The following is a 144,179-nucleotide window of genomic DNA, read 5'->3' as shown; positions in this document are numbered from 1 at the left end:
AGGGGATGACAGAGGATGAGGTGGCTGGATGGCATCACTGACTTGACGGACATGAGTTTGGGTAAACTCCGGGAGATGGTGATGGACAGGGAGGCCTGGCATGCTGCGATTCATGGGGTCACAAATAGTTGGACCCGACTAAGCAAATGAACTGAACTGAACTGAGTTTCCTCAGTTAAATGGGAACATTAGTAGTTCTAGCCCATAATATTATCAGTAGGATTAAAAGGGAGAATGTATAGGAAGTCCTTAGAACAGAGCCTAACACAATGACACAAGGTAAGCTCTCAGGTAGTATTAGCTATTACTATTGGATCAACCAAAAAATCTATTGGCTTCTTCCATAAGATGTTATGGAAAAGCCTGAACAAACTTTTTGGCCAACCCAATATTTCAGCTACATTAGACATGTGATTCTTTATACCAGCTGCACCTACAGACCCTTGTAAGGGAAGTTCTTCAGCACACAATACCACAGAAAGGGCATCCACAGGACACCATATTTTGTACAGGGATTATATTTATCCCAGGCATACTCAGTTGGACAAGGCATAAAACCTAAGACATTGCCTTGCCAGTCAAGGAACAATGAATTGACAGAGCAGATATTTGCTCTCTTGAGAATTCTCTTGAGAATCTGAATTGGGAAATGTTGAGAAAATAAGGAAGTTAGCAGCAAGACCAGCACCAGGAGGAAGCAGATATGGTAAGTAAGCAAAAATTATAAAGTTAAGAAGTTATATTGACAGGAGAGAGAAAGACTCAGCAGTTGGAAATGGAAACACAATCAAACAGGTAGAAAATAGCTAGATCCAGAGATGGTAGAAGACTAGCAAGGCTTTCATTTATTTCAACAGTTGATTCTCTGGACAGTGATCCAGCCTCCAACTTCAGCCTCCTTACTCCAGGCCATGATATTCCATTAAAATAAACCTCCCGTTGCTTGAGTTAACCTGAGTGGCACTCCATTGCTTACATCCCAAAGGAACTAAAGGCCAGCATTGGTCCCTGAAGACACCTTAGTTGACTTGGTAATCAGATCCCTATATTTAGCAATTATACTGCCCATTAATTAATCAACTCACTGCCCTCCAGTTCACCCTATACACTTTCCCTACAGTTCTCCTCACTCTGAATGGACTCCCATTCTTTTGGTGCATATGCACAGCTTAATTTTCTTTCAAGAACTATGTCAAACCCCACTTTCTTCATGAATACCTGGGACCCACACCAGATAGAACTAGATCCAGGCTTGCAGAATCTGAAGAACATACAGCTTTCTTTAGTTAAATACATGTAAAACTAGGCCCAGGACCTAGGAAAAGACCTGTGATTTGAAAGGTTTTGAGGCCTGAGCTTCACTAGCTTAACTATACATCTGTCTCTGGTGTGAACTTAGGAGAAACTTTCCCTCCATCAAGTTATTCTACCAGGTACATTTACAGCAATGTGTATAATCATACAGACTTGCTAGAAAAATTATTACAGTCTTACACCTTGCCTCCCACTTTGAGAACATCATTTGTGACTGGACTGCAAGAGTCTTCCTTTTGGCTAGAATTAGGGATATTTGGGGGCTTCCCAATAGCACAAAGGGTAAAGAATCTGCCTGCAATGCAGGAGACACAAGTTCCATCCTTGAATCAGGAAGATCCCCTGGAGGAGGGCATGACAGCCCACTCCCGTATTCTTGCTTAGAGAACCCTATGAACAGAGGAGCCTGGCAGGCTACAGTCCATGGGTTCGCAAAGAGTCAGACATGACTGAGTGACTAACTCATACACACATACACAGGGATATTTGAACATAGTCAAATTCACTTAGAAGTGTCAATATCACCTGGTTATAAGCTCTGTGGAAGCAGGGTTCATATCTATTTTGTTTCTGCCTTAGGCCTAGATATCACAGTGCTTGGCACAAAGGATGAACTCAATAAATATTTGCTGAATGAATGAATGAATGCATGATTTTTTCAAAAAGACCATGGCTCTTTAAAACAGGGACTATGCTCTAAATATTAATGCCAAAGAGCCCATAATGATGTATGGCACAGAGTGACACTAGTTATCATTTGCTGGCTGATTTATGATGCACTATGTATAATAAATAGGGAGATTTTTTTCTTTAAGCTTCGTGATAACCAAGCACACCTGGTCAAATTCACATCCTGCCTTATCTTGTATATACTCCCCAGGTCTGTTAAGGTAAACTGTGAAAAATGAAGAACAACTGATGGGCATCAGCAAGACAGTACACTAACCCTTCTCTATACCTTCCTTGCTGCTTTCTAATTTATTGAATTTGGTTGGTTCATTCCACATCTGGAGTTTCCTGGGTCTCAGAACTAGGAGGATGTACACATAGACATAAAGTCTGGATGGACACAGACTTAAATCTGAGCCTGGTTCCTAAAAATTTCTGGGCTTCTGGGTTTTATTGTCATGGAGACCATGAACTGGCCAGAGGCCTATTAATGCACATAATTGTTGGGTTGAATAATGAAAACTTGTTGTTGCTGGATATACACTACTGTATGGCTTAGCTATTGTAGCTATCTGTTATGTTGCTAATTCATTTAAATAATAACACTATTTAGATTGATCAAAATAACAAAATTATTTTAACTATTCAAAATTACTAAGAAGAGAATAAAGGTAGCCTAGAAACTCACAACCTACTCATCAGTTTAAAGGGAAAATATTTTTTAAACTTGCTATTTCAAGGATGGGAAAAAATGAAGCTGTGAAGTTCAGAAAAATAGGGAAGGTATTTTGATGAAACAACAATATTCTTTGAAGTGTCAAATACCTCTTAATTTTTCTTTTTGGCTCAGTGAAAGTACTGCTTCCCATCTCCTCCCCACAGCCACGGAAAACCTTCCATCATTCATGTGTGTGTGCACACTCAGTGGTGTCCCACTCCTTGTGACCCCATGGACTGAGGCCACCAGGCTTCCCTGTCCTTGGAATTCTCTGGTCAAGAATACTGGAGTGAGTTGCCATTTCCTTCTCCAGGGGATCTTCCCAACCAAGGGATTTAACCCATGTCTGTTGTGTCTCCTGTATTGGCAGGTAGATTCCTTACCTACAGCATCAATGGGGAAGCCATCATCATAGCTCCAGGCAAATGGGACCAATTTAAGAAGGAGAAAATGGCTTAGAGGAAGACAAAAGTCCTTTCAGTGCTAGGAAGAGGGGATGATACAGAAAAGAAGGAAGAGAGATATCTTTACTTTTCTACCGCAACTGTCTCACCATCAACCCCGAGAACTGGGAGGGTGACCGAAGAGTTGTGGTGTTGTTTTAGTCACTAAGTCATGTCTGACTCTTTTGGGACCCCATGGACTATAGCCTGCCAAGCTCCTCTGTCCATGGGATTTCCCAAGCAAGAATACTGGAGTGGGTTGCCATTTCCTTCTCCAGGGGATCTTGCCAACCCAGGGATTGAACACACGTCTCCTGCACTGGCAGGCAAGTTCTTTACCACTGAGCCACCAGGGAAGCCCGACCAAAGAGTAGAAGCCTCAAATAGAAAGAAGGGATGGTTACAAATCTTTGAGGACACAGCCTCAGAGCGTGTCTTGGCACACATGTAGGGACACTTCTGGAGAAAGGGAATGGCAGAAAGAGGTCATGATGATTCTCTGAGTGTCCCTCAGCCCCCACATGATAAAGAAGTCTCCCCAGAATCTCTCTGAGGTGCACGGAAGGGAGAGGAAAGCTGAACTCAGAGGTGGCTGCCAGGGAGCTGCTACATTTAGGGTCAGAGTGACTCCCTGGCATCACAGCAGTTCTTTGGATTGAACAGTTTCTGGAGGAAGGGTGTGGCAGAGTCTTGAAGGTCTGCTGTGACAGTGAGACAACAATAGGGCCAAGTCAGCAAAGTAGGACCACAGGGTTCAAGTGTGCTGAGGAAACAGTTCACAGACCTCACCAGCCCTGAATCAATGGGGGATGCCAACAACTATTCAGCAACTGGAAAGACCAAAGTCAACTCTAAGGAGGGTAGAGAGGACCCAGTGGACAGAACCACGACCTGTGTGTGAACAAGCTGCCTCTTTTCTGCCCTCATGACCATGAGGGAATATAAGCTTTCTCCTTCACACAGATGCCATGTCAGCTAATGGAAGAAGGAGATGGGAGAAGCCATGAAGAAAGAACATGTCTCTCAACGAGACTGAGATTTAATGCCAACTGAGAAAGCAGACGGACAGCATACCTTCAACTGTAAGTTTAAGAACCCATTCTCTACTGTCCCACCTCCCAGCCCCAGCCAGCAGAGAATGTTGACTTGTGAGGAAGTTCTGTTCTGTATAGAATATTTTTTAAGACATTAAAAAAATACCTATCGGCTTCCCTGATAGCTCAGTTACTGGCTTCTCCCAGCTCCTTCTTCCCTTAGCTGACATGGCATCTGTGTGAAGGAGAAAGCTTATTTTCCCTCATGGTCATGAGGTCAGAAAAAGAGGCAGCTTGTTCACACACAGGTCCTGGTTCTAAAATAAATACCTAAGTTGTACCTGTTTAATTATCACCCTAGCCTTTAATAAAAGTAGAGACTAAGAGCCAAACACATGCTGATAGCATTAAATAAATACAGTGTTTTCCAGTTTAATGCACTGCAAAGATCAAGAGGAAGCTGAAACAAGTGCCCAAGCTGACTCATAAAAGAAGCCCATCATAATCCAGAACAAATCAAGAATATACATCTAAGAATATACATCTAAAAGCCAAATTAAATCTAATATTGATTGTAAGTGTTGTTCTGTAGTATTACTTCTAATCACACATAGTCAGTGGAGAGTCTCATTGCAATTTTATGTCCAGTTTTTAAAAGGTAAATAACAGCAAAGCTAAGCAACAGCTCAGATAATAAGAAAATAGTCAAACACATTCTTATCATATATTATCATAATGACAGCTGGGAAGGATTAAATAACATTAAAAACTATCATAAATATGGTAATTGCACTGAGTAATGGACCTCAAGAAAATTAGAGATATCAAGGGAAAATTTCATGCAAAGATGGGCTCAATAAAGGACAGAAATGGTAGGGACCTAACAGAAGCAGAAGATATTAAGAAGAGGTGGCAAGAATACACAGAAGAACTGTACAAAAAATATCTTCATGACCAAGATAATCACGATGGTGTGATCACTCACCTAGAGCCAGACATCCTGGAATGTGAAGTCAAGTGGGCCTTAGAAAGCATCACTACGAACAAAGCTAGTGGAGGTGATGGAATTCCAGTTGAGCTATTTAAAATCCTGAAAGATGATGCTGTGAAAGTGCTGCACTCAATATGCCAGCAAATTTGGAAAACTCAGCAGTGGCCACAGGACTGGAAAAGGTCACTTTTCATTCCAATCCCAAAGAAAGGCAATGCCAAAGAATGCTCAAACTACCACACAATTGCACTTATCTCACACACTACTAATGCTCAAAATTCTCCAAGCCAGGCTTCAGCAATACGTGAACCATGAACTTCCAGATGTTCAAGCTGGTTTTAGAAAAGGCAGAGGAACCAGAAATCAAATTGCCACCATCTGCTGGATCATGGAAAAAGCAAGAGAGTTCCAGAAAAAACATCTATTTCTGCTTTATTGACTATGCCAAAGCCTTTGACTGTGTGGATCACAATAAACTGTGGAAAATTCTGAAAGAGATGGAAATACCAGACGACCTGACCTGCCTGTTGAGAAACCTGTATGTAGGTCAGGAAGCAACAGTTAGAACTGGACATGGAACAACAGACTGGTTCCAAATAGGAAAAGGAGTATGTCAAGGCTGTATATTGTCACCTGCTTATTTAACTTCTATGTGGAGTACATAATGAGAAACGCTGGGCTGGAAGAAGCACAAGCTGGAATCAAGATTGCGGGGAGAAATATCAATCACCTCAGATATGCAGATGACACCACCCTTATGGCAGAAAATGAAGAGGAACTGAAAAGCCTCTTGATGAAAGTGAAAGTGGAGAGTGAAAAAGTTGGCTTAAAGCTCAACATTCAGAAAACGAAGATCATGGCATCTGGTCCCATCACTTCATGGCAAATAGATGGGGAAACAGTGGAAACAGTGTCCGACTTTATTTTTTTGGGGCTCCAAAATCACTGCAGATGGTGATTGCAGCCATTAAATTAAAAGACACTTACTCCTTGGAAGGAAAGTTATGACCAGCCTAGATGGTATATTAAAAAGTAGAGACATTACTTTGCCAACAAAGGTCCGTCTAGTCAAGGCTATGGTTTTTCCAGTGGTCATGTATGGATGTGAGAGTTGGACTGTGAAGAAAGCTGAGCACCGAAGAATTTTTTCACCGATGCTTTTTCACTGTGGTGTTGGAGAAGACTCTTGAGAGTCCCTTGGACTACAAGGAGATCCAACCAGTCCATTCTAAAAGAGATCAGTCCTGGGTGTTCTTTGGAAGGAATGATGCTAAAGCTGAAACTCCAGTACTTTGGCCACCTCATGCAAAGAGTTGACTCATTGGAAAAGACTCTGATGCTGGGAGGGATTGGCGGCAGGAGGAGAAGGGGATGACAGAGTATAAGATGGCTAGATGGCATCACTGACTTGATGGACATGAGTTTGAGTGAACTCCAGGAGTTGGTCATGGACAGGGAGGCCTGGTGTCCTGCAATCCATGGGGTGGCAAAGAGTCGGACACGACTGAGCGACTGAACTGAACTGAACTGAACTGAATGGATTTCATGATAAATTAATTCTTATCATCCACTTTAGAGGTAATTTGCATGATCTCTATGCACTGGCGTATTATGGAGGATTTCCCAGTCCCTGAAGGTGTAGGTATGGCCACTGTCTGAGGCAAAACACTTGCATATTTAGGAATTTACCCGATTCCCTTCAGTACCTTCTATGCATCACAGCAACCACAACCATCCAATACAATCAAATTAAATAAGAGCTAGAGTAACAATATTCAAAAGCAGAGACATTACTTTGCCAACAAATGTCCATCTAGTCAAGGCTATGGTTTTTCCTGTGGTCATGTATGGATGTGAGAGTTGGACTGTGAAGAAGGCTGAGCACCGAAGAATTGATGCTTTTGAACTGTCGTGTTGGAGAAGACTCTTGAGAGTCCCTTGGACTGCAAGGAGATCCAACCAATCCATTCTGAAGGAGATCAGCCCTGGGATTTCTTTGGAAGGAATGATGCTAAAGCTGAAACTCCAGTACTTTGGCCACCTCATGCGAAGGGTTGACTCATTGGAAAAGACTCTGATGCTGGGAGGGATTGGGGGCAGGAGGAGAGGGGGACGACAGAGGATGAGATGGCTGGATGGCATCACTGACTCGATGGACGTGAGTCTGAGTGAACTCCGGGAGTTGGTGAGGGACAGGGAGGCCTGGCGTGCTGCGATTCATGGGGTCGCAAAGAGTCGGACACGACTGAACGACTGATCTGATCTGAGAGTAACAATGTCTTGAGACTAATTGGACACCAACAGAAGTTGAGTCTTTATCAGGCAAATAAATTCCACAGAGCAGTGAAAGTGAATTCAATTCAGCACTCTTTGATTATGTATCATATACATGTAAGACACTCTAAGAGGCATTAAAGGGAAATCTTGACTCATCAATAAAAATGTTATAGGCTGTATTTAATTAAACAGTATTCATTATGTGGTATAAGTCATACATATTTAATAGCTATGATAAGTCTAAATTCTCAACACATTCCTATTTCTCTAAGTGATGACAGCAAAGAAAAATGGCTAAAGTCCCATTAGTCACAATTTGGCCATTTGGAATCTGGGTCTTATATAAAAGTAGTTTAAAAGCAAGGTACTTAATTTTAAGTACAACATAATATAGTTAATCATTTAATATCCATCTTCTCTTATTCTTAGTAATGTAATAATAATACAGTATATAGTGAAATAATATAATAAGTATGATACTCAGGTCGACACTTGATAGATTCTTTGATATAAAATAATCAATACATATAAAAGACAGTTAGAAAATTATGTAGTATAGCCACGAGAAAGAAAGACATCCTGCCATTTGTTGCAACTTGGATAGACCCTATGGACATTGTGTTAAATGAGATATAAGACAGAGAAAGATATGGTATGATACCACTTATATGTGAAATCTAAAGTAGATAAACTCATGGAAACAGAGAGTAAAATGGTGGTTTACCAAGGGATGGTGGGGAGGAGGGAGAGATGTCTAAGGATACAAACTTGCAACAGGTAGTAAATAAGCTCTAGAGATCTAATACACAGTATAGTGAATATAGACAACCATATTGTATCATAATCATCAAACTTGCCAGGATACTAGAACTGAGTTATTACAACCACTAAAAAAATTTGATAGTTATGTAATGTGATAGAGGTGTTAATGAGTGCTTCAATGGCACTCATATCATTATATATAAATGGAGCAAATTAACATGTACACCTTAAATTTTACCTTGTTACATGTCAAATAAGTTTCAGTAAATATCAAATTTTAAAATAATTTTATATCAAAAAATAAAATTAAATTAAAAAAATAATTTTAAAGGTAGATAAAATAAGGAACCATTCTTTGTGGCAGAGATTGCCAGTTGTTTTCTAATTTCTACTCTCCTCTTCTTTATAATAGAATCCTGATGATTAGCTGAGAAAATTTGAATACTGCATTTCCAGCTCTGTCCAGTTAGGTGTGGCCATGTGAGACTCAACTCTGGCCAATTATATGAAAGCAGGAAAGGGCATGCACATCAGTGGCTAGAACTCAAGCAACCATATTGAGCCATGAATTTAGTATGCCAAGAATGACAGCTAAAAATAGCATCAATCACTGATGATCAAGAAGTGGCCAGATCAGGATGCCTGGACTGACTACATACAGAGTTTATATGAGTAGAAGAGAAATACTTATGATTTTTTTAAACCACTGTTATTTTAGATTTTTCTTTGCAGCCAATCAAAATCTAACATAATGACAAACCCCTCCCATCAGCCAATAAAAATGTCAAGAGAAAATCTGAAGTAGTGAAGAGAAATAATTCTGCACCCAGATAATAATTCTGGTATTTTAGATCCTGTATGGGTCCTTTAGGATTATGAGAGCTTTTTAAAATCTTTAGAGCCTTATGATCCAGCAATCCCACTGCTGGGCATACACACTGAGGAAACCAGAAGGGAAAGAGACACGTGTACCCCAATGTTCATCTCAGCACTGTTTATAATAGCCAGGACATGGAAGCAACCTAGATGCCCATCAGCAGATGAATGGATAAGAAAGCTGTGGTACATATACACAATGGAGTATTACTCAGCCATTAAAAAGAATACATTTGAATCAGTTCTAATGAGATGGATGAAACTGGAACCTATTATACAGAGTGAAGTAAGCCAGAAAGAAAAACACCAATACAGTATACTAACGCATATATATGGAATTTAGAAAGATGGTAACAATAACCCTGTGTACGAGACAGCAAAAGAGACACTGATATATAGATCAGTCTTATGGACTCTGTGGGAGAGGGAGAGGGTGGGGAGATTTTGGAGAATGGCATTGAAACATGTATAATATCATGTATGAAACGAGTCGCCAGTCCAGGTTCGATGCACGATACTGGATGCTTGGGGCTGGTGCACTGGGATGACCCAAAGGGAGGGTATGGGGAGGGAGGAGGGAGGAGGGTTCAGGATGGGGAACACAGGTATACCTGTGGTGGATTCATTTCGATATTTGGCAAAACCAATACAATATTGTAAAGTTTAAAAATAAAATAAAATTTAAATAAATAAAATAAAATCTTTAGAGTCATTGAATTGTAGGACACCCAGCTGGTATTGAAAAATTAGTGGGGCGAAAAATCCTCATATTTGGTGTCATAACTTTTGAGAGTGTAGAAGAAGCAGTTTATTGTTTTTTTTTTTAAAGAAGCAGAACAATTTTTTAATGAAATTCCAATTAGAAGCCTAATAGGCATGACAGACAAAAGAGAGATCTTGAGCTCAGGCTGTACTAGTAGCTGGTCTTGTACTGTTTAAAACCCAGCTCACTACCCCTTGCTCCTAATTCTGTCTTACACACACACACTCACACACACACACACCCACAGTCATTCCTGTAGATAGGGCTCTGTTGAACCCAGTTGAAATCCTCTTGACTCCCTGATCTCTTCTGCCTCTTCCAGTTGTTGGATTCTATGTACAATTGTGTAGACACATCTAGTAGTAAAATCTTAAAACATGCTCTCCTCTCTAGAGTGTTCTCAAGTGGAAACAACACAAGTTAGAAAAGAGGGCAAGTAAGCATTTCATCATTTCATTTGATTTCCTTTGGGGCTCAAGCAAATAAAGAAATATTAGTTTAAAGCCTCACCATATGCTATAAATTTCTCTCAGGGAAACAGGAATGAGAAACGCAGTTTCTAAGCACTTAGAACTTAGCACAGTGACTGGCATCTTGTGCTTGTGCTTGATGAATGATCATTTTAACTGAATTGAATATTATAGCAAAATATATCCAAGACTCACAACATAAATGGCTCCAACATCACTGGGCAGAACTCTTTGTGATTAATTCCATTAGATACTTGAAAATCAATTTCATTGACCTTATTTTTCCTCTTACTTCAATACAAGAACATATTTAGCCACTCAGTGTTGAACTTCTTCCTCTTTTAACTCCAAACATAGATTTGAGAGCTGGATATTCAGGTAGTCTCTTAAGAACCTCATCCTTCCTCTCTACACAGTGGAACACATTTGTCTTTAAATAATTTACTTTTCAGTATCATTATCCTACCTTGGGTATGCATTCTTTCTGAAAATAGCAGAAGATATAACAGATGATGTCTCTTTTAAAAGGAAAGTTCTTCTAGAGACCAAAAAAGATCCCTCAGTTTTTTGTTTGCTTTGTCAAGTGCCTGCTTACACGTGGGACACTGGTGAACACACCTCTGGTGAGCGAGAAGACTCCTGACTTTCTCAGAAATTCACTGCAAGTAGTCTACAAGTAATAGTCGCTCAGTCATATCTGTCTCTTTGCAACACCATGAACTGTAGCCTGTCAGGCTACTCTGTTCATGGAGTTTTCCAAGCAAGAATACTGGAGTGGGTTGCCATTCCCTTCTCCAGAGTATCTTCCCGACCCAGGGATTGAATCCAGGTCTCTGCACTGCAGGCAGGTCCTTTACCATCTGAGCCACCAGGGAAGCCCCCAAAGTTCACTATGTATTGCCAAATGAGCCAGTCTTAGGCAGCAAACTACATTTTGCATAGTTAGGCTAAAATGTCCAACACAACTCTCCTTTTGCGGCAGTGCTTTAATAAGCCTAAGTACGGTTGAGGCGCGTTAGTGGAAGATCTGTACTCTGTCTGAAAGGCTCAGGGCAGATTTTCAGGAATGACCTAGGGAGGCTGCTCAGGTGTGCTTTGGGGTTTTTCAGCCTTTGAGGTGTGAGACATGCATGCATCACTCCTTGAGGTCAATCGGTATCCCTGTGCGGCCCAGCATAATAACAGGCAGACAGGAGAGGTGAGTGGGTGAATGAAAGATGGAGTGAGTGAGAAATAGAATTGATGGGGAAACTGTGGTCTTAGTGATATGTGTTCCTGAGAGGAAGTAGAAAAGCATTTCCAAGCCTTAATGCCTTGAAGCTGGGCTGATAACTCCTAGTTCAGCTTCCTTGCAAGTCAAAAGGAGGTGGTCAGAACTTGTTTCTCTTGAAAAAGCTACCCGTTCTTGGAAAGGAAGTGTTTTTTTTTCCATCTTTATCAGCCTCTGACTCCACAGCTGTATTACTGAAAGAGCTAGGAATCAGACCATGCAGCCAAAGGCTGCTCTGTTCCTCACACTATCCTGTTAACCACAGGTGTCTTCTCTCTGCCAGCCTGGATGATTGCATCTTAGCCAGCCCAATCCCTAGCTAAGGTTATTCTACAAATGAATCAACACAGGCAAGGTTTTTCCTTCTTGAAATTGAAAGTGTTAGTCACTCAGTTGTGTCTGACTCTTTGTGACCCCATGGGCTGTAGCCCACCAGGCTCCTCTGTCCATGGAATTCTCCAGGCAAGAATACTGGAGTGAGTACCCATTCTCCTCTCCAAGGGATTGTCCCAACTCAGAGATGGAACCTAGGTCTCCTGCACTGCAGGCAGATTCTTTACCATCTGAGCCAGCAGGGAAGCCTTCATGCCACCTTACAAACTTATTGCAAGTAGAAATATTGTACCCACTGAAGCTAATGGCCCCTCCAATTTAATATTGTGTCCAGTAATGGCATCAGGGGACTTTTTACTGGGAAGGAGTATGGGACATTCTGAGTACATGTATGCCAAAAGTTTGAACACTATCATTTCCAATTTCAGTCCCTAATGTAGTTAACAAATATTTGCTGAAACATGTACTGTAGAAAATTCCCTGGTGGTCCATTGGCTAAGATTCCATACTCCCAACGCAGTGGACTGGGGTTTGATCCCTGTTCAGAAAACTAGAACCCACATGCCACAGCTATGAGTTGGTAGTCCAAAGCTAAAGATCCTGCATGCCGCAACGAATACCCGGTATAGCCACTACCATGTACTGTATATCTAGCACTGTGGTAAGAACTTTCAATCCCTTCCTTGAACATCCTTGCATTTCTGATTTGTACTATTTCCACTTTGGTCATTAAAATTGATCTAAAAGATATTTCTATGTCTACTATGTGTCTACACTTCAAAGCCTTCACTGGCTTGGAGGGTGGGGTGATGGTGAGGAAAGGAAATGGAAAGGCCTGAGACACTAAGATTAAAAAAAATGTAGTCTCTTGTTCAAGGACCTAACAGTCCAGTCAGGGAGCTACAAACATGCACAGCTGACTATAATACAAGCCAAGCAGAGAGAAATGATCATAGAGGCATAAACAAGGTATTATTGCTGTTGTCTAGTTGCTAAGTTGGGTCTGACTGTTTGGCAACTCCATGGACTGTAGCCCGCCAGACTCCTCTGTAATGGGCTTTCCAGGCAAGAATACTGGAGTTAGTTGCCATTTCCTTCTCAGGGAATCTTCCTGCCCCAGGGATTGAACTCATGTCTCCTGCACTGGCAGGCAGATTCTTTACCCCTGAACAACCAGGGAAGCCCAAACAAGGTATGATTCTGCAAAGGAAGAGCTGGTGATTTCAAATCAGGCATTGGGAAAGAATTCTTAGAATGGGTGTCATTTAAGCCGGACCCTAATGAATGAGTAGAAATTTTTCCCTTAAGAAGAATAACAGTCAAGCAAAGAAAATAGTAGGAACAGAATCGTGTCTAAGTGCATAGTGTATTTGAGGAAAGGATTCCCTAGAAGGCTGGGATCTGTGTTGCCAGATAAACCCAGAAAGGTGAACTGGGACTAGCTTAGTGAGAGCTTTGAATAAGTGAAAACAGTCATACTTTGTACAGTGGATACTGGGAAAACATTAAAGATTTCTGAGGGCATTGCTACTATTTCCCCCTCCAAATAAGAAACCTGAGGCTTAGAAAGAGCAAGAAACTCAATCTGAGGCAAGTGTGGAGATGACAGTTGAACTAAAGCTTAACTCCAAAGTCTTTAAACACTACACCTGTTTTTTTCTTCTTTCTTTTTAGGATATAATGGATCACATTAGTTTCAGGTGTACAACATTATTTGATATTTGTATATACTGTAAAATAATCACTACAATAAGTCTACTTAGCATCCACCACCACATGTAGTTAAGCGATTTTTTTTTTTTTTGTTATGAGAGCTTTTCTTCTTTTGTTTCAGCACTTAGGCTTTCTCTAGATGTGGTGTGTGGCCTCAGTTGCCCCACGGCATGTGGGATCTTAGTTACTCCAACTAGGGATTGAACTCGCATCCTCTGCACTGGAAGCACAGAGTCTTAAACACTGGACTGCCAGGGAAGTTCCAATGATAACTTTTAAGATATATTCTCTTAGCAAACTTTCAAATTCACAATTCCATATTATTAATGAAAGCCAACAAGCTGTACATTACCTGCCCATGACTTATTTATTTTATGCATGCATGCATGCATGCTCAGTCATGTCTGACTTTTTGCAACCCTATGAACTGTAACCCCCAGACTCCTCTGCTAATGGGATTTTTCCAGGCAAGAGTACTGGAATGGGGTGCCATTTCCTCCTCCAGGGGATCTTCCCCAAGCTTATATCCATCTAGTCTTAGTTTTTACCTGTAAAGTATTAATAATAATAATATTTCTTTATCTACCTAGTAGTTTGATCAAATAAAATTATTTGGGTTGGTCAAAAAATTCATTCAGGTTTTTCCATAACAGCTTATGAAAAACCCTAACAAACTTTTTTGTCAACTCCAATACATATGCTAAATGTTTTAGAAATTACAGAAGAATTCTGTAAGTATTAATATTTAGTAGTATCATATTGTTATCACAGTTACAACTAATATTATTCCTGAAGGCAGCATAAATGCATTTTTGCAAATGCAAGTAGTGTTATTGTTAATACTGGCTATAAGTGATTGAGTTCTACTCTGCTTTGTAGATGTATTATCTATTTCCTTTCACCATGCTGTGAGTCATTATCTCCAATTTACATTTAAGTAAACAGAGGCAAAAAGATAAAAAAAATTGTTCAGGCACGAGATAAAAAAAAAAAAATTGTCCAGTCACGTAGCCAATAAGTCAAGAACCAGGGAGCAAACCTAATATCTTTGAATCCCCAAATTCTTTCCATAGACTCTCCACTACTTTCCCATTGATGATGTTACAAACCTGCCTGATGTCTTCAGGGAGCAATTAATGATGCCAGCAATTTCAACACTTTCAGCCAGAATGGCAGTGTCTGATTCTGTGTTTCCAGAAAGTTGTAATGATTTCTAACTTTGTTAAGAATTATGATAAATAAATAAATAATGTGTTTCTTTTAGGCTTAACTAGAAACATGACTTATTCTGTCCCACCCTCTGAAAATGAAATGTTTTCTTTAGAAATAATTCCTCTGATTTAAGAAACAAAACAAAACTCAATATGTAATTGTATTGATTTCTTATAGTTAGTTTAAATTTTAAAAGATTCTTTAACACCAACTGAATAATTTTAAAGTATATTTCTTTTTTCTTCATCATTAATCTTAAAAGAAAACCCACTAAATAGTATTGATAATGTCCAGAAATTTGATGAATATTCTTCATGCTCAGATTATTCTCCTAAAATATGTATATTACATGTAGTAAATTATCAGATAACAAGCTGACTTTTACCAAATTCATAATCTTGGCAGTTTTCATATTTAATGAGGATAATGAGATACTCCAGGTAATAAAGTCATTAATAATAAGGCCACCAGATATTCTGATTTAATTGGAAAATAATTGCTGTTGTTCTTTTTTTAATATAACATTCTTGTTTTTAATATAACATTCTCATTTTCTTGGTTTTTAATGTAACATTCTTGTTTTCAAAAAGTGTTGTAAACTTATAAGTGAATACAGAGACCTTGAAAGGCTGGCTCTGAGATTGGGTCCCAGTGGGACTCAGTGTCACAAAAGCGTCACTTGGTGTTGAATGAGGCAGGATATAAAGTACATGCAAATGGGCTTAGAAGCAGGGCACCAGGCTCAACAGCTAAATTCAGACAAATTTCTTTCTCATCTTTTCAAACATTTTGGTCATTCTGTGACGGTTTCATGCATAAAATTATAGACTCCTGAGTTGGAAGCAGACTTAAACTTTTCATATCCTCTCTTTCTACAGTGAAGTCATTAGTGTTTCCTGGTATTTGCTTGAAGATTTTCAGCAATAGAAACTCACTACTTACTAAGGTAGACCTTTCCACCTTTGAACACATGGCTTTGGCATCTCTTTAGATTAGGTCGAAATCTTTTTCTATAGTTTCTTTCTGTAAATATCAGTCCAACCTACAGGGAATATGAAATAAGACTCTATTTCGTGTCACACTCCTTCAAACATGTGAGAGAATCTCACCACTGTTCTTAGAGGCAGCCAGATTTGAGAAGAAACTTGTAAAGACAAGTATTTGAAAGGATACTGATTAACACACACACACACACATTTACAGTGGTTTACTTTGAGTGCTGAAGTAGTATTGGACATTTGTCCTTCGTCTTTGTTCTTCTTCATTGCTTGAATCCTATATGAATATATATTCTAATTAGAATGAAAAGAAAAAGTAAACCTATTTACACTTTGAGAAAACATTTTTAAGTCTTAAGTGTAATGGATGAAAACTGGTACTTCACTTCGAATAAACAGAGAATTTAAATGTGATATGTCCAAATGACAAGCCTTAGTCTTCCAAGACACTGACCCATATAGTGTCTCAGTAAAGATGTATGGCCTTTCCTGATGGATCACATGGTAAAGAGTCTGCCTGCAATGAGGGAGACCTGGGTTTGATCCCTCGGTTGGGAAGATCCCTTGGAGGAGGTCATGGCAACCCACTCCAGTACTATTGCCTGGAGAATCCCCATGGACAGAGGAACCTGGAGGGCTACAGTCCATGGGGTCACAAAGAGTCGGCCATGACTAAGCAACTAAACACACACAGCACACGAAGATGTGTGAATGTTAAATAAACCAAGCAATCATTCAGTTAATCAATGATCAAAATCTATCAAGTGAAGTGAAGTCGCTCAGTCGTGTCCGACTCTTTGTGACCCCATGAACTGTATCCCACCAGGCTCCTCCATTCATGGAATTTTTCAGGCAAGAGTACTGCAGTGGGTTGCCATTTCGTTTTCCAGGGAAAATCTATCAAAATCCAACACAAATAGTCATCTTCTCATTTCTTTCTTTGTAGATGTATTCATTGCAGGGAAGTAACAGTTGCACTAAGGACCAATTTGTTATTCCTTCATTCCAAGTACTAAAAGGAAAAAGATTAATTTTACTCTAATTTAAAATAATTTAATCTCTTTTATTTGCATTTTATTCCAAATGCATCACAGTCCAAAAATTTACAAGTGAAGAAAAATAAATGATCTTAAGTCACCCAAAAATATTGTTCTACTTGGTTGTGGTGAATCTATGAGGATTTTGCACATGAAATGATGAGTGTGATGTTGATAATGATTTAATCTGACATGTATACCAGGTAGTTTGCATGCATTATCTCTTCTAGGATTTACAGTCAGCCTATAAACTAGAAATTATTGTCCCCATTGTCTTTCACAGATTAGAAAGTTGAGGAGAGAGGTATGTGTTATACTTGTCTATATTAGATAGTGGCAAGACAACATTAACAATTTCACCAGACCCTATTTGTTGTTTTTTAGACAAAAGTTGCTATCCTGAGACAAACCTCTCTGCCTATATGCCTTGTTATTTTTTCCTGGGTTCCACTTGCAATTGTTACAAGGACTTTTCAGATTAACTTTCTTGTATCCCTCAAAAATTAAAGCTAGAATTGCCGTGTGATCTAGTAATTCCACTTTTAGATATATATCTGGGGGAAACAAAATCAATATCCCAAAGAGATATCTGCACTCCCATGTTCATGGCAGCATTATTTACAAAACCTAAGGCGTGGAAGCTGAAGGCAAGAAGAAAAGGAAAGATATACCCATTTGAATGCAGAGCTCCAAAGAATAGCAAGGAGAGATAAGAAAGCCTTTCTCAGTGAACAATGCAAAGAAATAGAGGAAAACAATAGAATGGGAAAGACTAGAGATCTCTTCTAGAAAATTAGAGCTACCAAGGGAACTTTTCATGCAAAGATGGCCACAATAAAGGACAGAAATGGTATGGACCTAACAGAAGCAGAAGATATTAAGAAGAGGTGGCAAGAATACACAGAAGAACTGTACAAAAAACATCTTCACGATTCAGGTAACCATGATGGTGTGATCACTCACCTAGAGCCAGACATCCTGGAATTTGAGGTCAAGTGGGCCTTAGGAAGTATCACTATGAATAAAGCTAGTGGAGGTGAATGAATTCCAGCTGAGCTATTTCAAATCCTGAAAGATGATGCTGTGAAAGTGCTGCACTCAATATGTCAACAAATTTGGAAAACTCAGCAGTGGCCACAGGACTGGAAAAAGTCAGTTTTCATTCCAATCCCAAAGAAAGGCAACGCCAAAGAATGTTCAAAATACTACACAATTACACTCATCTCACACACTAGCAAAGTAATGCTCAAAATCCTCCAAGCCAGGCTTCAACAGTACATGAACCATGAACCTCCAGATGTTCAGGCTGGATTTAGAAAAGGTAGAGGAACCAAAGATCCAATTGCCAATATCCATTGGATCCTAGAAAAAGCAAGAGAGTTCCAGAAAAACATCTACTTCTGCTTTATTGGCTACACCAAAGCCTTTGACTATGTTGATCACAACAAACTGGAAAATTCTAAAAGAGATGGGAATATCAGACCACCTGCCCTGCCTCTTGATAAATCTGTATCCAGGTCAAGAAGCAACAGTTAGAACTGGACATGGAACAACAGACTGGTTCCAAATTGAGAAAGGAGTACATTAAGGCTACTTATTTAACTTATATGCAGAGTACATCATGCAAAATGCTGGACTGGAAGAAGCACAAACTGGAATCAAGATTACCGGGAGAAATATCAGTAATCTCAGATATGCAGATGACACCACCCTTATGGCAGAAAGTGAAGAAGAACAAAAGAGCCTCTTGATGAAAGTGAAAGAGGAGACAGAAAAAGTTGGCTTAAAGCTCAACATTCAGAAAACTAAGATCATGGCATCTGGTTCCATCAGTTCATAGCAAATAGATGGGGAAACAATGGAAACAGTGACAGACTTTCTTTTCTTGGGCTCCAAAATCACTGCAGATGATGACTGCAGCCATGAAATTAAAAGATGCTTGCTCTTTGGAAGAAAAGCTATGACCAACCTAGACAGCATATTAAAAAGCAGAGACATTACTTTGCCAACAAAGGTCCATCTAGTCAAAGCTATGGTTTTTCCAGTAGTCACGTATGGATGTGAGAGTTGGACTATAAAGAAAGCTGAGCACCAAAGAATTGATGCTTTTGAACTGTGGTGTTGGAGAAGACTCTTGAGAGTCTCTTGGACTGCAAGGTAATCCAACCAGTCAATTCTAAAGGAAATCAATCCTGAATATTCATTGGAAGGATTGATGCTGAAGCTGAAACTCCAATCCTTTGGCCACCTGATGTGAAGAACTGACTCATTGGAAAAGACCTTAATACTGGGAAAGATTGAAGGTTGGAGGAGAAGTGGTCAACAGAGTATGAGATGGTTGGATGGCATCACTGAATTGATGGACATGAGTTTGAGTAAGCTCCAGGAGTTGGTGATGGGCAGGGAAGCCTAGCGTGTTGCAGTCCATGGAGTCACAAGAGTCAGGCACAACTGAGTGACTGAACTGAACTGAAGGAATGGAAACAATCTGTCTATTAAGAGATGAGTATATTAACTTTCTTCTATATATGTGTATGTATATACACATATATATACATACATACATATATACATACATACATACACATACACACGTGCACACACACACACACACATATATATATATACATCACTCAACTCTAATAAAAAAGGAAATCTTGCCGTTTACAACAACACAGATGGACCTTGAGGGAATTATGCTAAGTAAGGAAAACCAGATGGAGAAAGACTAATACTCTAGGACCTCAATTATATTCAGAATCTAAAAACCAAACTCAGAAAACAGAAAACAGATGGATGGCCACCAGAGGTAGGGGTGGGGAGTTGGGGAAGTACATGAAGTTGGTCAAAAAGTAAAAATCTCTAGTTATAAGAAAATAAATTCTGAGGATATAATGTACAGCCTGGTGACTATACAGTACTATGTTTATATTTGAAAGTTCCTGGGAGTAAATCTTAAAAATTTTTATCACAAGAAAAAAATTGTAATGGTTTGAAATGATAAATATTAACCAGACTATTTGTGGTCATCATTTTACAATATATTCATGTATCAAATCATTATATTGTACAGCACAAACTAATACAATGCTCTATGTCAATTATATCTCGATAAAACTGGAAGATAAATAAATAAATAAACAAAATACCTCTTCTGTGCCCCTGGAATCATTTCCTTATCTCCAAAGATATACACTTAGAAGTCACAAAGAAAACTTAGTTAAATTTCTTTATTTTTCTTTTTAGTCCTACTTCCCATAGAGTTGATCCACATTCTTTTTTTTTTTTTTTACCCCAAGTCTTAAGAAGTTTGAGTAAAATGTGTATTCCTGTGAAGACGTTCAGCCTAAGGTGGAAACTGAGCCAACTTAAAGTCTTCTGAGCTTGATTTTAATATTGGTGATGATAATTTATAGTAGCATAATAATAACCATTTATTGAGTGTTTATTATATGCCAGGCAGTAGGTAAACACTTGCATGCACTGTTTCATTGAATGTTTGCAATAAATCTGTTAAATTTTAAATAAAATTATTATCCTCGTTTATAGTTAAAAGAAACTGAGGTTTAGAAAGATTAGGTTAATTAGCTTGATTAAAGTCAGCCTACTAAGAAATTAACAGAACTAGGATGTGGCACCATATTTAGTCTAATATCAGTGCCCATCCTTTCAAACACAATGCTATATGTTTAAGTCTCCCACAGTAATATTAAGGAATTACTACAGAGGTTGAGATGTCTTTCTCTACATTCCCAATATGGTTTATGAATTCCTCAAGCAATTAATATTGTTACTGTGGCTATTATTGTTAGGGGAAACACAGTGATTGAAACCGCCCACCCTGGCCAGGCACCGTACTAACCATTTGCATGAGTTGTTTTATAACAGGAGATCCTGATAAGGAATACAGAACTAATAAGCCACCACCAACCGGAAGAGTTCAGGAAAGGTCTAAAGGAGACACCGCGTGTCCGTCCACTTCCCAGAATCCCTCTCGCTAGCATCCACCTTGGCTGAGCGATGTGTGCGCCACCAGGAAAGACTCTGAATTAGAAGGATTGGCCAAAGACCACCCAGAAACTAATCCCATCACCATAAAACCCGAGACTGCGAGCCACAAGGCAGAGCAGTTCTCCTGGGTTCCCTTACCTTACTGCTCTCCACCCGGGTGCCCTTTCCCAATAAAATCTCTTGCTTTGTCAGCACATGTGTCTCCTCAGACAATTCATTTCCGAGTGTTAGACAAGAGCCCAGTTTCGGGCCCTGGAAGGGGTCCCCCTTCTTACAACACTATTGCCACTATTAATAAAACATCAATAACAATGACCCCTGCATATTTATGGATATTTATCATACCCACCACACGTCTGGAATATTTACAAATTTAATCTTTACAGCTATCTTATAAAGTAAGTGCAAAAAATCCCAGTCTTCATAATAGGATTCAAAAATCTTACAGAGTTTATGGAATCACTTTCAGGTTCCATAGCTATTAACCCAATGTTTGATCCAGGTCTGACTCCAAAACCTATCCTTTCATACCTCTGAAGGTAATCTGACCATGACACTTCTCATCCAAATGAAGTTCCTACTCATTTATTTGGCATCCTAGTTGCCTCTTGACTTTCTCCAAGGATATCACTCTCCCTTCCAGATGGTTGTCTCTCACAACTGAGAAAAATACTCTAAGTTGGAGTAGATCATTCTCTGTCCAATGAAATGGAAAATGGTGTTTCCCATTAAGAAATTTCAAGTAATGTCATCATTATTATTTCATTGTTATTACATTTTTTCCCCCCGAACCCATTCTCTTAAGAAAACTTACTTTTCTGAAATGAGGTTCATAAATTACTACATTATTTTAAAAGTTATGTTATTATTAACCACAAACCATTAAGAAGACCTTCAGGCTCTATTTCTCAAGCAAATTACATAAAAGTTGGCAGCCAGAAGGGAATTTATCCTTCAAACATTTGCCCTAAGCAGTGACTCATTTGATTCGGTTTAGTTAACTCCTGGGTTAGTAAAATTTTTAAAAAAATTAAATAAAGATATACATGTCATTGGGTTGACATGTCAGTCTGTCCTGAATAATTGTTAATTGACCCCTGAGATGCCTGAGAATTTTTGACTATTGTTGCAAAACTAGACCAAAGATAAATTCCAAGATACAATGATCTTTTTTCGTTGTCCCAAGTTAAACTGCTATTGATGGGTTACCATTTGAATTCACTTGTTAACATCGAATTTGAGTTTTGAAGATCTTGCCGAGATATTATTCCCTTGAGCAAAATGTTCTGCACTGTTTTAATCAGCCTAACTAGTTCTGTGGAAAACAGAGCAGCCAGTTGAACAGAAAACTGGCGAAGGAATAAAATGTCAGATACACCAAATAGATTTGGCTTGCCAGCAGCAAGGGAAGAAAGACTCAGAAACTGGGGACAGCATTTCTCTTTCTAAAATATGCTCCATTCTGAAAGAGCATTGGATTTTGCAGGAAGAAGGTAGAGCAAATTTCAAAATTAAACAGGTGATAAACGGAATCATTTCACTGCTGACAATGGTCTGCTCTCCCTCTTGCCTGTCCTGAGTTTTACAAATTCTCAAAGGAGATCCTGTCATTAGGAAGTAAAACACTTTCTCAATAAGCCTGATCTTAAGTTACCTTACAAGTAGGAGAGGAAGTGTGAAAGGAAAAACAAACAAACAAGAAATGAAAAACAAAAGGACTGAAAAAGATGTATACTTAATAGCCCAGATCATTATAATCTCTTCAGTTCAGTTCAGTCGCTCAATTATGTCTGACTCTTTGTGACCCCATGGACTGCAGGACGCCAGGCTTCCCTGTCCATCACCAACTCCCAGAGCTTGCTCAAATTCATGTCCATAAATACAGTGATGCCATCCAACCATCTCATCCTCTGTTGTCCCCTTCTCCTCCTGCCTTCAATCTTTCCCAGCATCAGGGTCTTTTCCAATGAGTCAGTTCTTCTCATCAGGTGGCCAAAGTATTGGAACTTCATCTTCAGCATCAGTCCTTCCAATGAATATTCAGGACTGATTTCCTTCAGAATTGACTGGTTTGATCACTTCACAGTCCAAGCGACTCTCAAGAGTCTTGTCCAACACCACAGTTCAAAAGCATCAATAATCTCCCTTAGCTTTTAGCAAAAGGGAAAGCTAAAAAGGCAGCAGGAGGAAGTGCCCTCTTTTTCTGCAACCATCTACTAAAGAAGCAGCCGGCATCTAACCAGGAAGGGTGTGAGTGTTTGCAGCAGTGTGCACATGCCCAGATTTGACATAAAGACTATATTTTTGTTGAAAATCTTGTTTGCTGTATCTAATCTGTCCTGTTGAAAAAAAAACACCTTGCATGATTGTTTCTGGCAGCTTGAAAATGCCCAGGCCTTGAAACAGAGTGAAAGCCTTTCTTTCATGGGGCCTTAGAGCATCTCTCCACGATAAACTTCATGCTTCAGAAAATAACTATAGTAGAAATTTTTCACAAAGGGAATTTGTGGCAATTATATTCTAACCTGAAATAAGATAAGAATCCTAGCCACACTTTTCATTAACTCTGTGGACTTGGCCTTGTGATTTACCCTCCCAGAGCCTCAGACTTCTCATCTGGAAGGTGGTGATAATAGCACCTACTTTGTGGCATTGGCTTGAGCATTTGATAACATGTCACTTCAGTTGTGTCTGACTCTGCAACCCTATAGACTGTAGCCCACCAGGCTCCTCCATCCATTGGATTATCCAGGCAAGAATACTGTAGTGGGTTCCCATACCCTCCTCCAGGAGATCTTCCCAACCCACGGATCTAACCTATATCTCCTGCATTGCAGGTGGATTCTTTTACCACTGAGCCACCAGGGAAGCCACATGTACAATATATGTGCTCATAAAATGATATCTGCCTCTACTATTATTATCACTACTATTATTATCACTATTATTATTATTAGTGTTCATGTTTATTTATGACCATTTTCTTTTCTAGGAGTTTGGTTCCTATATATATATATATATATTTTTTTTTTTTTTCTATTAAAAAGCCCTTTGAAAAGCACATGTGATCACATGAGTGAATTTTTCAGAAATACCAAGACATGAGATCTATAAAACAGCTTGTGTGCATGCCAGGTTGCTTCAATCATGTCCAACTCTGTGTGACCCTGTGGACTGTAGCCTGCCAGGTTCCTCAGTCCATGGGATTCTCCAGGCAAGAATACTGGAGTGGGTTGCCATGACCCCCTCCAGGATCTTCCCAACCCAGGGATCAAACCTGGATCTCCTGCATCGGCAGGCAGATTCTTTACCACTGGTGCCACCTTGGAAGTGCCTAGGAAATAAAGTGAAAGTTGCTCAGGCATATTCAACTCTTTGTGACCCAATGGACTAAACAGTCCATGGAATTCCCCAGGCCAGAATACAGGAGTGGGTAGCCTTTCCCATTTCCAGGGAACCATCCCAACCCAGGGATCAAACCCAGGTCTCCTGCATTGCAGGCGAATTCTTTACCAGCTGAGCCACAAGGGAAGCCCCCAGGAAATGGGGTACCTCATAAAAAAGAGGTAATATGCTGAACTGAGGAGCAACTTTTAAAAAATTTTACTCTAAAAGAGGTAAAGATTATCTGATAGGTTTGAACACCTGGAAAGCTGTTAAGATTTGGTTATTAGCACAAAGAAAGTTAGGCAAATTTAACTTGGTAAGTTCTTAACTCTAGAAAATAAAAAACATGTCCAAGAGAGGAAACATGATGATGGTTCTACTGATTCTGCAGTTAAGGTTATTTACATTGCCATAAAAATGAAAACACTGAAATGTGTTAATAAAATTGCATTATAACCATAATGGGACACTTAGTGAGGAGAGAGTTAAATCCAGTAAAATAGAAAAATCAACCTATAAGGTCCAAAGTTGGTGAATCAGGACACAGCAACATAAATACATTATTTAAAAATATAATAGTATATGCCAGAAGAAATGTTGAAAAAAAGCAGAAAGTATTGGAGTTGTTTGGAGAGCAGGGTGGGGGGGAGAGGGTTAGAATAAGGAGTGTGGGTATTATAATAAACTTTTTTATTGAGTGAAAGATTCTTTAAATTCTATGCTTGTCTGCTCAGTCATGTCCAACTCTTTGCAACCCCATGGACTGTGGCCCACCAGGCTCCTCTGTCCATGGGATTTTCCAGGCACGAATACTGGAGTGGGTTGCCATTTCCTGCTTCACGGCATCTTCCTGACCCAGGAATAGAACTCACACCTCCTGCATCTCATGCATTGACAGGCGGACCATTTACCACTGCAACACCTAGGAAACCCTTTAAATTCTATAGTACTTTATAATTTTCAAAAGTTTCATGTATGTTGTTTCATATAATCACAATCCTTTTATTTATTCCCTATTCCTATATTGCCCTTTCCCTCCTCCCCCTTTCCCTCTTCCTGCTGGTAACCATTGGTTTGGTAACCACTCAAAGAAGTAAATGAGATCTATCATCTAATAACTAATACAGGATTTGGTAGTCTGGATGAAGTGTGTGTGTGTTCAGTCACTCAGTTGTATCCAACTCTTTTGCAACCCCATGGACTATAACCCATCCAGCACCTCTGTCCATGGGATTCTCCAGGCAAGAATGCTGGAGTGGGTTGACATTTCCTCCTCCAGGGGGATCTTTCTGACCCAGGGGTAGAACCCACAACTCTTACTGTCTCCTGCATTGGCAGGCAGATTCTTTACCACTAAAACTGCTTTAAAGTATTTTAAACATACAATCTCCTAGTAGTGATCAAATATTAATTAAATTAGTAACTGAATTATTTCAGGTTTCAATGATAATTCTGCTGAAGGGATAGTAACAAGAATATTCAAAATGGCCATGGTGGGAGAAAGTCTATGATAAGGAGAGGAATCATGCACATCTAACTACGATTGCAAAACTTTTGAGGCAGTAGCTCCCCTTTAGAACTTGGCAAGAAATCAATATTATTTCTTCAAAATTTTTCAAATACAGTAAATTCTGTCACTGCAATTCTTAAAGACACTAGGCAAAAGAATAAATAAATAACAGTCAAGGAATGTTGAAAGTAAGTAACAAAGCACAATTGCTTTGCCTCTTGAAATGGCTTTTCATGGATCTTCTAAGACTCCAAACCACTGACTTTTGAAAATCAGCTTACAGTTTCATGCACACTATCTACAGCTGTCCAATTCATGGAACCACATCCAGAATGTAGGATGCACTGGTATCAAATTGCTGTTTCCAAAATATAAATATTTCAGTGCTGAAAGGTGGCATTTTCTTTTTCCTCACTAAGGCAAGAAAAATGCAAAGATAAATGTCATTAATTGTTCCAGACGTTTCCCTTTAGTGAAATACAAACTATAAACATCAATACCGCATTCCACTAATAGCTTCAAGCATTGGCTTAAAGCATCATTAATTTTACATTTGTAAAAAGGTCTGAAAGTGTATACCTTACATTTTACTGAAAGGTTCAATCGATAAGTCCTCCTTGTTGCTTTCATTCTAAATAGCAACACAAAAATGTAGTACTTGCATAAGTGTAAATATATTTTTATTCATATAGGTATCATAACATAAAGTTATATAACAGAAAATAATAAGAAATTATATTCTAACCATTTTCAAGGTTTCATTTTTCAGGTGGGATGTTATTTTTTTAATTGATTTTTTTTAAATCGCTTGGTTTTAAATCTCTCTTGTGGGATCAACACAAGGCAGAATGAAAATAAGCTCTGTGGAAGGCAAATGTGTCATTGGAAGAGATGTAATTCTTTATTTAAATAATGGTCCTTTCATTTTTCAACCTGTTTTTGGCAAATAACCTATAATGTTCCTCTTCTGGTTAGGATTAGGTTATTTTATTATTATTTTTTTTGCCCCACATGATGCCAATTTTTTAAAATGATTGCAATTCTTTTTAATAATTCTACCCCCCCATTATGTTGATTTACTGTTACGGGCATACAATGAGAGGTCAAGGAATTTTGGCATTCACAGGGAAGTAATTATGTTGATCTAGCTCCAGTTTTGGATTTTAGCTTTCTAACCAAACATGGAAACTTGTGAGGTTCCTTAAATCACAAAAATTCTCTCAAAGCAAGAATTCTTAACCTGTGTCTATAAATTTCCAGGACATCTGTAGACAGAATTTAGGAGGACTGCATAATCTCTGACATGATAAAAAAAAGAAATTCTGTGTACTTTCTGTGAGAAAGAGATCCAAACCTTTCACCAGACTATTAGAGGTGTCTCTGACCCACAGTGTTTAAGAACTAGTGTTCTATTCGGCATGCATGCTGTGCTAAGTTACTTCAGTAATGTCCAACTCTGTGCGACCCTGTGGACTGTAGTCTGCCAGGTTCCTCTGTCCATGGGATTCTCCAGGCAAGAAGACACCAGTGGGTTGCCATGATCTCCTCCATGGGATGTTTCCAACCCAGGGATTGAACCCACGTCTCAGTTACTACCTCTGCATTGGCAGGTGGGTTCTTTATCACTAGTGTCCCTGGGAATCCTGTTCTACTGGGTACTTCTAGTTAAATCTAATTTTACAAGGCCTCAGTGGTGGTAATGGTTTCAGAATTATTTTCTTCTAATGCTCTTTTCAAAATCGAATTCCAACAACCTGATATGTAATATTCAAAGCCTTCTTTTAAAAAGATTGCATAAGAATCTTAGGCATAAGCACTGATTATCCATAGTCCTTTCTTAATTTACCTCAGAAATTTACAGTAGATTAATGAGTACCTTCATGTTAATTTTAATTTTGCCCAGAGTTAGGGTTTAAGTTTTTCAACTTTTTATTTCATGCAACCTATGGGTGAATTTAACTCAGATGACCCTCATATCTACTACTGTGGGCAGGAATCCCTTAGAAGAAATGGAATAGCCATCATAGTCAACAAAAGAGTCCAAAAAGCAGTATTTGGATGCAATCTCAAAAATGACAGAAGGATCTCTGTTCATTTCCAAGGCAAACCATTCAATATCACGGTAATCCAAGTCTATGCCCCAACTAGTAACACAGAAGAAGCTGAAGTTGAACGGTTTTATGAAGACCTACAAGACCTTTTAAAACTAATACCCAAAAAAGATGTCCTTTTCATTATAGGGGACTGGAATACAAAAGTAGGAAGTCAAGAAACACCTGGAGTAACAGGCAAATTTGGCCCTGGAGTACAGAATGAAGCAGAGCAAAGGCTAATAGAGTTTTGCCAAGAAAACACACTGGTCATAGCAAACACCCTCTTCCAACAACACAAGAGAAGACTCTACACAGGGACATCACCAGATAGTCGATACCAAAATCAGACTGATTATATTCTTTGCAGCCAAAGATGGAGATGTTCTATACAGTCAGCAAAAACAAGACCAGGAGCTGACTGTGCCTCAGATCATGAACTGCTTATTGCCAAATTCAGACTTAAATTGAAGAAACTGGGGAAAACCACTAGACCATCCAGGAATGACCCAAATCAAATCCCTTATGATCATACAGTGGAAGTGAGAAATAGATTTAAGGGACTAGATCTGAATAGAGTGCCTGATGAACTATGGACGAGGATAGTGACATTGTACAGGACACAGGGATCAAGACCATCCCCAAGAAAAAGAAATGCAAAAAGGCAAGATGGCTGTCTGAAGAGGCCTTACAAATAGCTGTGAAAAGAAGAGAAGTGAAAAGTAAAGGAGACAAGAAAAGATATAAGCATCTGAATGCAGAGTTCCAAAGAATAGCAAGGAGAGATAAGAAAGCCTTCCTCAGAGAACAATGTAAAGAAATAGAGGAAAACAATAGAATGGGAAAGACTAGTGATCTCTTCAAGAAACTTAGAGCTACCAAGGGAACATTTCAGGCAAAGATAGGCTCAATAAACGACAGAAATGGTATGGACTTAACAGAAGCAGAAGATATTAAGAAGAGGTGGCAAGAATACACAGAAGAACTGTACAAAAAAGATCTTCATGACTCAGATAACCATGATGGTGTGATCACTCACCTAAAGCCAGACATCCTGGAATTTGACATCAAGGGGGCCTTAAGACGCATCCTATGAATAAAGCTAGTGGAGGTGATGGAATTCCAGTTGAGCTATTTCAAATCCTAAAAGATGATGCTATGAAAGTCCTGCACTCAATATGTCAACAAATTTGGAAAACTCAGCAGTGGCCACAGGACTGGAAAAGGACAGTTTTCATTCCAATCCCAAAGAAAGGCAATGCCAAAGAATGCTCAAGCTACCACACAATAGAATTCATCTCACACACTAGTAAAGTAATGCTCAAGTTCTCAAGCCAGGCTTCAGCAATACGTGAACTGTGAACTTCCAGATGTTCAAGCTGGTTTTAGAAAAGACAGAGGAACCACAGATCAAATTGCCAACATTCGCTGGATCATGGAAAAAGCAAGAAAGTTCCAGAAAAACACCTATTTCTGCTTTATTGACTATGCCAAAGCCTTTGACTGTGTGGATCACAATAAACTGTGGAAAATTCTGAAAGAGATGGGAATACCAGACCACCTGACCTGCCTCCTGAGAAATTTGTATGAAGGTCAGGAAGCAACAGTTAGAACTGGACATGGAACAACAGACTGGTTTCAAATAGGAAAAGGAGTACGTCAAGGCTATATATTGTCACCCTGCTTATTTAACTTATATGCAGAGTACATCATGAGAAACGCTGGACTGGAAGAAGCACAAGCTGGAATCAAGATTGCTGGGACAAATATCAATAACCTCAGATATGCAGATGATACCACCCTTATGGCAGAAAGTGAAGAAGAACTAAAGAGCCTCTTGATGAAAGTGAAAGAGGAGAGTGAAAAAGTTGGCTTAAAGCACAACATTCAGAAAACTAAGATCATGGCATCTGGTCCCATCATATCATGCCAAATAGATGGGGGAACAGTGGCTGACTTTATTCTGGGGGGCTTCACGATCACTGCAGATGGTGACTATAGCTGTGAAATTAAAAGACACCCCTTGGAAGTAAAGTTATGGCCAACCTAGACAGTATATTAAAAAGCAAAGACATTACTTTGTCAACAAAGGTATGCCTAGTCAGGCTATGGTTTTTCCAGTAGTCATGTATGGATGTGAGAGTTGGACTATAAAGAAAGCTGAACACCAAAGAATTGATCCTTTTGAACTGTGATGTTGGAAAAGATTCTTGAGAGTCCCTTGGACTGCAAGGAGATCCAACCAGTCCATCCTAAAGGAGATCAGTCCTGGGTGTTCATTGGAAGGAGTGATGTTGAAGCTGAAACTCCAATACCTTGGCCACCTGATGCGAAGAGCTGACTCATTGGAAAAGGCCCTGATGCTGGGAGGGATTGAGGGCAGGAGGAGAAGGGGATGACAAAGGATGAGAGGGTTGGATGGCATCACTGACTCAATGCACACGAGTTTGGGTGAACTCTGGGAATTGATGAGGGACAGGGAGGCCTGGTGTGCTGTGGTTCATGGGGTCACAAAGAGTCAGACATGACTGAGCGACTGAACTGAACTGAGAGCTTAAATTTTAGATATAGAGCACAGGACTTGAACTCTGTCAGCAAAATGTATGGTAATAGCTTCATACAAATATTGCAGACTGGCACAAACTCAGAAAGGCATAGGCTGGTAAGGAGACATTTGCCCCAAATTTGATTGCTCTTTAATAAAAAATTATATCTCAGATTAAATAAAGCTCTTACAACTCTGTAAGATAGACCAGACATGAAAAAATTCCATTAAAGACAAAATTTGGTAAATTAGTCTCTCTTGCTAAGGTACCTTACCTAGAAATGTAAACTGAATTAAGAGGAATCTTAACATATTTTTTAAGGTCCTGGGAGAAATGGACTGTCTTTAGATATCACTTTGAGAGACATATTACCCTAGGCCCTCTTATCAAGAACAAAATAAGGATTGGAGCATCAATGGAAAAATGATACTTTCTAAGAAATTGTACCTCTTCCTTTGTGAATAGGTTTATGTGATTACGGAAGTGGATCAGGGCCCATGGTGATCCAGGCATTGCTGTACTGGTAGCACCACATTTTTGTGCATTCAGACACAAACTGACATTCTAGTGCTTGCTTCCTTGGGAAAAGCCAGAATGGTGCCTGTCTGGACCAAGATCCCACAGATGACCTTGTCCTGCAAACCCTCACACACATAGCCTCCTCTTGGTGACCATGGCCCTTGCCCTAAGGCAGAGACTCTAAACTATGAGCCAATATGTCCTCTATGGTGCATTTGGCCATATCTGGGGACATTTTTGATTGCCACAACTAGGGCAATATTACTGGCATCCAATAAGTAGCTGCTAAATAGCTTACAGTGTACAGGATACTGTACCCCCAACAAAGAATTCTCTGCCCCAGTGGGCCAATAGTTCCAAGATTCAGAAATCCTATCCTAAGACCTCTTCCCTACTCTGCAAGATTACAGAGGCATGCACTATTCAGAACCACATTTTTTAGTGGGCCACTAGAATTTAATCAGTTTGAATGCCTTGCAAACTGTACTGCTTTGGGCAGAGTGGAATGAAAAAATATTCTAAAATGTGCCTCCACCTTCCTGGTTAACACCAACTCCTTTCTCAAAAAAAAAAAAAAAAAAACAAGAAACAAAAAACATAGCACTAAGTTCTGTCTGACTCTTGCGACCACTTGAACTGTAGCATGCCAGGCTCCTCTGTCCATGGGATTCTCCAGGCAAGAATACTGGAGTGGGTTGCCATTTCCTTCTCCAAGGGAACTTCCTGACCCCAAGAATTGAACCCAGTCTCTTGCATTGCAGGCAGATGCTTTACCGACTAAGCTACACAGGAACCCAAATGCAAATTAAATGTCACCTCCTACACAAAACTATTTCCTATTTCATCATCACCTTCCCCACATAGTACTTATAGGTTTACCCCAATAGCAGCTCTGTTCAAATTACTTCCCGTTCCCCTACTGAAAGCAGTGTTTGTTTATTTTAAAATCCTTGTGTCTGTCTTTGCACTTACTAGAATGCTTAGCACATTATAGGTACACAGCAAATATATGTGAAAGAAAAGAACAAGGCTGGAGGACTGGCTTGGATTCTGAGTACCTACCTCCGAAATAGGTTTACTCAAGACTGTTTTAGGGAACTGCCCTCATGATCCAGTGACTAAGACTCTCCAGTCCCAATGCATGGACCCTGGGTTCAATCCCTGGTTGGGAAACTAGATCTCACATCCACAACTAAGAGCTTACGTGCCACAGCTAAAGATTTTGCATGCTGCAACTATAGACCCAGTGCAGCCAAATACCTAAGGATGTCTGACTGCCTGTCCTCCAAGGACATGAAACTTAGCAACGTCTTATTTCTGGCACGTAAGATCATCAGCATTTTAGTGGAAATTCTTGGCCTACCAGAAGATAGCCATCATGATGTTTACCTGAAATGCCACAAGACAAAGACTGTAGAGATCATAAGATCTAGTTGGGGGGTTACGTCAGAGCTCTCCCTAAATGCCTTTTCTTAGAGGAAAGAGAGCAAGGTTGACATGTTACTTTTAATAAGCCTGGCTTTGCAGCCTGTGTTCTACAGAACTTCTTCCTTCACCAAAGGAGGAAAAAGTAGAGTGAACTTAATGAACACATGAACAGGGTAGTGAGGTAGTCCAACACTCATCTCAACTAGTAGTCAGCTCACACCAATACCCATGCACAAATCTACTAAAGGAGCTGACTACTAACAAAGACAGTTCTTTTGTTGGCTGCCTATAGATTATATGCAAATGTACAGTGGGAGAATTAAATTTAGGATAATTTATAAATGTGCTTTTGTACTAAAAGCAAAAAAATTGGATTACAACATGAATAGGCATCAAATTAGAGATACCAAGGGAACATTTGATGCAAAGGTGGGCACAATAAAGGACAGAAACAGTATGGAGCTAAAAGAAACAGAAGATATTAAGAAGAGGTGGCAAGAATACACAGAACTATACAAAAAAGATCTTCATGACCCACATAACTGCGATGGTGTGACCACTCATCTAGAGCCAGACATCCTGAATTGTGAAGTCAAGTTGGCCTTAGGAAGCATCACTACAAACAAACCTATTGGAGGTGATGGAATTCCAGTTGAGCTCTTTCAAATCCTAAAAGATGATGCTGTGAAAGTGCTGCACTCAATATGTCAACAAATTTGGAAAGCTGACCACAGGACTGGAAAAGGTCAGTTTTCATTCCAATCCCAAAGAAAGGCAATGCCAAAGAATGTTCAAACTACCACACAATTGCATTCATCTCACATGCTAGTAAAGTATTGCTCCAAATTCTCCAAGCAAGGCTTAAATAGTATGTGAACCGAGAACTTCCATATGTTCAAGCTGGATTCAGAAAAGGCAGAGGAACCAGAGATCAAATTTCCAACAACTGTTGGGTCATAGAAAAAGCAAGAGACTTCCAGAAAAACATCTACTTCTACTTTATTGTCTACTCCAGAGCCTTTGACTGTGTGGATCACAACAAACTGTGGAAAATTCTTCAAGAGATGGGAATACCAGACCACCTGACCTGCCTCCTGAGAAATCTGTATCCAGGTCAAGAAGCAATAGTTAGAACCAGACATGGAAAAACAGACTGGTTCCAAATAGGAAAAGGAGTATGTCAAGGCTGTATATTGTCACCCTGCTTATTTAACTTATATGCAGAGTACATCATGTGAAATGCCAGGCTGGATGAAGCACAAGCGGGAATCAAGAATGCCGGGAGAAATATCAATAACCTCAGATATGCAGATGACACCACCCTTATGGCAGAAAGTGAAGAAGAACTAAACAGCCTCTTGATGAAAGTGAAAGAGGAGAGTGAAAAACCTGTCTTAAAAATTCAACATTCAGAAAACTAAGATCATGGCATCCGGTCCCATCTCTTCATGGCAAATAGATGGGGAAACAATGGAAACAGTGACAGACTTTCTTTTCTTGGGCTCCAAAATCACTGCAGATGATGACTGAAGCCATGAAATTAAAAGATGCTTGCTCCTTGGAAGAAAAGCTATGACCAACCTAGATAGCACATAAAAAGCAGAGACATTACTTTGCTGACAAAGGTCCATCTAGTCAAACCTATGGTTTTTCCAGCAGTCATGTATGGATGTAAGAGTTAGACTCTAAGAAAGCTGAGTGCCAAAGAAATGATGCTTTTGAACTGTGGTGTTGGAGAAGACTCTTGAGAGTCCCTTGGACTGCAAGGAGATCCAACCAGTCCGTCCTAAAGGAGATCAGTCCTGAATATTCACTGGAAGGACTGATGTTGAAGCTGAAACTCCAATCCTTTGGCCACGTGATGTGAAGAATTTACTCATTTGAAAAGACCCTGATGCTGGGAAAGATTGAAGGCAGGAAGAGTAGAGGACGACAGAGGATGAGAGGTTTGGATGGCATCACAGACTCAATGGACATAAGTTTGAGTAAACTCCAGGAGTTAGTGATGGACAGGGAAGCCTGATGTGCTGCAGTCCTGGGATTGCAAAGAGTTGGATACGACTGAGTGACTGAACTGAACTGATTGCATTATATTGTGCTATTATTTTGATAAAGCAAATCTAATAAGATTTCAGCAAAATACTTAGTGCAATTATCAGTAAAACATTCCTGACATGAGTTGGCATCAGGAAAGAAAGACAGGGCCATTTCAGAACATTCAACTTTATTTTCCATTGACAAACACAACATAAATAACATACATTTATTTGTTAAATACACAGACTAGCTATGACTTGAATGCCATCAAAATTCTGATGTACTTTTCAGTCTTTTATTCTTTGTCTCCACAATATTGAAGACTATCCTTTCAAACATAGTGGAAGATATGTTTAGATATACTGAACATAACTCCTAGAAACATTTTACATAAAGATGACAAAAGTATACCTTCCCATTTAACCCACTGGAATGGAATGCTAAGTAGGAAAGGTGGAGGAACATACAATTTCTATACTGAGCTTTACATCATTTATTACAGTGTCAATGATTTCAATTCTCACTTAGATACATATTGAAAATAATATATTCATTTGTTGTAAACAGATTAAGATAATCAGTGCCTATTTTTAATTTGCTTGCTTACAGAAATGTTCAACTTTATGCTATCTGTAAAAGATTGTTTTGTTAAAGAAGATGGAGAAAGTAAGATATTCTATCTATATACAGGAGGCTTGGGAAGAAAAAGAGTTTGGCAGTCAATGATGACTTGAGTGAATTAAACATTTGCTTTTACAGAAAAGAACACTGGCCACTCCTCACTTTGTCCTACTGATGCTCAAGTGTATGAAGATAAATGTGGCCCCTTCCTCTCCTTGCTTCTGTGAAATGGCCTAAAAGGATGAAGAATCTTGACAAGTTGGAAATATATAGGTTTTCCTTCATCTCTTTGTCTTTGTTCTCTGTCCCACCCTCCATGTCTAGTCCATAGGAGTGTCCTTTCAAAAGCTGAAAGAACGTTGAAGTCCATCAGTAAGTCATACGCATTTTCTCCTGCTAAACATTTCAGCTTTGGTTTCTACAGAAATTGAAAACCATAGAAAGAAACTATTTTCATATTAAATTCTGGTGATTGGCAAGCTTTTGGCTAGATATCTGATTCACTTTAATTAAAAGGCCAAACTATTCTAATTCTAAAGCAACTGACAGGGACTTCCCTGGTGGTCCAGTAGTTAAGACTCCGTGCTTCCAATGCAGGGGACCCGGGTTCGATCCCTGGTCGGGGAACTAGGATCCCACATGCTGCGGGGTGAGGCCAAAAAAAAAAAAAAAAAAAAAGAAAAAAAAAAGTAAAGCAACTGACAAAGGAATTTAAGAGCTGATCAAAAAATTTTAGAAGTGCTATCATCTCTAATGCTTGATAAGCATCTAAATGCTTGATAAGCCTGAAAACCTAATTATACCTGATGTTAATCTCTTTCCTTCTTATCTTTACTCCCATAATAAAATTATTTCATTAAAGCAGATATTAAAAAACAGACTCAGATCTGTTTCATAGATTAGTCCATTAGCACATTAGAAATGTGAAACCATTCTCTCTCTTAAAAACAATCCCAGCTTCACCAATACTAAATATTTGTTACTTTCTCTCCATGAGAAAATGGATAAACAGGCTGGAGGCAAGGGAGCCAGGGAAACAGTCTTCTTTCTAATGAAGAAATTAACATTTCAGTAGATATGAGTTGTTTACGATTTAAAACAAATTGATGTAAAATTTCTGAAAATAGAATAATTTTCATTCTCAATAAAAAATGTGTAATCTATATATGAGCAAATATGGTATATACCTGATTGAACTGCATTTCTAGAGAATCAAAACGTAGTAGGCTTGTGGTATCATAATGTAATGGTTTACAACCCAACTTGTATAAATGGCAAGCCTTTAGGTAGAATCCTCACTTAAGATTTATAAAATAGAGACTCCATAAAATTAAAATTCTGTGCTCTTTCATTATTTAAAAGAGTAGAGAGTGGGAAGAGTGAGAAAGAAAATGTAAAGCAGCATGTTTTGAAGATATAATTCCATTTGATTTAAAAACTAATTGTTGACCTCCTTTGGGGGAAAAAAACACCTTACTTCTAGAAGTGCTGAAGTCTTTTATAGATGTGCATAGTCTCAGTTTTCCATCTGTCACTGTGAGAACAAAGTCACCCTGTACTGCTCTTTTTACTTTCTTTAGTTTTATTCAAGGTGGACTCAGTCCAAAAAAGGCATTCAGGGAAGGCATGTGAAAGATTTTACTTAATGGCTACAACACGAATCATTATAAAATTGAAACCTTTTGGGTGAGAGTAATCCAGGGGTAATGAACTTTCACATGTAAATTTGTATCCATATACATGATACCAGTATAATGAAGTTCTAATTTTTAAATTTGCTATAATTCTCTGTTTCAAGATTCATATGTAATCACTACCTGTTAGTTGTCTTAGAGTTTTGAACTGATAGCACATTCTTAACAAATGTGCATGTGAGTTTTAGTTTGATTTTCAAATTTTGTAAATAGACTATATCATAACCTCCATTATGAAACATAGACGTATGTCACCTCTTATTAACATTGTATTGCAACTCAGAAAACAGTTCTATCAATATATCCACAGTATTAAATACTCTTTATTTAAAAAATGATATAATCTTATTCATTGAACAATTCTGTTCACTTATTTAGACCTCAGCTTTAGTAGATTTGAGACATACACAATCACAATGACAGAAATAAACAAGCAGCTGTGAAGATATGGTATGCTTGATGACCTAAACTTTTTACAGAGGTAAATCATGGAAACTTCAGTTATTCCACAATAAACTTTTAATATGTTTGTAGTAATAAATACTCTACAGTCTCTCTGTGTCACTCACTTTCTGCTGCTGCTGCTGCTGCTAAGTCGCTTCAGTCGTGCCCGACTCTGTGCGACCCCATAGACGTCAGCTCACCAGGCTCGCCCGTCCCTGGGATTCTCCAGGCAAGAATACTGGAGTGGGTTGCCATTTCTTTCTCCAATGCATGAAAGTGAAAAGTGAAAGTGAGATCGCTCAGTCGTGTCTGACTCTTAGCGACCCCATGGACTGCAACCTACCAGGCTCCTCCATCCGTGGGATTTTCCAGGCAAGAGTACTGGAGTGGGGTGCCACTGCCTTCTCCACACTCACTTTCTAGTAACCTGCATATTTCAAAAGAAGCTTTGGGAATAAAGTATGAAAATAAATGGGCAATATATGTGTTTAACATTTCAAATAATACGATTTTTCTATTTTCTTAGCTGACTTAATCCCAGTACAAAAGGGCTATGATTACCGACATGGGGAAGACTGAAAACAGATCACTAATCTGGGGTCAAAACCAACAAAAACATACAAAGTATTAAATAAAAGGCCTAATTCTTGAAAATCTAAGAATACTGCCACAGATTGTCCACCTTATTAATATACTGTTTGGTCAGAGTTTTTAGTTTGTCTATTACTCAATGTCAGTGTGTTCTCAGGGTCTTTTACAGTTGACTTTTACATAAGTTTCTAAAATTTTATTCCATAACATGGTCAAGAGGTCTTTTATATAATAAATAAGTGTTCAGTATATATGTGTGGCTTTAAATTGTCAATCATTTGAATCTGGCATGATTAAATGCTTATGTTTACTTAAAATGACTTGGTATATAGCTTAGGCAGATTTGCTAAATCCTGGGATAACATATTTAATTTCTTCAATTTAAAATATTTTAAAGATATCTACCATACTTATTTCATTTGAAAAGTAAACTGTTCTTATTGGTTGACATGTCATCATTCTCTTCTGTGATACAACATAGCTGAATAAATTCACTGTATGGAAAATCAGAATAGCTTTGTAAAATCTACAATAGTCGATATTACATCTAATTTTACATTGCATTCACGTCTTTTTATTTGGTTTCCTAGGCCTCCGTTTTTTTAAACCAGCATTGAGAAGTTTGGGGATTGTCATAATTTATGCATGCATTTTTTTCCTGCTCAAGACTAAGTATACTCAAGTGAACTTAAAGACTAAGGAACTTAAACTTGGAAACTGATATACTCTTCTGCAGTGACTTTAGATGTTTTCTTCCTTACCACATTTAGGGCTTCTGAACAGCCTGAAATCTAACCTCAACGATCATCCAAAGGCCAATATCATTTAGGACTAACATTTCTTACCAGGTTTTTCATGTACTAACACATCATATGCTGTTTATGTAATTCTTTCTTTCCACTTCCTTTTCAAGCTTGTTCAAAAACTGCCATCAATCACAGCTACCACATATCCTTGGGCAGGAAACTATTCCATAGTTAAGCATGAGTTTTAGGTTGTTTTGTCTTTATGAATTTCTGTGGTTGGATGAAAAGTGATGTTTCTTTGACTGTAATCTCAATTACCACTTGGGAGTAGTAGTTTCTCAAATTATTAATACAAATGATGTACTTTGTTATGAAGCAATATGATGCTGAACATTTGAAGATAAATTTGTATTTCTGTAATTAAACAAGCAGAGTTCATTCACTTTATCAGCTCGATGGTCTGTAGTCACGAAGCACTTCAACCATATAGTGGGACTCCACTGATGTGCATTTGATTTTGGCAGATAATTATTCATTCATTCACTGAACAAATAGTCACTAAACACTTTCTATATCCCAAGTGGAAGGTGCTGGAAGAAATAACCCATTCAAGCTCGCACTACTCGAATCTATGCTGTGTATGTGTCTAAACCTAGGACCTAAAGCCTCTTAATTATAAGGTCATTTAAGTACACTTTTTTTTAAAGTATATAGTTTTGTCTCATCCTCCATGAGGTGACTTGTGGAATTATTCAATTCTATGGTATAGAGAAATTTTTAAATGTCCTTTTAGTATAGGTTATTTGTCATCATTTTTTTCCCAAAACCTAGACTAGTGGAACCACCATGAGTTACATAAGCATTCTCAGCAGATTTTGCCTTCTCACTCAATTTGACATGAGCATTTAAATTGATTCCTCCTAATTGACTTAGCCTAGTAAACATATTAATCTAATAGATATTTTGCACCTTTTAAATTAATTCTTCCCCAGATGCCTACTGAATACACACAAAAAAAGGTAGTTACTATAAAGGAGTATAAATAAATTTCAAGTTTCTTACAACTGGGAAAACAATAAAGGAAAAAGCAAGTTAAACTCTGAATGAGAAACAGTAAGTTTGCAAAACAAATGCTCTAAAGAACAAAGAACATTTTATGTAGGTCTGATTTGAAAGATTGTTGTGTTTGTTGGGGAGTTGTTTTTGTTTTTTTAAGTGTAATTCTCAAAATTTAATGTAGTGACCTACTTGTGCCAAAAAAATATCAAGCTTAGCTGTCAAGGTTTGTGCACATAATAAGAGATACATTTTAATAATAAATATTTAGATAGAAACTTTGAAGAGAGGGCAGAGAAAGTGCTGTGAGGTATCAATATTATAATTTCCTTATCCTATAAATAGGCTAAACTATGGAAAGTCTTTATGGAAGCTTTAAAATATTTACTGGTGTTAGAATAGGAGTTAGTATTTAAATACACAAAAGACTGAAGAGAATACTTTGGATGGAAAAATCAGGGAAAATAATTAGCCAAAGTACCTATATTTAGGGCTCAAATCAGTCCTTAAATAGAATTTTGAAAAAAAATCACTTCACTGACTCCCAAGTACAGTTTCATGAATCTTCTCCAGGCTTGTAGGAATTAAAACTGTAATCTAAAGGAAGAACATTGAACAATTTGGATGTTCACAAATTGTCATGTTTGAAATAAATGGAATTAACTGACTCATTCAGATAATGAATAAACCTAATTACCAACCCAACCAAAACAGACTCTGTAAGGTTAGCAGCTAATCTGCATATTGAATGACATTTAAGTAACATCAGTATTAATGAATACTGTGAATATGTTATGTATTTTTTCATCCTAAATCAACATTTTAAAAAAATTTAAGGGGAATAAAAGTGACACAGAGAGAAAGAGAGAGTAAAAGAGAAAGCAGAAGACCAAGGCCTTTGAGCAAAAACAAACTGTTGCCTTGTCTTCAAATATCTGTGTGTTGAATTCCCCACGTACTCAGTATATTAGAATATTGACTATCCCTACACGGCCCCCACCACAGACCAAGATCATTTATAAAAACAAAGAAGTGCTTTCACCTAATAAATAATCACACATTCAGCTACATATGGGACAGACCCCAAAACACTAGACTGTTATTAATCTATTTTCCTTTGTTTGTGTTTCAATACTTTTGGCACATAGGGGATTATTAATATTTATGCTTCTGAGACCATTTAGGCCTTATATCAAAAATTCTACTTCAATGCATAAATAGCGGCATGCCAGAGATGCCTAAATTCACAGTAAGATTTAGGGCTATTTTTTGCCAAAAGCTGTGAACATGCAAGTTGATTAAGTGTTCTCTTTCATGCTCCTGTCTGTGTTATTTCATTGGATAGTGAGATAGTCGGCACTTTAGGTCCATCATTAAAGTAGCTGGAGACAGCATTTGCTACCTGGCAAAACTTTTGAAGAAGGATCTTTCTTAGCAGCAGATAAACCCAGGGATCCAAGATCTGGTTCAGTGAAGCCAGGCGAACAGCTATTAAGAAGAAGTTGCACTCATCCTGATTTTCTGTGTATGTCTTGCAGTGCTCAACTGACGTGTGATTGAAGATCATTTTCAACATCATTATCTAAGAAAAAGGGACATATTATTATTCCAAAGATTAATAAAGTCATATGCATCTCCCCACATGGTTCTTTGCACATGGTTAGTTTACAATAAGTTGGTTGTTGGATTAAAATGAATAATTCAAGCAACATTTATACTCACAGAACACAGCCCTGAATTATATAAGATATTCCTCTGGATTTTCCCACATTTTTGCCTATTCAACATGAGGCAGATTTTTTAAAAACACATATTCTCTAGCTCTTGGTCCTTGTCAGGCAAAACATATGTAATCTTAAACTTTGGCAGTTGTAACTAAAAAAAAAAGACTACTTAAGAAAAGATAGATGTACCACAGCTTTCTTATCCATTCATCTGCTGATGGACATCTAGGTTGCTTCCATGTCCTGGCTATTATAAACAGTGCTGCGATGAACATTGGGGTACACGTGTCTCTTTCCCTTCTGGTTTCCTCAGTGTGTATGCCCAGCAGTGGGATTGCTGGATCATAAGGCAGTTCTATTTCCAGTTTTTTAAGGAATCTCCACACTGTTCTCCATAGTGGCTGTACTAGTTTGCATTCCCACTAACAGTGTAAGAGGGTTCCCTTTTCTCCACACCCTCTCCAGCATTTATTATTTGTAGACTTTTGGATCACAGCCATTCTGACTGGTGTGAAATGGTACCTATTATGCAGAGTGAAGTAAGCCAGAAGGAAAAACATAAATACAGTATACTAACGCATATATATGGAATTTAGAAAGATGGTAACAATAACCCTGTATACGAGACAGCAAAAGAGACACTGATGTATAGAACAGTCTTATGGACTCTGTGGGAGAGAGAGAGGGTGGGAAGATTTGGGAGAATGACATTGAAACATGTAAAATATCATGTAAGAAACGAGTTGCCAGTCCAGGTTCGATGCAAGATACTGGATGCTTGGGGCTAGTGCACTGGGACGACCCAGAGGGATGGTATGGGGAGGGAGGAGGGAGGAGGGTTCAGGATGGGGAACACATGTATACCTGTGGCGGATTCATTTTGATATTTGGCAAAACTAATACAATTATGTAAAGTTTAAAAATAAAATAAAATTAAAAAAAAAAAAGAAAAGAAAAAGATAGATGCAAGAAAGGGGAAAACAGCAGTTACATATTATTAGTATTATCATTATGGCCAGTAGCATTTTCTGAATCCTTACAATTTGCCTGACACTGTGTCAAGTTCTTCATATGCTTTTAATAAATAATAGAAGATAAATACTACTGCCATCTCATTTTTATAATTGCGGAAACCAAGCTTTAATGACATAAAATAGCTGAGTCAGACTTAAACCCAGGTTCACTAACATATTACAGATAGCATTTTACCCTTCTGGGTCTCTACCCAGTCACTGCACATACACCAGAATGTAAATTCCATGAAGGTAGGATCTGGGCCAATACCTTTTTCCCCACTAGTTCATTCCCAGTACCTAGACTAATAATTAGCAGGTTGTGTTCAATAAACACCTGTGAATGAAGATGTGACACATATATGAATATATTAATATATGACATCTATAATATACATAATGTATTTATATTTGAATGAATAAATATTTGTGATTTCCACAGGAGAGAAAAAAAGTGAAGATTCATACACATCAGAAAAAGATATTCAAGCTCATTAGTCTATCAGAGAAATGAATGTTATGACAAAGAAACCATTTTATATTCACTAGTTTGAGAAAAATGAAGCATGACTTTTCCAAATGTTAGCGAGGATGGGCAGCAATATAGACTCTTGCACACAGTACTACCAGGACTATGAGCTGGAGCAGCCACCTCAGAAAACAATCAAACTGTCTCACTTGTTACCTTGCAGAAGTCCCACTCCCAAGAATGCACTGCCTTGAATTCCTGCACCTGAGGTTGTGTGTATGACTGTTCATTACAGCATTGTTCATAACAGCAATAAAAAAGCAGGAACAACCCCAAAACAGGTTCACACTTGCAAGCAAAGAAAGGTGCTGACTTTATTACCAGCTCCTAAATTGGTCTTTCTAGACATGCACAGGTATTAAGCACTTCAAATGTGACTGAAGAAAATTGGGACGTTGGGATATGTAATGATTATATAATGAAATGATAATATTTTTATATAGTGTGTTAAAATACATAATTAAACTTGGCATCATTTGTTTCTTGTTACTTTTTAAAACCATTTTGTAAAATATTACACCAGTAGAAAATTTAAAATTATATATGTGGCATGCATTTGTCGTTCACATTATATTTCGACTGAACTCAAAGTGTCGCTTAAGACCCACATTTATTTGGATGGTCTGTCCTCAGGTCGTATATCCCAAACTGAAGGGTTCGAAACATCCCTGAGCATCCTAAACACCCACAAACCTACTATCCACAGCAACAGCACTTACTTTCTTACAGTCACCCTGACTCAACACATCAGGGTCACCTGTGAAACCTTCTTTTACCTCATCCTCTGCAATGCAGTTTGCTCTTTTTCCAGTCTCATCTTAGTTTAGCACTTCCTCTCATCTGATTTATAGTAATAACAGACACCCCGATAGAGCAAACAGATGTCAGCATGACACAAATTCGGCACCCTAAATCCCAGCTCTGATCAAATCCTCATCAGCTATACAAATGTCAACTTGGTCTTACTGGACAGAGTTGTGTGCGTGGTAGTCGCTCAGTCGTGTCTGACTCTTGGCGATCCCAAAGACTGTAGCCTGCCAGGCTCCTCTGTGGAATTCTCCAGGCAAGAATACTGGCATAGGTAACCATTCCCTTCTCCAGGGGATCTTCCTGACCCAGGGATTGAACCCAGGTCTCCTGCATTGCAGGCAGATTCTTTATCATCTGAGCTACAGGGAAGTCCTACCAGGGACAGAGTTGAGTCACAGGTTAATTCTTAAAACAATCACTGGCAAAGGGAATGGAAATGTCCAGGTTTTGCTTATATTATGGGTCCCTAACTGGCAACCCACTCCAGTACTCTTGCCTGGAGAATTCCATGGACAGAGGAGCCTGGCAGGCTATAGTCCATGAGATCACAAAGAGTTGGACATGACTGTGCGACTAACTTTCACTTTTCAACCCCCAGACCATAGACGGGTACCAGTCCATGGCCTTTTAGGAACCCTGCATAGCAGGAGGTGGGCGGTGGATAAGGGAGCCAAGCTTCACCAGCCGCTCCCCTGGGCTCTCCACACTTACAGTTCCCCACACTCTCATTATCATCTGCACCATTTCATTTCCCCAACCCCCCCACCACGTCTCTTACCGCCCCCCGCCACGCTCCTTACCCCCGCCCCCAGCTGTGGAAAAACTGTCTTCCACAAAACTGGCCCCTGGTGCCAAAAAGGCTGGGGTCCACTAGCTTATAAGACAAAACCATTCTCTGTGGTTACTTCAGTCCTTGACCAATTTATACCTACTATCTGAACAAAATTATGGCTCTATAAACAAAAAGAAGAGAAAAATATGTAGACATATAGTCTGTCATTTCTTTCAAAGAAACTTTTCCCAAAGGGATTTATTCAAAAAAGGAAAAATCAATTGGACAAATAAGTGAATGGCCAATGAAGAATAATCTAGTAAGAAACTGCAAACATATAAATATCTAGTATCAGGAATAAAGCTTAATGAAATACAGGTGGTTGCATAATTATATACATGCATATGAATTAAATGAAAAGAACAGAATGTAAGATAGTATCATGTATATAAGTTATATTATTATTACAATTAAATGTAAAATATGTATTTTGATTTGTGGAAGGCAATGGAATTATTACTATTAAATAATTATTCAATTATTTAAAAATTTTTATGTGCATAAAAACATTTCAAACAATTTAGGAAAGTCTTTTGTTTAAAGGAAATGGATTATTCTCTTCATTAATAAATATGAATTATTATAACCAAATTTATTTAAAATTGAATAATCTAATTAGTATCTTCTGATGCTGGCTCATAGCCCTGTGAACTGAATACTACCTCCCACATATGATTAATGTTTAGGACCTCAAGATGGGGAGATTATCCTGAATTATCTGGGTAGGTTCAATGTAACCACATGGGTCCTTAAAATCTGAGAACCTTTCCAGCTGTGGTCAGAGGGAGATGGATCTAATAATAAAATATGTTTGGCCATTTACTACTTTTCAGGAAGTATTCTGAACCTCATCTAAAATGATTTAAGAATTCACATAAGTTACATCTTCATTTTCTTTTACAAAATAAAATATTGAATTTCTCCCACTTTGTATAATCAGGAAAATTCACAAAATTACTTATTAAGATGGAATTTCAGTCATTTTATAGTCTTCCTTGATTATTCTAAAATTAATTTTTATGAAGCTAATAATTTAAAATTATTTCATTAGGCTAATACAGGTTTCATATGCCTAACATTGGTTGATCTACTGTAATTTCCTACTGACAATGCAGCGATTATGAAATTATGAAACCAAGCCCTGGAAGCAATAGCTGGCACATGGGGAGAGACACTCGAGCTTTTCCCAGAATTCATGACATGTGCAGAATGAAGATAATTGGAATTAGAGGCAGTGAGTGTGACATTACCATTTCCAAATGGCAGCAGGGATGGAAAATAGAACTAATTTCTTGTGTAATTGTGAACATAAATGCAAGTTGTTATTTAGTCACTCAGTTGTGTCTGATTCTTTGTGACCCCATGGACTATAGCTCTCCAGGCTCCTCTGTCCATTGGATTTCCCAGGCAAGAATACTGGAGTGGTTTGCTATTTCCTTCTCCATGGGATCTTCCCAACCCAGGGATCGAACCCACATCTCCTGCACTGGCAGGTGGCTTCTTTACCACTGAGCTACCAGGGAAGCCCAAATGCAAGTTAGCATCCATGAAAATAGCAAGGAAATGAATCTTCGATGCTCCTTCAGAGCTTCCATCAGGGAATCCAGCCCTGTCAACACCTTGGTGTCCTATAAGTGTCCTATATTAGACTTCCTTCTATTTAGGGAGCTAAACAGAGATTACAATTTTTGCAAATATTTTTTAGATGATCAGACTTCAGGAGAAAAACTCTGACATCAATATGTAGATTTCTGGTAGATTAATGATTCCTATTAGTCCCATTCTACCAGGGGCAAGGGACAAACCAAAAACAGCATGCTTGGCCACCACAGAAGCTATTTTTTTAAGAAACACACCGCACAATCGCACCTTCAAAATGGCCTCATATAACAATCTGATCAAGAGAGCTGTGAGACCAACTCTGGTTGAAGAGAGCAGTTACTTTTCTGCCTGAATCTTCCCCAGGCTTCATATGACTCTCCCAGGCAGGCCTCTTGCCTCTCCTCTGGTTATCAGCAGGAAGAGAGAGTTCTTTTTGTATCATGATAAGAATGAACACAACCACATCAGTAACCCCTAAATTCTCCATCCCTGCTTAGTGTCAAAGGTAATTACTCTTCTTCATCCTAAAGAAAAAAACAATATTTGTCCCTTCCCCAATAAGAATGATCTTCAAAATGTACCAAACACCAACACTAAAAGAAAAACCGTTCTTTGGGTTTTTTGGTTTATTTTTATCACACCTCATGGTTTGTAGTATCTTAGCTCCCCACCAGAGATTGAACCAGCCCCAGCAGGGAAAGCACAGAATCCTAACCACTGAACCTCCAGAGGGTCCTTTGGAAGACTGTTTTTAATATTCTTTTGGATTTTATTTTACTGCAGTAGGACTTTTTTTTAATATAAATTTATTTATTTTAATTGGAGGTTAATTACTTTACAATATTGTATTGGTAGGATTTTTAAACACACATTTAAAAACCTTCAGTACTTTATTTCCTGGTTCAAAAATGCCTTGGGTTACAGACTACATGTATCTACTGAAGATGATACATAAGAAAATACAGAACAATTAACTTGTGGGGAGGGAATAAAACTTTTATTTTTCCCTTATGCTCTATTATGTCGTTTTTATGATTTCCAGATTATTCCTAACATAAGTGCGTAAAAGAACTTTCCTTACAGCCAGTTTTATCTATGCTGCTTTGTTTTCTGTAATTCTCTGTTGTCAGGCTACAGAAGAATAAACCTGCTTTACTGGAAACTCCCTGTACAGTGTGATAAATGTGCTGTTATAATACACTCAAACCAGCCTGGGCCCTTTGAACCACTTAATTACATAATTTGAAGGACTTTCATGGAAGGAAGCTTCACTGTAGATTTAAGAAATAACTGTAGTCTTTCTGGTCTGATTACAACTCTGTTCTCAGGTTGCCAAATCATCTCAGCATTCTAGACTCTGTTTCAGAAGCCTTATCTAATCTGAAAACTTTGGAAATAAACAGTTCACATGCATTAAGAAAAGTTACTAGACTCTGTGGGAGAGGGAGAGGGTGGGAAGATTTGGGAGAATGGCAATGAAACATGTAAAATATCATGTAGGAAACGAGTTGCCAGTCCAGGTTCGATGCACGATGCTGGATGCTTGGGGCTGGTGCACTGGGACGGCCCAGAGGGATGGTATGGGGAGGGAGGAGGGAGGAGGGTTCGGGATGGGGAACACATGTATACCTGTGGCGGATTCATTTTGATATTTGGCAAAACTAATACAATTATGTAAAGTTTAAAAATAAAATAAAATTAGAAAAAAAAAAAAAAAAAGTTACTAGAATGGCATTATTTTATCTTCACTATTATACAGTTTTATTAAATGTTTCAAAACAACAACGGGACAAGAATCAGAAAAAGCAAATCTTACCCTGGCTCTGCCAGCATTTATGACTTTAGGCAAGTCACTTACTCTCTGTGCTTTATTAAATTTAATATTAAACCCTGGGGCTGGACTGGATGGTCTCTCATATACTCTTCTATGGCTAAATTTTTTCTGATGAATTCTGGGGCAAAGCTGGAAAATGAATAAGGGTTTAATTTGGAGGAAAAAAAGAAAAGAAAAAGCAACCAAAAGGTAAAAGGTGTAGAACAAAAGACAAAACTTTTCTGTAGAAAAACTTCACATGTGATTTTTGGGAAATGGAGGAGAGAGGAAAAATACAAAGTTAGAAAGTAGACAGTATAAGAAGACAAGGGACAAGATTTATGAAGCTCTAAGGGGAGATATTACAGAAGTTGCAGACTTATGCAAACACACAGATCAGAGATAAAGACCTGCCATGAATCTGACTCAAATCTGTTTCTAGTTTGGGGTCCAGTTACCTAACTTCGGATCTTGATTTCTCCTCTTCTCTAAAACATCATTCATCCATGCTTACTGAGCATCTTCTCACCTAGTAGTGCAGTTGTGAAAATTAAAATGAGATAAGGATAATTGATACTTTCAATCTACACAGCATACCTCTCCCCAGCCCTAGGCTATTGTACTATTGCATAGGCTTCCAGAACAGAATGCTTTGATGTTCAGAGAAAGAACAGGAATGCTTATGGGGAAAAGTGCAAGGAAATGAATGCATGATCTATAGGTCTGCTTTCCTTAAAATTCTACCTAATACAGCCATTTCAAAAAAAAACCCCCAAACTTCCAAATTTGCACCTTAAAAATATTTGAAAATGCATAATTATTATTCAATCAATACACAGGAGGGACCTCAAAATTATAAAGAAGCTTGAGGTCTGCCACCACATTATTTGGTACCGAGGAATTACTCTCTCCTCTCAGCTAGTATGAATTGTAAAATCAGTGTGGCTCAGTATAACTGGGTACATGTGTTATGTCTAGATAAATTTTTATCTTTCTATTAGAATAGTCCAAAAATGTCAGTATCAAGAATACAAACTCTGGCTAAAAAGAGGAAGGCAAAAATCTACTCTATAAAAATATTCATTCCTTGGATTATAGATGATGGATTAGCTTTGTAATACATGTCAGAAGGGTACTTTATTGTATTTCAAACTTATGTATCCCAGGTGTCAAGAGAAAGTCTAGACAATATGTCTTTGTCAAAGTGTAAGGAACATTAATCTAAAAATATTTAGAGTTAAGACAGGTTTTTTTTGTGCCAAAGTATAGTTTCCTTTAAACCCCAAATATTCTATCTTAATACTGTCTTACACTCAGAAAACCACAGTATTAGTGACAAGAGCAGCTAAGTGGTTAAGGAAGGAATCAGAGGTGTGGGCTAGGTTTTGTGGGCAGGGATATTTTCCTCAGTATAAATATAACAGAAAATTAAAAACAAGTGACCAATAAAAAGACATTGTTCAAATTATGGAACATCTATCAGTGTGCATAATATATATCAGTGTGCATCTCAATGCTAACATTTAAAATCATGTTTTTGAAGAATAATTAATAATACAAAGAAATGTTCAAGATTTAAAAGTGAAACAAATGTTTATTACATAACATAATCCAAAAGGACAAAACTACTCTGTGTGTATATATAGAAAAATATTAGAAATAGTTAACTTGGAGTAGGAAATTAGGGTCATTTCTATTTTCTTCTCTATATTTTTCTCTGTTTTCCAGATTCTCCACAACATATGTATTATTTTCATACTTAGAAAATAAGCATTCATATTCAAAAAGTTGAAAGCTTAGGTATAAACAATGGCCTATTGTATAATTTATTGGCAAAATTTTAGAACCTAGAACCATCATGTGGTCATTTTAGCTTGAATTCTTAGATAGTTGATGTGAGAATAATTTAACAACTAATAGGTACAGTCTGAGACTCTATAATGGGTCAAAACATTTAATAGACAAATGTATTTTGGTTTGTTAAAGAGAATATGATGTCTGGCTGTACATTACTGGCCTCTGTGACTCATGGATAGTACAGCCATGGCATACAAGAGTTCTTTCCTGTGCATAGTTAAGTATACAACACAAGCTAATGACTGAGATTCTAACCTGACAACTTCTTCCTTTGTTTCATGTCAAAATGTCACTCTTTTTTAAGACCTATGCTGTGAGACAACATTATCTCACAGAGGGATTCAAATAGACAATCATGTACTTGGGATGGGCACTGGGTAAATACGGGCACATTGGGCTCTCTTTTTGAATTTTTGGTCCTCAATCTCCTTATCTCATTCCCTAGTTAACTCATTTCTCTCTCTCTTTCTTTTTCTCCCTCTCTCTGTCTCTCACTTTTCTACACATCTTCTTCTATCCTAATTCACATCACAGAAAAAATAAGCTCTTTCGGTGCCTTTCACCTTCTTAGGACCAAGATCAGCATCAGCAGCTATCCATTCCTTCTTTCCTCTTGCTCAAACAGAAAAGTTTCTATCTCCTAGCTAAGACTAACCCTCTATTTGTGCCTTGGATCCTATCCTTCATGAATGTCAGAGGTCTTATTTTCTCAGTTACCTCCTTCCTCTTTTATCTTTAACTTTTGGCTTTTCCCCATTATCATTTTACCTTCTGTGGAATTCTCATCTCTTTACAAATACTGTTCCAGAAGTTACAGCTGAATTCTCCAAAAAGTTGTCTATCCTGTTTATCTTCAAGTTTATTCCTAAACCTGCTATAATGTGACCTCAGTGCCCATAAATCCTCAGGAAAGGCTGTTTCCAAGCCAGCCAGCAAGGTTTTGAAATGCCCTGGACACTCACCAGCCTTTCTTGAAACATTCTTCTCTAAAATTCAGGTTGCCTAACTTTCAGGATTCTATTTTTCAAACATTCCAACTGCCATTTGTTCTGATTTTCTTCCTAATTTTATCTCTCTGAATGCTCATTTGCAGTCTCCTTTATGGCCCCTATTTCTTTATCAATCCTGAAAATGTTAGCATTTTTTTAGTTCTATCTCGTATATATGGGAAGGAGCCTCTATGTACAAACTCAATGGGAAAACTTTTCTACCCCAAAGACTTCAAAACACATCTATGAACTATAGGCTGTACCTCTTCTCTAATCTCCAGATTGATTGATTTAGGTGTCTAAAGCACAATTCTGCCTAGATGTCTTATGTTAAATTCAGCAAGTTCAAACTGAAATCATTATCTTCTTCAAAGCTGCTTCTCCACCAATCTTCCCTATCTCAGTAAACCCAGTTCCCTAAGACAGAAACTCAAGAATTATTCTTTGTTCATCTTGATTTACTGCTCTGTCTATGTTTCTCATCTCTAGCTGTTTCTCTCCCATTCCACCTCATTAGTAATATTATTCACACTCAATCACAAATTGTCCAATAAGTAACTAATATTTTTTAATCTATCACTTATTTCATTTTCATTCCCATTGACCCTAAAGTCAGACAACCATCATATCTGTCTAACCTACTACAGTTGTCTATTATATGATTTGTTAGACTCCATTCTGGGCCCCTTTGTGCTGTTTACAAGGTTGCTCCTGAAATAAAAATTTGACTGTTATTCCACTTTAAAAAGCTTTTCAATGGCTTTTCATTGCCCTGAGTATAAAGTCTAAACCTTTTAAGGTAGACATTGAAGGCTCATCATCACTTGGACCCTGTAGACTAAATGCTCACCATTTTTACTCCCACATCTATATTTCAATTACTTTGAACTTCTTTGAGTTCTTCAAAAGTGCCAGTTTTCTTTCTTCTAAACTTTTATAACTGCAGATCCTGGGTCTTATAACTCTCACTCCCCTCTCTTAACTAATTTCAACTTATTTTTTGTGTATATTTGAAACGTCAGTTTATCTGCTATTTCCTCTGCCAAAAGCCCAGTCAGTTTAATTCAGTCACTCAGTTGTGTCTGACTCTTTGTAACCCCATGGGCTGCAACACCCCAGGCTTCTCTGTCCATCACTAACTCTTGGCACTTACTCAAATTCATGTCCTTTGAGTTGGTGATGCCATCCAACCATCTCATCCTCTGTTGTCCTCTTTTCCTCCTGCCTTCAATCTTTCCCAGCATCAGGGTCTTTTCAAATGAGTCAGCATCTTTTAATTTCATGGCTGCAATCACCATCTGCAGTGATTTTGGAGCCCAGAAAAATAAAGTCTGACACTGTTTCCACTGTTTCCCCATCTATTTCCCATGAAGTGATGGGACCAGATGCCATGATCTTGGTTTTCTGAATGTTGAGTTTTAAGCCAGCTTTTTCACTCTCCTCTTTCACTTTCATTAAAAGGCTCTTTAATTCTTCTTCACTTTCTGCCATAAGTGTGTTGTCATCTGCATATCTGAGGTTATTGATATTTCTCCCAGCAATCTTGATTCCAGCTTGTGCTTCATCCAGCCCAGCATTTCGCATGATGTACTCTACATATAAGTTAAATAAGTACAGTGACAATATACAACCTTGACATACTCCTTTCCCTATTTGGAACAAGTCTGTTCCATGTCCAGTTCTAACTATTGCTTCTTGACCTGCAGAGGTGTGACCAAGATGGTGGAGCAGAAAGATTCTGAGCTTAAATCCTCCAATAGGCACACCAAAATTACAGCTTTTGCAGAGACACTGTCTATGAGAACTACCTGAAGACTAGCAGAAAAGATTTTTCACAACTGAAGATATAAAGAAGGAACCACAACAAGATGAGTTGGAGGGATGGAGATGCAGGATAGTCAAGACCCATACCTCTAAGTAGGTTATCCATAAACAGAAGGATGACAATGGCAGATGTTCTCCCCAAGGATTCAGGGGTCCAAGCTCCACAAAGGGCTCTTCAGCCCAGCAGTCCTGCAATGGGAAGATGAGCATCCAGATGTTTGGCTTTGAAGGCCAGCAGGGCTTGCATATGGGAGAACTATGGGGCTGTAGAAAACAGAGACTCTACTCTTAAAGACTGCAAGCAAAATCTCATACTCCCCAAGACCCAGCTCAGAGGCAGGAATTTGAAAGAAGCCTGGGTCAGGCCCACTTGCTGATCTTGGAGAGCTTCCTGGAGAAGGGAATAGTCAACTGGGACACCTTTTGGGGAGACAGATTCTGGTGACAGTCATTCTGAGGAGCTCATTCTACCTCAAGGAAACAGGTATTGAAAGTGCCATTTTGGAATCCAGGGGCTTACCTGACCCCACCAGTGGGTTGGCACTAGCCCCAACTGACCCCCTCCCCACAAACCTCAGACCCGTGCAGCCAGCTGCCCCAGGACCTGGTCCTGCCACCAGCAGACTAGTAGCCACCTGGGTCAGAGCCAGCCCTGCTTACCAGTGCACCCATGGCAGTGAACCCTAGCACAACAGAAGAGCCTACAGAGCCCACAGAGAGGGTGCCCCTAGAGCATATGGCTCTGGTGAGCAGAGGGGTGTGTGCTGCGATGCTCTAAGATGTCTCCTACATAAGGCCACTTCTCCAAGATCAGGGAATGTAACTGACCTGCTCAATACTTACAAGCAAACACAGAGAACTGTCCAAATGAGGAGATGGGGGAATATATTTCAAATAAAGGAACAAGACAAAACCTCAGGAAAATAAACAAAAGAATGATGTAAAGATAAGCAAGCTACCCAATAAAGAGTTTGAAGTAATGATCATAAAGATGTTCAACAAAACTCAGGAGAAGAATGGATAAACACAGTGAGAATTTTAACAAAGAGTTAGAAAATACAGAGAAAAATCAAATAGAGCTGAAGAATATAATAACTGAAATTTAAAAAAATACACTAGAAGGCATCGGTAGCAGATTAGATGATACAGAGGAACAGATCGGTGGACTGGAAGGCAGAGAAGTGGAAATCACTCAAGCTGAACATAAAAAAGAATTTTAAAAATGAGAATAATTAAAGAGATCTATGGGACAACTCAAGCATCTGATTGTTCACACTGGACTTCCCTGGTGGCTCAGATGGTAAAGAATCTGCCCGCAGTACAGGAGATCTGGGTTCTATCCCTGGGTTGGGAAGATCCCCTGGAGAAGGGAATGGCAACTCACCCCAGTATTCTTGCCTGGCGAATTCCATGGTCAGAGGAGTGTTCACATTATAAAGGTCCAAAAAGGATGTGAGAGAGAAAAATAAAGAGAACTTATTTAAAGAAATAATAGCTGAAAGCATTTCTAAATGGGGTAAAGAAACAGATATTCAGGTCCAAGATGCACAGACAGTCCCAAACAAGATGAATCCAAAGAGATCCACATCAAGAAACATTATAATTAAATGGTAAAAAAAAAAAATCAAGATAAGGAGAGAATCTTAAAAGTAACAAGAGAAAAGTAGCAAAATACGTATTTTTTTTTCAAGTGCATTCAGAAAATTTTCCAAGATAGATTCCATGCTGGCCAAAAAACAAGTCTCAATAAATTTAGGAAAATTGAAATCATATCAAGCACCTTTGCTGACCACAGAATGAGACTAGAAATCAACTAATAGGAAAAAGTTGCAAAAACCCACAAACATATGGAGGCTAAACAATGCTACTAAAAAGCCAATGAGTGACTGAAGCATAAAACAGGAAATTAAATACCCAGAGACAAATGAAAATGGAAAAATAATAATCTAAAAGCTGTGGGACACAATAACAATAATTCTAGGAAGGAGGTTTATACTGATGTAAATCTATCTTTGGAAGCAAACAAACAAAAAATCTAAAATAAACAATCTAACCTTACACTTAAAGGAACTAAAAAAGAAGAACAAACAAAACTCAAAGTTATTAGAAGGGAAGAAATAATAAAGATTAGAGCAGAAATAAATGAAATAGAGACTAAAAAACAATAGAAAACAGATTAATAGATACAGAGAACAATTAGTTGCCAGAAGAGAGGGAGGTGGGAGCACAGAACACTTCAAAGAGATTAAGAGTTACAAACCTCCACTTATATAATAAATAGTAATGCAGATGTAAAATACAGCACAAGGAATATGGTCAATAATATTGTAATAACTTTGTGTGGGACAGATGGTACTGATGTATGCAAATGTCAAATCATTTTTTAGTACACCTAAAACGAACATAATATTGAACATAATATTATATGTCAACTATATTTCAATAAGAAAATATTTTTTTTTCAACCTACAAATAATAAATGCTAGACAGGTTGTGGATAAAAAGGACCCCTCCTACACTGCTGGTGGGAATGTAAATTAGGATAGCCACTATGGAGAACAGTACGGATTTTCCTTAGAAAAATTAAAAATAGAGTTATCATATGATTCTGCAGTCTACTCCTGAGCATTTATCTGGAAAAAAGTACAATTCAAAAAGATACATGAATGCCCCTACTCACTGCAGCACTATTTTTAATAGCCAAGACATAAAAGCAACCTATGTCTGTCAACAGATGAATAGATAAAGAAAATGTGGTATATGTATACACACACAAAAGAATATGTATGCAGGCCAAGTCGCTTCAGTTGTGTCAGACTCTTTATAACCCCATAGACTGTAGCCCCAGGCTCCTCTGTCCATGGGATTCTCCAGGCAGCAATACTGGAGTGGGTTGCCATACCCTCCTCCAGGGGAATCTTCCCAACCTAGGGATTGAACTCGCGTCTCACACTTCTCCTACATTGGCAGGCAGGTTTTTTACCACTAGTGCCACCTGAGAAGCCATATCTTATGCCTATATTATAATAAATATGTAAAATGCCCCTCAGAGTCTAACAGATAATGCATCAATAACAGTTTATAATTTACTTGCAAACTTTCCTGCCAATGTTAGGTTTCTAGTTATGTTAGCATAGGAACTTCCTGACACTATATTATTTTCTTTTCCCCAACACAAAACACTCCCTCTGAAAATTTGCCAGCTTTCTTTACAGTTAACTCTTGTTCTGTTGACTATAAATAGGGGCTAAGCAATAGTGCAGTGCCAGATCCACAGCTTGAGGGGAGTAAAGTATCATATAGCAGCATCGTTTTTTCCTTAATATTAAGGAGAACTTTCTATGATTCCTCATTATGACAAGAAGTTTGGCTGCCAATGCCTCAACCTTTTAAAAGAGAACTGTGTTAACTGGGTTTAACTTGCACTTTTACTGCTTGGCTTTTGTGAAGGGGAAAAGTGGCAACCAAATATTTCTAGTGACTGACTATCCTTTTGGGTTTCAAAGTAGCAGAACTGAAGACATTGATTTCTACAACCCACTCACCTTCCAGGTCGTTGAGTTAACAGACATAGAGATAGACAGTATTGTAATCTGGCTTATAATAAGTACTATGTAAGTATTTGTTATTATTGTTTTGGGTATTATTCTTATTTTGATGTTAAGAACAATACAATGAAGCATAAAAGAGCCTTTCACTGTCACCTCCTAACTAGTACATAAATTCCAGTGCAGACGAATGTGGCTGTCACACACAACAGAATGGTAACTTGCCATATCCAGTAGAGGCATAAGTCCCTTTTTAATCCCATAATCCAATAAGGTTTATGTAGCAGCTTTGAAATACATCTTAACAATCATTCTTTCCTTTCAGGCACTGTACAGATGGCAGATGAACACCATCAAGTATCATGTGATATTTATATTGTAAATGATGTTTTATTTTTCAAAATAATGAAAAGATTCTGCTTTCCATTTTCATTGTATCTCAATTTGGAGTGATCACATTTCAACTGTCTAATAACCAAGTGGCTAGTGCTACCATATTGGACAGTGCAGGTCCAGTGCCTTATACATTTTGATGGGCTTCCACCTGTATTCTCTCAATTAAATGGCAGAAATATCATCACCACAGTGTCCATTTTTGCCTTTCTCCATTCTCCCATCTCCCCTTCTCACCAGAACACCTATTTTCATTGGCGCCTAAGTGCTTCAAGGCTGACCCATCCCTAGCTGCTAGAAATGTCTGGATCAAAGATGATGGTATGACCCCATACTAGGCAATAAGTTCTAAGAAGAAGCTCCCCAGGGACATCCCAGGAAAAGTTTCTTCATTTTTAGGAGAGAGCCATAGCAAAACAAAGCTTCTTTGTCCTGCAAGAGATGAACAAAGAAGCATGTACTAGCAACCAGCCTACTACCGGAGGGGAACAAGCCACACACAGGATGAGGCCAAAACTGTAGACTGTGTAAGAAGAGGCAAGCTCTCTTGATTACAGTGCTGAGCTTCTGGATTAATCAACTCTGAAGGCTGTCCCAACCCTAGATTTGTAATTACATTCTTTATTCTGAAGAATATTATATCATCTCTAATAATACCACCTTATACCATCTCTAATAACAACTAAGGGCAACACTGATGTACTGAAATTTTTTGGCATCTTTTGAAGCATTGTTTCTCCCTGCCTTTGTTAGTTTTACTGTTTCCCTATTGTTGCTAAAATTCCTCACTGTTTAATTGTTATCCGCAGGGCACCTTCCGAAACATCCTTTTTGTTTTTCTCTTCTTTGGATACTAGGCATTAGAGCAGCTGTTTTCCACTGCATATACCCACTGCTTCTAATTAATTTCTCTCTTGTTTTACACAAACAATGCTGTGTCTCCCATTGTTACTGTTTTCAGTCTTTATAAGAATTTTTATTATTAACAACAATGTAGAAACAATAAAAGCTAACAAATAAAGGGAAAGGCGTAATTTTTTTTTTTAATATAATGCTCACAGTTTTACTGTTTAAATTAGTACCATCATTCATTAGACTCAAGCTGCATTCCAAAGCTCCTTGGTGGTTTTGGAATAAAAAACATTTGGGCTTGATTTGCTCAATACCATTTACCAACTGTGGATCTTAAAGCAAGTTGCTTACCCAGCAAAGAAAAAAAATAAAAAGATAAATGTCTCCTGCCTTGAAAAGTTTATGTGAACTTTATAAACCATGTAATATATGTAAAACTTAGGGCTAAACTTACGATTTTCTGATTCTAAATTAATTTTCTGATCCTAAATCTCATGTCCCCTCCAGTTTACTACAATTTCGTTTCTTCATTCACTCATTCCACAATCATTCATTGAGTGGCTGTTACGGGCCAGGAAGATTTATAGACAAATATGGTAAGGTCTTTGCTCTTTAGCAGTTTACAGTGAATCAGACAAATACATGGATATTAACAAGAGGGAGGCCATTTAATTTAGCAGTTCATTACACAGGCTATAAAGCTAGACAAATCTGGATTTGAGGGTCATCTCCACTGTTCATTAACTTTGTGACCCTAGTAAAGTTACTTCACATCTCAAAAAAGAGATATCATCTGAAAAAAGAGATAACACTATACCCTTGAGGAGTTGTTGACAGAAGAAAATGAGATTATGTCTACAAAATGCTTAGCTCAGTGCCTATTGTGACGTAAGCATTTGTCTACTGTGGGCAATCATCCTTATTGTCATAATAAATATTATGACAACTGTAAATATAACTGTACAGAATTAAATGAAAAGGGTATGTGCATGCCTATGGAGTATAGAAGCAGGGCATTTAAATCAGTCTCAAGGATTAGAAAAGCTCTGTCTTCTAAAATGGGCTTCCCAGGTGGCACAGTGGTAAAAAATAAACCTGCCTGTCTGTGCTGGAGACATGAGACAAGGGTTTGATCCCTAGGTCAGGAAGATTGCCTGGAGAAGGGCATGGCAACCCACTTTAGTATTCTTCCTCCCTTCCCTGTGAGCCGGGTCTCCATGGTCTCCCACTGGCCACCCTGGAGTTCAGCGACCGTGTGACGGTCAAGTGTGTCCAGCAGCGCCGTGAGCGGCTCATGCCCACCCGACCATAAAGCGGGTGAGGTCTGAGACGCAGCGGATGCTGCGACGAACCATCAGCGGTGAGTGTCGCTGTGTCTCCTCCCAGGTGACAGTCACAGACACTGTTAAGGGAGAATGGTGCTGTTCACAGTTACATCCCGTCAATTTCAGAATTCACCAGTGGTTTCTCGCGTTGGTCCACTCACCTGATCTTCCTGTTTTCTCCCCGGTGGTATCGAAACCCCAGACTTCCCAGCCTTGGAGGGGAAGCCCCGACCAGCCAAGCTATCGCCCTCCCACCCCCACTCACCCAGGCCCCCACGGCTCCTGGGGACGCAGGAGGGCTCCGGATCTCCACAGTCACCCTTCTGTCTGGCTCCTCGTGGGGTCACTTTGCCATATGCAGATGGAGAGGAACACAGTGCTGACTGTCCAGGAGCTGATCTGACCATTCTCTCATGTGGAGGACCACATAAAAAAGGCAATTATAGTGTATTAATCATAGATTATTACAAACTATAAACTCAAGGGCAAGAAGTTTATTACAATGTATCTTTTGAAAACAAAAGGGTGTACAGTGTTCACACACTGTGACAATAGTGTAAAAACTACATTGTGAGCTCTGATTATTTCTCTCCTGTACCACAGAAGCATATTGTATAAAAACTGTCCAAAAATTGATGTGAAGGGCTACTGCCTTATTTGTCTGTAAAAAATGCAGCTCAGTCACATGACTGCTTCCTGGAGCTTGGGAATAGCTTATCCTGTATTCTTGGTTGAATTCTCCCTCTATTTAAGATGTATCCATAGAACTTAAGTGTCAATGTAATAGTTCTCTCCTCTTGCCTGCAGGCCAGTTGTAATAAATCTAGGATGTGATGGAAAAACAAAAACAAAAACTGCCTGTCAGTGCAGGAGACATGAGACAAGGGTTCCATCCCTAGGTTGGGAAGATCCCCTGGAGAAGGGCATGGCAACCCACTTCAGTATTCTTGCCTGGAGAACCCCATGGACAGAGGAGCCTGGCAGGCTACAGTCCATGGGGTCAAAAAGAGTCTGACATGACTGAAGTGACTTAGCACACACCTCCTCTAAAATAGGGGTTTCCCTTGTGGCTCAGCTGGTAAAGAATCCCCCCACCAATGCAGGAGACCTGGGTTGGGAAGATCCTCTGGAGAGGGAAAGGCTACCTACTCCAGTATTCTGGCCTGGAGAATTTCATGGAGTGTATATAGTCCATGGTGTCACAAAGAATTGGACACGACTGAGTGACTTTCACTTTCACTTTCCCCCCAAATAGCAGAAGTTTCTGGAGAGGTTTGCAATATGGAGGTCACACTTCTAAATGTGTAATTCTGCGAGTTATTCTAGGAACTACAGATTGATTTCTACAACTAACAGTAGGGATGCTGGGGGAGGAATGGAAAATGCGTGGTAAACATGGCCAAATCCAAGATTTTTAGGATTAAACTAAGGAATCTGAAGCCTTTGAATCTGGGTGAGAGAGTGCTAGATGGAAAAATGCCTGAATTCCATATTATAGAATCACTGTGAACACACTGAGGTTCAGTAGGGCTCTTTTTCTTCTCTATAATTATAAGGGGGGGAGGCAGGGAACAGATAAAAGCAGGTTTGCAAGAATCCCAATTGCATTGTATTATGCTAGAAGTTTTGAAACTGTCAAAACAAATTTTCTAATTTTGACTGTAGTCAAACACTTTCCCGCTAAGCAAAGAGAACTCAATAAACAGTTTTATTTGTTTTATAAATAGTTTAGTAAAAAGAATAATATTTGTGAATTGTACTAGCTGAAAAATGTTTGCCTAGTAAAACTTTACCAATGTATGTGAGTTTTCTAAATCTGAAGAGACAGAAGGAACCAGATGAAATTGATGCTGCCCCTTTACAGAAAAAGCCTCCTAAATTGTAGGTGCTGTGTTGAATGGAATCCTTTAACAGTTTGCTATAGATCAAAATTCTTGTCACTTCCACGGGGATTTTCACAGTATGTTCTCTAGAAACCCAAGCTCTTAAGAAGGGCAATCAATTAATGAATCAACAAAGATATTGCAGGAAACCTTTAATCACTATAATTATGTGACCCAGACAGTTTCCATGATCATTGACCATTCTCAATCAATCTGTTCTTTTTGTGTGTGACATTTTCAGTGAAGTAACCTGAAAATATTTTGTGTGTTAGTTGTTCAGTCCTGTCGTGTCTGACTCCTTGCGATCCCATGGACTGTACCCTGACAGGCTCCTCTGTCCATGGAAATTTCCAGGCAAGACTACTGGAGTGGGTAGCCATTTCCTTCTCTAGGAGATCTTTCTGACCCAGGGACTGAATACAGGTCTGCTCCACTGCAGGCAGATTCTTTACCATTTGAGCCACCAGTAGGCTAATAAGAAGAGACAATGAATGTGAAAGAGATTATAACAGCATAAAAAAATTTAACTTCTACTAATTTCTAGGGGTAGGACTGGGGAAAGGTTTCTGATTGTTTAAAGTATAGTTTGTACAACTGAAAGATGGGGATAAAAAAATACCAAACTGATAAACTTGTGCAAATTAAATTAGATAATAAAGTAATTCTCAAGTGCTTGCAGGAGAAGGCAATGGCACCCCACTCCAGTACTCTTGCCTGGAGAATCCCATGGATGGAGGAGCCTAGTGGGCTGCAGTCCATGGGGTCGCTAGGAGTTGGACACGACTTCACTTTCACTTTTCACTTTCATGCATTGGAGAAGGAAATGGCAACCCACTCCAGTCTTCTTGCCTGGAGAATCCCAGGTACGGGGGAGCCTGGTGGGCTACCGTCTATGTGGTCGCACAGAGTCAGACACGACTGAAGCGATGCAGCAGCAGCAGCAGCAGGTGCTTGCATGTAGTAGGCTTTCAATAAGTATGTCCTTTGTTTTGTGGATCTTTTCAACTTCCTCTCCATTAGTTTCACTGCCATTCTAACTCCTCAATAAGTGACATGAACACACACACACAGGACTTAAAAAATACAACTTTACTATCAAAATGTTTCTAAGGATGATTTAGATGTTAAAACGAACCCCCATTTTTGTTATGAATACCCCAATTTTGAAAAATTTTTTCTATGTATTCTGCTGCTAAGTGGTTTCAGTCGTGTCTGACTCTGTGCGACCCCATAGATGGCAGCCCACCAGGCTCCCCCATCCCTGGGATTCTCCAGGCAAGAACACTGGAGTGGGTTGCCATTTCCTTCTCCAATGCATGAAAGAGAAAAGTGAAAGCAAAGTCGTTCAGTCATGTCCGACTCTTCGAGACCCCATGGACTGCAGCCCACCAGGCTCCTCCATCCATGGGACTTTCCAGGCAAGAGTACTGGAGTGGGTTGCCATTGCCTTCTCCGATGTATTCTAGGTGGGAGAGAAATCCTAGCACTTACCTCTCACTAACAGGTCCTACTTCAAAACAAGTTGCTGCAGTTGCCTGATCCTTCTTCTAGTAACATCTTTATTTGGCCAGGAGGCAAAAAACCCAAGCTAAAGCAGTCAGGTTTGCTCCCAGGACACAAAGAGCAACAGAAACTGTTTTGCAGTAGGATCTTGGCCTGATGGCTCAGCATTTAGAACAGCCTGTGTCCTGCCTATCTTCCAAAGCTGCCAGCTTTCTATGGACACTGTGAGCCCCCAGTATCCTTTTTCACATATGCCCTTTGTGTTTAGTGTTAGACTCTATTGTTTGTGACCAAATATTAAGTTGAAGGAGAAGACTAGAGCTCTGAAGTCAGAGGGTATTCTCATGCTTCCTGAAATTGACCTACAACACGATTTAATAAGAAATAGATGCAAGAGGAAAAAAAATCAAGACATCCCCTAATATTTTTTATAGAACAAAATTGAAGAAGTTAAGAAATTTATCTTGTGGATCCAGGAAAATCCTTAATCTATACTTGAGAAAATTATTACCATTAAATGAATTCAAAAATATGCCACCCAGAATGTTGGTCATTAGTACATCCAATAGTTTATACCGAAAGTTGACAGGTTAGCATCAAACCCAGACTGCAATTCATCCTTTATGGGAAAATCAAGAAAAATTTCTTTTTTCCTTTTCTTGTTGCCTCTCTGTAGTGTTGATGGCGTACTTGTGAGCTTTCAGAAACTTATATACCTACTTCTGTCCCACTGGAAACCTCAAGCTATACCCAACTCACTTCTGGACAATTCTCTAAGTCTAAATCCTTAATTGTAATTTAACAAAACTCACAATGTCTTTGAAGATGAAGTGGAGTCCTGAAACTTTATGTGGCATATAACTCTTTCTTATATTTGCTAAATAAATAAATAGCAAAGAAAAAGGAGGGAGGGAGGAAAAATTTTGTTGAAACAGTGCTTCATAGTCACTGAAATACTGTATTGCTATAAAAGCAAAATTAAGGCTTCCCTGGTGGCTCAGTGGTGGAGAAACAACCTGCCAATGCAGGAGACATGGGTTCAATGCCTGATCAGGGAAGAGAAGATCCCACATGACGTGGAGTGGCTAAGCCTGTGTGCCACAACTATTAAGTCTGAGCTCTACAGCCCGAGAGCTGCAACTTCTGAGCCCATGTGCCCCAAAGCCTGTGTTCTGCAACAAGAGAGGCCATCACAATGAGAGGCCTGCGCACAGCAACTAGAGAGCAGTCTCTGCTCACCACAACTAGAGAAAAGCCCGTGCAACTACACAGACCCAGGACAACCAGAAATAAAGCTAACTTAAAAATTATTTTAAATAGCAAAATCAAACCCTTTCATGCAGACTGTAAATATAAACCTATGTACCAAAAGTACATGGAACCTGGCCAGTGAGCTGCAAGAGTATGTCCAAGGTTAGTTCCTTAGAAACAGAGCCTGAATTGGAGATTCTGACACAGGCAAGAAGTCAAAGTGAAAGATACAGAGAGTCCTGGCTTTGTCTTCCACAGGGTCACCTCCACTCTTGGCACCACCAGCAATTTATATGAACCAAGAAATCCACCTCCCCCTTCCCTTTTTCCCCCTTAAACTAGCTTGCTTTAGCTTGGTCTGGATCTTCTTCAGGGATGATGAGTCTTATAACATCCTACTATTTCACAAGCAAACTTTGCTTATTTCCCTTTCTCTCTGACTATTCCAATTTGCATCTCAGAATAAAAAAATAGCTCCCATTAGATAGAACTTAATTCTAAATCTGCCCATTACTAGCTTGGAGTAGTCACTTCCACCTTAAGGAACTAGATGGAAAGTCATTTGTGGACAGATAGCCATTTCCTTATCAGAGGCCCAGAGAGGAAGATGGGACCTTATTTCCTGTCAGAGTCACAGAACAAGGATTAGAGAAATTGCAGAAAGTCTTGTAAAGTCTATCTCCAAAACACTCTGTATGAATATATTCACTTCTCCACTCCAACCTCAGCTATCATCGTTCCCCATCAGGACAGTTTCAATACCTTCTGCTTGGTCTCCCTACGCCCACTCTGGCCCTTCTGCAACCCAGTCTTCACACAGCTTCAAGAAGAATCTTTTAAAGACATAAATCCAATAATGTCACTCCCCTTGCTTCAGATCTTCTAGTGTTTTCTTAAAATAGTATCAAAACTCATCCACAGGGCCTCACACAATCTGGCCCTCAACACTGTCTCTACCTCAATTCACCGACTCTTACTTTCTCCACACCCATCTCACTTCAGCCACACAGGACTTCTTTCTACCCCTTGAGCTTACCAAGTGAGGGCCTTTGCTGTTTCCTCGACCTAGAATATTCTTCCTGGAGATCACTCGTACCTGGTTCTTTCCTTTCCCTCAGATATCAGCTTAAATATTACCTCTCATTTAAGAGGCACCTTTCTCTGATGTTTCCATCTACAAAAGTTTCCCAGTCTTCCTCTATCACATCACATGCTTTATTTTCTTAACAGTATTTACCACAATCTGACTTCTCATCTAATTTATTGACTTTCTCCTTCCCCTAGAATGATTGTTTGCTGAGAGCAGGAAGCTAGTCTGCTTATTTCATTGCTATATTTCCAGCACCTAGAACTGTGTCTGACACATAGTAGGTACTCAGTAAACAATCACTGAACACATGAATAGGTAAATAAATTCTGAATGGTCCCAACTTTTTTTCCTATATTCATAATTGATAAAGAAAAATAACATTGCTTCTTTGAGTCATAACCTCAAGTTTCTCCAGGAAATCATTCAGTAAACAACATATTCCTTAAGGACAAGGACTGTGCCATTGCTCTATCAGGTCATAGTACAGTGTCTTGCACACAACTGATAGTAAGTGTCACTTAAATGAATTAATACATCATGGCTCCTGTCCCTGACGTTGTCAAGATAATTTCACGTTATTTTACTGTTTATTTACAAAGATTTAGTAGAACTCCTTGATACTTAATTGAGAAGTATAGTGTCATATAACTTTAAAAATAAAGTGAAGCGAAAGTGAAAGTGAAGTTGCTCAGCTGTATCTGACTCTTTGTGACCCCATGGACTGTAGCCTGCCAGGCTCTTCTGTCCATGGGGTTTTCCAGGCAAGGATACTGGAGTGGGTTAACATTTCCTTCTCCATGAAACATAAAAGATATCTCTAATTAAATTTAGTATTGTTCCACATAAACCAAGAACTAGAATTAGCAACACTTCAGTTCAACCAATATGCGTGTGTACACACATGTTTTGTTGCTTCAGTCGTATTTGACTCTTGGCAACCCTATAGGCTATAGCCTGCCAGGCTTCTCTGTCCATGGGATTCTCCAGGCAAGCATACTGGAGTGGTTTGCCATGCCCTCCTCCAGGGATCTTCCCCACCCAGGGAATGAACCTGTGTGTCCTGCAGCTCCTACATCACAGGCAGATTCTTTTACTGTTAAGCTACTGGGGAAGCCCAGTTATTAAGTGCTTATTAAGTGTGATATGGTGTTTAAGTGTTTTACATATATTATTAGTACTATGTTTGACCATAAAAGAGAAAGGAAGAAAGAGAGGGAAGGAGGCAGGAAGGGAGAGAAAGAGAGAGAGAGAAAGAAACTCTAAGAAAATTCTTTGTGCCCCTTAAAAAGCAATAAATTTCCAATAAGTAAAGGTATTCAAACAAAACAGAAAATTTCACCAAGAATATTCTAGAAATAGATCAAACATTAGATGAGTTATTTTACTAAATGACCCTTTATAAATCAAGAAATTTTATAAGGTCAACCCTCTTCTTTTACAAATATGGAACAGAAGTACAGACAAGCAATACAACTTGCCCAAGATGAAATGCAAATTCCTATTTCTAATCTTCAAGGCAATCTACCAATGCACTCCTTCCTTCTTTACTCCTCAGTCCTTACTTGACTCATAATATTTCTTGACATTCTCAAACACTTCAACCAAAACATATTTGCTTACAAATCCTAGCACACCTGGCTCAATTTTTCCCTGTGCTTCTGCACAGACTTCCACTCCCACTGTCAATTCTATGCCAAGCTTTGTCTCTCCTTTTAAAGCAACACTTAAGGAAAAAAAATTTTTTTTAAATTAATGTCTCTACGTCTCCATCTGAGCTCAGAACTCAAGGGCTCTGATATCTTTTCTAATTCATAAGGCAGCCTGAATCTTCTTAATACACAAAGCAGATCAAATCACTCCCTCACTCAAAGCTAGTTGTTTTCCAAGATACTTAAGAAAAAATCTATAAACTCCCAAACAAAAATAACAAGGTTCTGCATGGTCTGGCCCTGCCTCCCTTCCTAGCTTTACCTTAAAGCTACTGTTCCTTTTATTCATGCTAATGTACCCCTCTGGCACTCTTTAAGTTCCTCAAATGCTTCCAGCTCTTTGCTACACTGAGAGTTTCACAAGTTGCTCTTTCTTCCTCAATGTACCAACTTTCAAGATTCCCCATAAATGATGTCTTCTTAGGGAGATCCTCTTTAACCACCCACACATTCACCAATGCATCAAAAGAAGGTCCTCCTTGACACTTTGCCAAAGCACCTTTTTCTTGCCTTTATAACACGTCCATTGTTTTAATGTGGGCTTCCCAGGTGGCGCAGTGGTGAAGAACCTGCCTGCCAATGCAGGTGACAGAAGAGATACCAGTTTGATCCCTGGTTTGGGAAGATTCCCTGGAGAAGGAAATGGCAACCTACTCCAGTATTCTTGCCTAGAAAATTCCATGGGCAGAAGAGCCTAGAGGACTATAGTCCACAGAGTCGCAAAGAGCTAGACACAACTGAAGTGACTCCATACACACATGCATTGTTTTCATGATGTATGTAGGGGGATGCCAGAAGCTGCCCTGCTCTTCCCTGTTCAGGTGGGCAGAGCAAGTCACATTGGAGCAGGTATTACAGAAATAAGAAACATTCACTTTGGTAAATGTTGACTGAGTTGGTTTTCATAGCAGAGAGTTGTGTGGTACAACAAAGGAAATCCATACAACACCCCCGGTATAAATTGCTGGTTACCTGGGAAGAAGTAGACCATCATATTTATCATATTTTCTTGGAGAAAAAAAAAAAAGCAGAGAAATCTAACCTCCTCTCCCACTATCTGAAGCCAAGAAACTTAGTAGAGAGCAACTTTGGCTGCATTCAGTAGAGGGAGAAGACATGGAATGTCTTAAAAGAAAATTTACTGGAAGAGAAAGACAAACTTGTGAGAAAGTCATCTGAGTACAACCCAGACTCTAAGGACCCCAGAAGGAGGTTCCAGGCAGTATGTGGCCAGGGGCCAGCCGCTCTCTGTGTCCTTAATTCTAGTACAGTGGTTGTGCTTCAGAAAATTGCTGCTGAGCTTCATGGCTGAAGTTAGAGGGTGTGAATGAATGTGATTCCTAACAATGGCGCCCAAGCACAGACCCACTGCAGCCTGGGCAGGGACATGCTCCATGAGGGCTTCACGGTGCCAGTGGACCAGCACCGCCCTTCAGCCCAGACAAGATCAACCTGCAGCAGCTGCACCATGTGGCAGAAAGGCAACCAGGGTGATGACCCACCAGACTGGTTACATCTGTTTACTGGATCAATGGTTTATTCTCTGTGGGTCTACCTTAGTAGATTGAAAGTTTCATGGAAGAAGCTAGCATGTCTGTTTGGCTTACGCTCAGGGCTACCAAGTACAGCACAGATGGCACCCGGCTCCACAAGGACTGTCCTTCACGTGGAACATGACATGAAGACTGCCCCTTAGAGCCAGGTAACTGCTCAATATCTTCAACCTTACCCTATCATCACTGTATCACCAGGGAGGCAGACATGAAGCAAGCACTCAATACATGTTTACAGAATAATTATATAACAGAATGCATGATCTATTCTGTTCATTTGTATACATTTCTATGATTCTTAAGACGTTTTTGGGTATTTCCCCCCACATACCTAATATGGTATGTCTAAAAGGGATGATTTTATCTATTTTGAGCCACAGGAAGTCAGAACGGAAAACAAGGTTAGAGTGATAAGTGTTTTTATTTTACTCACGAGGAAAGGGAAAACCAGAAAGATAGGATGACTTTTATCCTTTGGTAGAAAAGCCAAGACGAGAACCGCGGGCTCTGTGCCTTTTGCTCTCTCTACCTTCCATCTGCTTTTCAATAGCTTTCTCTTGTTCTTATGAAACAGAGGCAGAGGTCACTTAATCACTGACTGCTGTTTGTGCCATTGACTGCCAAGGCACTGGATTAATTAGGGAAATGCGGATGTGTGTGCTCTACTTGACCCAAAGTGGTAGAACGTTATCAGGGAAATTTCGTATATCAAGACCACAATGAAAGCTCCATTTTATTGGACTGGTGAATTCTTCAAAACACACCGTATTTTTTAGAATCTCTCTTTCAGTATTTTCAGCATTAACAGCATACTTCTTTTTCCAAATGCTCATGAGTCATACCAACAGCAGCATGTTCTCAAGCACAGAAAATAACACACTGAATATTCAGAAAGAGGAACAAAAAGATCAAATCTACTTAAAGGAAATAAAGGATTAGTGAAAAGTACGTTCTTAAAATTATATTTGATTTTTATTAGATCAATAATTGCTTAAAATAGGAAACTTCCCTGGTGACCCCGTGGCTAAGACTCTGTGCTCCCTATCCAGGGGGGCCAGGTTCCATTCCTGTTTAGGGAACTAGATCCCACATGCCACAACTAAGATCCACCACAGTCAAATATATATATATATATATATATATATATATATTTAAACTAAAAAAGTGCTTAAAAATAAGTATACTTCCAGCTCCAACTTGACTTCTGTCTTTGTATTACCAATATTTGTAAAAATCTTGTTCGGTGTAAAATTTATCCTGTACTTACATGATATGACTCTTGGGGTTCCCTTGTGGCTCAGCTGGTAAAGAATCTGCCTGCAGTGCATGAGACCTGGGTTTGATCCCTGGGTTGAGAACATCCCCTGGAGAAGGGAAAGACTACCCACTACAGTATTCTGGCCTAGAGAATTCTATGGACTGTATAGTCCATGGGGTCACAAAGAGTTGGACATGACTGAGCGACTTTCACTTCACTATATGATATGACTCTTACCTAAATTAGTACCTAATTTCTTTTCAACAGAATTAAAGTGAGAAAAATCAAGCTTCCTCTTCTATCTCTGCCACCATCTTTCATGTTTAGGTTTATAGTCCTCAAACACCTATCATAAAAATCAGCAAGGGTAAAATAAAATACTGATTTTGAATAGGTGACTAGACCAGATGCTGAAATGTTCTCCTTATAAATGATGCCCAAGAGAATTCTAGGAGGGCTACTGGATGGGAAAATTACACTTTGTGTTATTTGCAGACTACAAATAATATTAATGCCTTGTCAGGACCTAGACTAACTGTGAGGCAGTTTACAACTGTGTGTTTCTCATGCTTTGGTCTGATTTAAGGCTCATGTAAACTCAGTTCTGGACTATGGGTCAGTGGTGGAGAATCTGTGCAGCCCCAACACTGGATCACCTGTGAAGAGATGAGGACAACCAAGGCACAGGCTCTAGCCTTAAGAGGTCTGCAGAATGATTTGACCTAGGATAGCAACTAAATGCACAGTTAATTCAACTCATTTACATGAGGACAGGTCTGAGCACATGGAGTCCCTGACTGGAAAGATAAGGGACATATTCTAGACAGAGGTCTTCAGAGCATGAGGTGGTGGGTACTCCTCCAAGTTCAAAGGAAGGGGAGGTGGAATCCAGCATGTTTTAGGTTTAGAGAGTTAACTGGCAGTTGTGAGGGGGAAAGCATCCCAGAGCTGAGAGAATGGTGATGGTGACGGAGGCAGGGAGCAGGGATGAATTACTATACCTTGCAAAGATTTACAAATGTTTATCTTACAATATTTATTTGCCCGTTTTCTTAATTTTTTTTCTGAAAAGTTACATTCTCCACCACATTTCCCCACCAATTAATTATAACTAATCAAGCTGTGAAACATCACGTCTCTCTTTTCTCCAGTTTCCTGGGAGAAAGGTCTATCTGAAGACAAGAAGTCAACATTGTCATCTATAAAACATCACAGTAGTATTCTTAATATGGAAGAAATAGTCTCAACTATTTTCACATACATTTATTTTGCTTTTTATTACAATCTTGTGAAATAAGTTGAGTTGGTGTTTTTATTCCTATTTTACAGGAAAAAAAGAAAAGTGTTCACAAAGATATCAAGCAAGCCGTTTAAGGTCACACAGAGGATTGTGTTATGTCACTGGGACAAGAACCTGTCTTCTGATTTATGTGCTCAGATATTCACTCAATAGGCTTGTACTGGACATATTGTGTATGGCTGGTCATCATGATAGTTCCTAGGAAAAGAACAATTTACTGGTAGTTACTATATCTGCCCTCAGGAGGTCAGTTAACCAGAATGTTCAGTAAAGTGTGACTCAGATCAAGACACTGGATCTGCAAGGTAAGTGTTGTGGGACCAAACAGCTGGAGCACCCAACCAAGCCTAAAGAGGCTCAAGGAAGGTTCCTCTAACAAAGTCACTGCTAACTTGGGACCTTAGCCAATCCAAGACAGTGACTGCTTGGCAGTTGTCCTGAATGGCTGAGGGGTGAGGTGTAAAGTTGGAAAATGGAGACCAAAGTGTTCCGAATAAAGGGAGCAGAGTCACTACTCCACAGTGTTATTTCCGCGTGTGTGTATATGTGTGCATATGTGTGCACACATGCGTGAGTGTGCATCCCTCTCATTTAAAAAAGTCACACACTGTCCAATTGTCATTTCTGTGTAAGGATGAATTACTATGTTTACCATAAAATAAACAAGGAGACAAGATATAAGAGGAACCCCAAGAAAAATAAGGTCCCTTCTTGGGTTACCCTCATTAATCTCTGAAAATTAGAATTTTTCTAGGGAAAAGAAGGACTTAAGAGGCCATCTAATAATTCTCAAGAAGCAAGGCAGGAATTGAAATACAAACCACTTATTTACTTCTATGATAAGGAATTGAGGGAAAAGAGGGATTCAGAATATGACATGCTACAGTTGTAGATTCCAAGAGTTTCCAAGTGTGAAAGAGATGCATGTAGAACACTGCTGCTGCTGCTGCTAAGTCGCTTCAGTCGTGTCCGACTCTGTGCGACCCCATAGACGGCAGCCCACCAGGCTCCCCCATCCCTGGGATTCTCCAGGCAAGAACACTGGAGTGGGTTGCCATTTCCTTCTCCAATGCATGAAAGTGGAAAGCGAAAGTGAAGCCGCTCAGTCATGTCCGACTCTCAGCGACCCCATGGACTGCAGCCCACCAGGCTCCTCTGTCCATGGGATTTTCCAGGCAAGAGTACTGGAGTAGGGTGCCATTGCCACACTGGTGGACTATAAAAGTGCTACCCATGTGAGGAGTTTGAAGGAGAACTTCTCTCCCTGCTTTCTAGCTCTGCAAGGCAAGGACTGAAAATTGAACATGACACCCAGTACCTCTCACTACCACCTCTCAGCTCCCCTAGACAAATCATCAATCATCCTCTGTTACAAATGCCTATAGTGGATATTCCTGAGTGTAATTCCCAGAAAAATGATCCTATGGAAACTTTCATAATTGAGTTATTGACCTTTACAGATTTTTCAAAGGAGAAAGTCCAATGAGTCACACGTATGCTACAACTCTAGACCATCTGAATGTCTTCAAATAAGATGGCTTAAGAATTTGTTTAATTCTTGGCTCTCTTTAATAAACTCAAGATACAAAAACCTACATTTTAAGCCCTGATTTATCTCATTAATCTTCAAGTTATATTTGCTTCTGGATATATCACTTAGATAATCTGCTATCTCCTTACGTATAGTGTCCAAAAGCCCAAGTCACTCAGAAGCCCCCACTCTTTAGTTCAGTTCAGTTACTCAGTCATGTCTGATTTTTAGTGACCCCATGGACTGCAGCACACCAGGCCTCCCTGTCCTTCACCAACTCCTGGAGCTAGTTCAAACTCATGTCCATCGAGTCGGTGATGCCACCCATCTCATCCTCTATCATCCCCTTCTCTTCCTGCCTTCAATCTTTCCCAGCATCAGGGTCTTTTCCAATGAGTCAGTTCTCATCAGGTGGCCAAAGTACTGGAGTTTCAGCTTCAGCCTCAGTCCTTCCAATGAATATTCAGGACTGATTTCCTTTAGGATTGACTGGTTGGATCTCCTTGCAGTCCAAGGGACTCTCAAGAGTCTTCTCCAACACCACAGTTCAAAAGCATCAATTCTTTGGCACTGCCCCCTTTCTTTACAGTCCAACTCTCACATCCATTCATGACTACTGGAAACCCCATTCTTACAAAAGTACAATTGACCAAGAAGTCTCCTTCTCAATTTTTTCATTCTGTGTCTTTAAACCATGATTCTCCCAAATAAGAGAAACTGAGCATAACACATGGAAAAAGACCTTAGATAACTATTAGCTCTACTTTTGCATTTTAAAAGGATATATAATTTCCCCAGTACTATGATTAGCACTAGAATTGCTGGCTTTTAGCTAAGTCAAACAAACAAATCAATACAACAGAAAAAAGATTAAAAATAAACTTAGAGTCAAATATCTTGAATTAGAAATCTGGTTCTAATATTCTTAACAATATTCTAATATTGTTATTTTTATAAAACTATAAAACACCATTACTTCTGTAAAATAACCTATTGCATCTATTTATCACATGTAGTGCATTTAAGGCAAATTTTCTATGTCAAAAAATGTCAGTGATTCCTTAAACTTAAAAAACACTACATCTATGTTGCAAAAATATCTCCTTGAGTTAAAGCATCTCTGCCCACATCTGTGGCTATTGAGCAGGGAATTTGCTGGTTCAAGATTAAAGGCAAAGTGCCTAAGGCTGCTTTTATACAGTTCCCAAGTTGTGGATGAGAAACTCTGTTCCTCATTATCTCTTTTCATAGTGTAGATAGCTTTTCGTCTACTATTTTTAAGATGGCTACAGTATTAGTCCCTTACAGTATTAGTATTGTAGCTGTTGTACCTGTTTGAGGAGCACCAGGTGTACAAAAGTACAAACTGTCGTCATGGCTTCCTCTGAACAACAGCCTCGGGTTATTCCTGCTTCTGGAAACCTGGCTATCATGTCAAACAACTGGACTATTTGGTGATCGTAGTTCATAAAAAAATCTAATGATAATAAATCAAACAGATTGCACTGCTGAGCCAATTGACTGATTTCAACAGAATTTGATGCTTTATATTGACTAAGAAGTGTAGGTCATCTATCAATGGTGACATCACTTCCCACTGTATTCTCACTTAATTTCAGATTTTCTATTGTATAGCTTCTGGAGGAAAAAGTTTAAAAGCTTTTGTTTGCACCATAGATAAACCTCTATTTAAACCAGATAAACCGAGCAACAGCTCCTATTTACACAGCAGGAATTTGCAGCAGTTGGGATGTTTTCTTATTATGGTATCTATTCTCTGCTAAGGTTTTCAGCAGTGACAACTGAACATTATTATCATCACGTTAGTCCTCCAAGATAAGATACACTCAGAATCCTTTTAAGTAAGAATTTTGAATAATTAGATTAGTACCCTTTGCCCATTTTTTTTTAAAGCTAACAGAGAATCTATATTTTATAATTAGGAAAAACATATTTTTTAAAAAACCCTCTCATTTCAGCATTAATACACTAAAAATTCAGTTCACTAAATTCTAGTGTTTTCATTCTTACAATTCCCTAACCTTTTAAGAGAGCAGTTTTGCCATTTTATTTCCTTTGAAATAATTCCAACTTTGTATTGCAGATCTTTCTGAAGATATTTGGAGATTTAACTTCAGTGGTACACAAAACAGAAGACAGAATAATTCCTTTAGTTAAAAAAATACCTATTTTGAAAACCACGAATTTCTTGTCTTTGATATGATCACATGTTGAATTTGTTTAATGTTTTTATGAGAACTGACCCAATAAACTTTGATAAAATGCTGCAAACCAATGAAGTTTATATGCAAATATTAATTGAAATTAAGATGAATTCCAAATACAGGGTTTCTTAAGAGTGAGTTTGGTCATCCCAGGTTTCAGTTTTCAGAACTGATCTAAAGTCTTCATAAGGCCACTGTGCCCATCATATTAGAAGCACAGTTTTGAAATAAAAAACACACTGCTTATTTTCTCTTCTACTTAAAAAGAAAGCAACAACTATAAGTCTGGTTAACTGTATGAGTAAGCATTTTATTCATATGATTTACCTTTTTCCTTGGATACATAGAGCGCACATATAAAAAGTGTGATAGAACTCAAATATGTGGGACTCAAATGACTGTTGTGAAAAATTCAAATACTCTATTTGCCTTTAAAGCTACATTAACTATCAATTATCGTAAAGTGCTTATTATTTAGAATTCTTTTTTTCTTCTATTTGGCTACCTACACACAGTAGAAGTAAATATGTCTAAAATTGGTGCTGGCTTTGATAAGCCACGGTGATGACATCAGCCTGACTTCTAGCTTCTGGAATGCAGAACTGAAACCTTACAGAGATTTGTGGGCTACGAGGTCCCAACATAACTCTCCTTGTCACCACCTATGATCCATTCTAAGCCAAGACTCCTGCTCTAAATATATTTACTACACAATTAAACAAGAGTATTCTGGAATATCGGTGTTGTCAAATGCAGGAGTGGTGGGGGTGGGGTGGGGTTGGGTGAGAGGAGAAAAGGAACTACAGTTTTGTTAAAAAGTACAAAGATTTTAAAATTGTACATGGTGTACGACAATGTTAATGTAAACTAATAGGAATTTTCATGTGTATTCTATCACAATTAAAAAAAGAAAAGCTCCGGACTTCTATGGTCCTGCCATGAAGATTCCAATGCAGGAGACACCGGTTGGATCCCTAGTGGGGGAACTAAGATTCCGTAAGCTGCAAGATACAGATAAAAATGAAAACAAGAAAAAAGGAAAAAAAAAAAACAAAAACAAAAACCCTATACGTGGGTGGTTTCTGAAAACTGTGCCATAGATTCAAGGAGTTTTCACAACTGTCTAATAAATTTCTAGGTCTGATATGTCATCTGTTGTAACCTTGTCACAATGACCAGATCGCTCTTGCAGGAATATTTACTGAGCCAGGTTGCTGGGGGCCTAAAAAAGCAACCATTCATCAGGAATTAGTAAATAGCACTTACACCAAATGTCGAGCTAAACGGACTGCGGAAGAAAACCTGGAAACTAAGATGTAAGAACGGGTGTTAGACAAGGAGCATGTGGAAACGTCACTTGCTCCCGGGCTGTGGGCCCCGTGAGGAGCTGGTAAGTGCAGAAACCTCTACGTCCTATCCCAGAAAGGGCCTTGCCATCAGCCCCGTGCAGTGATCACAAGGACAAGCAAAAGCTGGTACGAGGGAGTTAGTAGACCTCGGGGCCCACGGGATGACCGTGGGTTCTAGCACTTCCTAGAGGGCGCAGCGCAATTTCAAAGGACGGAGGCTGGCTGAGGGCGAGAAGCCCCTTCACTCTCCTGCCTCGCGTCTGCCTGCTAGCAAAGCGAGCGGCGGCTGCTGCGGGAGGACCCGCACTAGCTCAGAGGCTGTGCCTGTCTGCGGGGTAGGGGGCCGCCGGTAAAGTACTTCTGCAGAGTGAAAATCGACTCAACTTGCGAGAGGTATTTGAAATAAGGAGAAAACCCAGAGTACCGGGCTAGAGTTGTCATCGCCATTCTATTCTGCTCCTAGTACTCCCGGGAGAAACCAGTTTCTGCACCAGCAGTGAACACGTGGGTATCTTCTTACTCTCTCAGATTAGAATGTGAGCACCCCTGGGGTCTCCAGGCGTGCACAGCCAGAGCCTAATGCGATGCCTTGCCCTTGGAAGGTGCTCAGCAAGTAAATGAGGAGCTACGCTCTGAAGCCGAGACCAAGACAGCGCAGGTAGAGCCCTCTCCAAAGTTCTCTGCTTGCAGACACGCCCCTGCAGGTGCTGTCACTTCTCAAAGTCTTCACTGCCCGCCGGCGCGCACGCGCCCACCCCGAACTCCCCAAGCCCTGGAACTACCTACCAGCAACGGCGACCAGCAGACCGAGAGCACGCACATGATCCCCATGAGCTGGATGGCCGTCTCTGTCGTGATTCGGCCCCACTGGGCGCTGGACTGCGACGCCGTGGCCTTGGCCCTGCAGCGGGACACTAGGGCCTTAATGGTGGCCAAGTTGCAGGCGAAGGTGACCACCAGCGCCGAGAGCCCCAGTATGGCAAAGGCAGAAGCGAAGAAAACGTTGCCCCAGTTTTGCCGGGAGTTAGTCCCGTTGCCCCCAGGCCCGGTGCTAATGAAGCACCAAGTCCCGGGCCACTGGATAGTATACTGACCTACGCCCAGCACCGGCAACAGGGCGAAGGCGAGCACGGCCAGCCATACGCCTAGCAGCACGGCGCGGGTGACGCTGGTCTTCATGTGGCTTGAGTACCAGTGCGGCGCCCGGGTGGCCAGAGCCCGCTCGACGGCCATGGCGCTGGCAATGAAGAGCGAGGAGAGCCCAAAGACAGTCATGGTCAGGCCGAAGAAGGTGCATAACCTCCCCGACGGGTCGAGCTGCTCCCAGCGCTGGTGGGACAGGTAGAGGACGATGACCACCGGGCTGGTGAGCAGCTGCCCGACCATGTCGGTGAGCGCCAGCCAGCCGATGCACAGCAGGAACGACTTCTTGCGCTTGCCCTCCCGGCGCCTGTAGCTCTTCGACACGAGCGTTATGGCCAGCGCGTTGCCCACGAACCCGGTGATCATCATGGTCATCGAAAAGGCTACGGACACCGAGCCGCAGTCCTCGCTGGGTTCCGGGGGCAGCGTGAGGTTGTTTGGCGCCTCAACGGCGCGCTCGGCCGCCCAGATGCCCGGGTCGGAGTGGTTGAAGCGCGTACAGAAAGGAGCGCTCGCGTGGTCTCGGGTCGCCTTCATATTGCCTTGGAGGTGAGGAAGGGACGGCACCTTGAGAACTGCGACGAGAGCCGGCAGACCCGGCGCAGGAGGCGGCGGCTGTCGGTGGTGACCGGGGCTGGGGCTGGGGTCGCAGCTAGGCTGCCCTCCATGATGCGGGGCGCAGCCGCCGCCTCACTTCGCCACTAAGGCGGCGGCGCCCGGGCTCCCAGGCCAAGCAGGCAGCCGTGCCGTCGGCTCCCAGGCGTCCGGAGGTGCCCGGGCGCCTGCTATAAGCCCGAGGGGGGCGGGGCGCCCGTGGGCGTGGGCCAAAGTGCAGTGGGAGGAGGATGCAGAGGCAGCAGAGAGCCTCCTCCCTCCCTCCCTCCCTCCCTCCCTCTCTCTCTCTCTCCTCTCTCCTCTCTCCTCTCTCTCTTCTCTCTCTCTCTCTCCCCCCCTCCCCCCCCCTCCCCCTCTCTTTCTCGCTGCGGCTTGATCACTGCTTTGGCTGCCTGGGCTCCGAACATCCTTCCGCCCCGGGAGGACTCCTCTAGAAATGGCCCAGCTCCTGCCGGGAGTGGCAGCCCAGCTAGGCTGCCCCGCGCGGCCCCGCGCCTCTTCAGGTTCTCTGCCAGAGGAGAGTTCGTGGAGAGGCTGGGGATAAAAGGTCTCCCTCGGCTACCCCACCTCAGGCAAGTTGCCAAGGTGTTTGCCTTCCTCCTTCTCCATCCACAGAGGCTCGCTCAAGGACCAGATCTTCCTCCCGACGCTCTTTTGTAACCCTGGCAAGTGTTATCTTACCTACCTGACCCTGAGCAATCTAGGCAAACCACACTCCTGATACGTAGATGAGCGTGAACATTTTTCCCTTTCTGCTTTGGGACTCTCGCATGATCTTAAGCAGGCCAGGTTGCTCTGTCCCCAGGGGCGCACTGAAACTGAAAAACCAATAGTGCCATAAGATTTAAGGGAATAGGGTACAGGAAGACAAAATCAGACTGTCAGATTCAAAAATAAAGAAATCCCAACTACCAACCCCTTCCATCACCCGCCTAAATTCTCCTTCCTTAACATTAAATATACATATATATATTAATTAATTAAAAATATTTTAAAAGTTAGTTAGGGCAAAAGGGGCTAGAGGCAGGTGGCTGGCACTCACTATTTCATTGTCTCAGCACATCTGAAATATTGAAATCAAAGGCTGCTAGCCTGTTTGAGTGAGGGGAGGTGGGGCAGAGAAACAAGGCAAACTCTTACAAAGCCATCTTTCTCCACCTTGGACCATTCTTATGCAATTAGGACTAGAAATTGCATTTAGATGTTATGAAGGTCTTCACATTTAGTGAAAATGGGCATAATCGCCTAGTAACATCTTTTACTAAGCCAATATTTTATGTTTCACAACCATTTCCCTATTTTTTCCCCAGACATCCTCCAAGTATTGTTATTACTCCCCCTTTAAGGTGAGGTAACTGAGGCTCCCGAAGTTAAAGGATGTGCCCAAGTCTTTCAGCAATTCTCCAGTCTCCAACTTCTTATCTGAAGCACAGTATTCTTTACATAGATACCGTAACCACTCTAAACAGGTGATAAGACCAGCAGTTCTCAAATCTAGGGAGAGTCTAGTTTTTCTGCCTTTTCATCTTGTCGAGAAATGGAAAGATTTTAAAAATTATTTTCGAACTTCATTTTTCCTCATATTTAAGAAATTAGATCTAATCATTCAACTCAGTCGTTTCCCATGTCCGACTCTGTGCGACCCTATGGGCTGTAACCTGTGAGGCTCCTCTATCCATGGGATTCTCCAGGCACGAATACTGTAGCAGGTTGCCATGCCCTCCTTCAGGGGAGCTTCCTGTTCCAGGGATGGACTCCGCGGCATCTCCTACGTTTTCTGTATCACAGGCGGATTCTTTCCCACTGAGCCAGTTGGGAAGCCCATTTACTCAGCCCTATGAAGACCATTACTCAGACTTTCAGAGCAAGACTGGGTCAGTTCAGTTGTTTGTCTTTTCCAGCTTAGTTGATCTCCTTATTGGATGTAAAATAGTGGTAGGATATGAGAATGGAATATATTCCCTTGCATTCTTTCTATGCTGTTGTTTTGTCTCTGTATGAGTCTGAAAAAAAAAAATCATTATAGGCCTATATAGTTTTTAAAGGAGAAAAAGCAAAAAGAAAACGTAAACTCTATTTTCACAACATGCATTAATCACATCACTAATTTCGTGTTTTAGCTTTTTTCTTTTACTTTTTTGAAATTTATTTGTAATGCCATGTGTCTAATGAGAACAACTAAGAAGAAATAGAGAAGTGGTTCATTTTTTAAATCTTCCCCCAAGCTTTTATTAGTTTTAATTAGTCTCAAACTCATATTTGTGAAAATGTTTTTCTGAAGTGTCATTTTAAAATAATATTTGATGGTATTCTGATACAAGTTTTATCCAAAGCATTGGATTGAAAGTACATATCAAAATTTAATGTTATAGCAATAAAACTCTAGTGTAACTGTAAAGTAGATATCAAAATTTAATGTTATAGCAATAAAACTCTAGTGTAACTGTATATTTATTTTAAAATTTAAGACCTTTTCATGATTTATACATCAAAAAAAAAAAAAAAAAACCCAAAGCCAATATACAGTGACATCAAAAGTTATTGTTTTATTTATGAATGTTTGATCTCTTTGAAACTTTTCTTACCCTCACTGCAGTACACACCAGTTAGACTACATAAGAGTTAAAAGTATAAGGGCATATAGTATCAATTAATGTTACCCTCTCTTAACTCACCTCCACCAATGCCTTAAATGTACTACATTTCAGAATTTTTGTATAACACTTTCCTCCTTTCTGTGTATTGATTGCTTCATCTTATCCTCAGTTGTTTGTTTTGTAGTTATTCACCTTGAAAACAAGTAATTTGGAGGATCTGAGGTGTCACTATAGAATGCTGGCACAGAATGTCCCCGGATCCACGCTTCTTGGTGTCAGAACAGCAATAGTCTGAATTGTGTTGGTCTGGAACATCACCGCCCTCTAGTGACCCAAAGGTTAATAACATGCTATATAATTTCTGAACAATACATGCTTTGCTTAAGGACCTCTGATACTTTTCATAGGGGCCTAACATAACTATTGTCATTCTGTCTTTCTTTGAATGTCTGTCTAACCAATATTTCAGTGAGGATTAAAATTATAGAGTAAGGTAACTGAAAGACCACATATTCAAAAACTTTTGAAAAGATATTAAAGCATGCATTCACCCGTTATGTATTTTTAACTGATATTATGCCTAGAAGTGATTTTAGTCCATAAATTTAAATCCCCTATTGTATCTTACATCTTAAAATTTCTGACATATGTCAGTACTTAGCAAGTGCTGATGAATTTATTGTATATACTTCTACTGAACTTCTATCAGGAAATCTTAAAATAGACATAAATTAAAAAAAAATAAATCAGTCCTGAATAGTCACTGGAAGGACTGATGCTGAAGCTGAAGCTCCAATACTTTGTCCATCTGATGCAAGAACTGACTCATTGGAAAAGACCCTGATGCTGGGAAAGATTGAAGGCAGGAGGAAAAGGGAACAACAGAGGATGAGATGGTTGGATGGCATCACCAACTCAATGGGCATGAGTTTGAGCAAACTCTGGGAGTTGGTGATGGACAAGGAAGCCTGGTGTGCTGCAGTCCATGGGATAGCAAAGAGTCAGACATGACTAACTGAACTGGAAAAATTAATAGTTTCACACAATCAAGCCCTTGATTATCTGAAAATATCTGCAGTTCTTACTCTATAGAGCCAACTACTAATTTCAGAATGTTTTCAAGTCATTTATTCAATAAGTATTGAGACTTGTCTACCAGTCTAGTAGTTAAGACTCCTTGTTTCCAATGCAGGGGATGCAGGTTCAATTTTTGGTGGGGGAACTAAGATCCCACATGCTGCATGGTGCAGCCAAAAATAAATAAATAGTGAGCACCCACACTATGTCAGACACCATACAGTCGTCAAGGACACAAGAAAAACAAAAGTTTCTACATTTATGGAGTTTATATTTTAATGGAAACTCTTGATATTTTACCCAAAATAACAGAAGAATGCTAAACTCAGTGGCTTTTGTGATGTCATGCAAATCAAGAAACCCAATTTTAGAAACAATGTACAGTTTTGAAGAAAAAGTAGAAAAATGTATATAGTATTCAGGATCAAGTAAGATTTATCTCAGGAACACAAGGTAGATGTAGCTCTCAAACATTAATCAATATAATTAAGAGTTCAACAAAATAGACACTTTAAGTCTTTTCTAAATCAATTATCTTGATACCCTAAGTCCTTTTTATTGACTGCCTCTTTTCCAAATTTTGTTTCATTATATGCCTAGTAATTTTTAACTGAAAACTGGACATTACCATTCATATACTGTAGTGACTGTGGATTTCATTTCTTCTGAAGATTACTGATTTGGTGGTGATGGGGTGGTCCTTTTGGCAGTTAATGTGCCTGGATTCAAAATGCTAACATTTTCTCTCCACTGATAGGCAGCTACTGTTATCTCGTCTCTTCATGACTGCTCTTTAAGCCTGGTTTCTTGTGAATTGATCTATCCTATCTAATGCAAAGAGCCAACTCATTGGAAAAGACCCTGATGCTGGGAAAGACTGAAGGCAAAAGAAAAAGGGGGTAGCAGAGGATGAGATGGTTAGATGGCATCACTGCCTCAATGGACATGAATTGAGCAAACTTTGGGAGACAGCAAAGGACAGAGGAGCCTAGCATGCTACAATCCATGGAGTCACAAAGAGTTAGACATGATTTACCAACTGAACAACAACGTACCTATATGATTTGTTGATTGTTCAGTGATGGGGATCATTCTGTCTGGTTTATTTGCTTATAGCGGGGGTGTCTTCTGATTTCTAGCTGTTTTGTCAGTTTGGGGCTGTGCCCTGGTATTTCAAGCCTGTGAAGCTTCAGCTTGCTTTTTAAAATTAGGTTCCAGGGCGATTCTGTCATTCACATATAGTTTGGCTGTCAAATGTAGATTTGGGCAGAAGTTCTAGTTCACTTTCTGTGGTTCTCATTATTTGAATTTCCTATTTAAATCTCAGTGGTTTTTCTAAACGTGAACTCCCATCTCTTGCACTTTTTGCCAATGAGGGCAGTTTCTCTACTACTATTTCCTATGAGATAGTCATGAGGATTGGATATCACCTCAGTCCAAAAGACCAGAAGTCTTAATTCTTACTCCTGTCAGTTGCAGTTTTTTTGAGATTATTTTTTTCTCCTAGCTCTGTGTGCTTTTGAATGCTTTCCAATAAATTTAAATAGTTGTTGTTTTAAATCTTTTAACCAGACTTTATAATTGTTATTTGCAGGACAGTGATATTGGCATAATGATATACATGCAGTTCAATGGAATAATATGCTTATGTTATTCCATTGAACTTTATATAGATGTGTGTGTGTGTGCTCAGTCATGTCTGACTCTGTGCAACCCCATGATAACTCACCAGGCTCCTCTGTCCATGGAATTTTCTAGGCAAGAACACTAGAACGGGTTGCTATTTCCTTTTCCAGGGAATCTTCCCAACCCAGGGATGGAACCCTCGGCTCTTGTGTCTCCTGCACTGGTAGGTGGATTCTTTACCACTAGTTTCACCTGGGAAGCCCACTTTATATAGATATGTATGTGTGTGTATATATATATATATATATATACACAGAAATATAAAGATATGTATACACACATACATACATAAATGCAAATTCAGTTAATTTTCAACAAAGTGTTAAGGTAATTCAGTAAAGTCTTCACAAATGGTGCTGGGAAAACTGGATACCTATATGCAAATAAAAATGAACACAATCCTTATCTCACACCACACACAGAGTTTCATACATTAAACAAATTTATTTAATCTTAAGACTATAAACCTTCTAAATTAAAATAGGAGAAAAATTCTGATTTCTTTACCCTCTCATTGTTACTAGAAGTACTCCTACAGCTTTTTCTTGTCTTTTGATCATTTAACAAATGTGATTATTACTTTTGGTCATTATATATAGAAATTCTTTATAGTCTTAAATACCAGGAACAATCTTTTTTTTCTTGAATGTTTGGAGCATAATTTTTCTGAATGTTTAGGTTATAATTTTTTGTTATTAGCAGCAATTACAATAACATTTTTATATTTATTGGTATGTACATTTGTGGGGCTTATTTTTATCATGATAAATCCTTAGGAGAGGATTGATAGATCCCAAATTTGTATCCACAGCCTATACTTCCCCTGGAATTCTAGCCTCATTTATCCAAGTGACTGTCATCCCACTTGGATAACCCAGTAACACCACAGTATGTTCAAATGGAACTTCAAATTTTCTTCCCCACTCCTGGTTATACCTGAGTCTTCCCCATTGCAATGTATAATAATGCCATCCACAAACTCAAGCCAGAAATCAAATGGCCATCCTTGACTCTTCATTTTCCATTGTTTCTCTTTTCCAATCCATTATCCAGTAATATTAATTCTATTTCCAAAATACACATTCACTGTCTCCATCTCCACAGCTACTATCTTGGTTCAGGTCACTGCCATCATTTACCTAATCTACTGCTACTGTTTTTAATTGTCTTGGTTTTATCATTTTAAATTTTATTGTGACAAAATAAGCTAAGCAAAGCTTAAATAGCATGTAGATTTTATTTTAAAAAATTGCTATGGCTGTGCTGAGTCTTGCCGTGTGCAGGCTTCTCCCTGTGGTGGCTTCTCTTGTTGCGGTGTTCAGGCTCTAGAGCATGCGAGCTTCGGGAGTTGCAGTGCATGGGCCCCAGGCTCTAGAGCACAGGCACAGTAGTTGTGGTACACGGGCTTAGCTGCCCCGAGGCATGTGGGATCTTCCTGGATCACAGATTGAACCTGTCTCCTGCATTGGCGGATTCGTTACCATTGGGCCACCAGGGAAGCCCATATATTTTTAAAAGTTCGTGATATTTTCTACACCTGTCCTTAATTTTACTTCCAAACTAACCAATATGAACAGGTTGTGGTGTATGACTTCAGATTTTTCTTTATGCTCATACAAAGATACATTCACTTACAATACATGGATTCCTGCTGCTTTGTTTGCAGGCTCTGAATTACAATCTGAGTAAAATATATTTTACTGTTAGTTTGGATCTCCCTAACTAGTAAAGTTAAATCCATTTTCACATTTCTATTAACTTCCTCGTTGATTTTTGTGCACTGCCCATTGGATTATCATTATGCTATTAATTCGCAGGAGCTCTTTGGATATTTAGATACCCATCACCTGTTTCTTATTTTCCTACCCTATCATTTTTCTTTTTTGTGTGTCATGTTTACTACCATATGTAGAAAATTTGTTCAGTAAAATGTTCATCTTTCCCTTTATGATTTTAGGATTATTGCTTAAGAAAGTTAAAAGTTTCTCCTTAATTTCTATACTCATTACATTTTGGAAAATACTGCTTTAATAATGTTTAATCAAATAGATTTAATTTTTATTAAAAAAGTTAAACTTCCACCTTATTAAGCTAACTAGCACTATTTATTAAGTAAATCATAATTCTTCTCTTAAATACCATTTATCATATACTAAATTTCTATATAGCCTAGAATCTAGATCTTACTTTCTAAATATCATTCTTCAATAAGAACCACCAGAACTCCTTGGAGAAATGACTGATTGATGGCTGAGACAGGGAAGATATGAGCCTACAACATCTGTATTATCAAAAATTAGACTGCTCAAAAGACAAAAGGATGGTGATATGTCAAAAACACAGGAGTCAACGTAAAACAGTTCCCAATGGCTAAATGGAACAATCTGACCAATAAAATAATGGAATCCTGAATATAATTCAAATGTAAATATACACAGGCCCATACTGATATAAATGAGTAAATAAATGAGTAAAAAAGAGGCAAACCTGCTTAATATATGTAGATACTCCCCTCTCCAGGAACTGAAACATAGTCCCCCTTATTGAGAGTATGCTTGACTTCATGACTTTCAGGCATTTATTGTGCTTTGAGTTTCAGATACTGCATTTTTAGATAGATGATTGGTGGCAATCCTGCACCATCAGAAAATGGTATTTTTAAAAGTAAGAGTATTTTAGACTTAAGGTATGTATATTGTCCTTTTAGACATAATATCACACACTTAACAGACTTTGGTATAGGGTAAACATAATTTATATGCACTAGCAAGCCAGTAAGTTTATGTGAGTCGCTTTACTGTGATACCTGGTTTACTGTGGTGGTCTGGAATTGAACCAGCAGTATCTCCAACGTATGCCTGCGCTTCCAAAGAATATAGTATTAAAAAGAAAATAGTAGTACCTTTATAATGGAGAAATCTGGCAAACCCTGTCTTAACAAAGTGATGGTTAACATTTCCAGTAATGTCATGTGGATATATCTCTTGATATGTGATGAGGAAGGCACTTCATTCCTACAGTAACCTTTCTAAAACCCATAACCCCAGTCTAATCATGAAAAGAAAGTAACAGATAAACCCCAAATGAAGGTCATTCTACAGGATACCCGGAGAAGGCAATGGCACCCCACTCCAGTACTCTTGCCTGGAAAATCCCATGGATGGAGGAGCCTGGTAGGCTGCAGTCCATGGGGTCGCTAAGAGTCGGACACGACTGAGTGACTTCACTTTCACTTTTCACTTTCCTGCATTGGAGAAGGAAATGGCAACCCACTCCAGTGTTCTTGCCTGGAGAATCCGAGGGACAGGGGAGCCTGGTGAGCTGCCGTCTATGGGGTCGCACAGAGTCGGACACAACTGAAGCGACTTAGCAGCTACAGGATACTGGAAAAGTACTCTGGTGGTCAGGTATTCTGTAGAATACCTGGTAAACTGGTAGAAATTAAAGGAAATCTGGAGTTAACAGTAATGTGTGAATATTGGTTTCTTGTATTCTTGCAAATTATGCCAAATATTAAGGGTATAGGAACTCTTATTATCTTGGCAAGTTTTCTATATATATAAAATTATTCCCCCCAAAGATATTAAGGATGTATTCTTTTCTGTAATCTCTTACTTTATTCCACTAAGTTACTTATATTTCTAGGTGAATAGTTTTGACTGGCTCAGATCACTAACTCCTTATTGCAAAATTCAGACTTAAATTGAAGAAAAGTAGGGAAAACCATTAAACCATTAAATGACCTGAATCAAATCCATTATGATTATACAGTGGAAGTGAAGGGATTAGATCTGACAGAGTGCCTGAAGAACTATGGATGGGGTTTGTAACACTGTATAGGAGGCCGTGATCAAAACAATCCCCAAGAAAAAGAAATGCAAAAAGGCAAAATGGTTGTGTGAGGAGGCCTTACAAATAGCTGAGAAAAGAGAAGTAAAGGCAAAGGAGAAAAGGAAAGATCTACCTATCTAAACGCAGAGTTCCAAATAGCAAGGAGAGATAAGAAAGCCTTCCTCAGCAATCAGTGCAAAGAAATAGAGGAAACCAATAGATTGGGAAAGACTAGAGATCTCTTCAAGAAAATTAGACATACCAAGGAAACATTTCATGCAAAGATGGGCACAGTAGATGACAGAAATGGTGTGGATCTAACAGAAGCAGAAGATATTAAAAAGAGGTGGCAAGAATACATAGAACTGTACAAAAAAGAGCTTCACAACCAAGATGATCACTCACCTAGAGCCAGACATCCTGGAATGTGAAGTCAAGTGGGCCGTAGGAAGCATCACCATGAACAAAACCAGTGGAGGTGATGGAATTCCAGTTGAGCTATTTCAAATCCTAAAAGATGATGGTGTGAAAATGCTGCATTCAATATGGCAGCAAATTTGGAAAACTCAGCAGTGGCCACCGGACTGGAAAAGGTCAGTTGTCATTCCAATCCCAAAGAATGTTCAAACTGCCCCACAATTGCACTCATCCCACATGCTAGCAAACTAATGCTCAAAATTCTCTAAGCTAGCCTTCAGCAATACGTGAACCGAAAACTGTTGGATTTTCAAGCTGGATTTAGAAAAGGCAGAGGAACTAGAGACCAAATTGCCAAGATCTGTTGGATCATAGAAAAAGCAAGAGTTCCAAAAAAATTTCTACTTATGCTTTACTGACTACTCCAAAGCCTTTGACTGTGTGGATCACAACAAACTGTGGAAAATTCTGATGAGATGGGAATACCAGACCACCTTACCTGCCTTCTGAGAAATTTGTATGCAGGTCAAAAAGCAAGTAAGAACCAGACATGGAAAAACAGACTGGTTTCAAATTGGGAAAAGAGTACATCAAGGCTGTATAGTCACCTTGCTTATTTAACTTATATGCAAAGTACATCATGTGAAATGCCAGGCTAGATGAAGCACAAGCTGGAATCAAGATTGCCAGAACTATCAATAACCTCAGATATGCAGACACCACCCTTATGGCAGAAAAAGAGGGACTAAAGAGCCTTTTGATGAAAGTGAGAGTGAAAAAGCTGGCTTAAAACTCAACAGTCAAAAAAGATCATGGCATCTGGTTCCATCAGTTCATGGCAAATAGGAGGGGAAACAATGGAAACTGTGACAGACTTTCTTTTCTTGGGCTCCAAAATCACTACAGATGGTGACTGCAGCCATTTAAAGATGCTTGCTCCTTGGAAGAAAAAATGACAAACCTAAACAGCATATTAAAAAGCAGAGACATTATTTGGCAAACAAAGGCCTGCCAAAGCTATGGTTTTTCCAGTAGTAATGTATGGATGTGAGTTGGACTATAAAGCTGAGTGCTGAAGAACTGATGCTTTTGAACTGTGGTGTTGAAGACTCTTGCGAGTCCCTTGGACTGCAAGATCAAACCAGTCAATCCTAGTGGAAATCAGTCCTGAATATTCATTGGAAAGACTGAGGCTGAAACTCCAGTACTTTGGCCACCTGATGCAAAGAACTGACTCATTGGGAAAAGACCCTGATGCTGGGCAAGACTGAAAGCAGAAGGGACAACGAAAGATATGGTTGAATGGCATCACGGACTTGACAGAGAATTTTGAGCAAGCTCAGGGAGTTTGTGATGGACAGGGAAGCCTGGAGTGCTGCAGTCCATGGGGTTGCAAGGAGTCGGACACGACTGAGTGACCAAACTGAACTAAGCTTCATGTAAACAGAATCAAATAGAGCACACATCAACTTCCCAAGTGTATTTGAAAGAGTGTTTTTTGTTGCTAGTGAGTTCTGTGTCAATTAGGTCAAGTTGACTTATCTCCCCATTTTTGCCATACAGTTCTATCAAGTTTTGTTTCATGTTTTCAACTATTACACACATAAATGCTTATGATTGATTATGCTTTTGACATACATGATTTATTCCTATTCTTTCATCAGTTTTTACTACATTATTTCCACCCTTTCACTTCTAACCTATTTGTATCTTTATGTTCACAATAGATTTCTTTTAAGAGCATATGGGTCTTGCTCCATTTATCTAGTTTGACAGTCTCTTTTATTATGGGGAGTGTTTGAACAGTGGTTGGGCTCAAACCTACTATTTTCCATCACGTTTCTTTTTTCTGCCTCCTTTTACATTATTTGTGATTCCATTTTTTTCAAGTGTATTATGTGTAACTCCTGGTTATGTTCGGTGGCTGCTTTTATAGCATACATCTTCTCAAAGTACCTTCAAGATATGTACAACTTTGTTTATAACCCTACAAATAGCTCACTTCCATTTCCCCCATTTTGACCTGAGCAACTTGTTTACTTGCACCTAAGTCTCACAGTCTATTTGCTTTAAACAATTATCTTTTAGTGACTTAAAAAACAAACCTGTATTTAACCACATAACACTTCCTGTGCTATTACTGTATAGATCTAATTTCCATCTGATATCAATTTTCTTTTGCCAAAAAAAAAAAAAAAATCTAATTTTTGTATTAGAGATTCAGCTTTGGAGAAATTACAAAGTTTATACATTTGAACGGGTATATATAGAATAGGCTGATTTTTTAAAATACCTTTAAAGATACTGCATGATCTTGTTTTTCACTGTTCCGACAGTACTGGCTGTCATCCTTATTTCTATATGACTTTTTCTCTGGCTGCTTTTCATCTTCGTCACAGGCTTTCAACAACTTGATTATGAATAGATCTGCTTAAATTTCCATGTCTAGGCTTAGACCTTGATATGGAATACTTTGTGAGCAGCATTTAAGCTCAAGGATTTTACATCAACTGTTTTAGATTCATTTCCATAATTTGGGGAAAATATTACAAGTGAATTGTCCCAATATCCTCTTGGCATTTTTTCTATTGCAGGCTTTTAGTAATGCAGGTGCCGCAGCACCGGGTTATGCAGCCTGAGAAGTACTTACATGGTCTTCATTTCTGGTAGAGAATTAACGAGAACACTTTGCGACCTTTCCTTTTCGATACTTCTTATGTATTAAGAACAGTGTGATACACAGCAATGCAATTCTCTAATTCCAACCACACCATTTACAAAGGTGCAAATATTTAACCTTCTCTGATCATGGTCACTAGTATCACATTAAAATTCTTAAGCTCTAATAGCCACATAATCCAAATTACAATAAGATGATTTATCTTTTCTGCTCAGAATTCTGATTTGAAGTATTTAAGCACTGAAAAGGCAACATTTTCAGCAGATTTGAATAATTAGAGGTAATAATGTCATTAAGAGGATTAATGTAATTACTAATTCATCAGATTTGTGTCATCCACATCACTTTCATGTTTTTTCAGGTCTTTAGTTCACTAAAGAGCAAGTAACTCCTAATTTACATTTCTTATAATAAATGTCCAAATCATCTTTGCCAATAAAATGAACTTCACTGGTGTAGTTATCAATCGATAGTATTTTATGCTATTTTCTATTAAAAGCTTTTAGGGCCTCAAAACCTATTAAATACGATTGTAACTAGTCTATGTTTACTGTTCTAAATTTTAAGTAAACATATGACAATATTTTAATAAACACAAAACCATTTTGACCTGTGTTCCTACACAAGAATGCAAAGGCTAATTTTTAACTTAGTTCCAAGAGTTATACATTCTAAAGGAATTCAATTTACCAATTCATAAGCAAACTTGCTTAGGTTGGTATTTTTGCAGACATGTTAGGTATAAACCAATAGCTTACTAAAATTCTCTTGCTGCTGCTGCTAAGTCGCTTCAGTCATGTCCGACTCTGCGACACCATAGACAGCAGCCCACCAGGCTCCCCCATCCCTGGGATCAGAATAATTCTGTGCTTCCATCTTCAGGAATATAAAAAGAAACTAAACAAATTTCAAAACATATACCAGTAAGGCTTGATTTCCAATCTTCAGTTCAGTTCAGTTGCTCAGTCGTGTCCAACTCTTTGTGACCCCATGGAAATCTTCTCTTAGCTGTTTGCATAAACCTAAGTTGGTGTTTTACCGGGCTTCCCTGCTGGCTCAGATGTAAAGAATCTGCCTGTAATGCAGGAGACCTGGGTTCAAACCCTGGGTTCGGAAGTTCCGCTGGAGAAAGAAACAGCAACCCACTCCAGTATTCTTGCCTGGAGAATTTCAAGGACAAAGGAGCCTGGCAGGCTACAATCCATGGGGTCGCAAAGAGTTGGAGGTGTCTGAGTGACTTAACCCTTTTATGTTGGCATACATCAAGGGCAATAAACAGTGTTTACATGCAATTTCTACAGATTCTATACTACACTGAAGCATAGCTGGATGAGTAAATGCAAACCTTATTAGCTTGTGATGAAATGGAACTATTCAACTGGAAAAAAAAATCAAAAGTGTCCAGTTTGCTAACTGGCTATCATAACTTCAGAAAGAAAACTCCTGCAACCAAATGTTTTCCAGTAAAGAATAAGCATTTATTAGTATTGGAGGAAAAAACTGACTAAACTCTAAGAAACATATTTATATTTATTCCTTTGTCAAACATGGTGCTAGCTATAGAATGCTGAAAGAGCTAGAAATACTGGGTAAAAGACTTTCAAGAAATTCACCTGAACTATGGAAACTCAGGAATCAGGGTGCGCATCTGAGTGTTTTGAATCAAGTCATGAAGATCAAGTGAAAAAGGGATGGTAATGAGATGTGTACAGGGCACAGGAAACTTGCACAGATGGAAATTTATCACAAGTAGTCAGCATGGCTCACGGGGATAGCTATATAGGCTTTGTGCTCAAGTCTGCTGGAACTGGCAGGGGGAAGGGAAGGTGTGGTAGTCAGAAAAGATTTTAGTTTAATCCTGAAAACCATAGGAAAATTTTTAAACAAGGAAATTACATGAACATAAACAGCTTATATGAGTACTGAAAGAATAACTGAGTACTGAAAGAATAACTACTTGGTTAAGTATCATCTAGCAAACACTGTGGAAGACCTCTACTAAATGTCAGAGGGGGAGTGAGTGAGTGTTGGTCACTCAGTTGTATCCAACTCTTTGCAACCCCAAGGGCTGTAGCCTGCTAGGCTCCTCTGTCCATGGGATTCTCCAAGCAACTGACCCAGGGATCGAACCCAGGTCTCCTGCACTGCAGGCGGATTCTTTACCATCTGCATATGCCATATGCCAGCCTGGAGGCCCAATAATCATTAAGAGCCAACTTTAATATCTTAGTCCATAAACCAAGACACTGGTAGCAGTAGTGGAGCACTGTGGGCTTGAGAACCATTGATTTAAGGTTGCTGCTGCTGCTGCTAAGTCGCTGTAGTCGTCCAACTCTGTGCGACCCCATAGACAGCAGCCCACCAGGCTCCGCCGTCCCTGGGATTCTCCAGACAAGAACACTGGAGTGGGTTGCCATTTCCTTCTCCAATGCATGAAAGTGAAAAATCAAAGTGAAGTCGCTGACTCGTGTCTGACGCTTAGTGACCCCATGGACTGCAGCTTACCAGGCTTCTCCGTCCATGGGATTTTCCAGTAAAGAGTTCTGGAGTGGGTTGCCATTGCCTTCTCTGATTCAAAGTTAAGTCAGATTTATTTGAGGTGGGAAGGCAAAAGAGAAATCTAAGAGGACCCTGCATCCTACATCACTGATAATGTTGTTTATCAATGTGAAACATACTAGTTTTGATGGACAGATTGCATGGGTAGAATTTAGATATATTCAAACAGTTTGACATTTAAAAAGAAGACACACAGTAGGCAGTTTAATGGATCTGGTGCTATAGAAAGGGGTGAGTAGGAATACTTTAGTATTACCATACAAAATATCTGAGGCCATGAGTAGGGAGTAATATTCAGTTATTTGCTGTATACTCATACGCTAGTCATAAAAATGTCCAATGTCATACAGGCTCCATGAAGTAAAAATTCAAATCTGGCTCTGACTCCAGGAGAAGAGTACAGATAGAAATGAAGTATCATTGCCAAATCCACCACTGGGATCATACCCATTCACTTCATATTACATTCAGGCTGGAGGTACTCAGTCTCTGATAATGCCACAGAGAACAGGCAGGTCACAGATGTTTCAGTTTGTGGGTAGGTACAAAACTCTTTGTTCTGACTGCCCGATTAAGGTCTTTAATTATCACTGTTTTCAAGCACTTTTCAATGTGGTGCAGTTTATTTCTGACAGCATTATTACTTGGTTCCTTCTTTTTCTAAGGTTTTAAACCACGAAGAGTGTTTTGGATCTCCTAAAACACACCCAAATCTTGAGGCTTCACAAACTAGCTCACCTTATTCATCAGTAAACCTGTCCTTCAAGACTGCTCAAGTCAATTCCTTAGAGTTTGCCTCTTCACTCAGACAAGACTGATTTTCTTCCCACTTTAGCAGAGACTTTATTGCTTCTATAAATAAGACCATGTCCCCACTAGATTGAGATTATGTCCTACATACATTTTGCCTTCAAATCCAGGTCTTATTCAACTGAATAATGTATATAGCTTTCTTCTTCTTATGTATATTTTAATTATTCATTTATGTATAATGAGGGGCTGTCCTACATACATTTTGCCTTCAAATCCAGGTCTTATTCAACTGAATAATGTATATAGCTTTCTTCTTCTTATGTATATTTTAATTATTCATTTATGTATAAGTTACCAATTATTGTTATTTTCTTATGCTAGTATGTTTACTTTGCTAAATACAGGCATTTGCAAACTATTAGTATCACATGTTCATCTTTTAACCATGTGCAATGCTACAACACCCTCTCGTAAGCATCCGTTTGCTTCAATGTGGCTGGGAAAAAACAAAACTGTGTTGGCTCTAATGCCACCTGAATTAATTCTTACTGATATTATATTTAACTGTCTAGGCTCCTATTTAAAGTCAAAGCTATCACCAGCACCAAGGTCTAGATTTTATTTCCTCACCTACCTGATGATAAACCTCCAACAATTCTTCCTTCCTTCCCTTTCTCCATCATCTACCAGAGAATGGAGGCAAGTCAAAGGTTAAGAGTCAATCTGAAAAGGACGCTCAATGGCCAAAGTTGGAAGTTTGAGCAGAAAATAACATAGCATTCAATTATGACTTAAAGAATAAATATGCAGAAGTCCATACAAGTGTAAATAAATAGGAGATAAATCTACAAGTGAATTCAAATCTGTGTAGACAGCCTTTTCCCACAGGGTGCTGGAATTTAACTCTCCCCGTCCCAACTCTGAAGGTGAGCTACACTTAGTGACTTGCTGACAAAGAATGGAGTAGATTAAGGGGAAAAAAACTGAACTACAATGGTGATTTCAGGCAATTTCTGTGAAAAGGGCACTTTTCTTCTGTGGTATTTGCTCTGAAACTCATACTCAGTCTAATCACAAGAAAAACCAGACAAACTTTAGAGGGACATTCTAAAGGATACCCAGTCAGTACTCCTCTTAAGTCATCAAAGGCAAGGCAAGAATGACAACCTGTCAGACCAGAGGAGACTGGAGATTTATGAGAAACAAGTGGAAGTGTAACGTAGCACCCTGGATTAATGGAAAAATACTGAAATTCAAGTAAAACCTGGACTGTAAGTAACAGTAACATATCAATGTTGGTTTCTTAGTTTTGACAAAATCACAGGGTGATATGCTAATGATGGTAGAGACTGGGTGGGAGTACGTGGGAACTTTCTGTTCAGCCTTTGCAACTTTTCTGTAAATTTTAAGTTATTTCAAAATAGTATGTCTACTTATCCACCTACTTATAAAAGACTAAAATTAACACCTTCTTACTAAATCAGATGTTAAAAAAATCTATTTTGACTTAACATCTATCTCCTCAAACAGGTTATTTGGTTATTACTAGAGGTAATACTGATTATCTGCCATGAGACTTGGGGATGAATACCCATTAAGCCACTCCTCTGTGATTCCCTTGGGCAAATTTTAATTTTCTTAAACTGTAATCTTTCAGTTTGTAAAACATGGGATGATATACAATAGTATGTAAAGATGACAGGAAGAATTAGCCAGGAAATCAGTATTACATACCTTCAACTGCCTTTAAACAAAACTCCATTGTTTTCCAGAAATAAAATTATTTCCAGTTTAGGAAAGCTATCAAGTTATTTCTATTAAAAAACAAAACATCTAACAATTATGTCAAAATTGTTAGGGAAGAAAAGAGAAATTTCATACCATCTTACCAGCATCTATTGAAACAGCACTGGCTGTGGAAGCCAAATATCGAGAAGATGTGAGAAAAAAAAATCAGTTTTACCTTGGTACATGTGCCTAGACAGTCTTATGCTTATAGCTTGCTCTGGACTTGGAATCTGTTGCCAATACCAACTATTCAATATTGTTTAGATAAAAGGATTCTAAATACAAATTTAAGAACACTTAGCAGTTAAAAAAGATCCTTGTTAAGTGCTAAGAAGCACACTGACATGTTATTTGCCACATGGAATAAGCTACGTTCTGGTGCAGTGTTCAACTAGTTTGGGTACTCTCTGTTTAAAACAATTCAAAAATTGCTGAGTGACAAAGGTTATAGTGATCATGGCTTTGGTATGTTTTAAACCAAACATTCATATATAAAAATAAGGTGACTTTACATAAAAGGTAAGTGAACAGAGGAAGTCTAAAATGCACAATCAAAAGTAATAAACCAGACTGCAAATAGTTTAAAAATGAACATTAAATCAGAGCTTAAAAATTCTAATTTATTTCTAACAAACATCACTTGATGCTTGACTCACAAGCTTTATTTACATTTGTCTACAGCATCATTTCCTTACGAAATATACTAGTACAGCTTAAACCAAATAAAATCATAATCAATCGAATTGTCTGTAAACTACTATTAGCTAAATTTATAACCTTGCATTTGCTTATTAGTACAGTCAAAGTTTTAAATACAGAAAGCACAAGAATAAACCAACAATAGCATGTAGAATCTAGAAGATCATCTGGGCAATTTAGAAGGTGGACTTTCAAGAAGTCTGAGGCACAATTACAAGAGAGTAAAAGTTCTTGTGCAACCTACAGTAAATGTAGCAAAAAAAAAATTTAAGACATAAAAAAAGCAGGGGAAGTTCACTGTAAAAATATTATCAAAATATTTCTACATAAGCTATTTTGCTTTCATCTTTAGATAAACTGAAGAGAAAAATCACTCATTTTAAAATAAAGAACAAATGAAAATTTTATCTGTCTACTAAGTACCTTAAAACATTTAATTTTCAGTTGCAGTAGACATTAATGTTAAGGAAAAACAAACAAAAAACAAAACCAAAAAATGTGGGTATTGATTCCCATGCACAAAAAGTTCCCAAGCACATCTGTCAATTTCCCTTAAAATACTTACCTTGCATTGTCACTGAAGATACTGTTAAGAGAAACCTTTTTTTAAAAACCAGAAGACAAAATAGAGCTCAAATGACCAGGTTTTGAGAAATAAAACAAATCTTGAAAGTATTTTAAGCCATAAATAATTTCAAGTGAATAGAAGCAATTATTTCTGCTTATGTCATGAGGAAATAAGCATTTGTTACTCAGAAGAAAATTTTATGCAGTGTTTAAACACCTCAAAGCAAATGCTCAATTAAATTCACAATGTCTTGTCTCTGTTGGTCTTATACCCAAAGAGAAATATATTTCAAAAGCTTTCTTCAATTTATTCGTTAACTAGGATTTAATTCTGTCTACCCTATTGTGTGATAACTGAATTTGTAAAAGGTATCACACAAAGCTTCTAAAAACATTAAACACTTTCGTATGTTTTTCTCATCAACCACATTAGTAGAGATGAACTGCTAGGCATTCTTGTTCAAAATCACTGTGTCAAAAAGGCAGAAACTAACACCTTTCTCCTCTGCAATTCACAAAACTTTTCTGTATTAAACTTGGTGGTGCAAAAAGTAAAACTAGATAGAGACAATGATTCTAAGGCACCCTTAACATAGGGAATTTCAAAATAAAGAAGTTTAACAATCTGTTAAACTTTTTCTAGTAAGAATCACTTTGACACAGGTTAACAAACAGGCTGAGTCCTTTCCCCAGATTAATATAAACAGATTGTTTCCAACTACTTTACCACAGTCTTGCCTCCATGCCCAAAGTCCAGATAAGCCTAGATAATGCTCATATTTGGAGATGAGAAAAACAAGAGTTTAAATTAGAAAACAAAGTACTTTGTTATAGCTGAGATGTTATAGCTTAAAAAAGCAAATGGATGTAAATAATGAATGACAAACAAAGCATCTATTTTGGGACATTATGGCTTAAAATACTATTTACTTTTAATATCACAAATAAACACAGCTGTATTTTTCTGAAAAGCAATGAAAGGCATGCACCTCTACTAGCAGATTTAGCACTTCTGACCAAGTAAGACACCAACTTCTTAAAAAATATGCTTCATGCATTATATTGGACTTTTTTTTTAAGATGTAAATTTTAATACATTATTTCTTTTTTGAACTTGAACGGGAACCAGAATGGGATGATCCAGAAGGTGACCTGTGGTGCCTGTAAGACATAATGGGGAAAACAGGTAATCTGGTAAGCTGGAGCTGAATATCAACTTCCTTTGTATGACTTTGAGAATATGAAAAATTAAACCTCATTAAACTGGTAAAAGGAATAATTAAAATCTAAGATATAAACTTATACACATAAAATTAACTAGTATTTAACTTTGGATATGAGCCCAGTAGCAGTGCAACCATAATTTAAAAATCTCTTTAAGATATAGCCACCTCTCAATTATTTAAGGCAATGAAGGAAAGCCTTGCAAAGTTGTATACAACTACAGATTAATACAACAAAGGCATATAAACTGGGTAATGGCAGTGTGACTAAATCGTTCTTTCTGATATACTGTACATTGTGTGGTAAGGCTATACGTAAAACAGATATAGCAAGGCTTCTGACTGTGTATGCAAATATATATCCATAAATAATTATGTTTTGGAAATCTAGGTCGCACAAGATGACTGTACAATTAAGTTACAGGATTATATTCATGCAGCTAGTATGAATAAGTCAATATATCAACCTGGGTAAAGTAGTGGTGTTCCGAGGGGTTGGCCCTGGGCTCAGGGTTGTTTAGTATTTTCACCAATCACCTGGCTTATGGAATAGAGAACATGTTCATTAAGTTTAGATGACAACAAACTAGGGGGATTATATGTGGCTAAGATAAAAATTTGAAGAAGTGGTAAAAAAGCAACAGAATGAATTTCATAAAGTACGGAGTAATTTTTTTTTTTTAACAAAGGAATAAATGCGCAGAAATGAAACTAGCTGTGTGTAACTTTAATATCTACACTTCAAATTGGGAAGACGCAAAACCAATCATTATGTACAAGAAGAGGTAACTCTGGCACTGAACATAGCAAAAATCAGATTTTATCTAATCCTTACTTTTCACAAGCTGAAGGGATATAAAAATTTGCAAAGATTATTAAGGAAGCCATTAAAATGACTATATAATTAGACACTGAGGAAAAAAAGAGAAAAATAATGAAACTGAATAATTAACTAGTCTGCTGCAGGAAAGGCTGACAGATGACACACTCTCCAAATTTTAAAAATATCAACACAGGTAAAGTAATCTAGTCAAGATCTCTTTCTACAAAAAAGAAATTTGGACTGAAAGATAAAAAAATATATTAGCTATAAGAACAATTTCTTTATAAAGGGAACAAAAACAACAATTTGTTGTGGAAATGTATTTATACATATTTAAATAAGGACAGACTTCCAATTATCTATAATAGTTAATTTTCTTATTAGATGCCCTAGAATCCTACAGTTTCTAATATTTAATGTAAAATAGATAGCATAAATTAATACTTATACAAATCAATCTCTAAATTACATCAACACACAGCTTCTGAATTAGAAACTTAAGAGACAGAAATAACCGAGAGTTGGCTATAATAATTATATATGAAAATAAAAATTTAAACAATAATCAGAGAGTGAAAGAGAGTAGTTTGATCTACTTTTCTAAACAACCTGATTAAAACACAGAGTAAACAAAGTAATTAATCTGTTTTTTGAAGTTCACAGTTGAAGATTTTAAAGTGGGTAACAAAGGAGATAATGAAAATCTAATCCTTGTCTAAGAAGTTCAGTTAATCTACTAAACACACTTAAGAACACCCATTCTTATTTCTACAGAAACCCAAACCTTTCAGGTGACCGTGATCTTGTTCGTCTTTTTTTTCGATCACCAGATGAAGAAGATCTAGAACGACTTCTCTTTCTGTTCCTCTCAGGAGATGATGATGAACTTGAGTAAGATCTTTTTCGTGGGGAAGAAGAACCCCTGTGGGACCTGGAGCTGGATCTTCATTGATTGAGAAACAAATCAAACATTTCATTAAAAGAAGAAATGAGGCAGATGGTTTAGTTTCTAGCTCCAAAAATAAACAATTTATAGCTATAAAAATTTTATAAGAAAGAATACTTACTGCTTACTCAACAGAAGACTTCTGGTTCAACCATGAAATCAATTCTATTTAATTTAACTTCACCACTAGATAAGTGCTCACTACTTTAATTAAAAACTAGTCTAATGCATTAAAGTAGAATCTTAAATTCGTTTTCTAAAATTTAAAGGCTTTCATTTTAAAGTATAAGTAGCAAAACTAACAGGTAAGCATTTGTATAACTAACTTAATGTCTAGAAACTACATCCTTCCATTTGGGGAAAAAATATGTATCATACAACTTCCTGAAGAAAATAATAACAGTTTGTTGTGGAATTAAGCAACTTATTAGTTAAGTTGCTTTAGTAAAAGCAGGATACGAGGACAAAATGACATAAAACAGTAGCTATTAAATCATTAAACATTCAAAGAAAAATAAAGTAACTTTAAAACTTGATTAACAATATTTGTTTTTATGAAGGACTACTATCCATGAAGTATGAAGTGTTGACATTCACATGTTTCAGGTAGAGGTAAATGTGCAAATGTTTAAATACAGTATTTCTTCATTTACATATTTTGGTTGAAGTAATTTAGCTCAAACTTCCCAAAAAATTCACCTTTGGGCTTAAAATAAAATCAGAAAGCCCAAAAGGAGAATTCTTTGGAAAGTTATAAGCAATGAAAAAATGTTTGAAAAGAATATGAAGGCTGTTCTGTAAACCTTAAAGTGCTTCCCAAAGGAACTAGGACCTAAGGATCTTCACCTAAGAAGCACTCAAATAAAACAACTGAAACATTGATAATACATAATAACAATAATCTAACTTGCTCTCTATCATATTAACTTAATACAAGTGTGTATATCATTCTTCTTAATGTTATCAAATTGTAGTTGCCCTCTAATGCTACAGATTTGGCTCTAAAATAAGCTATTAAGCAATTATTTTTATCAACTAGCTAACACTACACTTCAGTGTAATTCCACTTAAGTGGAATTTTAGTTGTTTTCTTATTCTTGTTAGATGTCTTTAATAGATCAACAAATTAGATTAAAAAGAATGGCAGCATATTTTGACGAAGTCTAGAAAAAACTTTAAGAGACTAAAAGCTAGTTTCTCACTTGGTTCTTTACAAATTATTTTTCCCTCTGCAGTGCTAACTAAATGCAACCTGAAGTTAACCTGAAGTTAACAAAAATGCTTCAAGATCACATCCTACCTAAACCACCAACCAACTTCTTAGTTTGTGGAATTTAAGAAGTATCTATACTTCTTACATACTACACACACTGTGTATAATATTCTGTGTTATATTACAGAGAAGTGAAAATAAAACCCACTTATCTGATGTAAATTACAGAATTATTTCTGTAAATACTGAAATAATTGCCTTGCAAAACTGTGTTGAGGCAGTTATTTTTCTTCCTTTTAAACATGAAGTAAGCTTTTTCATCTGCATATTTACTATAACTACTACTGCAAAATAACTTTAATGAGTAGGCATTTGGTGATAAAGCTTGGCTGCATCTTCCCATTTCATCACATTTTAGCACAAAAATAGCAAACCTTGCACAATGCAAAATAACCACCTTAATTCAATCATGGGAATGTCTTGGCACACTGCTGGCAATGGAGACATCTCATGGTGAGAAAATTAAGCTGAGGCAAGTGCATTAGTTTTCTAATGCTAAAATAAAATTGACAAATAGAAGCAAAATAAGGGAAAAAAAGCAACGCCTTCTGCAGCCTTTAAATATTTTCTCTCTCTGCTTTACAGAGAGATGCTACCTCATTCACCTTGATTTCGACCCACGAGATCTCGAACGTTCTCTGGAACTGGAACGAGATCTTGACTGCGAACTGGAAGAACTTCTTGAACGCGACCTGGAACAACATGGAAGGATATTTTTTTCCAGGACCATTTAATTAAGCTTTGTGATATGAACACTGAAAGAAAACTATGCATTAGGATTCATTTTCATATAATAATTATTTGGGATATTTTCAAAACACAGTATTAAGGTTCATTTAAAACTTTTATTCTGTATTAACAATTATGCCAAAACTTAATTTAATAATTTTTGAAAACAATGAACTACTTTTCAAGTTCATGGGGCTGCAAAGAGTTGGACATGACTTAGCGAGACTGAACAACTTTCCAAGTCTGACAAGATTTCTTTAAAAACGCTTTTAAGATTGTACAGATAAAAATGCCCAGCATTATCACTTTATTAATATTGAATACTTTTTGTTCACAAATACTTAAAAGTAACCTGAGAGGGACTGACATATTCAGGAATATAGCAGTTTATATTTAACTTGAAATGTTTCTATTTTCTTCGTCATTAGTTAGCATAAAGCTTTAATACTGACATGGGTATATTTTTAACCTGTATGTTTTCTGTCTACTCAAAGATGTGAGAATTAAAGGGAAACTACACTTATAATCCTGTCACCGTTTTAGGAAATTATTGAAAATGACAGGAAATACTGTCCACTTGCATTTAAAAAGTCAACAAATTAAACAAATTTCATTTAGTAATTTAATTTATACTTAATTTGTTCCTGAAAATAACAATTTGCAGAAAAACGTTAATTTTTATCTTAAAAGTATCTTTATAATCACTGTTTTAAGTTTTCAGGCTTTACAGTAACTCAAAAATTACATAAGTACTTAGCTAATATTTTATTCCTAAATACAGCTGAAATTCATTGCACACAGTTTCACTTAACTAAATAGGAGTTCTTCAAGGGAAATCTGCTTACATAAAGTGTTGCTTTTTCTCAACTAAAACTTCATTTTTATTGTTGACTATACAATCAGTGACTTTTTATTAAAACTTTACATTACTAACAAAATAATATGCAAGTATAACACAAATTAAATCCTCTAATTTATTTCTGGACAGCTCTAAAGTATGAGCATTAGGATAACAGAATACAGCCAAATTTCTCCTGTATTCAGAATACCTATGCCAAATAAAACACTGTAAAGAGCAGCAGTTCAATTAATGCCTAGAAAATTTCTGTACTAGTGTTTAAAATCATCAGTGGAAATATAAATCTTCACTTTATTTGAGTTTTCTGAATGTAAAACTATCTCTTTTGATAACTAAGTATCTATAAATAATGATTTAATTGAATTTTTAGAGTCTATTTTAATAAAAGGCATGGTGCTAAACTGGACTAAGGAAGTTTCATATTAAAATTTTGTATTTCTGAAATATTCGACAATAACTTCACGGCACTAAGATAGAAAAAAATGATCTTTTAAATGATAACTTGAATGAAAACTCTAAAATAAAAGGAAAGTTTAGTTAAGAAAAACAAAATTTATAAGTAAAGAAGTTAGATACTGACATTTTGACTGGTGTTACCCTTGACCTGTACCCGTTTACCTGGACCTAGACCTTGAACTGGAGGGGGAGGATGAGCGTGATGAAGATCGTGAATGTGAAGACCGAGACTTTGAACGACTTCGTCTGTTAGATTTCTTTTTACTACTATCTTCTTCTTCACTGGCATCAAGATTATATTTTGAGAGATCAGCATCATCTTCATCCTCATCCTAACAAAAATCCACAATTAATTATATTTAGACCTTGAGATATCAATGCTGTCTACTAGGAATGATGAATAGTTCTATGTAATGGACATCTTCATATGAACACATTTTATCACTATCATCTCAACAAATTCACTCTCAATCCTGAAATCTGACTACTACATTCCTGATCTCAGCTAAAGAGACTGAATGACTGTCTCAGACATTTCAAAGATGTAAATGTAGAAGTCATACTCATTTTCTTTTTCACACAATGTATTACCATATAAACTGTCAAGAATTTTCAGTTTTATTCCCTTAAAAGTTCTTAAATGCATCTCCTTTAAGACTTAGTTCAGAACTTCATTCCTTTCTCTAGGACACCCTTTTAGGAAGTCTAACTGTGGGAATTCATTCTGCCTCCCCAATATCTCAGTATGTTGACAGTCATCTCTAAAACACAGATCAGATAAATATATCTCATTAGTTTCTTTTTCAAACTTCTTTCATATTGTTTTATCTCATTTATTTTTCAAACTTGTTCCATATTGTTTTATGTGCATTTGAGGGCCTCCTGTGCTCAGACCTCAAAGCACCCTTAATCTGTATCTCCTCATCCATAAAATTTTACACACACAGGCCCCACAGAATAAACAACACCAGACGTGATGCGTTTGTTGACCCCCATATTACCTTCTCCCCTCTGCTCTGACCACACTACCCCATATATGATTTTTTGGATGTTGCTGGCTTGTTTCCTACTATGGGAAACTTTATTTGCTGTTCTCACTGTCCTAAAAATGCTCTGATCCCAGCCCTTACCGCGGGCTCCTTCGTATCACTCTTATCACTCAAGTCTCAACACAAATTTCATGGTCTCAGAAATCCCCCATTCACTGAAACCAAAGTAGTTCTTCTAATGATCTGCTATCACATCATGCATCTTCATAATATTATTGCTATTTAAATTATATTGTTTATGTCTTTTCCTCTGTGCAATTTAAGTTAAGAGAAGCATGTTCTGTCTCGGTCACTACTGTATATCTCAAGTCAGAATAATGCTTGGTAAAACAGATCAAAATTTTTGTGGAAACAAATGATGACACTGTAGAACACATCTTCACCATAAGCCAAAGGTTATCAAAGACATTCATATGCCATAGCTTAAACAAGACAAAGGGGAAATATGGTAAGGAAATAAGTTACCTCATCTAATTTATATTTAGAAAGATCTTCATCCTCATCCTCTTCTTCTCCCTCAGATTCTTTATCTTCAACTTCCTTTAAAATAGACGCAGGACCAACTGCCTTCCCTCTGTATTTTTTTTTCTTACGTCCAAACTAGAGAAAAAGTTTCAAAATATTTCTGTTAGCTAAAGTATTAAAATATTTTTTCCCAAGAAATTACTTTTATATATTTAGGCGTCAACATGTATTTTTAAGTCAATTATGATTTCCAACAAAATGATAAGCTGCTGTAAAAGACTTAATGTGTACTTACAAAAATGAGATACATTTAGTATTTTTTTTCACTTACAATATTTTCTAGCATGTTTCTCTAAGTTGCATTCAACCTACACACTAATGTATATCTTACCTCATCATATTCACCATCAGATTCTTCTCTTTCTATGTATTCAACATTTTCTCTTTCATTAAAACCACCACCATATCCTAAGGAAGGAGGAGCAGAAATTGTTATGATAATTCACCAAAATCACCTACAAGTAACAGGAAAAAAAATGAAATCTTTTCAAAGACATCTGTTTATCCCTTTAATAAATTACTGGTCTCAAAAAAAAAAAAAAAAAAAAAAGTATCATTACAGAGAACAGCCTCAAAGTTGGATATAGCTGGAAAAGTCTCATGGCTACAATTTTAGCTCTTCTCAATTTTAAAATGTCCTGCCTGTATGATTTCAGTTAATACATGGAATATATGGATGGAAAACATCTCCTTAAATGTCTGCTATAACCAAGTTTTAAAACAACTTTCCTCTGGTTTTAATTGTAATTCTTTTGGGAGAAGTGGGCTCAGTAAGAACTAAAAATCAAATTTCACTGTTTACTAGTTAAAAATAGCTTGAAATCTTTTGATATACTGAAATTTTGCTGGGCTAAAATACAGTTAGAGCTTGGAAAATATATAGGCAAATATAATGACACAACAAAAAACATAAAAATCGGTTTTAAATACACAGTTAAAAGTCACTCAGTTTTTCTGAAAAAGCCAGTAAACTTTTCAACTGAAAATATTCTAATAAAGACCAATCATGATCAATACACCATTATTATTTACTGCCACAGTTACTATCTACAATTTAGACTTACAGATCTCTGACAGGCTTAACAAAGATAGGAAGAAGAAAGTGAGTTAGTTTTAGAGAAAATGAGATGAGAACTTCTGAAAAATATCTCCCACTGAAAAAAATAAAGAAGTGGTTAAAAGTAACATAACCTAACGATCTCACATATTTCAGAACAGTACCAGCACACAAAGAGTACTTCCCAGTTTTAAGGATTTAATGAATCAGCAAAATGTTAAATTTACAGACAAAAAAAGCATTTTTTAAAAATTTAAGATTTGCAACTTTAAATCTGTCAGTCACAGGCATTAAAAAACTCATCACTTACTCTCTCATCATTTTATAAGAGCCACAAACTAACAACAGAAAGGATGTAAGTGTTCCAGTAAAATAAGGCAATAAAATTAACTCACTTAAAAAAAATCCCACATTAATGCAGTGTCCTTTCTTTTCCTCACTATACTCTGTACCGGTGAAAACCGCAATATATCAGTGTCTATCCTCAGAATATTTGATATCATCCCTTTTTTCCTCTTCCTACCTTGTTCCAGAGACAAAATAGACTCCAACTGTAATATACAAGAATTTCCTCATTTCTATGCATATGACAAAACAGTGAAGTGTTTTAAATTATCAATAACAACTTTTCCTTAGTAAAATCCTGGCTCTGGTTTTTCAGAGTATCAAATATTAAAAGAAAAAAAAATCAAGTAAAATTAGGTATATGCTCACCTCAAGAAAATACCTCAGGGATTTTCTTGGTGGTCTAGTGACTAAGATTCCATGTTCCCAAAGCAGGGGCCCAGATTCAGTCCCTGGTCGGGGAACTAGATCCTACATGCTGCAACTAAAAGCCTCCATGCAACTAAAAGCTAAAAAGCATCCCACATGCTGAAATGAAGATCAAAGATCCTGTATGCTGCGACTAAGACTAGTAATTTAAAAAAAGAAAAAGGCTCATATTCAATGATAATTTGAGAGATATACGCTGTAGAAAATTATAATTCAGCTATATAGTTTCTTGACTCTAGATATATATTTAATATCATGGCAGTATGTCCCAAGACGTAAGAGATGTAAAGACTTAAACCTCACAATACTTTGAAGTAGATAAAAAATTAATGCAAAATGATTCACATAAGAAAAGAGGAAAAAAAATTATATAATAGGATGACTGTAAGCCAACAGTACAGAAAAACTTGACTACTTATATGTGGAAATGTAAACATATTAAAGCACTGCTATTTAAAATCAATAGGCTTTCAGTAGAGTTCTTTGTCCAATCAGTAATCTGAAAGTAAAATAATGGTAAGGCAAACATGGGGAGCCAAAGAATTAATTATACCAAGATTTAAGAAGCAAACAGGTAGGCAGTTTTGCATAGGAAGCGTGATAGCAAACACAAAGCTATTCTCATGTTCTCTCACAGTCATAGAAGAACCTAAATAATCTGCTAGCAATATATTATTAAGGTATGTTGTATGAGTTCATACAACAAATACACCTCATGAAGTCTTTTATGTGGGAAATCAGTAGCTACAGCATTAAAAAAAAAAAAAAAAGCCTTCAGCATCATCTCCACTGAATAACAAGGGAGAGGAATAACTGGCTTATTTATGTGTGTTTCCCTCACTCTACTGGTTTGACACTTTCAGGGAATGTTGTAAAAATTGGTCTTCTTGCTTCGATGCTTGCCACTCCCACCCCCTAATTATTTTTCTATAAACCAGTAATGTTTAAAAATTAGAAATGTCAATCCCTTGTTAGAAATTGTTATTTCCCATTATATTTAGAATGAAATAAAACTTCTTACTATGATTTACATGGCCTTTGCCTATTTCTGAAGTGTCTTCTGGAGCTGCTAGGAATTCACCCATGTGCTAAATTCTTTCAAGTGTCAGGGCCTGATTCATATAAGCTGTTTGCTTTTGCTTGGAATGATCTCTCAACCTGCTACTAACTTTCACTTCTTAGCCTAAACATTGCTCTCTTGAAGACTTCATTAATTTTTGCCTTTACACTTCTAGTTTGCTTAACCAAGTATTCCCCTGCATCGTGGCCAATGGCCAATAAATATTTCCTCAATTCTATACTCAATATTTGAGTATAAGAAACAGCACAGTCCTGGCATCATTTATGATACAGTTTATATGAAACAAGCAACCTCTATAGATTTTTAGCAAGTGTTAAAATAAAAATAATATCTTAAGATTTGTCTCAAAAAATGTAAAATGTGAGCAAAGATCAGTAAAGGATCAAACATTTAAAATAGGCCTGAATTAGGGTTGTGACAATGGAAGTGAAGAGAGAAAAGGGGATGAATGTAACATGTGCTTCAAAGGAAGAACTGAGACACTACTTTGAAAATTCTGAGAATCTATATTTTGATTAATCAGCAGAGAACAAATAATAAAGACAAACTAGACAGTAACAGTATTATTAGTTCACATCTTCAACAATGACAGGCTTGTAAGACAACTACTTGTATCAAGGGAAATGGTAAAGGGTCAGGACACAAAAAAGATAATGGGTAAAGGAAAGTGAGGTTATTAAACTTCAACAACTTCAGTTGTTAAGATTTTAGCTCTTGCATTAGTGAAACTTTTAAAGGAGGAATCACAAAACAGGTCAAAGAGAATGTGAATAAATAAAAGGCTTCCAGGGATTACAATTCTTATAACTGTTAAAATTCTGGACTTTTTCCTAAAAGCAATCAAAACAAAATGTTTTAAACAAATGGAGTTTTAGTTTAGAACAAAGAACTCCTGGCTGTGTGGGATATATGTACAACAACAAGGTGGCTGTTTTTTTTCCAAGAAACAAGATAAAGTTGCATCTCTGCCTAGGGAAATGATGGAGAAGACTTGTGGGGAAACAAGAGAGATGAAGGAGTTATTAAGAAGGATGTCTAAGTTTCTGGTTTATGTAACAAGCATATGGCGGGTGGTACCAATCATGAGAAAGAGATCGCTAGAAGAGGGCCAGGTCCTCGGGGAAAATCGCGAATTCAGTTTAGATATAATGAGTTTGACATTTACATAGTGATGATGAATAGGCAGCTGAATATACAGGTCAAAGAAGTCTGAGCTAGAGACATAAATTTGGTTATCATGGTGTGCCAATGCTTACTTAAACTTAGGTCTTCAAGAAAATGCCCAGAAAACAGAGCATAAGAGAGAGCTTAGGAATTGGACCTAGAAGAAACCCAACATTCTGTGACCATGAAAATACAATGAAAAAGGAAACAGAATAACCAACTAGAGGAGTGTATGTGTGTTAATTTAAAAAAAGGGGGGGAAAAAAAAGGGGGGGGGGAATATAAACATTAAAGAGGTAAGAGAAGGAAAAAAAGGTCTTATTAAAAGGCCTTAATCTACAGACAGTGCAACTGTCTAAAGTCAGGGAGGAGAAGGAAACAGGGAAGTAGTTTATTAAGTCTAGGTCTGATAAGGTGACTAACGTATCAACAGAAGGAAGCCTTTGACTGTACAAGTTGTTGAATGACAAAATCAGATGTGAAGTATACTGATAATGTGTTTGCTCTAACTGATGATAATGGGAAACTACATTCTATCAGGTAAGTATTTTCACCCAACTACTGACAACACAGAGGCTTCCCTGGTGGCTCAGACAGTAAAGAATCTGCCTGCAATCCAAGAGACCTGGGTTTAGTCCCTAGATGAGAAAGACCCATTGGAGAAAGGAACGGCAATCCACTGCAGAATTCTTGCCTGGAGGATTCCATGGACAGAGGAGCCTGGCCAGCTATAGTCCATGGGGTCGCAAAGAGTTGGACATGACTGAGACTAATAATGCTGACAATGCAATAACTGACAACCCACAGAGTCAATGATGAGTTATTATTTAGACCAATGGTGACCAAATACCATCTAAAACACCTGCAAATTTTTGGGACCCACCACCAAGGAGCTTTATCAGCTGTTTAGGAATCTGGATTTTCAGTTTCTCAAATGATTCTAATGCATGGCTAACTTTTAGAATTATTGCCTAAACTTTAGACAAATACTTTAAAAGGTGCCTCATGTTTGTTTTTGTCATACTAGGAAATCAAATGAATGAAAAAAATGGGATTATCCTACCATTATTAATAACAAACATTTAGACTATCAAAGGACAGAGAGGAATAAAGCATTTCTAAAACTATCCTAATGTCAAGTAATTGTTAGGATACAGTTTCCTCATGCTGTACTTTGTAAACTGTAAAATTACCATACAAAAGATGACTCTGTGGATGAAAGAAAAAAAAAAATCAAGATAAAAAATATAAGAGCAGAATAAACAATCCTAATTTACTGTGTTCTTATGAAGTGATATAATTATCAGCTTCAATGTTTAGTGGTTTTAAAACCATTTAGTTGGAATGAGTTTGACTCTTACCTGTTCTTTCTTCCAGTTTAGCATACTTTGGAGTATTACACATGTTACACTCTGATCTTCTGGCCCAATTCACATTACTGCAACTTTAAAAGTGAAAAATGTCAAATTAGTAGATTATAACATAAGACAAATAGTAAATTTCAAAATATTTAAGAATTTTAAACTAAAAAGTAGAGTGAACTCACTACCATAAAGAAATGTTTACTAAAAGGATGCTACAAAGGAAATGTACCAATGTAACTTTTCTGAGGAGAGAGTATGGTTAGAACAGACTGAACTACTTAAGCAGAGAAGCAAAAGCTATATAGTATGAAGAATGCTTCTGTCTTTTTATGATAAATCAATGAGAAATTATATTTACAGAGATTTTGCTGTCTTGCAGGGGGGAAGGGGGCGAATACCACTTTAAATGAAATGTTCTATTAATTTCCCAGTCTCCAAATTCACCTCAAAGAGTAAGGTTATACTCTGCAAATAAAAGTCAAAAAAAATTTTTTTTCTCCTGCAGAATCAGTTCATGCACTGGATCCCAAATTCAGTGACTTAATCTGTTGCTGGAAAATTATTCAATACTAATTTAGTATTTTTAAGATCAGAAATTTGTGTAAGACCCTCTTCTGATTCAGTCCTTTCATGCATATTTGATTCATCTGCTTAAGAGAAAAGATGGATATTGGAAAAATCAATATAGCACGTGAAAATCAGAAATATTAAGAAACCTAATTAGGAATAATTATCTACAGGATGCAACTTATGATTCTAAAATTACTGTGCAAACAGACAAAAGAGATTTCATGATATATTTCACACTAATGATACAGGCTAAAAGTTTTTGAGATTTTTCAAAAATAGGACAAAATAGGTTTTTAGTTCTTTTAAATACCCTTCTCTTTTTGAATGTTAGCTCATCTTGAGCATCGATTTACTGGTATACATAATTCATCTTACTAACAACTAACATTACCATTAAAAATAAAATTTTAAAGTTCTTTATACTTAAATATCAGATACAGAATGAATAACAATCAACAGATCTTTGATTTAAAGTCTACTGTGGCTTGCCAATGTGACTAAAAAGAGTAGGTAGTATTAACAAGTAGTGGCTACATACATTATGGGAAAAAAGTCAGGATGATCATTTAAAACACATACGTTTTACACTGCCAGTCATTAGCACTAAATAAGCCTCGGCTCTTTTCTGCGAGTGTCTTTCCTATTTCAGTGCCCCCTGCTTTCATCATCTTAGCCTCAGTTGTTTTCTCTGAAAATAGAAAAATGCAGTATGAATCTGGGGAAATAAATAAATGGTCTGTATAAACAGTCTTAACAGAAGGTTCCTTAAGTGCTTACCTCGACCACATCTATTACAGCTAGTTCTTCTAGCAAAGTTTACATTTCCACATCTGAAAATAAAGTAAAAAATACTTAGAGAGACACGTATTAAACTTACGTAATTTTAAAGATTCTATTACACAGTTTTTTTAATGTGTCCTCCCTATATACCTGGGTCCAGAACTTCTACTTCTCTTTTCATGTTAACGTCAATGTTAACTACAAAAGAACAAACAAAAAAAACCCTCACAATTTAGGTGGAAAAAATACAAGATTTGAAGTTACGAGTCATGGATAAGAAACTTCAATCTCTCAGTTACCAATTATGTGATTCTGGTAAGTCACTTAAGGATCTCTATGCCTCAGTGTCCTCATATTGGCACACATCATTAAGTACAACAAGATACCCTTACAAAGTTTAAGTGAGATGTGAGTCTACTTGAACAATTACTGATGAAGCACCAGGGAGTTCAAAAAGATTTAAAGTAACTCTCATATAGAAAATAAGATTATACAAAATTTTGTTAAGAATTATAATACAAAATCCTAAAGGTGAACCAAGGGGGAGAAAATGGGTAAGTCAGAAATGGCTTCATGGATCTTAATACTATCCTCTTGTTAGAAACAGAAGGTGGGATGGTAAAAAGACAAAGGAAAACTATGACAAAATAGAAATAGGTTCAATAATTAAAAGAAAACTCAGTTTTGGGGGTATCTATTAAACTTCTGAAACCTAGTTGGAAAACTACAACCAATAATGTCAACACATCAAGTAACATATTGTAACTTTATGCTGATACTAAACAACCAAAAACATGGGTTCATGAACATGGTTTTTATAGTGCATCTGCAAATCATAAAAGCACACTAAATGCTCTAAATATCATGTAAAGCTTAAACTTCACAAAGTTGATTTCTTTCTTTCTTTTTTTTTTTTTTTAGGTATTATACTAGAATGGAATAAAGATGCGACGTATGGAAGAGACACCCAACTGAAGCACACCACTAACTAGGTCATTCCCCTCACACCACCCCCCCCAAAATAAAGAATATCCTTTAGGACTCCAATAAGCATTGGAAATACATTCTGAAAATGTCTTCTGGATTTATATACATTGTAGAAGTTAGTCTGTTCATATATTTGTAACTGAATTGAAATGCACTCTTAGAAAAACCTTCAAATATCTGAGTACACTGTCATTAATGACACTGTCAAAAGCAAATTATTCTAACAAGTGACCAACAACACAAAAAGTCAGTTGTTTGTTCTACTCAAAATTGACTTGATACCCTTCAAGTAATCTTAATCTTTATGTAATCGAGAAACATCAACTTTTTATGTAAAGAAGCACGATGCTTCATTTCAGTTCAGTTGCTCAATCCTGTCTGACTCTTTGTGACCCCACGGACTGCAGCCCGCCAGGCTTCATTTAAATTGCTCAAAATATGAATGGAAGACATATGCTGCGGAAATAAGCCCTTAATCTTCTTTGACATTTGATTCTAAAACTAATATTTATAGTTATTGATTGATGAGTATTTGCTACATCTTATTGCTCTACACAATCTATGCTGTACCATTTTAAGGAAGATCTTGTTTTTTTAAGCAAAGTAAAATAGCCTAGGTAAAGTTACATAAGCAATAGGATTGGAATTAATTTTCAAAGTTTTCACTCTTTACTACCAGACACTCCATATGCCATCTGTGGCTTGCTTAGAGACAAGTATTCAAAAGTTTTTATTGGAACACGAGATGCGGATTCTTTGACAATTACTTTCCGTAATAATTTTTGTATATCTCCAAATAAATACACCTACTTAAACACCCGCCAATAAAAAATCTTCCTAAACAATTTAATAAAGGACACTGGTTTCAGCAGAGCCACTAAAACACGTGCTTCTTTGAAGCAGGCATTCTCCAGGGCTGAGCAGGCAAAAACACAGACCTCATATGTTTCGGTTCTAAAGAGGCGAAAGGCTCAATTCTTGTGGGGAAATTAAAGACCAATAAAGAAAAAAAAAAAAAAACCAGAATTCCTGCAACCAAAGGAGGTTAGCGTTCGGCAGGAAAAAGTAAAAACAATACGGAAAGAAAGTTTGAATTAAATAAAAAAAAAACAAACAGCAAAATGAACTAGGTGAAGCAAACAAATGAGTTCAAGACAGCAACGTTTTCGGAACAAGAGTCAGGTTCTGCAGGGAAAAGTCACGTGGGGGAGATCCGACACCGAGCTGGCCTCCACCGGGGAGGTTTCCTTATCGCAGAAACCTGGCCGGGGGTGGGGTGGGGAGTGAGGAAAACGGGCGGCCATCTCTCTCCCCAAACAGCTGGCTGCCTCGGAGAGAGATAATCGAGGAGACGCTGAAGACTTAATCAAAAGAAAGGTTCTTGAAAGACCCCATCGTGAGGAGACTAAGAGCCTCCTTCCCGCCCGGGATCCGGCAGTTCTCCTCCACCACTCGGCTGACGGCATCAGCGACCGTAAAAACGGAAAATGCTCAATCGACTCGAGAAAGCCTCCAACGACAAACCCCGCTTCAAACTCGGGATCCTTCACGAACTCACTTTTTGTCTGGGCAAATCCAGTCACCGTCACTGACTCTGAAATTCTTGGTCGACATCTTGGACGCCGCCACCACAACCACCCGCAGCTACGTCTTCACAGGAGGGAGCGGGCCGGGGACTTTTGGCGCTCCGGGGCTGTCCTCACACCGCCTGACTCCTTTCCAACACTGCGACAGGGTTTGATAGTGCGAACACTCGGCCTATATTGGGTTTTAACGTTATTGTCCAGAAAAATATGCCTGTGAGACTTTTTTTTCTGGCCGAAAGAGTTACAATGAAAATATATTCTCTAGGACTAAACTAACAGGCGCCGCCAGGACAGCCCAGGCGGGAGGCATTCGTGGCACTAGATGGCTCGGAGAGCCCCCTACAGGCAGGAGGACCTGAAAGGAAAGTACTTCCGCTCAGATGGGCGGGACTAGGGAGGTGGGGCGGAAGTGACTATGACCCTCCGGGGCTGGCAAAGGGGAATTTCGCTAATCGGTAGGGGTGAAGTGGACTTCTCCTGTTTTTGGAAAAGTGATTTTTAATAAAGTCTCGAGAACTCTGTTCTTTCACCATGCACATAGGATATCGTTTAAAACATATTGTTTTGGGGTACGTAAATAGATGTAACAGATAAGTAATATACACTTGGGAAGTGAGCAGTTATTTTGGAACTAGGAGGTTGCCACAATGGTTAAAAGACCTGTCTTTTCCCCATTCCATTCCCTTGGTTTCCTCCAGAGGTTATACTCACTTGTTGCTGCCGCTACTGCTGCTGCTGCTGCTAAGTCGCTTCAGTCGTGTCCGACTCTGTGCGACCCTATAGACGGCAGCCCACCAGGCTCCCCCGTCCTGGGATTCTCCAGGCAAGAACACTGGACTGGGTTGCCATTTCCTTCTCCAATGCATGAAAGTGAAAAGTGAAAGTGAAGTCGCTCAGTCGTGTCCGACTCTTAGCGACCCCATGGACTGCAGCCAGGCTCCTCTGTCCATGGGATTTTCCAGGCAAAAGTACTGGAGTGGGGTGCCATTGCCTTCTCCAATACTCACTTGTATTTGGGGTTTATTCCTTTGCTTTTAAAAATGTAGTTTATGGCTAATAAACGGTTGAACTTGACAAGGATAGTTTATTGTTATATAATCGTCTGCAGCTTTCTTTTCGTCAACAATATGCTTTAAAAAAGTCCTAGATTGTTGCATGTATTTGTATTTGTTTAATTTTGCTGTTATTTATTGGTAATGTTGCTTCGTGTGACAGTTTATCCCTCTGTTTCTCAACTTTTGTCATAAATTTGGATACAAAAATGCAAGAATTTTTCTAGAGTACAGCTTGTATCTCAGAGAACATTTTCAGCTACATTCTAATTATTGCTTTATTGGCAGCTGTTTATTTTTCCTTAATAACTGGCCCTATTTTTCCAGTTCTTTGTTTATTGAGTAATTGTGATTTTTATCCAAGACATTTTGAATATTTTGTTGCATAGACTCTGGGTTCTGATTAAAGCCTTTGGGGAATGTTGATTTTTTGTTTGTTTGTTTTCTTTTAGGAGGCCATCAATCCAGTTTGGTTCATATCTTAAGTTGAGTCTCACCTGTGGGTGCTGGTTCCATGTCAGTTTGGTTTTCAGAGGCTTTATTGTGTTACATTGAATCTGTTCTGTACATAAAACACTCAGGAATTATTTTGGAACTTGGGAAGTAATTTAAGTTGTAGTTCACATATCTTTTGCTATGCAGCTTTTTTCTATTCTGCAGGTGCTTAGTTCAAGGTGTGAGCAGAGAACTTAGTCAGATTCATACGAAGAATTAGGGAGTTTGCTTCTCCAGCTCTTCCTGGTTTTGATGTTCCTCTCCTCTGTTTTGCAGAGTCTCATTTTCTTGCTAGAAATATAAGGTTTCTCTTGGAGTTTTAGCTTGGTGCCACAGCTACAGCATCTGACTAGGGCACACACTGGAGCAAAGAGGTGAGAGAAAAAAGCAAAACAAAAGATGAATTCCCTCCCAGAGGTGCCCTTTCCCAATTTCCTTGTCTAGAAAGACAGGTTTTTTCTTGGTGTCCTAACTGCCCAAGCCTGGCCCTAACTCTCAGTCAAGACCAGAGGGAAAAAAGGAAAAAAAAAAGCCAAATAATCCCCCACAAACTTTAACTCATGGAAGCCCTATTTCCCCATTCATCTAGCTAGAAATATGGGATTTCTCTCTGTTTTTGTTTCCTGTGCTACCACCAAGGTATCACTGGGTGTCAGACCTCCAGTCAAATCTGTAAGAGAAAGTAGGAAAAACAAACACAGAAGGCATTTTTCCCAAGTTTTGACTTTCCTCCCCAATCTGCCTGTTTTTGCTTACTTTTTTTTAGAGTCCTCAGGTAGTTGCTTTTTGTATTTTGCCTTGAACTTTTAGTTGTGATTAGTAGGAAAGATAGGCTGTCATGATCTTACTCCATTCTGGCTGGCACTGCAAGTCAAGGAAATAGAAATTACCACTACACTTCCATTAGAATTATTACAATGAAAAATTTAGACAATATCAAGTGTTGGAGAAGGTGTTGAAAAACAACTGGAATTCTTATACACTGCTAGTGGAAGTGTCAATGGATACATTTACTTTGGAAAGTGTTTATGGATACATTTACTTTGAAAAGTGTTTGTTAGAGTCTATTAAATCTTAGCATATTCATACCCTATGACCTTAAGATTCCACTCCCAAGTATATTTCCAATAGAAATGCCCGTATGTTCACTAAAGAGGTATATAATAGTGTTCATTGCTGTACTATAATAGCCCCAGACCAGAAGTTCCCATTTGCTTGTGAATGGTAGCCTGGGTAATAAATTGTTACAGGTTTACACTGTGGAATTCTATACACCACAGTGACAATAAACAAATTGCCATTACTTTGAAGAGTATAACTGTCACTCACAAATACAGTATTGAATTGGAAAAGCCAGATACAAACTAGCACATGCTATATAATTCCATTTACATGGACTTCAAATCAGGCCAAACTAATCTAGGATTATGGTTACCCTAGGGATTGGGGAGAAGATAGTGTCTGAAAGGGGACATGAGCTTTTTGTTAGTCCTGATCATATTCTTTGTCATGGTTGGGTTCTGGTTATACAAGTATCTTCATTTTATAAAAACTCAAAAGTTTTTATAAAGCTGTGTGCCCTTATGATTTAGGCATTTTGTTTTTAAACTTCAATGAAGTATAAAAAAATAAATACTTAAATTTACCCATTTCACCACACCTATCTCACATTCAGTAGATCCTTGCAAAATATTATACTAGCTTTAGAGACAAAGGGGATGATCACAGACCCCCTTGTGAGTTTCTGAATATGACTGGTACGTGGATGCCTTTTGGCCTTAATGGTAATTAAAGTTTCTTACAGTTGAGATGTTGAATCTGCAGTAACTCATATCAAGTAGTATTACAAAGCTGTTAAGATATATTCTCAGTTCTACAGTTAACTGAGAGTTTGAAGTGGTAGTAGTTAACTTCTGATATTTACATTTTTAAACTCAGAATTTTCTTAAAATATAGATAAATCAAGCAGATTTTGTTCATACATGTTCAGATACATGCAGGGAAAAAAATTGCTATTCAGAGACAATGAAAAATAACTTTTTGAAGTTCCAAATCTTAAAATTCCCTGCATGAGTCACAGTTGAAATATATTAAAACAATGTTTTTTTTTCAATGACCAAAATTTTAAAAATTTATAATATATAAATCCCTGTGTTATAAAATACCTGGAATTATAACTTAACAAGCTGCCATAGAATGTTTGCTCTTGAAACAATAGGTCTTCCTTAGAAGAATAAGGATTTTATTAAACAAATGAGTAAATCTATGAACTTAATACTCATATCTAAATAATTCCATAATTTTAATCTGGGGATGTGTGAAAAGTGGAAGCCACTTCTTTGGTCACAGGAAGCAGCAGTGACCCTAGGCAAAGTTGTGGCTGAGTTTTGTGTAGTCTTCAAGATGGAGTGGTGGGTAGTTGTAACCTCCAAAAAGGCACTCATAATTGGAAATTGAGTAATAAAATATCATCATTTGGATTTGAGGTTAGAAATATTAGCATGTGATTGTTATATCAGCCACCTGGAAATAGAATTAACTCACTCTAAAACCTGGTTTGTGTTTATGATTTAAGGTGAACACAAATCTAATCTATATTCCTGAGGGAATTATTTTAATAATAGCTATTTACTATATATTTGGTATATGTAGAGCTAAGAGCTTTACATTAATTATCACATTTAGACTCCCAACAGTCTTTAGGAAAGATATTATTAGCTTTGTTTACAGATGAGAAATCAAGATTTAGAAAGTATAAGGACCTTGTGAAAGGTTTTGAAATGTAATATATGGTGACTCTGGAGTCAGATTTCTTGGGTTCAGATCTCAGCTCTACTACTCATTAGGCAAATCACTTAAACTAGCTGTATTTTGTTTCTTTATCTAGAGATGATGCTAATAGTATTTTAGAATTGCTAAAAGGATTAAGTGAGAAAGCTCACTTTAGGTGCCAATGGTTATTATTGTTCAATTAAAGGCTCATAGGTAATAGATGCTAAAGAATCTACTTGCAATGCAGATAGATCCCTGGGTTAGGAAGATCCTCTGGAGAAGGGAATGACTACCCATTTCCTCGCCAGTATTTTTGCCTGGAGAATTCCACGGACAGAAGATCCTGGTGGGCAATGGTCCATAGGGCTGCAAAGAGTAGGACATGACTAAGAGACTAACACTTTCCCTTTTCAGGTAATGGATGCTAGGGGTGGTGAATAACATGTAGTTAAGGTACCAAAAAATTAACCAACTGTAGTTAGTAAAATTTTTCTGGGAGAATCACATGTCAACAGAAAGATGGCTTGAGATAAGTCTAGGATAACAGTACACAAAATATAAGGATAAATCTGGCAATGACCAGAGGAGAAGGCTATTTGTGTTCAAGGACTGTAACTAATTTTTCAAAGAGAAACATTCCTAGAATAGAGAAGCAATTTCCATTATCCTATTTTGAAAGAAAAGTCCATCAATAGGACCTATTCTCTTTCCTCTAATTGTCATAGACCCTTGAACAAGGGTTTGGACTGCAGGGATCTACTTATATACGTACTTTTTTTCAATAAATATACACAATAATACGTAACCCAGGTTGACTGAACCTGCAAATGTGTAACTGCAGATTGGGAAGGCCAACTGTTGAACCTGAGCATCCACTAATTTTAGTATCTGCATAGAGTTCAGAAACCAATACCCCAAGGAAACCAAGCAACAACTGTATATGCTCATCAAACAACCCTCTAATTGGTAATTTCCTCTCATGAGTGCATTTAACCTACCGTGGTGAAATACCCAGAGTGAATTGTCCATACAAGTTCTTCTTTCTAGATTTAGCTTTTTATATATTGATAAATTGACATTCTGAGGGGCATATTAATTTCTTATGAGTCGTCTTAACATGTTAATCCCTGAAAGATTGATTTGTTCTGAGTAAGTGAAAGTCACTCAGTCGTGTCCAGCTCCTTGTGACCCCAAGGAGTATATAGTCCATAGAATTCTCCAGGCCAGAATACTGGAGTGGGTAGTCTCTCCCTTCTCCAGGGGATCTTCTCAACCCAAGGATCGAACCCAGGTCTTCCACATTGCAGGTGGATTCTTTACCAGCTGAGCCACAAGGGAAGCCCTAATTTGTTCTGGAGGAAATGATAAACTTGAGCCTCCAAACCTACAAAACTAAAAATCTGGCTTTGAATATTGCATTAGAGCTCTGTATGCTTGCAAGTAACAAAAATAAAAATAAAATGGCTTAAATAAAAAAAGGGAGGGAGTTAATGTGATAAAGAGAAGGTATTTGATGGGATAGGAAGGCAAGAATACAGCACAGATTCAGAAAGAAACTAAAGGAAGTCACCTCACATCTAAGCAGCATGCTTTCTCCTCTCTTGCTGCTGACTCTGCTTACCTCTTGCAAACCTCTTTCCCCTGCTATTTAGTTCACAGGACAGACAGAAGCAGTTACTATCATTAGACCTGAGCAATAAGGACTTTTAATCCAGCGCTGCTCCTCTGGGGGACAGGTGTGTGAGACACTTTGGAGAGCCTCCAAATGTTCCAAGTCCTCTGTGGTGTCTAGGACCATTGGGCAGAGTCTGAGAGACAGAACCCAGTCCTGTGTGGGTCCTGGAAATGAAAGCCCTGAAATGTTCTGTTGTCTGCTGGAGACTGGCCAGGTTAGCAGGCCTTTCTGGGCAGGACACCCTAAATCTGTACCAGCACTTTATTAGCCTTAGTCCCTGGTTCTTTTTAGTAGTCTCTCAACAATACCCCCCTCACTGTGCATGGGGTCTTCTAGGTCCCTGCAATACCCCCCTCACTGTGCATGGGGTTTGCTAGGTCCCTGAGGAGCTCTAGGTCTTGCACTTGGTTGGTGGCTCTTGGCTCTTCTATTAGTTTTCTAATGCTGTGTAACAAATTACTACAAATTTAGCAGCTTATAGAAACATTTTATTATGTCAGTTTCTGTAGATAGAAAGTCTGGGAGTGGATTATTCTTTGCTTAGGATCTCACCGATCACAATCAAAGTATTGACTAGGAGTGTAGTTTCATCTGAGGCTCAGGGTCATCTTCCGTAGTCATTCAAGTTGTTGATTTGGCAAAACCAATACAATATTGTAAAGTTTAAAAATAAAATTAAAAAAAAATAAATACAAGAAAAAAAAATTGTTGATAAAATTCAGTTCCTTGAAGCTAGAGGGCTGGGGCCCCTATCTTCTTGCCAGATATCAGCTGCAGGTTTTCCCTCAGAGACTGCCCTCAGGTCCTAATCACACAGCCCTCCAGCAATGTGGAACATTACCTCTCCAAAACCTGCAGGAGAATTTCTCTACAATTCCTTCCTGCTGCTGCTAGTATTACTATTACCAACACCACCACTATAACTGCAGTGTTACCTAACAAAGTAATCATAGCAGAAATGATCCAATCACCTTTGCTTTATATGTACTAAGTCGCTTGGAGAAGGCAATGGCACCCCACTCCAGTACTCTTGCCTGGAAAATCCCATGGACCAAGGAGCTTGGTAGGCTGCAGTCCATGGGGTCGCTAAGAGTTGGACATGACTGAGTGACTTCACTTTCACTTTTCACTTTCATGCATTGAAGATGCATGGAGGAGGAAATGGCAACCCACTCCAGTATTCTTGCCTGGAGAATCCCATGGACAGAGGAGCCTGGTGGGCTGCCGTCTGCTTGGTCGCACAGAGTCGGACATGACTGAAGCGACTTGGCACCAGCAAGTCGCTTCAGTCCTGTCTGACTCTGTGACCGCATGGACTGTAGCTCACATCCTCTGTTCATGGGATTCTTCAGACAAGAATACTGTGGTGGGTTGCCATGCCCTCCTCCATGGGATCTTCCCAACCGAGGGATCAAACCCATGTCTTTTATGTCTCCTGCATTGGCAGGCGGGTTCTTTTCCACTAGTGCCACCTGGGAAGGTTATGTTCTATAGTATAAACTAATTGAAGGAGTGACATCTCATCATGTTAACAGGTCCTGCCCAGACTCAAGGGGAGGGTATAACATAGGTCATGTATGTGTACCAGAGGGCAAGAATCTTGGGGGCCATCTTAAAAATTCTGCCTTGGTCTCATTCTGGGCTCTTGAATAGGTAAATATTCCCACAGATGATATTTACACTACTCACTATCTCAAGGCATTGAGAAATCCTTAAACTGACTGTCCACCTTTTTCTCTTTCATAGTCTTTGAAGAACAATATAGTTTACTATAGTGCTTGAGATGTAAGACTATTCATAGACATTCAAGTTTCACATACCCCAAGTGTGCATCTCTAAGAATTTTTTGTCACACAGATTTCTTTCTATAATTTAAATGTGCTGAAATGACAAGAAGTTATTAAACATTGTTTACTGAGTACACTTTACAAATTGACATTCCTAGAAAATTTAGTGGATTAAAAGATGTGAGTATCCATCTCTAAACACTTCACAAATATCCTGCAACTTAAATGCTCTTTTTGTTCTTTACAAACCATTAATAGGAAGTTATTGCCAGCTGGTGTTTCAGAGTCCTTTATAAATTAATTATAGTATTTACTAGCCATGTGGGAGTGGAGAAGTCTAATTAGGTCAAGGAGGCTAACCCTGCTTGAGGCTGAAAGGCAAAGCAAGTATAAGGTGTCAGTTGCAAATTTAATGCAGTACTTTGTAGACCACATGTTTTGAAAAAAAAATAGTGGATAATACTGAGATTACAGGCAAATTTATGGGACAATCATATCATAATTAGAATAAAAAATTTGTTAAAATCTGTCATAGGTCTATGACAAAAATAAGATATTTTAGCTGACACAGGACTTTATGGGTGTTCTATGTCATCGGAGGAATGGGATGCTTGATGTTAACAACATATTCATTCATTCACTTATACACTCATTTAGCAAGGCAAGCTATTTTTGCTGCAAAGAAGACAATATGACAGCTTCTTTCTTTAAGGAGAATGCTGGTGAATACAGATGTATAAGAGATAGAAAATAGTATTGTAAGTGTAATATAGGGATAATTAGAGGGTATTAAGAGTATTCTTCGAGAAGGAAATGGCAACTCACTCCAGTGTTCTTGCTTGGAGAATCCCAGGGACGAGGAAGCCTGGTAGGCTGCCGTCTATGGGGTTTCACAGAGTCGGACATGACTGAGGCGACTTAGCAGCAGTAGCAGCAGCAAGAGTGTTCCTAGGGGCTTCCCTGGTAGCTCAGATGGTAAAGAATCTGCCTGCAGTGCAAGAGACCAAGTTTCTATCCCTGGGAGGGGAAGATCCCCTGGAGAAGGGAATGGCAACCCACTCCAGTATTCTTGCCTGGATAATTTCATGGACAGAGGAGCCTGGTGGGCGACAGTCCATGGGGTTGCAAAGAGTCAGACACTACTAAGTGACTAATACAAGAGTGTTCCTAGGTGGAACAATTCTTTGAGTTCATAGGTGAAAAAGGGAAATGCATCAAGGTTATTTCAATACAAGTAACAGAAACCAAAAATGGTTAAAGGGCCTCCCTTCAGGACTGGGTCAAGAATGAGGCAAGCATGTCACATGGTACATGAAATTTAAGGAGACCCTCTTTCTTAGGTGCTGAGCCTAGATGTGTCACCTGAGAGTGCCTCCTTAAATTTTGTGCACTAGTTGTCTGGGTAACCCTAGTCCTGGCCCAGTCCTTATTCCTTCAGTCTTAACTTTGGTCACAACCCTATTCTCCTAGTTTTTTTCTTTTTCCTTGATAAAAACAGTCGAGAAACTCATTTACACTGACATAAATAACTGAAAACAATTATGTTGACATTCTTTTAAAAGGAATTTTCAGTTTAGTAGAAGTCAAGACCTTAAACTATGACTCAAAAACTCAAATGTTTACAGAGACCAGGCAGTAGCATAAATGAATAGAGCAGGCCAGGGTAAGACATTAGGTAATGGAAAGAGATTGTGACAAACTAGTCAAAGACATTCAATACTGTTTTAGCCAAACAAAAATGCTTGCTGGAGTATTAGGTCAGTAGGACAAGCATTTGTTTCCCTTGCCTAAGGTTAAAGAAATTCAATTGTTATGTTAGAATTTCTGTAGGCAAATAGATGTGAAGATATTAAGAGAATTGGATGGAAAATACCTACCTGAGATAATCTTTGTGAGATTCCTATGAAGCCTTATTAGACATTTCTTTGACTTTCCCGCAGACCATGAGATTGGCTTTTCTTGTTCCCATTCTTCACTGTCACTGCTTGTTCTTTTGTCTTTATTCAGCGAGCCATAATATAAAACTGGGGAATTTTTCACAGCTAGAAACTAGAGAAAAGTAAAGTTTAGGAACAGGAAAGTTGGTAGCATCGCTAGAAATCTTAAAAGTCTCTTATCTGGACAAATAGTAGAGTGGACCAAAGCAGTCACAGTTTATATCTGCTTAATGTGCTTTCCTTTTGTGATCTTATACTCTAGGTGCTTCTTTGGGGAAGGTCTATCATGGTGCTCCCCTTAACCCCAAGCATAGTTTGGGATTCTCATCCCAGGCCATCCAATCAGGATGGACGCCCAGTCCCCTGAAGGGGAATTCAGTTCAGTTACTCAGTTGTGTCTGACTCTTTGCACCCCCTTGGACTGCAGCACACCAGGCCTCCCTGTCCATCACCAACTCCCGGAGCTTGCTCAAACTCATGTCCATTGAGTCAGTGATGCCATTCAACCATTTTATCCTCTGTCGTCCCCTTCTCCTCCCGCCTTTAATCTCTCCCAGCATCAGGGTCTTTTCCAATGAGTTGGCTCTTCGCATCAGGTGGGCATCAGGTGGAGCTTCAGCATCAGTCCTTCCAATGAGTTTGCAGGACTGATTTCTTTTAGGATTGATTGGTTTGATCTCCTTGCTGTCCAAGGGACTCTCAAGAGTCTTCTCCAGCACCACAATTCAAAAATTCTTCAGCACTCACATCCATAGATGACTACTGGAAAAAAGCCATAGCTTTGGTTATATGTACCTTTGAGGTATAAAATGGAGATATCTTAGAAATTACATGCTTCATTCTGTGAAATAAAAATCTGCAAATATTCACACAGGTCCTGTCTGTTATTCTGGGCTGGTGGATAGAAAGGACCTGGCAAGGATGTCCCAGACCTTTCTCTGCTTTGTCTTTGTCTCTTGATTGCCTGTACTCTTGGAATTTTTAGTAAAGCTTGATGCTAGTAAAATCTCTGATCTGTGTGAGGCTGATTTGATAATCCAGTCCTGAGTTAGCTGGCCTGATCATGATGATTGGTTCAAGAATGAATATATGAATCAGTATAGACCAGTCAGAACTATTACCTAGGATTTGATTAGGAATATTGGGAGATAGATAGAAATTCTCTCTCCATTTGAGTTCCCAAGCTGGTAATGGGAGTGTGACAGCCAATATATAGAGAGAACACACTCATAAAAACAAGTCAAGGAGAAACTATGAGAAGTGATAGATGTAGAGAATTAAAGCAGGGGTAGAGGATGAGGAGTCAGGATGGGGGTAGGAGGGGTAAAGGATGGAGAGAGAAGGTGACCTGTGGATAAAGTATTTGAGTCCATGAATTTTGTTCTGTCTAAAGCCATGTCTATTTCCTTGACTTCCCAGTTACACAAGCCAAGTCAACACATTCTCTTTTTGCTTAAGCTAAATTACACTGGGTCTCTGTCACTTGCAACACAGGAATTCTGACTAGTATTATAGCTAGAATTTGGTATGGGCTAGATTGGGAGGAGGACTGGGAGCTCCAGAACAAACAAGTCTGCTAGGAAAATAGTTCTCAGAGGTGAAAATCAGATGAGAAACAAGGAAAATACATATCATAAAGTTATTTCAAATTTCTACCTCTAGTTTATACATACATATTATTGAAATTTTAAATAAGATTGCAATGTTATAATAATATTTTAACCATCTTACCCTATGCAGTATGGAGGATGCTCTTTTGCCAGATGTACCCTGTGTATAATTTCTTTTGGCCTGTGTGACAAGGTCACATACAGTGGTTTGTAGCTTTGGCTTTTGCTTAGAAGGCAAAACTTTATTTTAGCAATTTTCCCTTTATGTTGTAATCTTATTTCTCCCAAATTCCCTACAGATAGTGACTAAATCTTATTTATTTCCTTAATGTCAGCACCTGGGACATAGTTAGTGCTCAGTATTTGTAGAACACAATTTTACTTCTGCCGTCTTTGAAATTATGTGCAAGGCTGATCAGTGTGAAATTGTACAGGCTTGATTCCCTCCCACTCCCTACCAAATGTGCAGAATTATATTACATGGTATGCAACAAAATGTTTGATTATGATGAATGCTATTATAGTTAAGGCATGTTTCTAACATTTGCTGCAATAAACAAGGAATGACTACTTTAAATTGTTCCACCATTTAGAGTAGTTAGTAGTTAAAATCATGGGCTTTTGGAATTGGAATTCCTGCTCTGCTGACACAACTAGGCCCTGCACTGATGGGTGCAGTGACTACTCCTCCTTCACCTGATAGGGCCCCAGGATGGACAAGGGAAAGGTAGTTTAAAAACAAACACAGGGGGACCAATTCTTCACTTTCCCAGAAAAGGTCAAAATGCTGCTGCTTATTTTCCTCATTTGTGTAATAGGAATAATAATACATCATTTTGTTGTTGTGAGTGTTAAATAAGTACTATATTCTAAACTCTTTGAGAGAAGAGTGTCTAGCATATAGTAATGCCACATGTTTGCTGTGATTATTCTCATTATTGTTATTCTCCAAATCTGTTTTATCAGAGCCAAATGGGAATGATATTACGTATGTACATGAATTTCAAATAAGGTGATGCATGTAAAATACTCGATGGTAAATGCATAATAAGGAATACGTATTGATAGCTATTAGTAGGTGAGTTTGATTACTTGAAAGTTACCATGTGTACCAAACATAATTCCTAATTTTCAAAAACAAAACAATAATATAACTCACTTAACATTAAAGTATTAATATAGTCCCACACTCGTAAGTAGGTTAATGTTGGGATTGACAGTACAGGCATGGGAAACAGTTTGCCGAGGTTCAGATGTTGGTGTTACTACATATTATTTGTGTGATCTTGGGCAAGTTATTTTAACTTCACTGAGTCATCCTTAATAAAAGGAGAATAATGATACCACCTACTCCACAATGTGGTTCTGAGGATTAATTGAGGCAATACCTCTAAATTAATAAACACAATGCCAGGAAGATCGTAAGCTGCAAGTAAATGTTGGTTCTTATTGTCTCTCTGAGCCTCAGTCCTACTCAGTGTGAAAATGACGATAACAATGTTTACCTGACCAGGCTGTTATATGGATAATATGTGATAGTACTAGTGAAAATGCCTGGTAAATAGTAGGTATTTGATAAATGCCAGTTTTCTTTCCCACTTTCATGAAACAACTTGGAATTTTACAATGCGTTCAGGTTATCAGTATAAATATCATTTAGATTTCTGTGTGTGTGGTTATAGGACACAAAGGATTAGGTAGAATTTGATTAGTGACACTTATTTAATGCTGTTTATTGAATCAATATCATTCTGTTTACTTATTGGTCTTTTCTTATAAAGGTAGATTGTATCAGAAATACTTAATTTTGTATATTCTTTTGATTTATGTCACAGATAAATGGCAATTTATTCTATTCAGAGAAGGAGAGAACAGTGGACTGGTATCTCAGGTTTCTTGCAGCGAGCATTGGTGCACAATCTGCTGGAACTGGGGGAGAATGTTATTAATCAAAAGGTGCACAAGGAGGCAAAGGACTTCATTATGCTGTTTTGCTCCCACAACTTGCACCTGGAGCTTTTTAATGACTGTGCCCTTTGGAGACAGGTGGCACTCTGCAAAGTGTAAACCTCTCTAAACCTCTTCTTGTCTCAAACTGACATGTCTTCCTGGTACTGTGAGTAATCAATCTAAGTTTTAAATGATGTGAAAGGCTTTGGTAGGACTATAATTAGTTGAATTTTTTTTTCCTGGTCTTTAAGAAGTACACATGGCTAGAACAAGGGGAAAAAAAGAATGTCAAGAAACAGCTGGGGGATAAATTCACATAATCATTGAAAAAGGCAAGCCTGTAAAAGATGATATTGTGTACTGGGTGAACAAGCACAGTAGATGGCAGTTTAGTAACATACAATATTATTTTATGTTTAGGAGTCATCTTTGTTAAAGACTATCTAGAAAAATATCCTTAAGGGTTATATATTAGTATTTATTGTCATCTTTTTTTGGGGGAAAGTTCTGTTTGTGATCTCTGCTTATAGAAACAGATTAGTATAAACTTGTCAAATAGAGTAGACTGTAAAGGGGACATTGGAGTACACCAGGGATGTTTTATTTTATTTTATTTTTTTATTTTTTTTTTTGCATCCAGTTTTATTTGCATCCAGTTCATTTTGATGCACACATTTTTTGATATTTGAAACTGAAGCACACCAGAATGACTCTCAAATAATACCACAACCAACCTTTGATTCCCCTGAAAAAGTGGCTATAATTTTAGCAATGACTTAGCATGACTTCATGCATGTTGAATTGTTAAAATATTTAACAAGTTAAGAGCAGTGTGGAAAGGGAGTAGAGACAGAGAGGATATCAGGAAGAAAAGACAAAATTCCCAAGACTACTTGAGTATTAAAAGGAGAAAAAAAAATAAGAGCTCACCTTTCCCTGAGATACAAGCTCAAGATTGTATCTCGTTAAGGCGCTGTGTCGTGCTTAGTCGCTCAGTCGTGTCTGACTCTTTGCGACCCCATGGCCTGTAGCCTGCCATGCTCCTCTGTCTATGGAGATTCTCCAGGCGAGAATACTGGAGTAGGTTGCCATGCCCTCCTCCAGTTACACAGAATTCACCAACAAGTTCAGGCATTAGGAAAATTCTGAGCCCAGAACAGAAAGCTGACAGTTCTTCCTAAGATGGAATCAGACCATTACACACGCTGTATTGGTTTAATTGAGCATACCTTATTTCCTTCAGCAAAGAGTCTTCTGCCATGGTACCCTATTTTCTTGGGCACCAGTGCTTGACAGATTTCTCACACAAGTAAGCAGTCGAGAGTGATACACTTTTGACATGAAATGTGCTTATACTTTGAAAGCCATTAAACAAGACTTGTTTGCTTATAATTTTCTAATAAAATAAAGGACCTTCTGTGGAAAGCAGTTTTAAAAACACATCATAACATTTTAAGTGTGTAGGTCTTGCAACGTTTATTCCAATTTTCTAGTGACAGACACAGAGTAATAAGATTTCCCTAACAGCTGCTTGGTGCTGGGTACTCACATGTCACTCAAACTGACAAGATTTTAGGAAAAAAAACACTTTCTTCACTGTGTTCTCATTTTTAAAGATCAGCTATTGCACATAATTCAATTTTGCTTAATTGCAAAGTATAAACTTCACAAAATATAAATTGTTAAAGGTAATATGATAGAATTAATTAGAAACACATTCTAAACAACTCATTAGATCTCATTCTACAAACTTGTGTGTCCCAGAAAAATTCTAATCCTAAATGCCTGAGAAAAGCTTAGTTCAGTTCACAGTTAATATCATAGAATTTTGGATTTGGGAAAAATACATAGCATGTATTTCAAATTAGTGCCTACATTTGAGGATTTTCTCTTTTTGTATATCAGAACTATTTGGATTTAATTCATATTTAAATAATGTATATCCAGCACCATTCAGGCTACATAGTTTCTTTGTTCACTCATTCATTCTCAACAATTTATCAAGCATTTCACATGTACTGGTATATTCCAGGAATTATGTTAGACATTGGTAATGTAAGAATAAATATTTCACTATTCCTGTCTCTGAGGAGGAACTCAGAGTATAGCTAGGCAGACAAATAAATTAATAGCTATATTGTAGTGCAGTCAACGGAGAAGGCAATGGCACCCCACTCCGGTACTCTTGCCTGGAAAATCCCATGGGCGAAGGAGCCTGGTAGGCTGCAGTCCATGGGGTCGCTAAGAGTCGGACACGACTGAGCGACTTCACTTTCACTTTTCACTTTCATGCACTGGAGAAGGAAATGGCAACCCAGTCCAGTGTTCTTGCCTGGAGAATCCCAAGGTCGGGGGAGCCTGGTGGGCTGCCGTCTATGGGGTCGCATAGAGTTGGACACGACTGAAGCGACTTAGCAGCAGCAGCAGCAGCAGTGCAGTCAAGGCTGTGACAGGTTTGTTTGCAGTCTTATGGAAAAACAGATGAGGGAGTGACCTCTGTCCTTGGGGGTTCTGAGAGGACAACACAGAGGAAATCACATTTGAGTTGGAGCAAGAATCCTCAGAGAGAGGTGGGGACTGAGGATGTTGGGAAGGAAATAGAGTATGTTGGGAAGGCAGAAGAATATGTTTGGAGAATGATAGTGTAGAATCTAGGAATGGTGAAAAATGATGTACAGTTAGACCGTAAAAGTAATTCAGGGAAAGAAGGCAAACATCAGATTCTAAAGTGTTTGTAATTAGTTTTTTTTTTTTTCTTCCTACTTTTGTAGGAAGTGGACAAATAAATTTTGAAGTGAAGGCAATAATGTGATCTGCTTTGTATTCTTGAAATGCTGTCTCTAACACTGGTCTGAAAGACAGTTTAGATCGGTCATGAGCATTTGGAGTATGCTTTAGTATGCTTGGGCAGTGACAGTGGACAGAGGCATATATTAAGATACATTTTAGAAGTGGAATTAATAGGGCTTTGTGGTCAGTTGCTTGGGAGAGTCAGGTGCTAGGGGAAAGGAAAAAGTTAAGGATGACTTCAGGAGTCTAGTTTGCATAATTAGTTTTGAGGGTTTGGATAGGTATTTATTTAATCCTTTTCACAAGCTTTTGAGGATTATAACAGATGACAGAAACTGAAGCTTTGAAAAGATAAGTAATTTGCCAAAGTTGTGTGGGTAGTAAATTTATGAAGGACAGATTCAAGTTAATCCCAGAACCCAAGCTCTTAAACATTGTGCTATTTCTTTCTATACTGGCCAAATGGGCAGTGAAACCCTTTACAGGACTGGGAAATACAGGAGGAAAATCATGGCTTGAATATAGAAGGTAATCAGTTTTGCCATTTAATGTCTTGACTTTGATACATCAAAAAGGCCAGAAAGTGGAGATATTCAAGAGAGAATTTGAAATACCCATGCTGAAGCTCATGAAAGATTTGGGGTGAAAAAGTTCAGATTTAGTGATGGTTGAAGTCATAAGAATGACTCAGATGGCCAAGAGAATAGGTGTGGGGGAGAGAATTGAGCAGAAAACTTTCAGTGGCTATGGAGCAAAAGGATTCAGAGGGAGGAGACTGAGAAGGCACACTCAAATAGATTATTGGAAAACCAGAATAATATATATAAGTCTACGAAGTAGAGATTTACTTTTTCTCCCTTGAGTGTACGTTGGGCAGAAGATTGGCCCCTCATCATATTAATTGTCCATCAGCTTTAAGAATATTGTTATAGTAGTGAAAAACTGTCACTCACAGATTTTGTTTTTTCTGAGATTGACAATCTCTCCCCATTCAGGATCACCATCTTTTGCACCACACAAATTCCATCATCATCCTAGGTCACAAGTCCACATCCTCAATGATGCACCCACTCTCTCCTCAATTCCTAGATTGTATTTGAGCCAACTTCACTTCCAACATGTTTCCATATTTTTCCAGAAACAGGTCCACTTGTGAAATGTTTAACCATAAAATTCCAATGACTAGTTCAGTTCAGTCGCTCAGTCACGTCCAGCTCTTCGTGATCCCATGGATCACAGCTTGCCAGGCCTCTCTGTCCATCACCAACTCCTGGAGTTTGCTCAAACTCATCTACATTGAGTCAGTGATGCCATCCAACCATCTCATCCTCTGTCGTCCCCCTTTCCTTCTGCCCTCTATTTCTCTCAGCACCAAGGTCTTTTCCAGTTAGTTAGCTCTTCTCATCAGGTGGCCAAAGTATTGGAGTTTCAGCTTCAACATCAGTCCTTCCAATGAATACTCAGGACTGATTTCCTTTAGGATGGACTGGCTGGATTTCCTTGCAGTCCAAGAGATTCTCGAGAGTCTTCTCCAACACCACAGTTCAAAAGCACCAACTTGTCAGCATTAAGCATAGCGTTTTCATTTCTCCCTCGCTCCCTCCCACTAACTCAATTTAGGTTCAATATAGTTCACATCATTTATTGAGTATCTGTTATATGTTGTGTGTTATATACACACTTGCACTGGCACATTTCACAGAATAGGAAGGGAGTGGATATGAAAACATTTCTTGCAATCCTAGTGTGATAAGTAAAATAATAGGGGTATATTTTAGGTACCATAGTATGATACAGTGGCAAGTTTGAGCAGTTGCACTTAACTTGAAAATGGAAGATGTATAATTAGTCTATAATTTCATAATCAAACCCTCAAATTTAGTGGCTTAAAATAGCACTGATTTATTTCTCACAATTCTGTGGGTTGACTGGGCTCCACCTACATTCAACTGGTTGCTAGAATGGGCAGGAAGGGTCAGGAATGTATTATTTACATGTCTGGGGGTATAGTTGCTATATGGCAACTCTCCTCCATTGGCCTTTTTCTCTGCATGGTATCTTATACTTCATGTAGGAGAGCCTGACATTTATAGTATGGTAGTTGGGTTAAGCTGGAACTGTGTGTGCATGCTGAGTCCTTCAGTTGTGTCCAACTCTTTGTGACCCTGTGGACTGTAGCCCACAAGGCTCCTCTGTCCATGGGATTCTCCAGGCAAGAATACTGGAGTGGGCTGCCATGCCCTCCTCCAGCGGATCTTCCCGATCCAGGGATTGAATCCCCATCCCTTGTGTCTCCCGAACTGGCAGGTGGGTTCTTTACTTCTAGTGTCACCTGGGAAGCCCAAGCTGGAACTGACACAGTGCCAATTCCTTAGCATTCTATTGGCCTGCTCATAATCAAGGGCTTTTTGTTGGAGCAATAGCATGAGTATACTGGGATGGGATGATAATTGGTACCTATCTTTTGCACACAGATTAATACTGCTAAGTCACTTCAGTCGTGTCCGACTCTGTGCGATCCCATAGACAGCAGCCCACCAGGCTCCCCCGTCCCTGGGATTCTCCAGGCAAGAACACTGGGTGGGTTGCCATTTCCTTATCCAATGCAGGAAAGTGAAAAGTGAAAGTGAAGTCGCTCAGTCGTGTCCGACTCTTATCGACTCCATGGACTACAGCCTACCAGGCGCCTCCATCCATGGGCTTTTCCAGGCAAGAGTACTGGAGTGGGGTGCCATTGCCTTCTCTGGGACAGATTAACACAGGAAACTTTAAAAAGGAAAAGATTGTCGAGATGAGTCTCGAAGTCTGGGCAGTTCATCAGGTGAGTGAGGATTTAAGAGAAGAAGAGGAGCTCTTCAAGAAGGATGGCAGTGACTTGAAAACAGAAAGCACCATAATCATTGGGTAGGCCAGGACACATGGATTCCTTGGAGTATTTGGGGAAGGAATGAGAAACGAACTGACTAGGCAGGCATGATTATAGAAAGCCTTGTTATAGGCAGTAAATTAAACTCTACGTTCCAGGCTGAAGAATGCCCATCTGCAGGTTTTATGTAGGGAAGCAGCTGCTTTTCCTTCTCACTGGTTCTTCAACTTTGTTGGCTTCATATATTGTTGATCAATAAGCTCCTTTGGCTTCATTTCCTTATTCAATCCAACTGATACACCCATAGTGCTTCAGCTGAATCACTCTGTCACCAGTACTCTCAATTATCAACACTCTTATGACCTTGTTATTCCATTATTCTAATCCTCAATTCTAGAATAATCTAACCATCTATTTGTTCTGATCCTGGAACCAGACATTGAATAATACTGAATCAAAATATATAACCATAAGGAAAACAATCAACAGCCTTATACATTTATGACTTCCAAATACTGATTTTCAATATTATCTAGCAAATTGTGACATATCCTTACCCAGTCCCTATGCTGGTAATTTTTATTACTGTTAATAACATTTATGCTTAATGCTGCACTATTTTCTGTTAGTAGATTTCTTTGAATACTTCACAGAGGAAATAGCTATGATAGCTGTGAAAAATTTCTTCACATCTCCTTGAAGTTCATTTATTCTTTTTCTTCTGGATCATCCTGTTCCTTTCCTTCCAATTCCTGCCATCATCCTAGGACATATTTAGCTTCTTCTACATCTTCAAATTAATTTGTACTTCTCATCCATCCTTTCAGTTATTCTTCCTCCTTTCTTTCACCTAAGCTCGTGATCTCATGCCTTCTATCTCTTGTAAGTTTTTGCTCTAATAATTAAGCCCTTTCTTAATTGCTTTTTTCAGTCTCTTTCCACAACTTTCTGCTCAGTCTAAAGTATGAAAAAAATTCTCTATCATGTAAACATTTTCTTCAGTTTTTCTTTTACCACAATCAGTGTTGCCACTTAATCTTCTTTATTTCATATTTACTCCTTAGCAGCCTGCAACTTCTTGATCAAGTGCCAATCACACTTTCTGACACATGGTACATGTGTAGTAAATATGAATTAATGATAAACTTATATTTGCCAATATTATGATTTCTTTTTAGCCCTCATCCTCATCTTTGTTATGGTAGGAGGAATCATTGCATTTTAAGATCTTGCCCCTGGTTCTGTGGAAACTTGCAAACCACACATACAAGTGAACATAATGGCTAGGATTGTGTATACCACAGATTTCTTCCAAAATCAATCCTGTTCTACCTACATTTTGGTTTGTTGGGACCTCGCTGTACCAGTCGGTAAACATACTGGATACGATCATTGATTACATATATGAACTTTTTTGAAATTATATTGAAGGTGAAGGTGAAGGTGAAGTCACTCAGTTGTGTCTGACTCTTTGCGACCCTGTGGACTGTAGCCTACCAGGCTTCTCCATCCATGGGATTCTCCAGGCAAGAATACTGGAGTGGGTTACCATTTCCTTCTCCAGGGGGTCTTCCCGACCCAGGGATCGAACCCGGGTCTCCCGCATTGGAGGCAGACGCTTTAACCTCTGAGCCACCTGGGAAGCCCAAAATTATATTATATTACTAAATATTACTAAATAAGAATGTTTATTATTTAATCATGTTCTTCTTAAAGTGTGGTACCTATTGAACACATGATAATCACAGGTATTTAGAGCAACAAAAATTTCTCCTATGCTAAACAGATTTTTGCAGAGGCAGGAACCATGGTTTTCTAGCATATAATATAGATAATAAATTTTTGTGGAGTGAGTAGATGAATGTTCCTTATATGTAACCCTAGTCAAAATTTTCTAAATGAACACAGAATGTATTTCTGATATTTCAAATTAAATTGCCATTTGTTATTAGGGCTTAGACTTTTCATACATTCTAAGTGACTTGTTGCTATCCTTATTGAAAGGGAAAAGAACTTTACCAATCAGTCCAGAAATTCACAAGTAAATATTGTTTATTTTCTCTGGTAAATTTCATCTGTTAGAGTGTTGTTTTAGATAAGGTTTTTCCATAGAAGTATATATAAACTCTTAAAAAAATTAAGAGTTTGAACTTAAACTACTGCTATAAAACTAGGCACTTATTGGCCTTCAGTTTATCTAACTTTTATCTCAGAGACTGTGAGCTCATTTAATAGCATCAAGTGAAGGAAGCTGGAATAGACTCCCCTGTACTGCATACCTTTGGGACCTTCCTGTGTAATGTTGACATTCAGTCTCAGCCAACCTGACAATAAAATGATCCATTTATCCAACACAAGCAGGCAGAGAAGGAGGTACTGCATCTTTCTCTGCTTCCCACTCCCAGAGTCAGTCCGATGCTTCCTCTGGGCCAAACGCATGCACTTATAAAGCACTTCATCAACAATTCGTCGTGTTTTCTGTTAAATTGGGTTTACTCTTATGTGAATTTTCCCCTAGACAATTTCCCCAAATAGCACAGAAAGTATTTGAGGTGAGCTGAAACTTTTTAATAATAAAGTTTGTGATTTTAAGTGGGCTTCCCTGGTGGCTCAGGGGTAAAAGAATCCACCTGCAATGCAGGAGGCACAGGAAACACAGGTTTGATTCCTGGATCAGGAAGATCCCCTGGAGGAGGGCATGGTAACCCACTCCAGTATTCTTGCCTGGAGAATCCTATGGACAGAGGAGTCTGGAGGGTTACAGTACATAGCATCACAAAGAGTTGGACACAACTGAAGTGACTTAGCATGTATGCATGTGATTATAATGCCCTAGGACTAAGAAACACTTATCACCAAATAAAAATGACCAGCTTTATCACTATACATACAGGACTACTGAGGAGTTTAGGAAAAATCACTGTTGCTTGCTATATATATATATATATACACACACATATATATATATGTGTGTGTATATATATGTACATATATACACATACATATATACACACACATATATACATATACATATATATATACACACACACACACATACATATGTATGGGTGAACACCCATACACACATACATGTGTATGTATATACACACACATATATATATGTGTGTGTGCCTGAATTTTATTTTATTTTTAAAATTAATTAATTTTATTTTTTTAGCTGTTCTGTGTCTTCACTACTGTACACTGGCTTTCTCTAGTTGTAGCAAGTGGGAGGACTCTTGGTTGCAGTGTGCAGGCTTTTCATTGGAGTGGTTTGTCTTATCGCAGAGCTCAGGCTCAAGGTGCGACAGCTCAGTAGTTGTGGCACATAGGTTTAGTTGCTCCGTGGCATGTGGAATCTTCCTGGACCAGGGATCAAACTGGTGTATTCTACATTGGCAGGCAGATTCTTATCCACCATACCACCAGGGAAGTCCATGCCTAAATTTTGAAATCCAACTTTTCAAAGGGGAAGTGTTGTTTAATTAAGGACTTTTATAAATTCCCTGGAGTCTACTCCTTAAAATAATTATTTTAATCACTAAAAGTATTGAGTAAAATTTTTGCTTCCTTAATTCTTCTCCCTGGAATGTCTGTTTACTTTTTTTTTTTTTTTGAATGAAAGCACCAAAACCAGTTGTTGTTTTACTTAAATAATCTATGACCATATGGTTACTTACTTAGATTTCCTTTTTTCATACTGAACGTAAATCATACCTTGTTGGTCATGTTTTGTTGCCACTAAAGAATTCTAGAAGGACTAGACAGATTTGAAATACTGAAAAATTCTGACTGTATTATAGGTAATAGTGTGGCTTACATATTTCAATACCATCAAATATATGTGAAGCATCAATGCTCCTTTTTCCCAGAAGCCCCAGCTAATATTTCCTAACATGTCAAAAGCTAGACTTGCATTGCATGCACTTCTCTGATCCTATTTACGTAGTCCACTAAGGATCTGTTTCCTACCAAGTACTTAACGTGGATTCAGTCTCTTCCACATTCTAGTGTTTGTCTCTGACAACACCCTACTTTTGGTATCAATTTCTATATCAGTTATAAATTTTGTTGTTCCAAGTGACAATAACTCAAACTGGCTTAAGTCAAAACAGGGAAAAGTCCACAGGTGAGTTTTCATGCAACTGAAAAGTTCACAAGTAAGCCTGGCTTCATGTGTAACTTGATTCAGAGTTCATGTTACATTATCAAGAGCCCCCTCTGGGTTGCTTCGATCCTCAGGCTGACTTTGTGAGCCTAATGGATAGGGCAGTTACAGTTATCGGATTTTTACATACTGAATCCAATCAAAGCTTCTCTTTTCTCTCAAAGCTGCTGCTTCGTTTTGAGAGCAGATGTCCCAGTGGGGGTGTTTGGGGGTTAAATGGGGTAATATTTGTTATTTTAATAATTGTTATTATTCCATCAGCTCTATTAATTCTTGTCTTTCTCTGTACCAAGCACTGTGGTCAAATGGATAGACTATCTAGATTATTTTAGGTCCTCTTTTGGAGTTGGAGGTGATTCGTAGGAAATACAAAACTGGTCATTCAGATGTATTTCTCATACATATTTGGCTTTTGTCTATGATCCTGGCTAACAGTTCTCAAAACCCTTGGAATTTCTTCAGTGGTAAGAGCAATGGGAACATCTCTTGTTATAATATCTGGTGTCTTATCCTCAGTTCCTGAAAACACTTAAGAGCCATAAAGGGGAAATGAGTGTCTTCTTATCCATAACAAATCTTTTTCAACCATAGCTGAGTTTATGTTAATGAGGTGACTTTTGGAAGTCTCCTAAAAATGTGGGTGGGGATAGTTACTAGGGGTACCAACCTAAATGAAGGATTGGAACTTTCAATCCCATCCCCTGATTTCTGAGGAAGGGCTGGAGGTTGAATCAATCACCAGTGGCCAATGATTCAATTAACCATGCCTATATAATGAAGCCTCTTTTAAACCCCAAAGGAGGACATTTGGAGAACTTCCAGTTACTGAACCAAAATGCTTCTACATACCATCATTTCAGGCTTCAAACCCCAATAGAAATTTTAAGGGTTTCACCCTACGTGTCCCTTCGTGAGGCTATGATTTATATCCTTTAATATCTTTTGTAATAAACTACAATCTAGCAAGTAAACTAGTTCCCTGAGTTCTGTGATCTGTTTTAGCAAATTAATAGAACCCAAAGAGGGGACTATGGAAACCTCTGATTTATAGCCAGTTAATCAGAAGCATAGGTACAAACCTGGATTTGTGATTGGCTCCTGGAGTGGAGGACAGTCTTCTGGGATTGATCCCTTAACTCGTGGAATCTAAAATTATATTTGGGTAGAAAGTGTCAGAATTAAGTTAAATTATAAAACACCTAGCCTGCGTCTGAGAATTGCTTGGAGTCTGAGCAAAACCCCCATATATTAGATTCCACATATAAGTTAGATCATTCAGTCTTTCTCTGACTTATTTCACTTAGCATAATGCCCTGAATGTCCATTCATGTTGCAAATGGAAGAATTTCCTTCTTTTCATGGCTGAATAATATTCCACTGTTTTGTGATTTCTAAGATAGTGATTTTTTTTCCCTTCAGACATATAAGTGGAATTGCTGGTTTATAAGATAGTTCTATTTTTGATTTTCAAGGTATCTGTATACTTTTTTCTATAGGGGCTGCACCACTTTACATTTTCACCAACAGTATACAAGGATTTCCTTTTCTCCACGTCTGTGATTTGTCATCCCTTGATGTTTTGAAAGTAGCCATTCTAACAGGTATAAGGTGATGCCTCACTGTGGCTTTGATCTGTGTTTCCCTGATGATTAGTAACATTGAGCACCTTTTCATATACCCGTTGGCCAGTTATATATCATCTTTGGAAAAATGTCTGTTTAGTTCTTCTAATCAGATTGTTTGGTTTTATTGCTGTTGAGGTATATTTATTCTTCGTATATTTAGAATGTTAACCTCTTATCAAACATAATGATTTGCAGTTATTTTTTCCACTTCATATATAGTCTTTAAATTTTGTTTATGGTTTCCTTTGCTGTGCAGAAGCCTTTTAGCTTAATGGAGTCCCACTTATTTTTGCTTTTGTTGCCTTTTCTTTTGATACTAAATTTAAAAAAAATCTTTGCCAAGACCGGTGCAAAAATCATGTCCCCTATGTTCTAGGTGTTTTATGGTTTGAAGTCCTACTGAAAGAAGCTGAAGTTTTAAAGTAAGTAAGTAAAATTTTATGGTCTCAAGTTGATAATATATTTTGAATTGATTTTTATGTATGGTGTAAAATAGTGGTATAGTCTCATTCTTTTGAATATGGCTATGAAGTTTCCCCAACACTATTTATTGAAGAGACTGTCCTTTTCCCATTGTATATTCTTGGCTCCTTCGTTATAAATTGACTGTATAAGTGTGGGTTTATTTCTGGGTTTCTATTCTTTTCCATCTGGTCTGTGTGTCTGTTTTTACCCTGAAGTAGGAAATGGCAACCCATTCCAGAATTCTTGCCTGGAAAATTCCATGGACAGCAGAGACTGGAGGGCTACGGTCCAAGGGGTAGCAAAGAATTGGACATGACTGAGCATGCGTGCACATCTGTTTTTATGCCAATGCAGATAGGATTTTGATATGAAGAGATATAAAAGATAATTCCTGGTGAGAAACAGCATTGGCAAAATAACAAGGAATTTAGAAAGATAGTAACGATAACCCTGTATGCGAGACATCAAAAGAGACCCAGATGTATAGAACAGTCTTTTGGACTCTGTGGGAGAGGGAGAAGGTGGGATGATTTGGGAGAATGGCATTGAAACATGTGTAATATCATATAAGAAACGAATCTCCAGTCCAGGTTAGAAGCAGGATACAGGATGCTTGGGGCTGGTGCACTGGGATGACCCAGAGGGATGGTACAGGGAAGGAGGTGGGAGGGGGGATCAGGATGGGGAGCACGTGTACACCCGTGGCGGATTCATGTTGATGTATGGCAAAACCAATACAGTATTGTAAAGTAATTAGCCTCCAATTAAAATAAATAAATTTAAATTCAAAAAAAAGAATAATAATAGAACCTCTTCTGGGATGAGTGAATACATTTGTGTAGTTTGTTATGGATTAGATTTTTTTTTTTACTGGCCTTATCTTAAAATTATATGTTGAAACCCTGATCCTTAATGAGAGCGCATCAAGAGATGGGACCTTTGGGACGTAGTTATATTATGTGGGTAAAGTATTTTTTAGAAAATTTATTTATTTTTTAATTGAAGAATAATTGTTTTACAGAATTTTGTTGTTTTCTGTCAAACATCAACATGAATCAGCCATAGGTGTACATATGTCCCCTCCTTGGGTGAAGTCTTTTTAAGGGATTAGTGTTCTTTTAAAAAAGAGATATAAAAGTGGTTTCCTCCTTTCTTTGCTTTCCATCATGTGAAGACACAGTAAAAAGATGGCCATCTGCAAACCGGGAAGCGAGCCCTCACCAGACATCAAAACTGCAGGTACTTTCCAGCCTCCATACTGTGAGAAATAAATGTTATTTAAGCCATCCAGTCTATGATAATTTATATAGTGGCCTGAAATGACTAAGATATATTTGAAGCATACCATTTAGCGAGGCAGTTTGAGACACAGTGAGATTAGAGAAACAGATGGGGAGAAGATTGTGGCCAACCTTGAGAGCAAAGCTAGGAATGTATATTTTTTTTAAAAAGTACAGAGGAATGAATAAAACATAAATATACATCTTAGTGGATTATTACAAAGTTAACACACCAGAGAAACCAGATCTCAAAAATAGAACATTATCAACACACGGAAAGACCCATTTATGCCCCTTCTCAAATGCTGTGCCTTTCTTTCTCCCTAAAGGAGACATTACTGACTTCTAACACCACAGGCTAATGCTACATGTTTTTGAATTCTATAGAAATGTCATTTGATAGTATCTATTATTTTGTGTCTAAGTCCTTTTATTCAGTATTATTGATGAGATTATACACACAGTTGAATGTATTTGTAGTTTGTGTTTTTTTAAATAAGTATTCCAGTATATGGATATTCACACCACAATTTATTTATCATAATGACTGTTGTTTGTGTGGAATTTGGGGGTTACAGCATGTGCATATACTATTTTACTAGATTCTGAGAATCAGCTTTCTAAAACAGCCTACCTATTTACTTCCACCAGCAGTATCTGTGTATTCCTATTGCATCACAACTCTCAAACACTTGGAATTTTCAGACTTTTAATTTTTAACCTAGGAAGTTTGGACTTGATTTTGTATGTGTTGTTGAGCCACTGAAGGATTTTGCTTTGAAAAGTGATGTGAACAGGGGAGATACATTGGGTCACTCACTCACTCACTTCAGTCGCTCAGTTGTGTCCGACTCTTTGCAACCCCATGAACCACAGCACACCAGGGCTCCCTGTCCATCACCAACTCCCGGAGTCCACCCAAATCCATGTCCATTGAGTCAGTGATGCCATCCAACCATCTCATCCTCTGTCGTCCCCTTCTCCTGCCCTCAATCTTTCCCAGCAGCAGGGGCTTTTCAAATGAGTCAGCTCTTTGCATCAGGTGGCCAAAGTATTGGAGTTTCAGCTTCAACATTAGTCCTTCCAATGAACACCCAGGACTGATCTCCTTTAAGATGGACTGGTTGGATCTAGTGCTGCACAAATTAGAGTATGAGAAAGCTTTGATATGGGGGCCTAGCTCAGCTGGGATGCTATTGTAATGATTTCATAAAAATAATTTGGAAACAAACTAGAATGTTAAAAGAGGGGCTAAAAAGAAAGAGAAAAGAGGTGCTTATAAATAATAAGGTTTGGCAGTTAGTAACTTTTGGGGATAAAGGAAGCAAAGATGATCAAAGATGATCATATTCTTGAGCCTAAATGACTGATAAACTGGTAGAGTCTTAACCAACTTAAGATTTGGGAGAAAAAATTCTCACCCAGGGAAATTGTTTCTAACCTAGATTTTGTTATTTATTTTCACTATTTTACCCTTAGTTCAAATTTGTGATAATCTTTTTCTCCAACTCTCCTTTCTCATCATTGCTGTGTAAGAGCATTCCCAGTAGAAGCTAGCTCTGTTAGGGAAGAAAGAATCAAGACTCAGGTAGAATAGTTAAGTTGTGTCTCTCTCAGTGCACTCAGTATCCAGAGAGCACAATGGAAGATTTTCTGTTCTTCAGAAACCTGACAGCTTTGGTGTAAGGAATGATAGTAGCTAGGAGAATGACAGGTCTGGGATTTGGGAAGCCTAAGTCCACACAGCTTTTAAAGGAGGAACTATTCTGTATGCTCATTTCCATCACTATTCTTTCTTTTTCTGTGGATGTCTTTTCTGTCACTGACATAAGCAATGGCTTATTCCATTTTCTCAATAAATTATTTGTTTAACTGAGTATTCACAGGTATATAGCAAAGAACTGGAAATAGAACTGCCTTATGATCCAGCAATCCCACTGCTGGGCATACACACTGAGGAAACCAGAATTGAAAGAGACACGTGTACCCCAGTGTTCATCGCAGCACTGTTTATAATAGCCAGGACATGGAAGTAACCTAGATGTCCGTCAGCAGATGAATGGATAAGAAAGCTGTGGTACATATACACAATGGAGTATTACTCAGCCATTAAAAAGAATACATTTGAATCAGTTCTAATGAGGTGGATGAAACTGGAGCCTATTATACAGAGTGAAGTAAGCCAGAAAGAAAAACACCAATACAGTATACTAACACATATATATGGAATTTAGAAAGATGGTAACAATAACCCTGTATATGAGACAGCAAAAGAGACACTGATGTATAGAACAGTCTTTTGGACTCTGTGGGAGAGGGAGAGGGTGGGTTGATTTGGGAGAATGGCATTGAAATACGTATAATATCATATATGAAACGAGTCACCAGTCCAGATTTGATGCACGACACTGGATGCTTGGGGCTGGTGCACTGGGACGACCCAGAGGGATGGTATGGGGAGAGAGGAGGGAGGAGGGTTCAGGATGGGGAACACATGTATATCTGTGGCGGATTCATTTTGATATTTGGCAAAACCAATACAATATAGTAAAGTTTAAAAATAAAAAAAATAAAAAATAAAAAAGAACATATAGGTGCTCCAGGATTAGTACTCCTACGACATTTACTTGTCCTGGTATTGAGGTAGTAACTCCAACTGCTTATTTTAATTTTTGAGACAGTTTGCTTGGATAACAGTTCAGGCATTGCTGGGTTTGCCTATCTGTATGAATCCTTATTGAATGGATCCTGTTTTGCATAACCCCTTTAGTACAGGCTTTCTTTTAATATTTTTTGGTAATATTTTATCTAGAAATATATCCAAAAGCATAGATAGCTCTTTAAGCTTGTTTATGTTGTTTCCTGCAGTGAAATCACTTTGACAAAGGTTTTGCCTTTTGTTTTGTTTTTTTTTTGGCCACACCATTTGGTTTCTAGGATCTTAGTTCTGTGACCAGGCACTGAACCCAGGCCCTCAGCAGTGAAAGCAAGGAGTTCTTACCACTGAACTGCCAGGGAATTCCTGACAAATTATAAATTTAAGACAAATTTAAACTTTGTCTTAAATTTATACTTTTCTGGCCTTGATAGCTTCCTGGATAGCACTAATAAAAAACAGAAGTAACAGTACCTTATATTTCTAGAGTGTTTGAAAATTTACAAGGCACGTTTGCATGTATTTCTAACCACTTACTTTATCACCCAGTGAGTGGCTAGTTATTACTTTCATTTTTCAGATGAAGCAATGTAAGCTTAAGGACATAAGTAGTGATACAGTCAGGACTTCAAATCAGATCTTCTAAAGTTAGATTCGGTGCCTGTGATGGTTAATCTTATGTGTCAACTTGACTGAACCACAGGATGGCCAGATATCTGGTTAAACATTGTTTTTGGCTGTGTCTGTGAGAGTGTTTCTGGAAGAGATTAGCATTTAAACTGATGGACTGAATAAAACAGAGTGCCCTCCCTTAATGTGGGTGGACATCATGCAACCCATCAAGGGTCTGAGTAGAAGAAAATGGAGCAATGGCAAATTCTGTCTCTCTGCCTGAATGTTAAAGCTGAGCCATCAATCTTCTCCTGCCCTCTGAAACTTAGATCATCATCACTCCTGGTTCATAGGCCTTTAGACTCAGGTTGGAATTTATACCAATAGACTTCTTGGGTCCCCAGTGTGTGAACTGCAAATGGTATGACTTTTCAACCTCTCTAATCACATGAGCCTATTCCTTATCTCACTGTTTTACTGTGCCAACTAAAAATTGGCACCTGCCATCTTCCTCTACAAGAATTAAATCATTAGCTGCAGCAGCTGCTGACTTTCAACACATCCTGAATGGAGTTTAGGGTGGAAATAAGGAATGAGGCACTCTGTTCTCTGGGTGCTGACAGATAGTTAGATATTTTCAGCAGATTTTATGAGCCCAAATTCTTGTATCTCTTCACATCTAGAAAAGCACTAAACCTTCCCAAGACTAGCAACAACTTTCTGCAAAAATGTGTGCTTGATTGCATATATTCCCCTTCACCAAAATCATGTACATACTGACCTTTCCCCCCTACTTCTTTGGATTAGTTCCTCCGAGCTATCTGAAACACTCTCTCCTAGACTTTATTCCTCATTTTGCCCCAAATAAAACTCAACTCACAACTCTCACACTGTGTACTTTTTTTCAGTCGACTATTTTTTTTTTTTTTTTTTCAGTAGACTATTGCTTTGGTTGGAAAGCCCTGACTAGTACAATATCCTTTATGCATTGCCTCTGCTCTTATCACTTTTTGCATCTAGCTATAAAATTTCCTGTTATTCCTCAACTGTTAATCTGGAACTATATTCTTGCCAAGTGAGAACTGCCTGTAACATGTGCTTTAGCATTAGACACCATCAGCAATTCTCATAATTACCAGGTTAATTTAATACTTGGAGCCAACCTATATTCAGGAGTTAATGTTATGGCATAAGATTTACTTTTATTTACTTATTTTATTTGTTTGGTTTAAGCACTATCACCAGCCTGGGTGAACAGAATTCAGTGACCAGCCAGTGAACTTTTATAATAGGAGTGTTTTACATTTGACTTCTTTGTGGCACTAGTGAAAGCTATGAACTTCAGCCTGATCATATTGTTAAAAAGTTGGTTTTCACAGTCTAAGAACGGAGTCAATGCAAATATAATACTTTTCTTGCAAGAAATAAAATTATTTTCCTATATATGTTACATAGATC

General features: G+C 38.2%; 2 protein-coding genes, 1 long non-coding RNA gene and 1 other non-coding gene across 6 annotated transcripts; 1 reads left to right on the top strand and 3 right to left on the bottom strand.

Annotated features, from left to right (window-relative positions):
* Nucleotides 1–34,588: 34,588 nt before the first annotated feature.
* Nucleotides 34,589–94,924, bottom strand: PTGER3 (prostaglandin E receptor 3). 2 transcript variants are annotated; one of them, XM_005911438.3, is made up of 5 exons: nucleotides 93,316–94,924; nucleotides 77,767–79,084; nucleotides 76,110–77,008; nucleotides 40,963–41,142; nucleotides 34,589–35,377 (listed from the first exon to the last, which is right to left on the bottom strand). In XM_005911438.3, the coding sequence occupies exons 3-5, from the start codon at nucleotides 77,001–77,003 to the stop codon at nucleotides 35,198–35,200; spliced, it is 1,254 nt and encodes a 417-aa protein (XP_005911500.1). In that variant the 5' UTR covers nucleotides 77,004–77,008; nucleotides 77,767–79,084; nucleotides 93,316–94,924; the 3' UTR covers nucleotides 34,589–35,197. The 2 variants fall into 2 exon arrangements, with proteins under 2 accessions (XP_005911500.1, XP_070223955.1); XM_070367854.1 differs by lacking the exons at nucleotides 34,589–35,377; nucleotides 77,767–79,084; nucleotides 93,316–94,924 and adding exons at nucleotides 35,598–37,428; nucleotides 52,641–52,742 and having other exon boundaries at nucleotides 76,110–77,255.
* Nucleotides 94,925–95,068: 144 nt separating this feature from the next.
* ZRANB2 (zinc finger RANBP2-type containing 2) lies at nucleotides 95,069–113,094 on the bottom strand. 2 transcript variants are annotated; one of them, XM_005911441.3, is made up of 11 exons: nucleotides 112,954–113,093; nucleotides 110,406–110,458; nucleotides 110,208–110,316; nucleotides 109,056–109,138; nucleotides 103,950–104,026; nucleotides 103,559–103,693; nucleotides 102,207–102,376; nucleotides 100,606–100,692; nucleotides 98,566–98,724; nucleotides 97,426–97,499; nucleotides 95,069–96,896 (listed from the first exon to the last, which is right to left on the bottom strand). In XM_005911441.3, the coding sequence occupies exons 1-10, from the start codon at nucleotides 113,007–113,009 to the stop codon at nucleotides 97,466–97,468; spliced, it is 963 nt and encodes a 320-aa protein (XP_005911503.1). In that variant the 5' UTR covers nucleotides 113,010–113,093; the 3' UTR covers nucleotides 95,069–96,896; nucleotides 97,426–97,465. The 2 variants fall into 2 exon arrangements, with proteins under 2 accessions (XP_005911503.1, XP_005911502.1); XM_005911440.3 differs by lacking the exon at nucleotides 97,426–97,499 and having other exon boundaries at nucleotides 112,954–113,094.
* A 20,391-nt stretch (nucleotides 113,095–133,485) lies between these two features.
* TRNAW-CCA (transfer RNA tryptophan (anticodon CCA)) lies at nucleotides 133,486–133,557 on the bottom strand. The gene has a single exon. It is a non-coding gene; the product is annotated as a tRNA-Trp (tRNA).
* A 4,020-nt stretch (nucleotides 133,558–137,577) lies between these two features.
* Nucleotides 137,578–139,413, top strand: LOC138986070 (uncharacterized). The gene is made up of 4 exons (XR_011462963.1): nucleotides 137,578–137,684; nucleotides 138,085–138,130; nucleotides 138,389–138,567; nucleotides 139,348–139,413. It is a non-coding gene; the product is annotated as an uncharacterized lncRNA (long non-coding RNA).
* The last annotated feature ends 4,766 nt before the right edge of the window (nucleotides 139,414–144,179 follow it).

The sequence above is a fragment of the Bos mutus genome, chromosome 3 (assembly GCF_027580195.1).
Source record: "Bos mutus isolate GX-2022 chromosome 3, NWIPB_WYAK_1.1, whole genome shotgun sequence".
NCBI lineage: Eukaryota > Metazoa > Chordata > Mammalia > Artiodactyla > Bovidae > Bos > Bos mutus.
The sequence above is the reverse complement of the archived record's forward strand: the minus strand, read 5'-3'. Positions and strand labels throughout refer to the sequence as shown.

What these genes read in the sequence shown, in the direction of transcription:
- PTGER3 (XM_070367854.1), bottom strand. Translation starts at nt 77,003, where the DNA reads ATGAAGGCGACCCGAGACCACGCGAGCGCTCCTTTCTGTACGCGCTTC. An exon ending in TCTGCTGGTCGCCGTTGCTG is followed by an intron (nt 52,743 to 76,109) that starts GTAGGTAGTTCC and finishes TTCCCATTGCAG; the next exon opens with GACTGCTGGGCTGAAGAGCC. An exon ending in TATGGATAACCTACTTAGAG is followed by an intron (nt 41,143 to 52,640) that starts GTATGGGTCTTG and finishes CCTTTTTCTTAG; the next exon opens with ATAATGATGTTGAAAATGAT.
- ZRANB2 (XM_005911440.3), bottom strand. Translation starts at nt 113,009, where the DNA reads ATGTCGACCAAGAATTTCAGAGTCAGTGACGGTGACTGGATTTGCCCA. An exon ending in TCTCGTGGGTCGAAATCAAG is followed by an intron (nt 98,725 to 100,605) that starts GTGAATGAGGTA and finishes CAATCAATGAAG; the next exon opens with ATCCAGCTCCAGGTCCCACA. An exon ending in AGATCACGGTCACCTGAAAG is followed by an intron (nt 96,897 to 98,565) that starts GTTTGGGTTTCT and finishes TATGTCTTACAG; the next exon opens with GCACCACAGGTCACCTTCTG.